The sequence below is a fragment of the Gymnogyps californianus genome, chromosome 1 (genome assembly GCF_018139145.2).
Source record: "Gymnogyps californianus isolate 813 chromosome 1, ASM1813914v2, whole genome shotgun sequence".
Lineage (NCBI taxonomy): Eukaryota > Metazoa > Chordata > Aves > Accipitriformes > Cathartidae > Gymnogyps > Gymnogyps californianus.
Genome location: NC_059471.1, coordinates 176,415,223 through 176,559,401, shown reverse-complemented (window position 1 = coordinate 176,559,401; position 144,179 = coordinate 176,415,223). Strand labels below are relative to the sequence as shown.

General features: G+C 41.9%; 2 protein-coding genes across 7 annotated transcripts; both read right to left on the bottom strand.

Moving 5' to 3' along the window:
* Positions 1 to 33,047: 33,047 nt before the first annotated feature.
* BBS10 (Bardet-Biedl syndrome 10) lies at positions 33,048 to 35,314 on the bottom strand. Its single transcript, XM_050902653.1, has 2 exons — positions 35,130 to 35,314; positions 33,048 to 35,063 (listed from the first exon to the last, which is right to left on the bottom strand). Exons 1-2 carry the CDS (start codon positions 35,312 to 35,314, stop codon positions 33,107 to 33,109), a joined length of 2,142 nt encoding a protein of 713 aa, XP_050758610.1. The 3' UTR covers positions 33,048 to 33,106.
* A 1,104-nt stretch (positions 35,315 to 36,418) lies between these two features.
* On the bottom strand, positions 36,419 to 136,132 carry OSBPL8 (oxysterol binding protein like 8). Of its 6 annotated transcripts, none has more exons than XM_050915409.1 (24): positions 136,070 to 136,132; positions 100,135 to 100,236; positions 94,703 to 94,739; positions 89,012 to 89,149; positions 68,919 to 68,989; positions 64,208 to 64,288; positions 63,229 to 63,330; positions 61,789 to 61,992; positions 57,120 to 57,204; positions 55,808 to 55,979; positions 52,274 to 52,508; positions 50,724 to 50,908; positions 49,861 to 49,942; positions 49,061 to 49,159; positions 48,513 to 48,609; positions 48,068 to 48,166; positions 46,490 to 46,587; positions 45,038 to 45,127; positions 44,327 to 44,463; positions 43,779 to 43,964; positions 41,392 to 41,479; positions 40,886 to 40,988; positions 40,175 to 40,280; positions 36,419 to 39,920 (listed from the first exon to the last, which is right to left on the bottom strand). In XM_050915409.1, the coding sequence occupies exons 2-24, from the start codon at positions 100,174 to 100,176 to the stop codon at positions 39,785 to 39,787; spliced, it is 2,673 nt and encodes an 890-aa protein (XP_050771366.1). In that variant the 5' UTR covers positions 100,177 to 100,236; positions 136,070 to 136,132; the 3' UTR covers positions 36,419 to 39,784. The 6 variants fall into 6 exon arrangements, with proteins under 6 accessions (XP_050771366.1, XP_050771370.1, XP_050771371.1 ...); XM_050915413.1 differs by having other exon boundaries at positions 36,419 to 39,784; XM_050915414.1 differs by having other exon boundaries at positions 61,900 to 61,992.
* Between the last annotated feature and the right edge of the window lie 8,047 nt (positions 136,133 to 144,179).

The following is a 144,179-nucleotide window of genomic DNA, read 5'->3' as shown; positions in this document are numbered from 1 at the left end:
GCCACTGTGGGGGAGGAGGTAGAGAATTCGGGAGTGAAGTTAAGCCTGGGAAGAAGGGAGGGATGGGGGGAAGGTGTTTTTAGATTCAGTTTTATTTCTCATTATCCTACTCTGATTTGACTGGTTATAAATTAAACTAATTTCCCCAAGTCGAGTCTTTTTTGCCTGTGATGGTAATTGCTGAGTGATCTCTCCCTGTCCTTATCTTGACCCACGAGCCTTTCATTATATTGTCTGTCTCCTGTCCAGCTGAGGAGGGGAGTGATAGAGCGGCTTTGGTGGGCACCTGGCATCCAGCCAGGGTCAACCCACCACAAGTCCTTTTTTTTTTTTTTCACTAGATTAAACTGACAGATCCCACACCTTTTAAAGAGACATTTTAGGCTGCACTGAATGCAGCTATCGCATATAGAGGTACTGAATACGCAATGAGAGAAACAGGATGAATTTTTAAAGCCCCGGTGCCCTGCAAAGAGAGAACTTGCGATCTGCCTCGGTGCGCTTTGCTTGCTCAGCCCGGCGCTGTGCTCAGCCTGGCCCTCGGTCCAGGCAGCGGCAGACCTCGTCCTCGCTCCGAGGAAGAAGAAACGAGGGGTGGGAGCCCAGGTGTCCCCCACAGCTGCCCAATGGGTCCTCGTTTTGGCTACACATGCCATCTCATGAATAAAGAGGCAAATCTGGTCCAGCTCCGTCCCAACCTCGCTGCTGCGGCCATGAGCATCAGCGCCGCGGGCCCTGCAGACGGAGCCCGGGGGAGGCAGCTCCTGGCCAGGCAGCAGGAGCTCCAGATGGCAGCTCGGCTCTGCGCCCAGTTTGCCACAGTCAGAGCCAGAACTAATGAAAAAAAGCTGCCCGGGGCCTTTCCGATTTTCCTTGAAGTTGTCGCTGAACTTCCCTGGTTGGGCAGGAGAAGCAGGAGCGAGGAAGGACAAACCCAATATCTTTGCCTCCTCCATCAGTGAGAGGGGGGGAAAAGAGACAAGGGTGGGATCGCAAGGGTGAAATCGGCACTCAGCAAAAACCAAGGCTGGAGTCCTCCATGGATTTCAGCATCTGACAGAGAGAGAGGAAAAAACAACACATGGAGTCCAACCAGGCTTGAAAACTATAGCACAAAACCATTCCCCCTCTGATGCCAAACCAAAACTGCGGTTGGAGAGAGACTTTGCTTGGCTGGAGGTTGGGCTAGCAATGTGCTCGGTACCAGCTGCTGTGCAAACTGTGTAAGAGACTTGTTTTCAAGATACATATTGAAAGATGTTGCTCAAGCCTCATAACTGCAGGTTCTTATTAGGCCTGGGCAGAAGAATCATCCAATGTAGATGCTTCAATAATTTTGCTTATTGCATCAGTTAGCAACAGCCTGAAGTAAAATCCCATCTTACTACAAAGAGCCTTTTTACAGCCTGGCGTGCAGGAAAGGCCGTTGGCAAGGCTCTAGCCCCCAAATCCAGCAAAGCAAACTCCCCTGGTGACTGCAAAAGTCCCTAGGAGAGCCCTCATCCTGCAGGAGCAACAGAGGCCTGATGTAAATGGCTGTGCGCAGCCAACCATGGAAACACTGGAGGAGAAGTAGCTACAAAACTTTGATGGATGGAGGCTCTGGGCTACTCTTCTGCATGTAGGAGCAAGATGAGTAAAGCCGCGCCGGCCGCTCTCGCTGGCTGTGGTTGATACTGCAGTCGAGCATCTCGACACCACAGAGGTGGCTCAGAGCAAATGTCCCCGTCAGCCTGGTACCTCCAGGACCATGGTGCAAAGGCTGAGCGGCTCAGAGGTGTGGGGTCCTCAAACGCCTAACCTGAACTCTTGGGACACCCCCCTTGGATGGCCGGGGGTCGCTCCAGCACACACCCTGGCAACATGTCAAAGCCCAGCTGGGACCAGCCTTCACAGGCTGTTCCATGCCAGCGACGTGGATCTTCCACAGCAGAGGCAACTTTGACAAAGCAGTGGTTGATGTCACCAATATGGGCGACCAGGTAGCTGTTGCCCCATGCCTGGTGAGCAACAGGGGCCAAATCACACACTAGGCAAATTCTCCTCTAGAAACAGAGTCCTATAGTTACCCTAAATGGGATCTTTCCATACCCAGCTGGGGGTTTTCTTTTAAAGTATCCATCTGCTCTGATTTGCAGGTGGCAGAAAGCTCTGCTTGAGACACATCCATCATAAATAAGAGCTCTTTATTTTATGGCCGACTCTTCTCATTTTATGACCGTGAATGGTAATTTATGTCTTGAGAGATTTATTGCTTTGCTGTCGCCAGTGCTGTACACGTGGCTAGGCACTCCCTCTCCTGCCGTGGTGCCACCCAGCACCCAATGCTGGCGCCCAGAGGTGTGCTGTGGCGTGCAACAGTATCGGGCAAAACCAGGCTGGTTTTATTTCTGTACTCGTTATCGCTTCAGATTTGTAGGCGGCCTTCGTGCTGAAGTTGGAGCAGGGTTCAAGCAACATAAATTCAAATCCCAGCCTTGCCAAATGTTTCCTGTGTTCTCTGCAGGGAGTTATATAAACTCCTAAGCTGCAAAATGGAGACAAACCCTCCCCAAACTTCGCTGTTCCTAATGCTTTGTCTGGCTGGTTTGCTTAGACTAGTCCTTTTGAGCCAGGAGCTGCTTCTGAAGAGGTGTTCGTACATCTGGCCCCAAATTTGGCTGAGATCTTGCTCTCCATGTATGACCGTATATGATAAATCAATGAATAAATAGCCCACTCCTTCTGGGTTTCAATAAGGTGAGAGGCTGCGTAAAGAGCCTCTGCAGGGCTCAGGATGCAGCAGCCCTTCTGCCAAACAGGGTGCAGCAGTCAGGCACCGCAGGCAAGCAGGTAACAGTAAAATAGATAAGCCAACGAGTATATTACTAATAAAACTGTGCTTTTGTGGAGCCGGAGAGAAAATTGATTGATGCTGGTCCTAGACAACTGTGAGGAGACAGAAAGATCCTGTTGGGAATTTGCCCGTCCTCAGATCCGTGTTTCTGCCCTTGTACATCACCAATGCTGTTCAAAAACGTCGCCTGGGGGGATTTGCAGCTTGTGCCCGTCAGCTGTCAGCAACTCATTGGCAGTGCCTGATGCCGAGGAGGTCAGGGTAGCTTGTGCCAGCTAAAACTTTATCCTCTTGTCACAAGCCATGTCATGCAGTCGTGGCAGCCTACCCCAAGCGCAGAGGAAATGGCGAGGCCGTGCTCCGGTAACTGAGAGCAGATGACAGCCCAGGTTTTTTTTTTTTTATTTTAATTTGTGGCATGCAAATGCAGATGCTGCAGCAGCTGTTCTGTAGTCTTTAGTCAGAATATGTTTTCTGAATGTCACATTAGTGATCTTTCCTGCTTTTTTTGTCAGGTTGCTGATCCTCTGTATTACATTTCTCCTTAGTGCTTGTTTGTTATTTTGTGGCAAAACACTCTGCAAAACAAGCATTTATTCTTCTAGAGGTTAGTGTGATCTGAACATGATCTGGCCCATTTTATATACATATTTTGCAAGAATATCCACAACCTTCTGCAAAGCTGATGTGGAGAGACTTCTGGCAGTCATCAAGCTATGCAAAAAAATCTTAAATTATTCCGTTTGGGGAATTTCAACTGGAAAGATGACACAGACTGATGCACTTCGCTCAAGTGTCCTTGAAAATACCTTTTTCACATCGCTTTCATGTCAGGAAAGTGCTGAAAGCGCTGCTGGAAAAATTCCAGTACTCAACCTGCTTTGTTTGAGAGCTTTCCAGCAAACATACGGGAGTGCAGCAAAAGTCCCTATTTTTATTTTAATATTTGCATACAACTCCTCATCAGAAATCAGTTCCAGATGTGCTCAGAGGCACTAGTGAGCTCTAGAAGGGCTGTGGCCAGCTAGCAAATGGGAAAACATTCCTTGGTGCAAAAAAGACACTAAATAAATGTTTTTCAATCTTCCAAAAAACACAGTAGCCCCTTTAGCAGCCGGTCAAAAAGCAGGAACAAGGTCTGGATGCTTTCCCCATCTTCCTCCTGGGAAACCCATGAATTCAGGGGAAGAGGGGCTGGGGCACCATGTGTGACATCTCCATGGGCTGCGGGTTTGTGGCGACATGGGGAAAAATTTCAGCCAAAGGTGAGTGAGATTTTCCCCTGTAGCTCTGCAGGGACACTGCAAAGCTTCTCTTCGTGTGTCAGTTTGAGGGTTTCGCTGCTTTAGCCTCTGCTCATCATTGTCTCCCTCCGGGGTGCCTCTCCCAACAGGCTGTTCTCCGTCCTTCGGTGCTTCAGGTTTCATTTTGTGTCATTTCTGAGCCTCACCTGAGCAAAAGAAATGTAACAAACTTCTTTGTCTAGAAAATTATTTTAATTAGCAGTAATTTACTTAATAGTTCTCATGTGAACAATGAGAAAGATTAACGTCACACATTGAAAATGCATTCGAGTGACAAACGTGTTTCTTTTATAAGACAACATTTGACTGCACTTCAATTTCAATGGGTACTGGAAGATTAGTCGCTAGTAAATATGGTCCTGATGTAAAGCCATCTCGCTGAAGGGGGGAAATGTCTGTTCATTCGAGTGGAGTATTAATTACTCTGACAAATGCTTAGCTAACTTAATCATCTGAACTGATTTCTCCAGCAAAGTTTGGGTGAGGAAGGTATGAAGTGTCCAGTCCAAGGGGCCAAGCCACTGTACAGAGGCCCCTCACGAGCTAAAATGTGGGCATTTTATCCTATTTTCTGTGGCAATGGTCAGGAAAACATGCTTGGAGAAATTTCTGAGAGTACCACTTATAGTAGGGGGAGCACAGGGTCAAAACCAGAGGCTGACCATTTTAACCAGCTATTTGCATGGGTTTTTGCTTGGTGTAGATCAAAGCAGGTACTCAGGTGGTGTGTACAATGATGTGCATGTGCTAATGTGTGCCCTCAGATATATATAACCTATGGAGGAGTTTGTTTACCTGTGTGAACTATTAGCCAGGGCCAGGCTGCAGGAGGAGTTGGGTGGGACGGCAGCAGACCCCGGGGACGTGCGAGGTGGGGCCAGGCCACCAGCCGCAGTTTGTGCCCGCTCACCGTGGTAGCCGGGCGCTCGGGGTTTTGTGGAAGGACGTAGCTCACACACCGCAAACCCATTAGCCCTGAGGAGAGGGAAGCGACGATCGCAGCGAACCGCTTTGAATTGCAGAGGCTACTCGAGCATGGGCACCCTGCTGCAAGCCACCATCACCCCCCAGGGCTGACGATACCCTAAAAAAAAGGGGGGGGGGAGGTGGTCCCTGCCGGTCCCCAGCCCCAGCGCCGCTTGCCCCTTGTGTCCCCACCTGCCTGTCGCAGGGGGAAGGAGGGCAGGCTGCTTTTCCCCATCCTGATTAAATAGGTGCCATGTTTGCAAAGTGGTTCCTTTCCTGCACGGTTCCCCAGTTCAAGGAGAATCCCAGCCTCTTAAACACCGACCTTAAATCCCAATGGCTCGCTCTGCCCCTGCTCAAGCTCCGCTTCCCAGTGCTGCCCAGCCACAGGCGGAGAGCCTGAAAAGCTGCGTGAGAAAAGGAAAGGCCTCCTCAGAGTTTTAGCAGGGATGGAAGAGAAGGAGAGCTGAAAGTGGCGCACGTTGCTCTCTGCGGCCGGGGAGGGACAACCAGTGCTCGGCACAAGGGGACAGGTTGCAGCCCACGGTCTGTGTGTGTGCAAAGGATAAGGTGAAGTGAAAACGCTTCCGACAGGGTTCAATGTGTCCCACCCCCAGCCCAATACCTCTGGTTACAGAGCCTGCCGGCTTAAAAATACATCTTACTGCCTAATAGTAGCTAGCAAACATTACCTACACGTCTTCAAACAACAACAATATCTGCTTGACAGTGATATGCGTCAATGAGAACAAAACGCCGCAGTCTGGAGTGAGGACACCCCAGTTGTTCAGGCTTAACACTGCTTAGTTTAGAGCAGGACCAGAGTCATCATTATGGACAAAAATAAACCCCAGTTGTTGTTGGAAGCCTTCAGAACAAAAGCAGGCTCGGAGCACAGCCAGTGCCCTTCTCCTCTGCCGCCTCTCCCCCAAGAAGCAGTGGGGAAGACACAGACAAGTGGGATTTTATTCATTTTTACTTGGAATGTTGTTTCCCCTCCATCTTGGCTTGTCCTCTCTGGGGCACTCAGTGGGTGTGTTTGCCCACCATTTTCTTGTTTACCACTACATTTCTGTGAAGAAGCACGCAATTCCAAGTAAGCCATTGCCACTGCCATGGTCTAAGGTCAGAGGAGAGGCAAGATTTGCAGAGAGGGGTCATGTCTTTTATTAGACCAAACAATACACTCAGAAAAGAAAGAGACACCCATGTGCCCCAAAACTTTTCAGTTTTTTTCTCCTGCCTGTGGCTGATAGTCTAATAAAAGATATGATGTCTCCTGACAAAGCCTGTCTCCTGATGCCAAGGGATGTTCTCTTTGCCCTAACATTTTTGGTGAGTTTAGAGACCATGGGGTGCTTTGCCCCTGCGTTCGGCAGACCCATAGGAGCCTTCCCACGTGCTTTGGTGGGTGCAGACCCAGAGCTCCTGAGCTGGAGAGGCCTCCCTGTTGTGCAAAGCAGCCCTTTGCACGGCCAGATGCTTTATTGGGGTGCGCTGAGCCGCCTGTTTGTCTAAACGTCTCCGAATGCCTTACAGCATGTATAGACAAACTCCAGAGCAAGGAGGCACCATATGTATTTAGTGACGTGCTGTGGGAAACACACAACCAGCCAGTAGTCTTCGTCCCCACCGGCCAGCCACGCCGGCGAAGGGAGCCAAGACAGGCAGGTCCCAGGTATAAGATGCACACCGTCGGGCTGGAAGAGCGCTCGGTACACGGGCTGGTTTAAGTGCAGAGGACAAGCTCCACAGGGCACTGTGTTTTTTCTGTCCCAGGGCTATCCTGCTTTGGGCTGTGCAGGCCAAGCCAGCCCCGGATGAGCGCAGGCTGGGGTTTCTTTGGCCGGGTGCCCCCTCTGCCAGTGAGGAGCTCTGCAAAGCCAGAGCCCCCCCGGAGGCATGTGGCTGCTCGCTGCCTCGGGGAGAGGGGCTGCCGGCGAGGAGCAGCTGGATGCAGGGGACACGAGGGACGGGACAGTATCTCGCCTCGTGCTTTCTGGGCCCCTGGGAGCCTGGGCGCTGCGGCTGGTATGTGAGCACTAAGACGAGAGTCATTTCTCCTTCTGCCCCAAAGGCAAATGATTAAAGCTCTGCAGGGGAGAGCAGCAAGTGCTGACACACTGTGGGGCAGTCACTGTTGAAAATGCTGGTTTCCTTGAGCCAGAATTAAATAGCTCACCAGAATAAGCCTGCTGTGGTTTCTGACCGATTTCAGTTTTGCAGAAATATCAAAAGAGGGTAAAAACAGGGAAAGAGTTTGATTGCTCTTGTATTCAGATTGCTCTTTGGAGGCAGTTGCTGCACCAACCACTCCTCCCCGAGCTCCCTTCCCTCAAACACAGCCGTCTGGGTCCCCGGCCAGGCAGTGGGGGACACGGGCAACAACACAGCTTCTTCTGTACGTTCAATTTTCACACCCGTGCGTGAGCAGTTTCCTTTCACCTGTGGTCACCTGTAGCGTCGTTCAGTCTTGGGGCTCTGATTCAGTATTTCATCAAAATCACGCAAATGGACGCCCTCCAAAGTAGCCTGAACTCTGGAAACCCATTTGGCTATTTCTGTTAATACATGATATCTGCCTCAGTCCCAAATCCCAATAAAGGTAAGGAAACTGCAGAGGTCTGCTAGGCAGAAAGAGATGGATTTATCTTTTTTTCAACCTGAAAGGGAAAAGCCAGCATAAGCAATCCTGGAGGAGACGTGCACCAAGCATGAGGACAAGCGCTGGCAGGGATGGCAGGTGGCCTTGGCAAACCACCCTGCAGTGAACCCCAAGTGCCGGGGCACGGCTCTGCTTTTACCTTGGGACTGCTCACCCTCATGCCTTGCCTGGGGGGGGAGCCCCGAAGCAGCCCATGTCCCCCCAGCCTCGCCTCCGCGAGGTTTATGCTTTTTCCTTTTCACGTGCTAAAGCAAAGCCGGCAGCCAACAACCCCCTGAGCCTGTCCTCTCATGGCCGGGGGATATTTTTGGAGATGGATTAGGGTCTCAGTGGGTGGGCTTGTTTGGTTGGCTTTTGCTTGTCTCACACTGGATCAGATACCAGCGGCTCGTCTTCCTGGGAGCAGAGGGTCCGGCAGGGATCACCATGTGCTGGTAGACATGGCTTAGCCTGCTTTCCTCTCCCTGGGCAAACAGCATCTCTGCTTAATGAAGGCCATAGCCACAGGGCTGGCATGTGCCAGGTAATCTATACTGCAGGATGACTCTGCTCCAGAGGTCCTGAGAGCAGCACTAAAACCATCAGCACTTGGGCAGTCAGTCAGGAGATGCAGCTGCCTCAGTAACCTCCGATCCCAGCCAGGCGATGTCCCCGAGGAGCCTGCCCTCCAGATGATACGTTTATTTTTAGGAGCCACAGTCTGGGCTCAGCTTCAGAGGGGTGAAATGAGAATGACTGTGAGTGACTTACCCTCTCCGAGAGCGTGACAGGAGGTTTCTGCACCTGTGGCCACTGCCCCTTGCTGCGGGTGGTGATACACAGTGCCCGGGGTGGACCTGAAGCCCCTCTAGCCCTGGGCAGGCGGCTGCGAGCCATGCCAGCCACACCACCGTGAGCCCCTGGAGCCGCCGCTCCGGGTCAGGAGGCTGCATGCTGGGGGAAGCGGTTGCTCGCTCTGATGGCGAGGGCTCAGACTGGCCGAGGGCACGTGCACAGGGAGCAGCAGCAGAGCTGAGACTTGGGGCTACACACCCAACATCAGGGCGGACACTCCTTTAGGGTCTGATGCTGCATCAACACCATCAGAGCACATCACGTAACAACAGGCTGTGATGTCAAAAAATAAGCCAGCTGATGCAGAAGATTCATATTCCTCCTGAAAGCCCAAAAGATGTAACAAGCCTGGTGCGACCTTCCCCTTTTCAAGCTCTGGAGGAAACACACATCTGGACAGCTGAGCCCTTGCGAAGCACCACCAGCCTGGGCAGCTGCTTTCAGCTGGTATGGTTGGCACTGAAAGGAAACTGAAGTCCTTTCTGCTCTTCTCTACAAGAAAATAATGAGGATGCTCAAGGTGACTACAAAGCAGTTGGGCAACAGCAATGGCACAAGAGTAATTCTTTACAGGTAAGGGACAGAAAGAAACAAAGAAAAATTGGCAATGCCAAATACCGTTGGTAGAGCATCTGGACAAAGCAAAGCAGAAGTCAGCTGGGGCTCAGGACAGACGGGGCAGCTGCTGCTTTTGCTCAGCTGTGATTTTTTTTTTGCTTATGCAGTCTCTGAAGCCAGCCTAGGCCGCTGGTCTCAGCTGTCAAGGACCACGAGCCCAGCTCTCAGTATGAACCAGCCATAGAAAACAGAGGCTGAAGGCAAAAGGCTCAGAGGAGACTGAGTGGCTGCTCTCAGGCCAGCACAGACACACTTTCACAGCACAAGAGGCAGCCAGAGGTTTGGTGTTATTTCTCCTGGACCGGCCTCCCAGGCGAGCGATGAGCTGCCAGGTACCTCCATTTGGACATTCAATCCGTATCCGTTGGGCAGTTCCTCGGGGGCCAGTTGAAGGCTGTCTCGGTTAGAGTCCAAGTTGCTGGTGAACAGCTTCCCAAGCTGGAGTCAGCAATGATGGGTCTTTGCTGAGGCTTCATGACTACCATGGTGCAGTGATATACCTTGCTAATGAAGCAAAAAGGGAATGAAGGAGCCTGTGTGAGGCAAACTTCCTTTGATCACCTGTGTGTCCTCATCTAAAGAAGATGCAAGATGAAAACTTCCCAGACAGCAGACCTTACCTCTCAAATCACTTTCCCACTGCCAGTTTCTAGCCCCCAACTGACTGGCAATGGGAAATGAGAGATTAACAGTATTCAAATGGCTGTGCAGCTCTCCTCTCAACACCCTGGCGCTCTCGGTGTTTGTTTTCTATCCAAAACGAGTCATTAGCCTAGCACAGGTCTCCATGATGCCTGCATGGCCCATGCTGAATGTCTTCCCATGGTGACCTTCCACCTTTGCATCCCTGCCTCTGCCACCGGGTACCAGTATTCTCCCGAACACTGCCCCTGTGCAGAAGGGGTAGCTGGTCATCGAGACTGAGGGCATTAAGCTACATAGCCAGGTTAGCCTGCTATTACACATATGTATATATATACATACATATATATGTGCACATGTATACATACATACATGCAGGTACACACACACACTCTTCCTATATGTGGTCCACAGTGAGCAGAGAAGCTTGTGCCCAGCGGCGGGAGGCTTTATGCGCACACGCCGCTTGCACGGGTCCTGTCAGACCCAGGTGGGTGCTGAGCCTCCCCCGTGCAAGCGGCAGGGTGCTCCGGTGGTGCAGAGACAGGGAGAGCCGCAGCACAGAGCCGTGAGGCAGCCGTTCCCCGGCACAGCGGTCAGCGTGGAAACAGCAGGCAGGACCCCAGTGGGCAGCTGCCTACAAACAAGCCCACACCCCCACAAGGCCCCTCTCCCCTTGCTTTGGGCGAACAGGTCCAAGTCTGGCTGCAGCGTCCCCGGGGCCAGCAGGTGACATGCTCGTTGTGCCCGGTGGCCGAAGTATATGAGTCCTCTGGCTAATTCAGCAGCGCCTGGTCAAACCGTGACTGCACACCCCCATCCGAGCTGCCTCAGACCTCCTGAGGGTGTCCCAGGATGACCACGCTGCCCACGAGTAAGCCCGAGCTGGCAGTTGCAGGCAGCTGGCTGCCTGCCGGAGCGCAGCGTGTCCTGCCCCTCTGCCAGGCCTGCGGCTCGCTCCGGCAGCCAATTCTTCAGCAAAGCTGAGGTGACACAGCAGAAAGAGCAGCTTTCACTCATCTCCTTCCCCTTCTGGAAGGCACCTGTGAGCTGAAGGAAGCACCGAGGTGGATGCTCAGCTGTGTGACTGGACACCCCAGAGCCCTGCCGCGGGCACCGCGCAGGCAGGACCGGCGGGCAGAGGTCCCCCAGAGCTTGCCTGATGCACGCCAACCATCAAGTCAGTGCTAGGGGAGGTAAACGAACCAGGAGCACGTATGGATCAGGCGCCCACGAGCTGGGCAGCAATTTCTGCCTGAGGACTAATGCTTGTGCCATCACTGTGGCCCTAATTAGCAAACAGGAAAGTAAATCTGCATAGTACATTGAAGCAAACCCCCAAGTCCACATTTCAATGAATTCACACATGTTCTTCAGACGTTGTCTCAGGAAACGCATGCTTTTATTATGTGCAGACGGGTACAGACGTTAAAACTGATGCAGGCACAGGGTAGGATAGGTCTGTAGCCATGTGCAAAGAACAGGGAAATGAACGTGTTTGCTGCGAGAGACTGCAATGCGAGATGTCCTTTGCAGTTGTCCTTCCCAGGTGCAAAGGACAAGATTTATTCAAATCCAGCTGGAGCAGGTTTCCCAGCACCTGCAGCGGCCCTTCTCTGGAGGCCTGGTACGAGAGGTGCAGGCAGGCTGGGGGAGGCCACCGCCGGAGCTCTGCATCCCTCCCTTGAGACCAAAGCTGTTGCTTTGGGCCACGCAGAGCGTGGAAACACCTCAGGAGGAGAAACCAGTGAGCAGGCAGCCTGGTCCGAGAGCTGGGCTGGTGGCCCCATCCAGGCTGTGCTCTCCACTACGGGCACAACAGCCCCTTGCGAATGAGAAGGCGAGCGCTGCCTGTGTAACTTACAATTGCCGTGGGTTTACTACAACCAAAACGTGCCGGCAGGCAGGCTGCGACTGAATGGGTTTACCCCATCTAAGAGCTACGAGGTGGAGGCAGAAGCGATTCAGGAGAGGATTTTGGGGGAGTCGGGTCCTGCTGGCGCTGCTCTCCCCCGGAGGCCATCCCTGCGTGGACTCCGCGCGTGCGCTCCTCTGGGATCAGCTTTCCCAAAGCTTTATTCCGGATTCAGTTTCACGGGATGAAAAAATTGTTGCAGCAGGTGAGCTGACAGAGCATAACGTCTGCTTGTCGTCCCAGGGACAGGTGAGGTAAGGAGAGAAGGAGGGAGAAAAAGAGCCGTAGGTGCACAAGGCAGAAAAAAAGGAAAAGAGAAAAAAAGCATAAGCAGGTGAGATGAAAACAAAAAAACCCCAAAAACCCCCAAACAAAACACCCAGAATTAAGCCAGTCAGCCTGCTATTCCTCTCTCACAGCTGACCTCTTGCCAGCCTGATGCCAATTGCTCATGCAGGAGTTAGCTAAGTAATAGGCTCAGAGTTTTCCTGGAGTTTGCCTTACTGCTCGGCTTGGCATGATTCCCCTGCAGCAGCTGTGCCAGCAGCTACCTCCACGGCACGGAAAATGGATCTGCATTTTCTCCTCTTGTCTGATTTAAGGTATTATAAGTCCTCACTCTTTGTATCCGGTAAGTCTGCTGCCTGCCCACAGGTGAGGGACGTCAAGCTTGCTCCCACTTTTCGGGAAGATTTTTGGTTGCAGGCCACACAGAGCTGATAGCTCATGACTCCCACGTCTGTCTTACAGTCATCTCAGCTAAAAACGGATAGTGAGATTCACTTCTTTCATTTTGTTTTCTTCATTATTTTCCATTTATTCAACATGGGCAACATAGTTCATCCTATAACATTTCTTAAAGGCAAGGGAGAAAAAGCAGAACAATGATTCATTCACACAGAGCAAATTGTATTTGGAAGTCTTTCTTTATTTGCTGAGAAAAGGATTAAATTAAAGCCAAAAGGGAAAGAATCAAAATTAAGAAAAAAAATTCTCTGGAGACTTTCTCCTCCCTCGGAATAAGACGAGTGACTGTCCTTTCAATTTCCTACTTTGCTCTAATGACTCTGGCAGATTTGTGCTAGTGTAAGGGAGCTATTAATTAGCCCTGAAATTTTATTTTCCTCTGGAAGAATCCAGTGCCTGGCCTTGTGCCAAAGGGGATGGGACACTTCTCTCTCTGGCACTCGGAAAGAGCCCAAATTCATCCCACCTACTACCAGGCATCGAACACGCAGCTAGGAGGAATTCATAACCTCCTCGGGTCGGGAAAAGGGGGGGACACCTCAAGGAGCGATTCAGCTCTGGGGGACAAAGCCAGCCTTCAGAGGCGTCTCTCTCATCCCAGGGGCTGTTGGAGGAGCCAAGCGCAACCCAGACCTTCATGGCAGAGCCTTCTTGAAACGCTTTAAGTGGCAGCATTTAGTAGGAGCCAAGGTGTCCCAAAAATGCTCAGAGAGGGCTTGGTTGAAGGGGCAGGCTGGGGAGAATACAGTCCTTTTAAATAAGAGCTTTGTACGAGGTATGATTATCACCGCAAACCAATCAGTCCAGAGGCGCAGAGGCTGGGAGGACAGGCACCGTATTCGCTCATCTCTCATGTCACTAGCTCTACAAGCAAACGTTGGCTATTCCTGCGAAACAACTTGCACTGCAAAAGGTTGTCTGCTAGCTTGGTATCGCAGCGATGACAAATTCCTGTCACTGAGCTGGTCTTGGTTTGCCCTGTTAGCCGGGGTGTTTTTACCCCACGGACTTCATGGATTAGGTGGGAAGAAGTCAGGCTGTGAGCACAGATGCGATGCTCCTCAGGCACACGGGCAGCGACTGCCGCTCAGGGCCTGGAGGAGCAGTGCTCCCGCCTGCGGAGCCCACCCTGCTGAGCCAGGCTGCATCATTATGCACCGCTCATCAGCAGATACCAGTTTTTCCTCAGCATCGTAATCGTTCCAAGATGCGATCAAAGAGCTGGGCCCGGCAGCACTAGTTGGCTCCTGCCCAGATCGCATGTCTCCATTTCCCATATGGACCAGAGGGACTTCGCTGTCATGTCACAAGCTTGTCTGGCCTGTACTCCTCCCAGACACCACAAGGACAAGGGACCATGTGTCACATTTTTGTTCCTTCCTCTCTGGAACGTGATAAAACACCCAAGTGCCTGGACTGCCTACCAGTGCAGCTGGACAATCACAGACGCTGCCTTCTCTGAATTCTCCTAGCACTCACGGGCATCTGCCCTCGGCAGCTAGTGCCCAGCCTTTGAGGGCACAACACAGAGTAGGTCCTGAGGAGGGGCTTGCTCGGGGACAGCGAGGACCACCCGCTCTGACGCTGCTGCCCGGGGAGAGCTGCGGATCACAGCCCCGTGGGGTCGAGCTGGGTAATGGAGGAGAGACGAAGTTCAGCAGTGCATGCACAGTGCCGGCCCCGCCACTGCCCACGTGTGGGCATAGCTCTCCATCCACGGCACTGGCACGGGGCCAGCTGTGGGCACTCGGGACTGAGACCTCAGAGGCACTGGGAATCACAAAATGCCAGCTCAGAGGTAAGTGATGGTCACAAGGGAAGCAATGTTAGGGGCGAGGAGGAGAGGAAATACCATTCTGTGACTGTAACAAGCCTGGGCATGTGCATGCCTTAGGTATCATGCGCTGTTCTGATCAGTTCTTTTAAATGTGTATATATATATATATATATAGCAGGGATAGAAAATACAAAGAAAAAGGTGAGGGGGATGAACACAGAGGTGTAGAAAGGCTTTGTAGGAGAAAGACTAGACTCTTCTGCTTGGAAATGGGAAATGAAGGAAAGGGAGGGGTATGAGGTCTATAAAATCCCTAGTGCCCCTAGAAGGGACAACACAGAAAGTGGCCTGCCACTCGAGTTAACATAAACCAGAGGAAGTGGGTCCTCCCTCAACCCACCACTGCACCATAAACGTGTTGCCTCAGGGGGCAAAACCCAAGGGTTTTGATCTTGGTTCAAAAACCAAGTAGACAGATTCACCCAGGATAAAGCCAGTGGTGGCAATCAAAAATAGTGTAAAGAGGACAAACCCATCTTTAGACATGGTGAGAAAGCGGCCCTACAGACGTCTTTCATTAGAAGGTGGGGAGGAGAACAAGTGCCTGAAAATACCTGTTCAAGACAGTTAGGAGGAATAGACAAAAAGCCTAGAATAAATGAGTAATTATGATTAAAAAAAAGAGTTCAGTTACTCCCAAAATTCCAGCTGCTGTGTGCTGGGTTACAGAGCTGTACTAGAGAGACACAGAAGACACTGATGTCCAGGATGAACAGGGACTCCAGCAGGAGAAGGGAATGACAAGGGGCATTGATCCTCAGCTCAGTAAGTTAAGAGGCTTCAGTATGTGGCAAGCACATAGACAAGTCAGTGTTTTTGCAGCTCTTTCATCGGCAGCCCCCCTGGATCTAACCCTCCCTAGGCTACATCCCCTGATGTGAAGCTTTTCCCCAGCAACTCCCCAATTATCCGAGGGCCCAACGTTCCCGCTGGATCCGTGTGTCGGCAGGTAACGAGGCAGAGAGCAGCGCACAAGAGCCACGCCAGCCAGCACTGTGGGCTTGTCTGCAGCTAACCAGCTCTTAGGGGAGTCTCTCATACGAGTGAGCGATCTCAGGTTTCCCCTTCTGCCCTCCCCGGCTCCCTCCCTTGAGGATTTAGGTTTGTTTTTCATTTTCCAACAAAACGAACGGGCTGGACAGGCAGCCTCCCCTCTGTTTGCAGAGGTACTGCAGGACACAGGCTGCTAACGGCTGGGGCTGCCGGGACTTCTCTGCTTGTTTGTGCCTCCCCAAATTGAGGTGGGACACGAGAGACACAACTACATTAAGGAAAATGACTAGAAGCAGTCCTCTTCTTGCCATTACTGTAGCCCTTCTGTGTCCAAAGGAAAACAGGAGGCAAATGGCAGGTGGGGCTAAAGGCTGGAAGAACATCGTTTTCATGGCGCGGCAGAAGGTGACCTCCCGATTTCAAAGCTTCGGGTAGCGACAAGAATGAGCAGGATCAGTGATGTTTTGCTTCAGGGGCTCTGAGAGGAGGCTAGGAGGGCTCAAGTGGCTGGCTGTGGGGTCAGGCAGGGTGGGATCCAGTGGTAGGCTGGGCAGGGGGAGACAGCAACCTCAGGAGACAGAGAACTGGGCGGGAAGGTGAGGCACAGCGAGGCTTCCGCCGTCAGCCATCGAAAATACAGTTGGAATCCACTCTCCATTTATTACACCATTCACACACACCGGAGGAGGCTCCTACTGCTTAATCCAAGGCTTAACCAGAGGAAAGGCTGGAGACTTCAGCAGCAAACCTATCCTTGTGCTTTTCTAATGCCAACGGTTACTGCGGCACAGCAACAAATCAAACCCCCATCACACCAGCTGCTTTTTCATCAGCCCACACGGTGAAACACAGGGGAAACCAGGGTCAGCGTTCGGCCGGAGCCAGCTGTGCCACCAGGGACCAGTGGCCGGGTTGCCAGCCTAACCCCTCCTTCAGGCCCAGCTCCTGAAGGCAGCCAAGTCCAGGCGAGGTTTTCATCCTACGCCACTTTCTTCAGCGGGGCATACAGACACAGGATTATTAGCAGATTCCAGCACAAGAGACGTAAAGATTTTTTCCTAATGGGTTAAAAAAAAAATAATGCAAAAAGATGGCTTTGGAGTTTTCCAAAGATAAAGCTGCTGCTTTATCCAGGACAACTGGATACACCAAGAACAAAACCACACATGGGAAAAGGTGCCTTTTTCATTTGTATTAGCATCACAGGAGCTAGCAGATTAAAATGCTACAATAAACAAGGCAAATGTATTTTAATATGTTTGCAGTTTGGATCTCTAACAGCCATTAGGAATGTACCTCTTTTTGTAGTGAAGAAAAGGCCAGAGAGAAATATTTCCAGCAATAAGTTGCTTTATGTGCTTCAGCTGAGTAAAGAAAGGCGTAGTTTGTACCCTGCTGTTTAGTAACAGCTCATTTCTAGGGCTCTGACTCACTCGGAGCACAGCAGCCATGTACGCTGTTTACTGAACTGCAGCAAAATTGTGTGCAGCGCTTACGGATAATATCTGATGTTTTGTACTATAGCAGGCAGCAAATGCCTGCTGAGGTTGGTTTATACCTGAAGCAAAGCAGAGGTACACAATGAAACTCAAAGTCACTGTTGCAGATCTGCTCCAAGAAGGACTTGGGTTATTTCTGTCAGGGAACAGAAATCAGCAAATACCTTCCCCTGTTCACAGCTACTGGAGGTGCAGCTGGACCAACTCAACCTTTTCCAGAAGCATGACATTAGAAAAAGACCGGGTTGAAGTCATGCACGGACGCAGGCTTAAATAGCGGGTTGTGCTCGAAGAAGCTGGCTAGGGAGAACAAAACGAGGTGGTAATTAGGGGAAGGGCCAGTTCTGAGGATACCATATGCAATATTTTAAGACGGTGAGTAGGAGTGCTTTTGTTGGATAATTCACATTACCTCTGTTGGGAAGGACAGTAATTCCTGCTCAAGCTATACCATGTTACTTCATGACAATGCAGCAAAAACCAGGCTTGCAGTATGTGTCTCGAGAACTGGAGACATGCCAGTCATTTAAAGGTTATTCGATCCAGTAGCTTACCCGATAATTTCAGGACATTTGAGGCTTGCTGCTCCTTTGCTGGCACTGCAGGAGTACTATACAGATAGCAAGGCATGAAGGTGGTTACAGCACTTGAGTGCGGTGTGACATGGTAGTGTTTGCCTGGTGTCCCATCCCTCCCCGGGGGTTTGGAGCACGCTCTGCTGTCCTCGCTCAGAGCCACTGCCATCACCTCGATGGCCTGGAGCCTCTCCGGCAGCTGCCGCCCAAGTCCACCTTCCTCCACCGATAACACGCGGGACGCAGTCACCTTGCTTAGGAGCACTGCTCTGCTCTCCTTTCCACCCCTGCCCAGGGCACCAAGCTTAAAATGCAAGGGCATCCCTTCCTAAATGAGGCTTGAGGAACTGGGGACCCTGCAACCCCGCACTGAGATCTATTTTAAAAGAAAACCACGTGAAAGTGATCAACTGCTAACAAATACCGTAGACTCAAAGGGCTGCTCCTAGTGACAACGTACCACCTCTCGAAATGGGCTGGCAGGGATTTAAAACACTGACAATCAAATACAAGCCACAGGTTTGGGGAGGACTTTCGAAAAGACTTCTTTGAGCGAATGACAGCCTTCTCACAGAACACAACTTCATTTTCAACTACAACTTTTAATACTTTGGAGCTTTTATTCATTATTTTTCAGCCTTTTAAAATTCAGTTTTCAGCTTAGTTCTCAGCTATTATTCAATATTTTCATCAGTGTTAACTAAATCCAGGGAGCATTTGCAGTTTTAGTCTGGATTAAGCCTTTATTCCTCATTGTTTTAAATGCATGAAAGTCAACCGAGTTGTTTTGTTTGATGTTCTCCATGCCACAGTGAATTCTGTGCTGGTAGGACTGTAAATGGGTCACGTCGTTCATGAATTACTAATCCCTGTCACTCACATTTTCTGGGGAACACATACTATATTTAGTCTTTATACTTGGAAAAACAAAGCTGCAGAACTTTGAGGCTATTTTTCTCATTAGGAGTCTTTAGAATATTCCCTAAAAAAATGGCAAGATAATTCAGTCACCAAGTATAAGTGCAATTCATTAACCGTGGTGGAAATTAGACCCTTGAATTGAGAGGCTAATTAAGATAATTAGATCTAAAGCCTGAAAGGAAACTATGCAGACATTTCTTAAAATCTCATTTATACTTATGTAAATCTGGACCAACTCCACCGTCATTTTCTGGATTTATACCCAAGTAATTGAAATCACAATTGAGCTCTTCTAAGCTCTCAATATCAGCAAAAGGCATTGAAGTAAAACAATTAACAGATAGGCTGTGTTTTTCTCTGCAACTTCTAGATGAACTTAACACCACAATGCTCTTCTTTCCAAAGGTACTTTGCCATTCTGATGGATTACTTATTTAAAAAAAATTAAAAAGCTTGATGAATTTAGAGGGCCGTCATCAATTTAAAGAGCTGCCAACTTTTACGACATTAGCAAATGAAGAGAGTTGAAACGTTTCAGCGTCAACTACTGCCTCTTCCAGGAGAGTCATTATTTTTAATCCGTGGCTTTCCTATGGAAGGAACTTTCTCCTCTGCTGTTTCTTGTGACCGCCAACTGCACTGAGACCACCATTTAGTAAAAAACACTAAATAAATGCCGTACACAAACCAAGTAGAAAAGTGGACAAAGTCAGTGGGGGACACAACTTAATTATACACAGATATGAATTTTAACAGCGTGCATTTATGTGCAATCATCAGGAAGACGAGCCTTTCTTGGCTTGTATTTAGTAGGGAGCGTTAGGCAGATTTCTGACTGTGTGACCTGCTCTTCTCCCTCCCACCCCATCCCATCAGCGATATTAGCTGTAGACAGAGCTGTGCCAGTCCATCTTACAGGGAGCTAATGTGAACTGAAAGGCAGCCTGCCTAGATAGCTATGAAACACTCAGCCCTGCAGCCTGCCTCTCTCTTTCATCCAAAATCTAGATTACTTCATAATTGTCATGAGAAGTAGGGAGAACTCATGGCTCCCTCTGACCCAGCTGGCCTAAGAGAAATCCAGGGGGCACATACCCTCACACCTAAAATCTGGAGACAATCCAAACCCTGTCCATCACCAAAAATACCATGTTATTCCATACTTTGGAGCTGGTTTTCCTCTCAACCTCAAAAAACTGAAGGAACCAGGAGCAAGAAGGAGCCTGGAGGAGACCAGATGCTTCAGTGAGAGCTGCTGGCAAACAGTTCACAAAAATATATTAACAATAAAGAAGGAAGAGGACAGGAAGAAAGGCACCAGAAGATAACAGCAGGACTACTACTTCATCCCAAGGGGCTCTCCAGTCCTTTACCCGGTGGTTGACACCTTCCAAATAAATGCCTGCAAAGCCTCTCAGGACTCCTGATTCCTCCATCATCATTTGGTGACATTTCAAGCACACCAACAACATGGGGAGCGTGCACAACCTTTACCTCGTCTCACATGTTGTGATGCGGTGTCTGGGATAGGAAGAAGGGCCTCCAGGGAAAGAGAAAAGAGGCTTCCTTTCATCTGGGGTAAAAAAGAGGTAGAGGGGAGCTAGGTTCATTTGGTATAAATGTGCCTAAACTGCTTTTGCATAAGGCACTGAAGAGCATCCAGGATACCTGAAGCAGACGTGGCATCCGAGGTCAACATCTGTTCTCGTTACTAATACGAAGCATTGTTTCTTTTTTAAAAATTCTCTTCTTTGGAAGGTTTTCTAGAGCTGCGCGCAGCAGTCAGAGAGAGACTGCCAACCTCGGCACGGGAGGCTGCCGCATCACGGGGAGCGCCGGTAGCTTGCCTCTGGAAGACGGCCAGTTCTGGCTCCTGCAGCTCTGGCAGCTCAGTGGGAACTGGGAATCGTTGCCTTACAGACAGCAGATACCCTTGGCTTGCTAAACAAGCATAGTCCTCTCAATGAAACCAGAGACAAATGCAAATAGGCCCCCTCAGTCCAGTCCCCGACTCCTATTCCTGTTTCACATCACTTACAGTCTGAATTCAAATTTGTGGAGTCAATGCGAGCATTTTATCAGCTCTACTGAGTTCAGGATCAGCCCTTCCCAACTGTCGTTGCCTCATAAACCCGAACCCTTCAAACCTCCATCCTGCGGGAACCCAAGTTCTGTGGAGTTCCTTGAATTTAGGAAATAAGTTAACAAAACTTAGAATCTGAAAGAGGTCTCCGTTTCAACAAATGCGCTGGGCATTTCAAGCTCCAGGACTGTACACTCTGTATCTTTTCCATTTGTACTCTGGAATTTGATTTTTATGTATTAGGACAAATCACTGCAAGTGACTTCTTTCAGCAGGCAGTAAGGCAAGGCAGCTTTCCAGCTACGCACAGCCCAGGGCATGAGACCAGTCAGTCCCTCCTGGGCATGGCAAAGCCAAAAAAAATCTTCCCCTCCTTCCCAGTTCCATCAACGCTCTGACATTTAATGTCACCCGCGCACTGGTGTGGTTGTGGTTCTCCAGTCAATCTCCTTTGCAGCAGCAGTCAGATTTTAACCAAAATCTGTTGCCTGTTTTATGAGCAACAATATGCATGAACCTTTTTCTTAACAGAAAAGTGGGGTTTCAGTTGCTAATGGCACATGATTCAGTTCTCTCTGACTTTCCCATATAACCTTCAGGATAATTAGTCAGCTTTTTAATACAGTCATACCTCTCTCTCTTTTTCCTTGCTGCTAGGATGCTCTGTCAAGGTACCTGTGGAAATTAAAGTTCATCATAACAACCTGACTACAACTAATATATCCAAGTCTGTGAATAAACACCTAATACTCTACATATTCAGAGTACAAGAATAGCTATAGAAATGGCATCCTGTGAATTAGGTATTATACAGCTGTCTCCCAAGCAATCCAAATCATCTCTCATACCCCAAAGAGAAAAAAAAAAAAAGGTTGCTTTTGGCCCAGTGGGACAAAATCTGAGCAAAATTGCTTCTTTCTCCTGTGTGCATTAGGGCTGATGCATTGCAATTGAAGAACTGTGGATTAGGATCCCAGGTAAGTATCTTATTTTGACCTAGAGGTTTGGACTGGACCTTTTATTAGTGTAAACACAATTTTTCTAGTCTTTTAAAAAAATGTGATCTCCAATATCTAAGGAGAAAGAAGAAAAACTCCATAGATAAATGAGAAATATGTAGGTGTTGGACTAATTATTTTAGTAGTGGTAATAACTCTTCCCAAATGTAGACTATTTCATGAAGATTGTTAAAGTTTAGCAGTCAAAGGAGAATCCCAAGACATTTTTACCTCTGCTGGTGATTAACAGAAGCACATCTTGGAATTACATGACATGCATAACCCACTAAATGGTCTCTGCCTTTATGTTTCATTCTAATATAATCATCCAGTGTTACACGGATGGTCCGCTGCACACTTAACGCTCTCTCCTAGCAAACCAAATGACACACTAGATAACAGTTTGGCATGTGTTGCTCCCTCAAAAATTAGACCTGGACTTGGATTAAGGAACTAATAAATCAAAGATATGGCTGCACAGGAAGAAGAGAGCTTCCCATGCAGTGGTTTTCCATACACCTTTCCTCCATTGCTTTTAGGAGACAGAGCCGGTGCCAGGCTGTATGACAAGACTCCTAGTTAGTCGGCTATGGAGAAGGTCCTATAATTGAACTGGATACCATTATACCACACACACGCCATGCTGGAGCTCTGGAGTCATGCAGGCTGAGGAAACGCAGTCGCATAGCCACAAAGATGCTGTGTAGTGCCCTTGAGACCAGTCTCCTGCTGATTAGCTCTCCAAAAGTAACGTTATTCCTTACCTGGCTGTGAGCTAACACTGGCATCTTTAGATGGCGGGCATGCAGGTTTAGATAAAAAAGCAACGAGGCGCCGAATCGCTCCTTAGAGCATTTCTGGGGGCGGCGATGGGCTCCGGTGAGGTTCACACCGCAGGCAAATGGCTGTGCTGTGCCATCAGCTGTCAGGTTGGACACCTGGACCACCTCCACCTTCACAAGGGACTTTGGGCTGAACCCCAGTGCTGCCGGGGTACGGTAGGTGTGGGCTGAAGCGCTCAGGGCCGCCCAGGGAGCTGGGTGCAGAAACATCCCTTTGTCAACCCAGGTGACGAGGAGCAGAAGACCGATAGTTAAACAGTCCGTTCAGCTGAGATGGGAACCCACAGAGCACGCCCAGGGTCACAAACTCACGCTCCCAGACATGCTTTCTGACAAAATCCCAAGCACCTCACCCAGGCGTGGAGGCCAAGGCCAAGACCTCCGAGTCTGCTGACTTTCCTAGCGCCTCGATCCAGCTCCGTGCCACCGTCCAGCAGGGACGGCCACGCTGCTCCCAGGACCGTGCGAACGCCCCTGCCCAGGGCTGCGCCGCGCCAGGCGGACCAGACCGCAGCCGGCACGCCGGGCCTGGGTACGGCTGCACCGCACCGCACCGTGAGCGTGCACCCGCCCAGTACTTCAGGTGACGGGGAGAGTTAGTTGCCTATAACATAGGCAATACGTTCTGCCTACATTTCTTTTTAGGAGCCTGAGGACTTTTTTGAGGCAGCTTGCCCTTGAAGGGTGGCTCAGCCGGGGGACCCAGGGCTTCTCTTCACGCCTTTTGGAAGTCACCGCTACCTGTCCTGGCTGGGCTATGCCAGATATTCTGGTTACCACTTGTTCCAAGCTGCTTGGAGTTCAAGCCATGTGCAATGGCTCAGGGAAACACAGGAACAAATACAGGGCTGCCTCAAGGGAAAGGGATGGGCTCGTTAAAACCATTGCATTTTAAACATTTCACCGCACTGCTTGCAGAAATCCTTAATATGTGAGGGAGTTTTTCTGGTATTAGAAGGGAAAGGAACATAGGAAATGGTGTCCGTTTCCTCATTAACATCTCAGTTTTCCTACAGTAGTCATGGGTAAAAGAATAAAATACATAATATCTACAATCCTGGTAGAAACAGTTTTCCACATTTTATAGAAAGATAATTGAGAGACTGACAGGATGTCCAATACATTGTATTTATTTTTTTTAGCACACAATGATTGTGTCTGCATCTATCTTCAGATTCCCAGAGATTTAAAGCACGGCCTGAAACCTTTATGAAAATGAAGCCCACTACTATCTCATGATGAAAAACTAATCACACGGGCATTAAGTGACTTACTCCAGGCTTTACAGTAAATCAGTGCCAGCGATGATAAAACCCTGGGGTCTTAACCTCTGCATCGTCCTCTAGCTGATGTCTTTACCCCATGATATTTAACAGCCATTCCTGCAGAAGACCAACTGTTGGTTCGTTATTTTTACAAGAAATGTAGGTTGCTGTATTACCGTTGCACTGACTAATTATATGAATAGCAGCAAACTAATTATATGGTGATACTGTCCAACTATAAAGCCATCCTGGAAATTTCTGGTAAACAAAAACCATTTTAGGAGAATCCAGCTGTCATCAGCTCTAAGGTATTAATCCTGTGCTGTTTGTTACTGTGAAAAGTTTGAAAAGTCCTCAGCACTTGCCTTCTTTAAACTGAATATTCATATTTGCTATTCTCTATTGAATCATTCAATGACTCTTATATTAAAATATTTTTTGAACAAAGTGATTAAAATATATGTGAACCGATAAGTACTAAGTCAAAAGAAATTCTGGCATCTAAGATTTTAACAAAACGTGGCAACTCTCAACCTTGAGGAAAAAATATGGATAAATAATGGCCAGTGTCACATGGCACATCAAAACAGTGCAAGGGAGGAAAATCAGTGAGGGAAAATACATGTCACATTATGGAAACTAAAGAGAGCTACGCACACACATTTCTTCCTACAGATGTGGGTGGTTTTACGAGTGGAACAAATCTATTCCAAGCTCAAAACTGGAGCATTTAGAAAGCTCACGATCACAAGTGCAATAACATTAGGAACTGTAGAGGCAGCATTTCAAGGTAGTAGCATTTATTCTACCTTCTGACGTGAACACCCACTCATTCTGACAACAGCAATCCAGAGGGAATAATGATGAGAAATTTATTTCTCTGCATTTTGATATAGATTCAGACTTTGTTATAAACCTGAGCAGTGCCAAAATGTAAAGGCAGAATTGTTAGAAATCTGTACAATTTATGAGACAGATACTAAACACAGTTTGCAGGTGCTGCTGGTTCGGGACCCAATCCTAACCTCAGGCATACATTGTTACAAAACTCCCGAAGACAAAATTCACTGTTTTTCCCCAATGGTTCACGGTAATAGATTTCCAAGATATTAGGAGATGTTTGCCACGTTTTTATTATCATTTGATCTTTGCAGTTAAAATGTTACAGCCAAAGTCAGGCAGTTACTGAATCAATAAAAAGTTTTTAAAATCAGATATTAATCATATTTACAAAATCCTATAGACACCACAGAACGAACGGTTAAAACTCAAATATGTTAAATACAATAGCAAGAGAACGATCTATGATCTTGTTCATGCATTTTAGTTCAACCATCTTTTTTTTTTCAGCAGGAAAACCAATGAGAACTATTAATTAGAAAAAAACTGGTATTGATCATCATCTGCTCCAAAGTACTACGTAATTAATTTTACTGGTCTGGTAACCTGTAAATTTGGTATCTTCTGTTTACAATTACTTGAATACGTTTGGATTGGAGGTTTGGGGTCTGAATACGCAGAAGTAGAAACCTGCTGTTTTCAGCGGGGATAGACCTTTTTCATGGTCATGAGTGGTAGCTATTAAACAAACAAGACTGTCAATAAGATTGGTATTTGAGATGCTGGAAATCTATGATTTTTAGAATAATTGTTTCTCTTGAAACTTTTCAGTCTTACAAGAAATGAGAACTATACAAGAAAATTATTTTTTCCCTACAATTCAATAAGGAGGCTAAAAGCACTGAACTCCTGTTATATTTCACTATGAAAAACAAGCTTTGAGGTCCCAGACAGGCTTTCTACGCTTTAAGACAAGTAAATTTAGATTAATTATCTAAGGCCTAACAGACGGCAAATTTATCAGATGATGATTTATGACTTCAATAAGAGTTTGCACAATTATTTTCAAAGCAGGAAACCCAGCAGCTTCCCATTACAATCCTGCGTTGTTCACTGCATGACCTGTAACATGAACTGGCGCAGTATTCCCCAGGCACAAGTAACCTCACAAGCTCAAGCCCAGAACCCCTCACCGCTGAGGCTGGGGAGCAAAACGCAGTATTATTGATGACTCTAGCCCATATCTTGGAAGTACCTAAGGATCAAAGCACATTCCAGAGACTCAGGCCAGTGAGGGCAAGATGTGCTATCTAAATAAATGTAATCCACACCCAGTAATTTCTGCACCCACCCCTAGCCTCTTTGAGCTTCAGGAACAGAAATGTGAATCGTTATCTCAGGCTGTCGCAAGTTTAGAGCCCAGACTGCCTTGAGATACGCAGACAGGCTGTCTCCACGGCTCCTAATGCTTTCCGAGGTAGCTACTCTCCTACACCAGCACAGGAGAAAATCAGTTTCATGGCCTTTTTTTTTTCCCCCCTTTGGCAACCGTCTTTTGCCACTCTTCCAAGGGGAGAGCAGAACTTAATGTCTTCCCTTTGCTACTGCATTTCCAGGGAGGGACGTGTGGAAGCTGGGGCTGCTTCTTCCCATTCATGTATCTGAGACTCTATGTTCTTCCTCCTACACGACAGTCCTTTTCTATGCTCTATTCATCATTCAACCTTCATCTTTCCCCCTCTCTTCCTTTTGAACTGGGTCTTCTTATCTCCTGTCTTCTCTTATTCTTGTCCCTCCTTCTCTCCACCCCCACACCCATGGAGTTATTACTGTATTACACTGTCTCATGAGCTCTACAGTCAAGCAGAGAGTAGAAGCAATGAAACAGGAGGAGACAATTTCCTGCTTTCTGCTTGATTACAGATTGGCTCCTCTTCATAGATCCAAGCCATATATCTTCTGCAACACTAAGGATTATGGCCAAGGTGGCAAACTTTTTAAATAGAGGGGAGTCCTAGAACAAAATGGTGCTGATAATACTTGCTAATAACCACCGAGGATTAAAAAGTGTCTCACTGAAAAATTCTGCAAGGTCATAAAGATGTCTCAGATTACAGGGAAAGTAATTTCCGATACTTGCTGTATTATAAGCACCGGTTGTTTGGAAATGCCACAAAACCCCTCCGCTTACCTGCATGGCAGCTTACAAGGTTTACTGAGCTGCCCAAGTTCATCCATAAACACTACAGTAAGCTGAACTGTATCGCATCTAAGCTTGGCACAGTAGGACCCCTCTTATATGTGACTGGGCAGCTTTTGTTTTTTTCAGTATGTGTCGGCAGAGTGAACCTGGTGAGGAGGCAGCCCAGCAGCACGTTATTTTCGAGACCCAGGCCAGGAAGTAGAGGATTTGGGCTCAGATTTTTTTTGCTCCCTGGTTTCTGTTTCTTTCCAGCTCTCTTAGTAGAGAAGAAGTAGGGAACTGTGCTCCCAGCAGTCAAGCAAAGGGATTGCAAAGAATCTCAAATAAAAGATCAATCATACAAAACGAAGGCAAAACAAAGTATATTTTCTAATTTGTTTTCTGGAAACAATTGAACTGCTTGGGCAACATTTTCCGTGTAAGTCAGCAGGAAGCAGTCACTCCTTGTACTGCTTCCTGCAAGGGAGAGAGAGCATCCAGGCTGAATTACAAATGCTAAAACCTGACTTTCGCAGTGGGAAATGCTGGGTACTTCTTACTATAAACTGTCTTTACAGTACCACAGTTCTAAACTTTTTAGATGTGCAAGTTATGAAGAAAGGTTTCACATACACAAATTCATCAATCACAAAAAATAAATAAGCTGCCCTTTACTTTGTTCTATGAATTAAAAATCCACTAGTCACACTGAAACAGCAGATTTCTTGAAGCTACATGTACCAGAAAAGCTTAACAGCGAGGCAACAGATGACTGCTAGAGCACAGGGGCAGAGCTACGCCCAGTACCGACAGGAATGGCAGAAGCAGCCCTGCAGCGGGGCACTGCTCCTCAGGATCGTACTCCTAAGACCAGTACATTAAAAAACCCTCATGCCAAGAAACATCTCCAATACAGTCAACACTGACAACAGATTAAATTTTTTTGCAGCACTACGTAACTATTCTGTACTTTTTTTAGTACTGCATCGGTAATCAAGAGCCTCAGAGTATTTCTGGTTTTAGGAAACAGATCCCATGCAGTTTATTTGCCCTATGAATATAATCCAGCAGTTTCTACAATGACTTGCATTGCTCCAAAAGCCTAAATACAATCCTCATACATGATACCAGACACGTATCAAGTCTAATGTTAAAATCTCAACGGATGTAACTCTCATCTGGAGCTGCCTTTTCCCCACATACACGGAGAAATCCCTGCCATGTGTTCACTCTCTGCATTCACATTTTAAGGTAGTATTGAATCAGATGCTTAGCCTGGAAAATGAACACACCCACTGAAGTAGGTCATGATCATTATCAAAAGAAAGATCACCATGCTGCATTGTTTTACTGGGAATCTCAAAATAAGAACAGGTTAGAGATTCTGTTCGGTAAAACAATACCTTTTTAAAAATACCTTAAATGGAAATATTATCTTTTGTAGTGAGTTCTGCTGTAGGTGGCTTAGGACGCAGCCACACAGGAAGCATTACTAGTGATGTGCCCTTAATCCCGCACCGAACCAAAGCCTCAGTGTAAAGTTCTTTTATCTGCTGGTGATTTCATAAGAAATAAACTGTCTGCTGAACCAGCAGGAACGGTTTTCCTATGGAAAACTGTTCTGTATTCTTTTTGCCAGGACTGTTTTTAAAAAGAGGCACTGCTCTATCTATCACAGGAATAAGCATCACTTCCAAAGTCTAGTCTTCTACTGAATCATATAATAAAGAAGAAGCCACTGTATATTAAATCTATTACATTTTTCCTATCATTAGTTTTGGAATGCTAAAATTAAAATTCTTATTCCTGGAAGTAATTATTAGTTTAATATTCTGAGGGAAGTAATTTGTATAATCCTAGATCCAAACATCTATTTCTAGTCTCATTAACAGAATACAAATGACGCCGTACACAAAATGCTACTGCAAAATTATAATCGTGTTAATTACAGCCAATGCATTTCCAAAGCTACTGTTTATAAATTCAGACATTACTCTCTTGATTTGTTCAGTCTTAATAGTAATAATGCGATACATAGTATAGTAAATAAAGCAAGTATTTAATCTTTGGGTTTACTGGTGACAAAAAGAAGTTTCTTAAAGAGATTTTTGCAACTGAACTTTGAAATAGTTTCTCTCTTAACATGAGATTTAAAAGAACCTTGCCAAAAAATACACAAGGGGACAGATTAACCTAAACAAGCATAGAAATAAATTTAGTAATCAAAACCGGAAGTCTCTACCGCTAATAGCAGATTTGTTACGTAACAAAAAGCAAATTAAGTACAGGCTCAGATGACTGCAGTTCTAGTGAAGTCCAGGAGATATATGCCAGTGAAGAATTTAATCTTCCTTAATCTTCTCACGTAGTATAATTAATCACCCACCTGTGGACTCTGGAAGATGACTGTTACAAAGATAACAACAGAAACAATTACCAGAGTTATGCCATTATACAGTTGTGCTCCTAAACAAAATATTGCATTTCCCTACTCCCTCTTGCAAATGCGATTCAGTAGTGCGTGATTTGTGACACAACAGAATAATATTCGATGCGACTGGTTACTATTAGCGATACTCTCTGTATAGCTGCCAAAAAGGCTAAAGGTCAGTCATCAGCTAGCCATGGATGAAAATATAAGGCCATATTTAGGTTGCAAGCAATACCCATTTGGTAGACAGGGAGCTGGTGTCACCAGAGATCAACGAGAAGGGCTCGGGACGGTGCTGAGCAGTGAGCTGCTGGGGTCAGGCAACGGGGAAAGGCAGCTGGAGGAGGGCTGGGGAACGGAGGCTGTCTCGGTGCGGTCCCAGCACCCGTAAGAGTCTGTTGAGACTCGAACCCCACCCAAATCAACAAATAAAACCGGTGTGTCCTTGTCATGTAAATAGATTACTCCCATTCTCAAGAGCTGTGTGCAGGATGCAGTTTCAATCTAGTCTCACTGTACACTACTACAGATGCGCCTTAAAACCTGTTGTTTTTTTAAATTTAAAAAAAAGAAGCTACCTACCTGTGTATATGAATCTGCTACCTGACAAACGGGGGGATTACCTTGCTTAAAATACACCTACACTCCTTGTGGCTGGGGTGAGCGCCTTCAAAATATTTTGATGAATTTCACGTGGGGTAGAACATAGGTTTGCTAAGGGATGCAGAAAGGAGAGTTAAACATCAAGATTCTTCTAAAACCATTCTTTTAATTTTAGGCTATTAACACCAGTATACCTGTACTTTACATCTATTTCGAGTTTGGACCTGAGTCCACACACATCTACGTGTACCCAGCTTTCACTTTGCATAGAGACCAATCCATATTTAGAAATATAAAAATAATAGAATAATAGCAGAAAATAGAAACCATCTCTGGGAAACAGTGCAAGAAGAAAAACCCGTAGGCTTTTACAACCTTAGTGCATGCCCAAACATACTGCTCCCTGCAGTTTTGACTGAGTAAACATATTCTCCCAAGCTGCCCCAGGTAACCCCTTTGTCCCTGCCACTATGTCAAGAGATCACTCTTAGAATTGTCCTCATGTCACCTGTCAAAGGGTAAGCTACATTTATAGACAGCTTTAAAATTTGGGATAGCTGCAAGATGTCATGAATAATTGTGTACCTAAGGCTTAGGTACCAACGAGCAGTAACAGCCTGAGTAGGGTGACTGGGTAACCACAGCCTCTACAACCGGGAGGCAGCTGCTGAAGCGGGTCAGAAACATCAGCAGAGGAGAAACGGCACTGACAGCACCTGAGCACCAGCCCAGAACACGGACTGCGCCACTTCTCAGGGCTACAAACAGCCTTTCTCGTAAAGAGTAGGCGGGACAGCAGCGAACCCAAAATATTTTCTAAGATCAGGTCATGATTACACTTCCAGGCTAATTACTGGAGAAGACTCCTAAAGATAAGAAAGCTGAATCCAGAAGTAAATCTGCTTTTCCCCCCAAAGACTAAGTTAATGCCTTTTTCTTCCTTGAGCTGGTGCACAGCTTGTAATGCGCTTAGACTCCAGGACTGGAAACCAAACAGACGTGTCCTGAACAAGCGTCCACTCTAGCAGTCCAGGACAAAGAAGAGACATTCCTCTCCGAGGCAAAGATGTGCCACGTTCTCAGATCTCCACACAAAACAGGGAATCAGTAGTTCAAAAGGGAAGACTGATCATTCACAAAATACAAAAAGACAGAGAAGTCAATGAAATATAGCACCTGAGCCAATGAGCCTTCAGACTTGAGGTTTCACCAGAAACAGGTCAGAAAAAGAAGTTTTATATACTTGTCATTTTTAAATTCTCCCTTGTGTCTCTGGCATACAAAATAAGAATTTTGTATATCATAAAATTTTTGGACTTTCTTCCTCTCAATGATAAGAACGACACAATTTAAATCAAACAGCCAGAAGACCATTCACCTACCAAAATATTTTTGTTTTAACCTTTTTTAAGGAACTGCAGTAAATCTGAAAGCGTGCAGATGTGCAAATGGTATAAAATAACATGAAATGATACAGTATTCTCTTTATTTCACCTGTCTTTAGAGAGCACCTTGCTTCAGAATACAAAGGCAGCTTCTGCAGACAACCCCCACTGCTGCCAGGCTTCACGCACTCTGCGCCGCAGTTGTGAGACTGCCACAAAGCAAGTCATTAATCTTTGGCCAGCAAGTTGGTCAGCAGTTTGAAGAGAGTATGCAGAAACTCGTGCAAGAGCAAAACTGTCTCGGCAGCTCATTACAACGTTAAAATACAGCACCCAAGTGCCTGCTGAAGCACCAGGGCTGGTGGAAGGTCCCGAGCGGCCCCAAGGCCGTCCGGGCAAGCAGGGCACGCAGCTCCGAAATGCCAGCTCTTCCACGACGGAGATTTCTTGTCGCTCATACTGGACCTGTCACATTAAGCAGCTACTGAAAGCATGTGGTAACAGCAAGAATGTGATTTTCTTTCCTCTCCTCCATGTTTTATTCTCCCCCACCTCTGCACCCACCAAAAATGATTAAAAAAAAAAAAAAAAAAAAAAAAAAAAAAAAGAGTAACTGTCCCTAGTCCTTCATTAAAGAAATCACTCTAGTGAACACTGAGTTTCACTGTTTTTCATATGCAGATGTCTGTAAGAGTGTATTAGTCAGGAAAAAAAAAATTATTACAATATTTTATATTACCAAGACTATAGATAAACTTTCAACAGAAAGTTGTAGTCAAGCAAAGCATTGCTGCCAAAACATCTGAAAGAACTTTGGTAGATAGACTCTTCTGAAGAAACTGAAAAAGGGAAAACAACAGTATAAATTAATGGGGGGGGGGGGGGGAAATCTCATTTTCAGTTGTAATCATCTCAGGTATAGCACATGAACATGATTTATGCCTGTGATTTTAAATATCCTCACTAAATTTTATTTAATGGCAGATTAAAAAAAAAAAATCCAGTTATTCCAAGTATTACGCAATACTGGCAATAGCACATAGAGAACCAATGCGATACCATTATCAGCTGCAGCTGTTCAGTTACTCAGAAACCTCCCCCACCAAACCTGTAGTTTTTAAGACACAGCGGAAAGGGAGGTATATTGACATCCAGGTGATACTGAGCTTAAAGCAAATCTTATTAGGGTGAAAATCCCAGGGAAAAAAAGAATAAAAGAAGAAAAAAAAACAAACCAAAAACCCCAGAATAAAACCCCAAATGGTCAAAGTCTGAACTGAAAAATTTTCTCAGGTTTTTCACGCAAAACTGCATTACTGCTTGCGTAAACTTTTCCCATGATTACACAGTCTTTTATAGCAGCACCACAACTCAACCCAGGATAGTTCAAATTAATAGTTGTACTAAGTAATGTCATATAAACTAATTTGCCAGAGCAAATGCCAGCCAGTCACGATATGAAATTATCTTTAACTCTACTAGTGACTGAAGTGAACTCAATGGAGGATAAAAATGCTGCATCTCCTATCAGGCGAGAAAATTCTTCGTTGGGAAATACTGCAGCGGCATACCACTGCCTGCCCCAACGCTGAACAGGCTAACAACAGTTGTATTTTTCCCATTATATTCAAAACCACAATATACACAAAAATATTTTTATTTAAAATAACATTCAATCCACCCTATTATGAAAGCTAAAAAAACCCCCTTGCTTGTAACTTGCAAGTTCAGTCGCTCACATCATACTGGCAACTTTTAACGTGCCAGGAAAACTAATCACATCTAGCATGCATTAATACTCAAACTGCCAGAAGAGGCAAAGTTCACCCTCGGCTAGAACGTACACAGGATCCTCTGCACCTGGATGGAGATGGCATTGCACGTCTTCTGCAGTGGAAATCAGCTACGCTTTGTCATGTTTGAAACTTTAAGTTTGTGCTGTTCACAACCCAGTTTTCCACAAATCTCAGTTGGTTAGCCTTTTTCTTCTACGAGGAAAGAAGCACGTTAGGTCTCTGGGCCTAAAAAGATACCTTTTAGTCTCTAGCACTGAATTTTGAGACACATCCATTTGACAAGAAGACACAGGAAAACACATAATCAAAAACATTCTTTATTAATGATTTCAGAAGTCATCTTCTGAGTCATAATCCTCAATTTTTTGCAGCGGACACTTAATACCAATTATTAAATCTATGGAGAGAAGCTCTGTAACACAATGAAGAACTGAAATGACTAACTGGTATTTGCAATACACCAATTCTAAGCCTCTCTCGCTCGTAGGCAGTGGCTGATTTTTTCTGAGTGCATTTATGGCTTTGAGATAGAATTTGGTAAAGCGGTTTTGTTCTGTTGTCCTGTACAAGGACTTGGGAATACTTAGCAAAGCATCAGCAACTACATTAGATATGACAGCTACCTCTGACTGCTGAAACTGTTTTGCATAGTACTGAATATAATAATGTAACAGGATTTCAAAGTAACCTCCTACTGGCAAAACTGATCCTGCTTCTATGAGCGAGTTGGAATAATTCTGTGCAATACTTACACAACTCTTTTCATGTTTAAATGGAACTATATTGCAACTTGTTTCCTCTAGATCTTTGCCAACATCTAGGCGTTCACACGCAGCGACTGTATTAGCATTACATACTGCTAATACAGCAGTGCTGTAGTTCTTTTGATTGTCCACAAGTGAATCGCTTATACAGTTCTCACGCACGTCACCCGGATGCTCACACTTTGCATGTGGTTTCTGTACGTCTGTTGAAGAGCCATCTCCTTCAGTGGCAACATTGAATTCTTTGATGTGTGAGACGGGATTTGAGGGCATTTGCAAGTCTGTTGGCACACATGCTGGATTTTCACTTCCCTGCAAATCAGAGTCTACAATTTGCATCTCTGTTTCATCCCTATGTGCTTTCAGTTGACATTCAGAAACCCGATTACTGTTACAAGAAATATTTTCTATTACGAGTTGCTTCTGAGTAGCTGAAGAATGCCAACTGCAAACCTCTGAGGCTGCATTCTGCCTTTCACCTTCTGCTTTGTGTTCCTCCCTCTGATCAACTGTTTTAAATAGCTGCTGCAGCATTGTAAATGCCCCTTGTAAAGCAGTAGCATGTTGCTCGTTAACACCGTCGACCGGCCCACAAAGAATTAGGCAATGGGGCTGAAAGGCGCACACACTGGTGAAGCCAATGTGAACGCATCTCTTTGAGCCGAGCAGCAAGGGCTGGCAAAACGTTGCCACTGCGGCTTCAGTGATTTCTCCGTATATGTTATCACCAAAAGGTGCATAAGGCGAGACTCCTGTGATTTCACAGATAAGGGCCATTTCTTCCGACGATAAGCACTCTACCACAGATACACCGTATAATTTCGCGTAGTAGATAACTACTTCCTCTTGCTTCACGCTCGACAGTAACAGCTTAACGTCGTTGCTCTGCAAGTGTTTCATTAAGGCTTCTGTCCTCCTTGTGATCCAGCGCAGGGAGGCCTGATACTGAGCCTCGGAGTCGACAACAAACTCGACGCCGGGGGCCGAGAGGGCTGGCCGGAGGGGCTCGGTGACGAGCAGGACCCGCAGGTCCCCTCCCGCCGGGCAGTAGGCCGCGAAGTCCCTGCGGAGGACGAGCCCGGGCAGGACCCTGGAGCTGGCCACGGGAAGGCCGGCCACGGCGGCGTGCAGCTCCGCGAAGCGGCGGCCGAGGAAGCGCAGCACCTGCGGGCGGGGGGCGGCGGCCGGGGCGCAGCGGCGGCAGTACTCGCAGCAGAGCCGCGCCAGGCGCCGCCGCTCCCCGGGCCCCAGCCGGCCGGCCAGGTAGGCCTCCAGCAGCGCCTCCAGGGCACCCGCCTCCCCCTGCCGCCCGGGGAGAGCCGAGAGCAGGTGCCCCCGCAGGCCCTGCGCCACGGCCCGCTCCAGCACCTGCGCCTCGAAGGCCCGCAGCGCCCGCCGCAGGCCGCCGCCGCCGCCACCCACCGCCCGCAGGCCGCCCAGCACGCCGGCCAGCAGCACCACGAACGTCTTGGCGCCGTCCCCCGTCGCGGCGCGGTGGCTGCAGGCGCAGGCCGCCATCATCCTGCGGGCACACGGGCGGTTAGGCGGAACCGCGCCCCGCCCCCCCCCCCGCCCCCGCCCGCGGTACCTGGCCGTCGGCGGCTCCAGGCTGAGCGCCTCCAGCAGGCGCCGCCCGTCCCGCGTCAGCAGCGCCTCGCCGGTGGGCCGCACCAGCAGCGCCCGCCCGCCCCGCGGCCCCAGGGCGCCGCGCACCGCGCCCGCCAGCGCCGCCGCCTCCTGCGCCAGCCGCCCCAGCTCCGGCCGCCACGCCATGGCAACCGGCCGCCCCGCCCCGCCCCGCCCCTTCCGCGGGGCGCGGGCAGAGTCGCAGCCGCAGGGTTGCGCACGCACCGCGGACGCCGCCCGGGCCAATAGCGGAGCGGGGCGCATGCGCGGCGGTTGGCGCGGCGCCGTGAGGGAAGAGGCTGACCCGGCCCCGGCGGCGGCGGCGGGCGGACGAGGGGAGCGGGAGCGGGACCCGGCCCGAGCCCGGGGAGCGGCGCACAGAGCGAGCAGCGCGGAGGTGCGACACGTCTTTATTGGGGGCGGCGGGAGGCGGCAGGGCCGGCCCGCTTCCGCCGCCCGGTAACAGTTCAAATCCCTTACACAAACGGTGAGCCCGGGTGACGTACAGCGCGGGAACGGCGGCGAGCGAGCAGAAACAAATCCGTAGAGGTGGGCTCCGTGTCGTGAAGACTAATTTTCCCGCTTGGTCAAGCGAAAGGCCTCGGCCGGGGCCTGTGTCACAGGCCAGCGACGGAGGGCAGCGCCACGGGGCCAGCTGCCGCAGCGGCAGCCGGGAGCCTGCCCGCTGTCCTCACCCTGCTGCGCAGTTACGTTAAAGATAAAAAGCCGAAATAATCTGTCTGTGAGGTGGCTATTTTGTTATGGCTGTTTCTGTAACACCACAAACAAAGTACTGCTGCTTCATTGTATCAAACACCAGAAACCCTCCACTCGTGGCTCACCAGCCAGAAGAGGGAATAATTTAATGTGTTGTAGTAATTGATTTTTTTTTCCCCAGAGGCTAAGCAGGAAAGTTAGTTTTCAAACACAAAAGCCCTCACAAAAGGTCAGATGTTACATATGGCACAAACTTGACAAATCTTCTTTACATGTCTCAGAACAGCAAGAAACCCATCAAGAAGGCACTGTTTACAATACTCGAATATCTGCTGAATTTTCTGTGATTTGAGGATACCCTTGAAATAACAATAATTAAAACTTACAGATGTACAGAATCCTTGTTGTATGTTATTTACAAAAACAGTGGTGAAGTAATAGCCTTTAAGAAACTATACAAAACATTGAATCCAAAGTCTGTTTCACAAACACCAGTCTAGCAAAAAAAAAAAAAAAAAAAAAAAAATTGCCAAAGGCACAGGAGGGCAGCGAACAACAAACAAAAAAAGGAAGAAACTGCCATCACTACATTTTATGGGACAACCTTTCAAATAATTTATGAGATTTAATTGGAGGGGGGTGGAGAAACAGCCAGGCTATACCCTCATTAAGTAATGTCAACTATTTAAAAGGAATCAACATGTGAAATGGAAGAAACATCATCTACTGCTGAAACTGATACTTGCTACATTTCACATGGCATATTTACTTTTTCTTACCTTAGGTCATCTGTACCTAACTAGGCAATCTGTACCTAAATGGCAAATTAAAGGCTTAGAGTGCATTTGAAAAAACAAACCCAAAACAACAAAACCACATGGCAACAAATTCTGCACATATTTCCTGTACAAGAAAAAAAACCCCAAGATTTGTAAATCAAATGTGAAAACAAATGCTGTTTTAAACTTTAAAAACTAGCAGGAGGCCACAGCCCTCAAACATCTGCAAACTGTACAATCAATTTTTATAACTATGTGCAGAGCTCAGTCTTAAGTACGTAATATTCAAGATCAGCTACACATCGTGGTTAAACCGGACAATGGTGATGCGCCAAAGAAAAGGCTTCATACACGCCTGTGACCAGCTGTACTGTAAAAATTAGGCAAGAAATTTCTTCTATTCACATGAGGGAACATCATACAAAACCCAGCAAAATAGGAATTACTAGGCTGTCGATATACTTTTCAGAATTTAAGTTATCCAATCATACGGTCAAGCAGAAGTCTGCAATTTTACTTTTCAAAAAGTTTCATCATCTATCCTTTACCTTCCTGGATCATCACTAAAACCACTTTTACAACAGAATTAAACTCTAAAAAATAAGTTGAAAAGGAAAATAAGCACAGGCATTTTGTCTCGGTCTGTTCAAGTCTTTACTTATCTTGAGCTGAGCGTTAATTTCAGATACGGAGTATCTGTTTAGTCTGACGTTGTGCAACACCACGCTGCCAGCCAGCTGGCTCGGTCAAATCCACAGTTACTACCGTGCAGTCCGTGTAAAAATACATGCAGACTGTGTTATTAACTGATCTTGAACAGAAGTAATTAAAATATCAACATGAAAGGGCAGAAGGACATTTCTATTTACAAGGGAGATAAAAGCTTGTAACTCAGTCAAGAGTTTCAGCACCACAAATTTAGCAGAGTATTATTTTAGGGGATTGAAGTTATTGCCCAAATTCTCACTCATTTCCTCTTGTATTACTCTCATGTACAGAGTATGTTTAAAGGCTTGTAATGGATCTTAAGACAGGTGAAGCTTTGACATCTGAACGCGATAATGAATGGCAAAATTCCAGGCTGAGAACGTTAAATTAACGCTATAATATTCTGCTTTCTTTATGCCATTTTATATGTGGCTAACAACTTCAGTTTCTGTGTAGAGACTTAACTTAGGGATTTTGTTTGTTTGTTTGTTTGTTTACAGAGGGACTTTCTAGATTCACAAATTTTACCTCATCACAGCTGTACATATAATAGAAGTCCAGTCAAGTTTGGTCTTGCCCACGTATGCAAGATCCCTCTGGTTAAGGTACCACATTCCAGAAAATGATTCAAGACCAAACTATGCTAATATGAAGCTGTAAGAAATAAGCTGAAGTTGACTGCTTAAGCAATAAACTTTTACGTAGCTGATGCCCAAAGAAGGGGAAAGGTAAAAGAGAAGGGGAGGTGTGTGAAGGTATCAGCCACAGGAATATATGAGCTAGACTGATAAACAACAAGTAAATAGTATTTTCCCTAAATACTGGGGAGACTGATGCAGAGCAGAAAGGTAGATCACCTGGAGAGTCAGGGAGGCTGCCCAAGGCAGAGGGATAACTGGGCCATGGCAAAAAGCCAGACGTAACCTTCGAACTGTTCCACTGCCCCGGATGGATTTGATTTCTGAGAGGACCCTCTGAAAACAAACTTGGCTGCCCTTTGCATTGTGCCGCTCATCCTCCTACTGTCTCGTCTGCGTTACTGAGAGTACCTTTACAATACTACAGCCCCTTTTTGACTTGGTACGCTTGCCTGGCATAAGGAATTCACCAGATAGACACTGGCACTAAATTTTTTTTTGCTGGAATTTTACAAGTTCTATACATGCATATATTTCTTCAAATTAAAATGTTAGAAACCCTGGTTTTAAATTGAAACTTAAGCTTCACATTAATTTGTATGGCTACAGCATAATGAATAGGTGCATCCGTGTGTTCTGTTAGGGAGTATATACTGCAGTAAGGAGGAATTTAACAAAGACTTAGGGTTTCACTCTCATTTGTTTTGATATGTGTGTTGTTAGCCATCCCACAATTTCTGAAGACTTTCCCCGTGTAAACACACGTGTTTTCATTTGCAAGTGAACTCATGACGGTGCCTGAATTCTGTTCTACATCATCTGCCTTTTGGGAGGTTCAACTCAAGCTACATACTAAGCACACCTTTGCATCTTCACATTTTGTTTAAAAAATAAGAAAGAGTCCTGGCATCAGCAGTTGGTCTGCTTACTGTGACATGGCCAGACACAAATGTAAATTCAAAGCTGTAGATTTATCAAGACTTACAAACATACCGTAAATCCTTGACATTTGCAATTCATGAGAGAGAGTGGACCAAGACAGTACCTTCCCGGGTGCTGTACTGTTAAAAATGTGCTCTGTACAGTAGATGCAGGAATGTTTTTATGAAGAATCTGAAGTTTTAAAACTATAAAAATAAAAGAGCTGGCTTACAAGCCACTATAGTAATTCAGGATAAAAACTCATACTTCCAAAACAAATCAAGGACATTACATTGCAGAATTCCCAAAGGCTTCAGCTTTTTACCTGCCAGTTCCTAACACTCATGATCTTTGTATAATAATGTATTTGTTTGACCTTAAACAAAAGTTTACTTCCAAACACCCAACACCATATACAAAAACTTGGCTACTTCGAAAGTTCCTTTGTTACAAAAATGGGAAGTTTAAATGTAACAAAGTATGCTCATTTATCATTCTACCATAACAGGAATCGCATCCTACCTACAGGGTCTGACCTCTGAATTTTTAACTTCATCTATTCTGTGGTGAAGATTCATCAGTACAGCATATGACGTAATATAAAACACAAGGCTGATGTCGTATGTCTGCGAGACAGAGGCACACACCAGGAGCAAGAGTGTACTGGCACTTACACAATTCTTACTTCAACTGGGTAGACGGGAGTATGAACCATGGACGCTGAGGCAAAGTTCTGTAAGTTGTTGCTACAGGGCTCTTTTAGATAATATTGCATCATTTAAAGTCCAACTTAAAATATGGTCCCCAGTAACAGTTCGATCATTCCAGTTCAGAAAGGCCCTTGTTCACACTTCCTATTTGAACAAGAAATTAACGATAAGCTGTAGCAGAACCACGAGTAAAATGAAGACATAGTGCTTAAACTGCAAGAAATGGTAGTCCACGGGTGGTGAATTAGAAGTGACTCTACTTCGTAGAGCCATAATGTCCCTGTAAGATAGAAAATAATATCCTGTAAATTACAGTCTAGACAATTTGGCATTTTCTAGTATGTTAGGGCTCCCTACAGAAGACAGTTTTTGAGGAAAATTATGAAACATCAATGAGCTATCAACACTTGGGAAGAAGGGTAGTTTAAAGACATCAAGGCTCTAAAGCAGAAAGATACATACCAGCCTCCAAGGGAAAAAAGCTAGAAAATCAGTATTCTCTAAACCATTTTAAAGCATTTTATTTAGTACTACCTCTTAATGTCTTCTTGTGTTTCCTTTATAGATTCAATGGCACTCTGCAGTTCACCAAGGTCGGCCCCTTTTTTCCTTATTCTTGTATTATGCTTCAGAAGTTGCGCTAGAAAGATACAAAACCCAGATGTAATTCACAGAAGTGACTGCTAAGTCAAAAAAGGAACAAAGTACTAATGACAAACTAAATCAGTTGCAAAAATGAGGAGAAAGTTTTCTAACTAAGCTTCTACTGAAAACTAAAGCTTTATTTCAGAGTCACGTATAGCACAGAAGGACTGCAAGTTAAACGCTTGAAATATCTTAACACACTCACGGATTTATTTAATTTCTGCAAGCATTAGCAACAATAAAAATCTGCCTTCTAGCAACATACTGATCTACAAATTAAAACAATTCATCCTGTTTTAAGAAAGAAAAGAGTTTACAAACACGATTTTTTTCCCAGATACTAAATATGTGCAGCACTTAAGCCTACTTACACTACATACTGATGTTTAAAAGGACAGGAAAGTTTGCAATTAAAACCACGAGCCATTCTGCTCCTTTTGTTTTTCCAGAATGTGCTTCAGGTTGGGTAGAACTGTGATCTAAAGCATGCATTATTTCATAATGCAAACGTCGAGATAAGAAGAGTCTGTGTGACTACAGAACTCTATTTCACTGTCAAATAAATTTATTATTTCTGCATGTAAATGTATCTTTTCCTACCTTCACTCCCAGAGGAATCCTGGTTATCAGGCTCTGGGGATGAGAAACCACCCTCTCCTTTCTTCTGACTGGCTGGCTTTCGTTTGATTTTTGGAACACTAACCTACAATTGATAAACTTATGAATTATTTCCAGAGAACCAGAACTGTAGCAAAGCAGCACATTCTAATAGTAACAGTTAAAAGCACAATATCTAATACAAGTCCAAGTTAAAATTTTTGAGGTATAAGCAGTCTGAAATTTGTGCATCTTCCCATTTAAGGGAAAATATACATTAAACTGTTGAGTTCAAGTTTACATATTTTATATTACTATCCAATCAAGTCATCTCTACCGCTTAGGACGCAACACAGAAGTGAAAGACTATGGACTGGATAAACTACATTTTTGTAGGACAACAATAGTATTTCCCATTGCTCCCAATGCTTTGATGGCCTTTATACACATAATGCAATATATACAAGTCCCTGGATCTTGCTGCACGTGCTAACAGAACTGGAACATACCATTGGTGTCCGATGTCGAACTTTTGTTTGGATGGTGCCATCTTTTTCAAATTGGATCATATCATTCAAAGGGTCCCATGGTCTGGTACTAGACGAAGTGAATATAATTGATTAATACCACAGCAATTTAAATACAAAACATTTTCAGCAACTCGGTATGAACAGGTTAAAGCTCTCTCTCCCGGTATAGAAGTCAGACATAGAATAAGTGATCTTATCTTCCACCTATAGCCCAGTCCTCACCTGAAGGGCCAAGAGAGCCAAAAAATAAACTTCACGTCCAGGTCAAACCCTCAGCCAGCTAGTAAGAGTACAAGCTATTGTATTAACCAACAACATCATCATGAATTTGTCTGGCTAGTGATATGTATTTGTCAAACATGGAGAGGTTTTCTGCTTAACATACAGTTATTATTTTAGAACTACAGGGAAATTAGGGGAGTTTTAAAATTATTATTATTTTGGACTGCTTTTTTGGTTTTTTCTTTTAAAAGATGCCTAGGAAGGAGAGGTTAAGAATCAGTTACCTCAAACCTGCTTTCATCCCAAAGTGGCTAACGGTAATCAAGACTGGTTTCAAGAGGCACTAATGAGCTACGCACAGTTTTCTTGTTCTGATTTTTTAAGAGTGCTTTTCCAAGTACAGGTTGATATAGAATTTTGGGGAGGGGCAAAAGACACATAGCTCACTGGAGAACAACAAGCAGCCAAAGGCAAAGACCGACATCCCCGCTGATTACAGCCTTTTCAGGACAGAAACTGCAAGTCAGCTGCATGAAGATCGTTCTCATGCACAGCTTTAGTAAGAGTAGATTAAGCATGGATTTCCTTTTATCTCCTCCTGTATGCCTTTTAAAACGTTTGTAGCTGTTTCAGATGTTGTGAACATAGACCTGCATTTACATCTTAGCTTAACCTGACTTGAATTAAATGTCATCTAAGGTAACTGGGTGAGCACTAGGCATTGCTCTCCCAAAGGTCTTTTGTATCTGTAATCCAGATGCCTAAATCCATAATCCAGATACCTTAACAAATGCCACAGCTCACTGAACACATCTTTCACAGTAAGCGTAAAAGACTGCTCTCTACATGGACCAGGTGGTGAGCCAGCATTATATGCATAAAAGGAGACAGAAGTTTCTTCCCAGGAACCGCTGACAGTGCAGACTGCTTTCTAGCACATAGTAAAATTTCTGTGGCACATCCTTGAACCGCAAGGCCTCAAGGAGACAAGAAATAACGGATTAACAAGATAGTCTATCCCCTGCAGCTTTAAGACCTAACAGATTTAAAGTGCAGTACTTCTCCTGATGGTTTTACACAGGGTTCAACAGTATGGGCAGTCAATTCAGCTGGACTATTCACAACTCTTCCAACAGGAAGAGGCATCAACAGCACTAGAAGGTTCAAACCAAGAGAGGATATTTCACAGAGCTTTTAGTCTAGTGGAGGAATTCTCTGCTGCAGGATGTTTTAGGTGGTAAAAGTCTGCACAGACTTAAGAGGAAATCAAGGAAATACATGGAAAAGAAATCTATTCAGAGTTGCTAAATACACAGAATCCCTGCTTCGTTCCAGGAAACCTCCGAGTTGAAAATTTGCTGGAGACATGAAGAGTACTCAGGATTCTTGTACTCTTCCCTGTACATAGCAAAGGGCTCAGCTCCAAGCTGACTCTTGGAAGAGTTGGTGAGAACACAGAATGCACCCCAGCAGTTGGAGAGGCAGCTACATCTTCATCTCTGATCCAGATCATCACACAAAGAGCTTCACAGACACTCATGTGCACAGGGTGTATTTGACAGCTGAGCTGAGCTACCTGGTCCCAGCATTAACCACTGCTGTAAACCTGTTACTCTCAGAGTTATTCTAACATATAAGAAATTAAATAGGTCAGTTCAATTAAGCACAGGCTTTTCTGATTTCCAGTTGGTATGCCCATATGTACCATATTTTCCAGTCTGTGAAAATCTGTGTCGCTGCTCTGGTCAGTCTCGGGGGGGGGGGAAAAGGTGCACAATGCATCCCAAAGTGCCATACCCAAGAAACTCTAGAACATAGCACGAATTTGTCAAGGCACATAACCACAAAGATAAAAAAGAAAAAGCCCATTGCAATGGTTACATGAAACATGGTTTCCTGCACTGCCTTTTCAACATGACATATTAACATCCTCTCTTTGGTGAAAGGCCTACCAAGTTCAGCTAAAAAAACATGCGTTTTAATTAAAACACATGAATAGGAATATCAAGTAGCGTTGCGCATTTCATGAGTTTGAACTCAGCTACGTATCTGAGTTCTTTTGCTCCTGAAACCACAGCAAGAGGCTCAGTGACGCTACCAGGCATTTAAGAAACAGTTTTTGTTACAAGCACTGCAGGACTCACTCAGCATATTTGTAGTGCCATTCTCCTGTGACTGAATCCTGATCGAACAGCTTGCATGTCCACTCTTCACCCTTAAGTTTCCTCTCTTTGGCACTCTTTCTCTGAGCTTCTTCCAGAACGTATTTCTCTTGAGTAGCTTCTGTTTGGTCTTTATTATTTATTGCTCTTGTCACTTGTTGCCAAAGCCTGTCAAATGAGCAATATAGAGAGTTACAATCTGGTTGACAGAAATAATTGCAAACGTTTCCTTAATTATAGGCTAAGTAAAGGGATCAACCTCTAACCGAGTATTACCATGTTGTAATATATGTTTTTTCTACATTTCCATCAAGAATCTCCGTGATTGTAAGGTTTGTAAATAATGACCTTGTATTTGAGTGTTGCTTTCTTGTTTTACAGGTCAGTATCAGCAAACATGGGAAGGAAAGAAACCATATTTTGTTCCTAATTTGGTCAATGTTCAAACCATAAAATTTGTTCATAATTTGGAGAAGATGATGAGTTTTATTTTGTCAAAATAATTATATATGGTTCTAAAGTGAACTTACTTCTCTGACTCAAAGTCATCTTGCTCTTCAAACTTCACTGTGTATCTAGGTAATCTACGCTGCTTGATATCGGATGTCGGGTTCCAGAATGTCTCTGAAACATCTGTCTTCTTGTCACTAATAGTAACTTCACTGTCCTGTAACATATATAATTCAGTTACCTTAATTGTAATAATCTCAAAGAGTGCCAAAATAACACAAAAGGGAGGCATAAGCAATTTTTTTTGTAATGAGAATTTCTATTCTTTTGGATGCACATAGTTAAGAATAATTAGATATGCTAATTCAATTTCTGCACTCTGTGCTAGTTCTAACTTGGAACAGAGATGCAATCAAACCATTACCATGGCCAAAAACCAGCGATGCCAGTATTGTCTCACCAGAACTGAAACAAGTTTAAACATTTCATGCTGGTGCCATAACAATTCTTCATAGTACTAACACACACACTAAAAACATTTCACAAGCTGAAATGTATTTTCTTCACAAACGACTCAAATGTACACAACTTTTCCACCTTTTAACAGTTGCAAATAACGCTATGTTGACTCTATACTTTCTTGAGAACTGTCTTAACTATAACAAGATACTTTCTATAAAAGTGGTACTTAATTTTTTTTTTAAACTTAAGTCTTTTTTGTAACTAAGTGCTATTTTCACCTATCTCAACTATCAGCCAGAATTTATAAAATACCATCACTCACTACTTACCCAATGACCCTCCAAAATAGCCAGAACTTCTTTGCCAAGCTTAATTTTCCCTGATATTTGGTTAACGCTGTCGTTGTTACCCAAAAAAGGCTGCAAAACAAAAAGAAATGCTTTCATGTTTATTTTAATAGCAAATTATTTTTGCATTTATGTTTAGTGTTAAGGAAAAAAGTGCATTTATGAAATGTGATGTAAACAGTCCTGATGGCTTTTAATATTACAACTTCTGCCTATTTAATCCCCAAAACAAATCTATAACCGCAGTAAGTTGTTCTCTCATGCTGTATTTTCTTGAAAGATTTGCTGAGCAAAAGCATTGTTGAAGAAATGTGGAAAGAAAATGGAAAATAATGCAGAAAACAGTGACACAACGATATATTGGGGGTCATAGTCATTTGCTACACTAATTTCACCATTTTGCCAAGGACCGTTTGTTACTAGAGATTAACTCTTGCAGAAGCAACAACAAAAATGATTGCCAGGGATTTTCTTTGGCCTTTTTGTTAGTCTGCACATGTAGCCTGTGGGCCGACGAGGCAAAATATCAATTAATACAACCTCCTAAATTTTATGTTTCCCCTGTAATCTCAACTGAATACAGTTTCCCTCTCCACTTCTCCTTAACAACTATTTGTTCAGCTTTAAATCAGTTTCTGCCTCAAAGATGGCAAATGTATTTTTCGGAAGTGCAAGGCATCTATAAGTAGTTTAGAAACCTTTGTTTAGCTTTTGTGAGTGAGGAGGTGCTACTACAGCACGCACAGTTGCCAAAAATAGTCCATGTAAACTGTTGCTTAGCACTGGGCATTAGGCTGATATAAAAGTTAGCCAAAGCCTTTGCATCATCTTTATTCGAGGTGTCATGAGCAACTTAAATTTACCCAAGATGGGAGAGGGGAACCTGGGTCTAAGATCTCCTCCAAGGGCCCTCCAGGAGTTTAAAAAGGCCCTGAACATTTTTAGAGAATTAAAAATCACCAAGGTATATTAACAACAATACATGAAATACCTGAACCACTGATCAGATTACTAAACACTTCCCCTGTTCTTACATTTTCCTAGACACACACTGTTGCCACTGCTGGAGATAAGACAGATCGTTGTTTTTTCCCCACCAGATCTGTTCTTAAGATACATACAACTAGCAATACGTTTGCATCTCTTATCACCAGAGATGAAGACAGTACTGTAAGTTTCAGTCAAAACCAGTGGACCCAGAAGAATACATTAAGAAAAGATAAGACAATATAATTCCTTTTTAAAAAAAAAAAAAAATCACTATTTGCTAGATACACGTAGCGGGATATGTAGCAGTTAAAATGAAAATTCCTCAATTTCCAAAAAGACAATTCCATATTAAATCAGATCATATCTAAGGAGTGACCTAATAATTTTTTTTAATTGTCATTATGCTCATTCTCCTTCTTGTGCCCACTCACAGCATTTACTAACCTTGAGTTTGAATTCAATTGTTGCACTGTAGCCAGTTTTCTCACAGGTGATGTTGACTGTTCCCCCAAGCTCTAAGGTCATTGTGCCATAAAGAATTCCTGCAAGAGAAAGAAACAGCTAAAATGAATATTTATAACTCAACAAGACAAAAAGCCCAAGTTCTTTGGGCACAATTCCTAGAGTAAACATGTCCGTGCCAGAGGAAAAATCATATTTTCAGATGACCTTTCCTAATGATAAGCATGATCCTTCTGACAAATAAGACAACCCAAACAGAAACAAAAAGGTCTAAGTGAATTACAGATAAGCAGGAAAAATGGTTTACTAAGACATATCTTTGGCAGTGTAGGCTGCTGGCTCTAGCAAGGGTGGTATTTAGTCTTATTGGAGACGATTGGAGGAGGGAAGCGTTTGAGGTTAAGACAGGGAAATAACTCTACAACAAAGAGAGCAAAGAAAAACTTCACTTGAACAGAAGCAGTATGTACGGTCAGACCACAGGTGAAGACAATCATGGACAACCAATATAAGGCAACACTGATCACCTCCCTAAAGACTTTTGGAAGTACAAGGCTGACAATCCTGAGTACACTTTCTTTCCCATGATTACTGTCTTCCCCCACGCAATACAGCGTTTGAAACACTGAATATATTTTACATACAGTAGATGCATGTGCAAATATGTTTTTTTCCACCAGGCACATTCTCCTTCCCTGCACATTCTTCTACCTTTCTCCCTCTCTATCAGATGTATTAGTCACACTAGTTCTCCTTCTTCCTGTTTGACTTGAATGTATGTATATACATTATGTGCTTTTTAATTGTTAACTAATATTTTTGTCACCAAAGCTATAAAAAAAAAAATTCAACGGAATATTAAAAACATCCATGAACAATGGAAAGAGAAGAGCCTACCAAACTAATGTCAAATTATCTAATTCTGCTAATTGATTTTCATACACCTCAAATGAAGAAAATATTATAGTTGCTGACTATAAGGCTTCTGAAAGAGAATTCTGGCAGAGAATATATGGGTAGATAAACTTGAATAAGTAACAGTTTAAAAATCAGCAATTCTGCAATGTATTTTGTAATATTACTGACCTTCCAGAAAGCTTTACAAACTACTGAGTGGCTTCCCCTAGTGAAATTAAAGACAAATGGTCATGATTTACACTCAAATCACGCAGTGAGGTGTAGATACTACATTGCCTTTTATGTTTACAAGAGGAAAATATTGGAAAAGCTCAAAACTGTTCTTTTAAAAAACGCAGCCAACTCAAACAGTAAATTACTGCCATGTAATGACAGATAGCTATATATATGCTCTTACTATTTATGAAAAACATCTTTTTCTGTGCCAAAAAAACAGATCATTGCTTAAACAACAGATGTATTTTTCTCCTGATAAAATATGTGGAAGCCTAGAGCCACCAATGTTGCCAATGTTCAGAACACTCTTCTCAGATGACAAGCTCAAATCCAACACAGTGTACTATTTAGAATAATTAACTATTTAGAATAATAAATTTCTGTTCTCATAACTTTGCCATCTACAGTATGAAAAAAACCCACTACCTTTACAATGAGCATATGGCATTGTCATTACATAATCTTCTCCCCTATTTAGGAATGTTAGCCGTCCTTCTCCATCTAGTATGGCAGATAATGAATTCCCTGAAATTCAAAGACAGAAAATCACATTTCTCATCCTGCAAGCTAACAGTCAACATTTCCTAATAATTGAGCAATAAAATTAAGACCATCAGTATATTTAGCATTGCAATCTATCCTTTCTAGTGAAGCCACTATAATACACAGCATCTCCAATTAAAAATTAAAATACTCCAAAAATAGAAATTAAAATTCCAAAGACCAGTAGCAAAAACTTTGTAAGGAAAGGATGATACAATGATCAAAACCCTGATTCTTCTAACAGCCTTCTTTCATCCACAAAATACAGCTCATTTGCACCAATTTTACACTCCTCAGTAAAGGTACAATCAAAAAAGCCATTATTTACCATAGAATTTTGATTTGGCCAGAATGCTACCACTAAGGCAAAAACCATCCTTGCGGTTGCTAACATAGAAGGCAGATATTGGAGGATGATGTGATACCTGTTGAAAAAAACCACATATTTGAAAAAAAAAAAAAAAAGAAAAAAGAAAAAAGGAACATGCAATATAGCATAAAGCTTGAGCTAATAATGACAGAATGCAAAATTCAAGCTGCACATCATAGAATACAGTTAATATATGTGAAATGTGACTATAATCTTTAGAGATAAAGATCAAGCGAACACTTACTGAATTTCAAGAGTTAAGAAAATTAGCACCTGACTGGTACTGGAGGAAGAGGGAACAGAAATGCTGGAAACATCTTTCTGTCTCTCTAGGAAGACACACTTAAAAGAGACATCTGTAAAAAAACTACGCTCACCAGGAGAGCTTTTAGGATACTATTCATACATTTAAATACATTTTCTGAAACTACCACATTGTTTGGCTAGCACAAAAATGCAACACGTTTATTTTTCTTAAAAATATTTGTTCTGGGTATTGCAGCTACCTGTTCTGCAATGTAAAAAGTCTTGCTATTCGTCCTTGGATGAATCCACATGCAGCGGAAAGTCTCACCAAGTATAGGATTGTACGGCTTTTTTAGTCCCTAAACAGAAATAGAACTGAGAGTAACCATACAATGCAGGTACAGAACTCACAAAATACTTTAATCAGTCTGTCACTGAAGAGAAGACACACAAAAAATATAATCATAATATATATGCTAAAGTACATTGTACTTGATTTCATCATCTGAATATTATGCTCAGTTACTCTGCTCTTCATTCTAAGGAAATCGGCATAGATTTAGTATATCTGCTAAACTATTCCAGGCTACACATAAGTACAAACAGAATATAAGATTTTTTTTGTAGGAGGATTATTACAGACTTTTTGTCTGAAGTTAGGTAGTAAGTACTTTCTTCTTTCAATACTGTTTCCCACCAACATGACTATAAAGAGTATTTAGTGTAAAGCTAAATGAAGGAGTGGAAATATTAATCCTCCAACTGCAGCATGTTATCACTGAAGAATGGTAAACATAAAACTGGCTCAACTCTATCACAAAATGTTGAGTTCAACTTCTACTCCAAGGGAAAAAAAGCAACTGAATATAGTCTATTTTAAGCATGGCTAAGGACCAAAAATGTCCATGATGCATTTGTGTAAATAACAAAAACTTAACCTTGCTTTTAAAAAATGCACAAGAATATAATTTAAAATGAAAAACTTACTCCAGCACATCCCTAAGCCCTCAAACTAGACACAATGACTAAAGTAAAGACAAAATAATATGTGAGAGGACACCTTTGGCTTTTTGTAGAAGCCCGACAAATACCACTTCACTACTTTTTTCATGCGGTTGTAAGCATTCTCTTCAAGAGCAGCTCTATGAAACAAGCAGAACACACAGATCAAATATCAGTATTGTTTCAGTTATAACACGCTATCAGTCGTTGTGACATATCTTGAATCTAGGAGCTGACTAAAACAAAGGTTTTGTGATTTGCAGTACTGTAAAACTTCCAGCCTGATTGCATCAAATTCAAAGTTTTCAAATAATTGTCTGAAAATGGAAATCAAACAAAAAATCAGAAATGGTATTTCCATAATTGAGTCTGTTCTTTGTAACATTAAATCCTGTTCCACCCCCACTGAAGTTCTTCTTTTTATAAGATACTACTTTAGAGAACCAGCCTACTCATGTACAGAACTCAGAGTTGAATAATATTTCAATTTACAGTCTTTAATTCATTAGCTACATTTGAGCAGACAACTATAAATCTAAACGGAACTTAACACTGTATTAAAAAGGTTAACTGGTACTGTTTTACCATTTTAAATATGCCTCCTAGAGAAAAAAAAAATTAAACTAATTTTGAGAAGTCTTCTAACCAGTGTCCAAAAGCTAAACCAGAAATGTCTGCAACACAATTGCTATTAAATTACTAAGAGGGGCCAAACTTCAGGATGTACCATATGAGCTCTCAGGCAGTTAGCTTTCAGAAAACAAGGATATCTGATGACTGATACACTGCCAGACAAACATTCAAACTCTAATCAGTCTACGATGTTGTTAGTAGACCAGATCAAACATTTCAGTATATGCTGTTACCCCATTTTAGTTTAAAAAATGAAAAGAACAAAAAACAGAGATAGGATTGACTCACTCGGACAGAAAGTCTGCATGGTAGTAATAATCAGACAGCTTGTCCAGGAAAGAACGAGGTTCCAAAATAAACGTAGGCAGTACAACCTTGGACAAATCCATTCCTGGCCGGACTTGCTTCAGTAGTGTCCAGATCAGACTTTTGTTTTCTTCTGACACTACTTCTGTCTGAGCAGCCTCCCCTGCCTAGGATGAACAAAAAACTGTTTACAGAAAGGAGAAAGAAAATAATCCTCCAGAAGACAGGTCCACACATTCTAAGGATGCAATGAGAATGGAAAATGGATACTTAAAATGAACCACTCAGAGAAGCTGAAGCAACTACAGGAGAAAAATCAAGTTTCTCTAAATACACTTATGATACATCTTTAATGAAGTATGATAGATATACTATTCAGCATCAAAAACTGTGTTTGTTTTCATCAGCCCTAAAACAGAAAAAAATGAGGTAGAATGATATTCAGAAATCCTCCCTTAGTCCTTTCCTAGGCATCAAGTACATTACCCTGTGTTTTCTGTTCATTCTACCAACTTTTCCCCACCATGAAAGCTGCCACATTTATGCTTTTCACTGCCTTGACCAGTCAACAGTATCAGTGGTTTTCCTTAAAGAAAGCCGCTACTTAGGGGTAAGTGAGCAAAACCAGCAGCCACGCTCCAATATGCTCCTTTCTGTCCAAAAAGAGGGGAGATATTCTTCCTTACAGTTTCTGAAATCAAAAGCAAAGGTTGTAGGAAAAGCATCCCTCTTTCCAGAACAGTTCTAAAACGCATACTCAAGAATTTATCGTCAACTTAAATTCAACTTTTCCTGAACTACTGCTTCTTCTAGAAACAATACTAGAAAGCAATAAAGCACAAAGTATTTACGTCCCATCGGTATGAAAAAAAAATCTCATTGTTAGCACGTGAGAAGAAAGGGGAGATTTATGAAAAAGCTCATGTCAATTTTTGTTACTAAGTTTTTTGATATCTTTATAGCAAGTAAAACATACAAATCCCTGTCATATTTGCCTGTGTAGATACATAAGACAACCTGCAGAAGTGGAATGGCAGCTCTGGGGCATCATATTAGAATGCCAGGTGACATCAGAAACACAGCAAGCCTTCCACTGAATTCTGCAGACCCCACGGCTGCTTAACTCCTCTCTTGCAGTAGAAAAAGAGGTGTCAACTTGCACCAAAATCTTCAACTTGAAGATTTTTACTTGAAGAAAAACATAGGCGTAAGTTAATAAAAAACAAATAGAAGTAACAACAAAAGGACGGGTAGACACGGCCAACTTCTGCTGCAGGTGGCCCTTTCAAACGGAGCACCTTCAGTCTGAGCAATATTCGAGATAATCGCATCATCTCTGTCAAAATCTCAGACACAAGCACAAGAGTGGCAAAGCAGAGCAGAACATGGGTGAACAGAACTTTTTCCCCCATTATTGCTGAAAATATGAAAGCCAATCCTGCAAGTCCAGCTTTCAAGCGTAGTCTGACCCCAAAAATATCAGCTTTCTATTTGGAGAAGCTGCTTGCTCACTACACCAACAGCACTTTTACCTCCCCAAGTTCTTCATGACTCTGTTCTAAATAAGTAGTTTCCTTGATATCAATTGGTTCTGGATCGACGTAAGAATCATCCTGTCGCTCTGACGTGTCGCTATCGCTTTCTTCGCTTTTCCCCAATCCATCATTATCAGATTCCTCGTGGTCATGGTCATTTTCCTTATCAGATTTGTCAGAGTACATATCTTGATCTTTAAAGTGATGCCTTTCCATTTCACTGTCATTTAACCTACAAAAAATAAAGGCTAAATGAATCTTCAACTTCACACAATAATTTCATGTTTCCAAACCAGGTTCTTAATAAAATACACATTGAAATTGCCAATATCAAGCCTGATCTGGCAGCAACGTCAAACTAGCATCGCTGGAAACATATAGGATGTACTCTTCTCACTGAACTGTCAAAAGCACCAAGTTTAGAAAAGTTCCATTGGAAGAGACCTACAACGGTCTTCTAGTCCAACTGCCTGACCACCTCAGGGCTGACCAACAGTTAAAGCATGTTATTTAAGGGCATTGTCCAAATGCCTCTTAAACACTGACAGGCTTAGGGCATCGGCCACCTCTCTAGGAAGCCTGTTCCAGTGTTTGACCACCCTCTTGGTAAAGAAATGCTTCCTAATGTCCAGTCTGAACCTCCCCTGACGCAGCTTTGAACCGTTCTCACAAGTCCTATCACTGGATACCACTCTCCACTTCCCCTCCTCAGGAAGCTGGAGAGAGCAACGAGATCGCCCCTCAGCCTTCTTTTCTCCAACCTAGACAAACCCGAAGTCCTTAGCCGTTCCTCATAGGACATGCCTTCCAGCCCTTTTACCAGCTTTGCTGCCCTCCTCTGGACTCATTTCAAAGACCTTCACATCCTTTTTAAATTGTGGGGCCCAGAACTGCACACAGTACTCAAGGTGAGGCTGCACCAATGCTGAATACAGCGGGATAATCACCTCTTTTGACCGGCTGGTGTTTGATGCACCCCAGGATGCGGTTTGCCCTCTTGGCTGCCAGGGCACACTGCATATTGCGCCTACTGTCAACCAGCACCCCCAGATCCCTTTCTGCAGGGCTGCCCTCCAACCACTCCCCTCCCAATTTATACTTGTGTCTGGTGTTACCCCATCCCAGGTGCGGAAGCCGGCATTTGTTCTTGTTACATTTCACACCATTGATGATTGCCCAATGCTCCAATCTATCTAGATCCCTCTGCAAGGCCTCTCATCCCTCAAGAGAGTCAACAGCACCTCCCAGTTTGGTATCATCAGCAAACTTGCTAATGGTGCATTCAACTCCTGCATCCAGGTCATTGAAAAAATATTGAGTAGAACAGGCCCTAGGATTGAGCCCTGAGGAACACCACTGGTGACTGGTTGCCAGCCAGATGTAGCCCCATTCACTACATCCCTTCAAGCTCGGCCGTTCACCCAGTTCTTCACCCAGCGCATTGTGAACCTGCTCATCTCATGGCTGGACAACTTGTCCAGAACGATGCTGGGAGGGACAGTATCAAAAGCCTTACTAAAATCCAGAAAAACTACATCCACCGCCTTCCCTTCATCCACTAGGCAGGTGAGCTTATCATAGAAGGATATCAAATTAGTTAACCAGGACTTTCCCTTTGTGAACCCATGTTGACTGTGCCCGATGATTACATTGTTCTTTAAATGTCTTTCAATAGCACCCAGTAGGATCTTCTCCATAATTTTTCCAGGTACTGAGGTTAGACTAACACGTCTGTAGTTTGCTGGGTCTTCCCTCATGCCCTTCTTGTAAATTGGAGTACTGTTGGCTAGCTTCCAGTCAGCAGGGACCTCCCCAGACTCCCAAGACCTTTGGTAGATGATCAAGAGGGGTCCTGCTGTAACATCCACTAGCTCCTTCAGCACTCTGGGATAAAACCCATCAGGCTCCATGGACTTATGAACATTCAGCTGATACAACTGGTCTCTTACAATTTCAGTGTCCACAAATGGAAAGTCACTGTTCCCGCACTCGTGGTCCTCCAACTCAGAGGACCGGGCAGCCCAAGGTCAACTAGCATTACTAAAGACTGAGGCAAAAAAAGCATTGAATGTCTCCACTTTTTCTTCATCCCTATTTTTCAGGTGACCATCTTCAACAAGTATCAGTCCAATGCTTTCCTTGGATCTCCTCTTGCTGTTAATGTACTTAAAAAAGCTACCGCTCAGTTGAAGCTAAAATTGCTTTCACCTTTCTTCTCCCTCTCCTGCCAACCCCATTAAAACTAGGCCTGCAGGTTTTGTTGCTTAGATAGTTAAGCACACTGAATACTTTTAGAATATGTTATATCCAAAGATATACTTAATTAAACCATTAGTCTTAATTAGACTTAACAGTTGTAGCTAATTGCTGTGATTGCAATCTGGGCCAGCTGCTGATATTAAACTACTATTCATGAGTACAGATCTCCAGCTGAATTGTACACAGCAGTTTTATTGTTTCCATGAGATAATACAAGAGGCAAAACTAGCTGAGCCTGCTTGGTCATCTGGATAGGGCCTTGAATCTGGGCCAGGGGCAATAATTTGCCTTTTCTGTGCTTTTCTCAGACTATCTATGCCAGAAAGAATTGCATTTCTCCCAGTCCAGGTCTTTTGTCTCAAATACAGGAGCATACTCTTAACAGCAGTACAAAATGCCTGCCCACCCAGAAAAGACAGATGGGGCAGCTGAATCTTCATGGGTGGGAGGGATTATTTGAAATAAATTTACGTCCACCTGAAAGTACATCGAATTGGTGGAAGATTATTGAGAGAAACTGTGCATAGCGCAAGCTTCAGACCCAATTATTTCAAATAAAGGACTAAATCTTTTGTATTTTCTAATGCACTTTGGTACCACAATTGAAGTGTTTGAAAACACCATTCATTCGCCATGCTTGTTTAATAATATATTTCCACAAAAGCTTATGCTCCCAAAAATCTGGCTGAAAGTATTTATTGAGATAAACAGGGAGTTACTCAAGGGCACTCAGACATTAGGTACTAGGTGATACCAGATGATTTCAACTTTTGTGCATTTAACAATATAATAATAGGGTGACTGAATCATTATTCATCCATCTGATGATTCAAAGCTGAGACATGCTGAAACCATTTAAATAACGATAGGATTATTCATTTCTTTAACCAAAGAACCACAACTTATATTCACATCTACTAGCTTTTGTCACATGTACTAAACTACTTATTTTCAGGTGAAGCGAACAAGAGGGACCAACTTCAAGATTCAAAAAATGTAAACTTTAACAGTTTAACTGAGTACTTAAACTTACTGATGTGATACCCAACTTTGAGTTCCTTGGGCAAAACTTTCCTCTGTACCCACTTTGCTTGAAAAAAGATTTTTTCGTTTTATCCACATACAATGTAAAACACAGTTCAAATAAGGCATATAAAGAGAATTAAGGAGCAAAAAGAACTGCAACCTTAGAAGGAGATTCTCCCTGTGGAGAAGTTATCACTACAAGGTTCTGCCAAAAGGACAATCAGGTTTAGTAATTAATTCACTTACGGTAAGTTTTCTCCACTGTGCAAGTTGTTAGCGCGAAGCAGACCATAGAGAGAGACATGAGTACTGTCTGCTGAAGAGTTCAAATCGTGTTCTTTACCTTCTCTAATCATTGTACGTTTAAGCAGACTTGAACATTTCAGTGCCAGCTCCAAAGCATCCATCCAACACCTGCCTAAAGGCAAATTTATTATTAGACTAAAAAGTAAGGATTTAACTGAACTATACAACTTCCATTTGCTAATTTCACAATCCTTTTGGGTCTGCTTACATTGCCTTTCAAGATACACTTCAGAGTTGTTCCATGTTCCATGCATTGGATTTTATAATCTGGTGGGGACACAAAAACAACTCACAACTACCCAGCTCTGGTACAAGAGATGCTTCAGCGTAGGACAAGCAAGGTAAATCATGATTCTGTTAGAGCATATTCCAGTATTTCTTCCTTAATGCAAGTATGGTTCCACCCAGGCCCTGAGTGTTGAATTCCTCCGAAGTTGCCTGCAGCCCTGCTCTAGTTTTGAAGACTTAGTAACTGCATCAGTTGGCAACATTTGCTCATGTAGTACAGTAACAATGTGGAAAAGGAGCTATAACGATAGCATATAAATGCCATTTCAATATAAAATAGCAGATACTCTAATTTTTTTTGGCAAAAAGTAACTAAACAAATTTGTGCATTCCTTCTACTGCTTATTTCTTCATTTCAATGTATCTAATCCATTTTTCAATATAGAAGGCAAATAAAGTCCTGTTTTTAAAGTCTGCAGGGGTATGCTTAATTAACCAATAGAAGGAAAGCAGCTGCTAGAAAGGTTACACAAGTCTTAAATTTTGTTTCCACATTGTAACCTTTGAAGATGGTTGCACTGATATCGACCACCACCTTCCCAGTAATGAAGGGTGTTACAAAACTGTATTTTGAGGGAATTTTTACTACTAGAACTCTGTGCAACTGCTGCACCTTATAATACACAAATGCTTTCATTAGAAAGAAAGTATGTCCACATTAGCACTTTAGAAAGGCACTCGCTTGAGTATATATTAACATACATTAATATAGTTAAATCTGAAATAACCCCTTCCCCCTCCTCTACCCAGCCAACGCAAGGCAACTGCAAGGAGTTCAATGGCAGTTTCTTCAGGTCAAAATTTTCCTTTAATAACCATGAAAAACTACTAGTACCAACACAACTGAATGCACTAAGTTAAGGGAGAACCTTAACAACGATTAAACTGCAATCACAGTGCTGTAATACACATGGTAAGACAACTGAAACCATCTCTTTCTAATAACACTGAAATATCTATTTACCATCTGATTCTGAAGCAGCTCGGATGATCAAATAACTGCTGGGCAATGGCTGAGTTATAGAACCAACGGCTTCACCTTTGGGACCCTTGAAATACACAAAACAAGCAACAGCATCAGATATTTTAATTCAGTTTTACAGTTTATCATTCAATGTAATAACAAGCTGACACACCGCAGGGCTATTTACTGTCACTCAGCAACATCTAATGAAGACATGAATGGAAAGATGGACAGCCCTCTTTTACTGAATTTCTTCAAAGACTTCATTCTAAGTATAGCTCCCAATTCAACCCCACTTTAAAAAGAATGGTCTTTGGGATTCAAATAATTTTTGGTGGGGTTTTTTTTGTAAATCAGACTTGGCATAATAACTTGGAAATGCTCTGCTGATGCTACTTATAGCAAGATGACAAAAGCATCAAAAGGTATGCCATGGGGGAGTCACTCTCACTGTCTGGGGATTCCTGCAGATGGGTGTAGAGAGATCACAAGGGACAAGCTATTCCTCTTCAGCTCAGTATTTCTGCTGAAGAGGTAAGATTGAAAGCAAGCAAAACAAAAGACATGTCTGTGGGGTGGTTTAAGAGAGTTGATTTACAACAAATGCTGCCTAGTAGAAGACCCCCCATTTGTACAGCAACTGGCTCTTCCCCCTCCAGTCCGATTTGTTCTTGATGAGAGCAAAGGTTCCTCTCAATTCCTACAGGGATGCTACGGTTCATAGCACAGAGACACACGAGGGCAAGCCAAACCCTTGCAGAGAACAGGCGGCCTTCTTCAGTGATCCACTTCATGCTTATTTTACGTGACAATGTGGTTGGTATCTCAGCAGCATCCTATGCTCCAGAATGATTTTTGCCTGTCTTCAGAAGACAGATAAGTCAACTGATATTTAAATAAAATGGAAATAACTCCTCCCACCCAAACACTATGTATTGCTATAGGAACCCACTCATCCTTTCTCTTTCCCTCCTTTCCCTTCAACCTCTCTACCTATCCAGTAGTCAAGTCCACAAAATATTTAGGTGCCTAACTGTAGGCTTGGCATTTAAATAAGAAAAAAAAAGATGATGCCCATGTCCATGAAAGACATTTAGATGCTTAAGTCTCTCTATAAAGGGTATCAGCAGGACACCATGACACTATGTTCAACCAAAAGACACATAGAGGATGTCAAATGCCAAAGTTTAATTTTCACTATTTCACAAATTAAAAGAAAAAACAAAATCCAAAAGACCTTTCCATTGCTGTCAAGCTTAATTTTGGAATAAAATGCTAAACAACCATTTTAAAGCCCCTTCAAAAAAAGTTTACCTATGGTAACTTTAAAACAACTGATAGGCAAAGAGGGCTGTATTAAACATACTTGAAGCTATCGTTGAAAGCTGGGTTAAGCCTGCCTAACTGATGAGTTAACACATTTTGGTCTTGACTAATTTCCCCTAGAGAAGCCTAATGAAAAGCCAGTACAAGGCTTAGAAGAGGGAATTGGAAAGCCAGCAGAAGTTTTGAGCAAAAGCAGTAAAGGCAGATATTTTAGAAGCAAGCAAATGAAACAGCCAGAACGTTTCTGAGGGCGAGAGGTGGGAAACGAGGAGTCTTGGTGGCACTTAAATACCAATACAGGCAAGCTAGTGCTGGTGTAAATGATGTTCAGAAACTCCCCAATAGCCAGTATGGAGTAACAGCAACTTGGGTGTTAGAAACAAGATTCCAAACCTCAGTCCCCCTCTGAGCAAGCGGAAAGGTGTGCCTACGAAAAGTCTTCGGTGAACTGGCAACACCGGGATTAGGAGTTAGCAGGTAACCAGAACCAGGAGGGACAATCCCATGCATGAGCACTCCTCGCCCCGAGGGCGGGCAGGCAGGGAAGAGGTCTCACTCTCACCAGGCCCCCGGGGAGGGGAGAGCACCACGGCGCAGTGCAGTGCCAGGCACGGGTGGGAGAGGTGCTGGGGTGCTGCCCAGAGGGGACCGCGGCACCGTGGGTGCACCAGCGCCGTGCAAAGGCCTCAGCCATCACAAGTCCTTGAAACTCTCAGGTCACAGGACACGGACTAAGGGCACACATCTGCCTGTGAGATCTCCCCTTTAGGGTGATACTGTGGGCATGCAGGGTACACTACTCACGCTGTACCAAACAACTATAATTTAGAGATGAAGTGTGGTTTTGGTGTTTGGGTTTGTTTTTTTTTAATGCAAGAAAGCTATACTCCCCTAGGTGCTTTGACAATACATTGATTAAAATCAAATGAATAATTTGCAGCAAACATTTAAGTAGGTTGACTTATTTTGGAATAACTGCTTGTGGATCTTGATTTCCTCTAACTGATTACTGTTCCAAAAGCACTGGACATTTTTCTTTGATATCACTCATTATGGTTTCAAAATCAATTTTCAGTATGTTAGTGTTCTGTACAAGAGAGACATTAGTTTCCATTTGTTAGGTGACTTTATTTGAACTGTCTCTGTTCCTGACAGAATGATGGTACAACTACTCCAACACAAGGTAATGGGCAAGTTAAAAATTCCACTAGATTAAAAAAACTTTGAAGTTTACTTCCTACAGAATATTCATGCCAATAAAAATCAAATGCCATGAACATTCAGAGAAAGCAATAAACACTGATAAGCAGTCACACTTGGCTGAATTTGCTCATGAAAAGTTATTTGCAGTAACTTTTCTAGTTATCAATTTTAGAAAACTCAAATGGCATCAGAACCGGGCACATGAGGAAGACAGAACAAAGTACAGTGCATCAGCTACCTCAGAGGGCAGGAGGAACATCAAAGACCACAGCAACAGGCTTAAGGGAGCGTGTGAAGTGACTGGCCACAAACTACTGCAGAAGAGAATTTGCAGTCTGCCAGGACACACTATGGGAAGTGTGTTCAAGTGAGAAAATCTCCTGCAGTACTTCACCTGTGTAAATGTTTCTTGCAATGTCATCTTCCTGCACTGACTGCAAACAAGGCTCATTTTGCCATAGACTTCAGGCTCATTCTGGTAAATCTACTCTGTAAATCAGTCAATTGCTATTACACTTGTGAAAGTTTGCCTCATGATAATAAATCTGTAACTAGGACATTATAATTGACTAGGTAAACAAGGCAGAAAAAGGTTTCAAACTTCAAGGCCTTTCATCTAATTAAATTCAGTAATTCTCAACTGCAAATAGCCATACCAAAATGAACAAACGCCACTCCAGCTCTCAGCACATTTAGAATGGACAATATCAACTTGTTCAGGTTCAAAATTTGACCTACCTTAAAAAAGTAAAAATCTGGTGGGGCATGTCCTCTAAATTCTAAATATCTAGTTAAAAAAACAAACAAATCCATTTCTCATTGCCAAGCAATAAAGAAATATAAGACTGATTTGTGATCTTCTGCAGACAGGCCACCACTTTGCAATGTATGTATACACGATCATAAATAATTAAAGCATATTAACACCAAACCCTATAGCTTTGAAAAAGAATATGAAGTTTGTGTTCTGCAAATGTGAGATCACCACTAATTAGTGAAAAGTCCTCCTAACAATATTAAAATAAAATCATTCAAAAGCAACTACAAAAGATTTGATCTAAGTTTGGTAAATTTAGGTAACATTGATAATGATAACAATTCAGAAAGACCACAAACAAACATCAGGAATTATACTAGCTGACTGACTTCCCAGTCCGAGATAAGGAAGACAAAATCAATGCAGCATATTCTACAGATGTGACAGTACATCTATATCAATTTAAGATTCAGAAGATACAATCTCACAATTAGTAGCTATCTTAAGATGTATGTTGCAGAGGGCATAATTAATTTATTATGACAAGGGTCCTAATGTTGTACAGTAATTTCATCTAAAGCAAGATGTTATTTCAGGAGGTAAATATGTTCACTTGTGCTGTGCTTCCGCACCCCCTCTCCATATGCAAACACAAAACAGCGACTACAATAGTTTGTTTACTAGAGCATAAACAATGAGTAATAGCAAACATTAAAGATTCTTACGAGAAACTGAAATAAACCTTTGCTGTGCAGAACACACTGTGCTTCTCAACACTTACAGATTAAGAGCTGCTCATAATATTATGCCATGTATGACAAAGCAAACAGACATCAGAACTGAAGGAAAACATTTATCTTCCTAAAATTCTAGCCAAAAAAGAACACAATTGGCTAACAAGTTGCAATATAAGCTATTATTGCACAAGGAAGTAATTTGAATTTCTACTCTTACAAGCAAATTGAACTAGGCTGACATTTTATTACACAAATATAGGGTTGGAAGCCAAGAAATGTTTATAACACATCTCCACTCTTTCATTTCGGCAAATCACTTCCCTCCTTAATCTCTCAGATTCAACTGATGTAAAATACAACGTTATACACTCATTCCTTCCGCTTACGTGATTGCCAGTGATGGCATTAACCTCTTTAATGGCATCCCTCTGCACACCACACTTCTGAAGCTATTTAAGTATACAGAGCAGCATAAATCAAATACTTTTTGTGATGAAGAGGACTAGATGTTGAAGGCTTATATTCAGAATAAACAAACCATTAAAGTTATAACAGAAAACGCAGTTCAGCTTTTCATTAAGGTTGTCTTTACTCATAGCTGGCTAATGCTAGTCATCCATTAAGAACCATATATGCTACCACTAACCTTTATAGCCCATATGGACTGCTCCAAAGGATGAAAAAGTTTGAAACAAAAGCCATCTTTTTTAGAAGGCCTCTCAATGAGTTCACAAGCGTTCAGGAGCACTGTTCCTACCCACTGGCCATTTTTGGGGGTTTTGTAAACAAGCAACACTCCTGGTTTCAGTACACACCACAGTTTGGTCCAGCTTTTCAAGGTACCACGAATCTAGAAGATAAATAGTTACAATTATATCTCAGTGAAGCCAATACCAAAACCATCCCCCTTAACAAAATGAAAATTAAAATTGAAATTATTTATTAGTTTTTATTTCAAGCAAAGTTTATCAGGTCTAGCAAAAGTTTATCCAGGTTTATCAAAGACAATACAAAGGTACAATTTCAATGCTCACTCTTCTATTCTTTCCTGATGAATACTTATTCTACAAATGGTTATACACACATCCAGATATGGCAAGTATGACAATTTATCTGAAAACTTCATGAATTTTCCTCTCTGGAACATATTTTATCACTAGCATGAAGACAGGATAATCTTTGGAAACAGAGCTCCTCTGAAAACAGGGCAGACATCTGATAAGAAAAACAGGATATTCACAAAATAACTCAGATATATTTGAATTTCTTAGATAAAACCTCTTATAACAGCTGTTAGCTTCAACCCATATGTGAAATATAAGATCCTTTCAAGTACCTGAATTTACACATCTGATTAGACTGCTTGCATCAATTCTGTCAACTCTGGATTTTAATTACTTCTGTGTCTGTAGGACTGAATGCCAACTGGACCTCTGAGCAATGTTTTAGCCTGTTTACATTGATTTTTGCAAAAACTGGAGGAACTTTTTCCAGACAAGATACTGTTTGGAGCTAACTATAAAAATGGGTAACAGATCTTTTTTCTTGTACAATTTCCAAGGAATATATTTAAACATTTAAGGAATTATGTACAAATATATAAACTGCAGTACTGTTGACGACACTGACTACTACCTTTGAGAAATCAATTCCTCACCTTTTGTACCAGTATTAGAGGACAGTTAGTTCTTAAGAGAGGAAAGGAAAATTACCAGAAATACACAAAGAAATCTGTATTCAAATATCTGACTGAACCATTTTCACTATTGTTATGGACGTAACAGAGTTTAAATTCAAAAAGTGTAAAATAAAAAGGATAAAATAAGAATCATAAAGCCAACTCATCTGAAGTTAATGGCTATACACACAAGATGCATGTGACTACGGTGACTGCAGTAAGTGGGAGCTAGATTCCTCTATTATTCCCCTAGGATTTGAGCACAGAGAGCCTGGGATGCAATTAGTGGCTGCTGTGCTTGTAGAAAAACATTAACAGCAAGTAAAAGATTGAGCTTTTTCTATTCTGGTCAGAAAGCAGCAAGCAGCTGCTACATCTTCAACTCAGGTTTCACACTTGGATTCTGACCTTCAACCAGTCAGCCATAACAATAACTGATGGGTCTGTGATAGTGCTAAGCAATTCTTTTGTAGCTCTCTTCTTTTCTTCTCTGTAATTTTTCTTTTGAACCTGTAAATAATAATAAAAATATTTACAGTGCCACAGCCAAGTGTCAGTAATCAGAGCACAAAAAGACATCTATCAATACAAGCTGAGGAAAAACCTGCTAAATTCAATTTGCAATGCAGACACAGAGAAGTAGCTTTAAAACACAGTATTTGACTTCAAGGTGTGAACAACTATTTCATGCTCTGTTTCAAGAGCAGCTATGACATAATCAATTTCAGATTCTTCTGCAATTTGCTTTTAAGACTGAGGACTTTGAAACTCCTGTTAGAATCACAGGGGGAAAACCAACAAAACAAACAAACCCTCTCCCCCTCCCCCCCTTCCTTTCCTGGTGTAAAGTACAAAACCAAATTTGGGCTAGATTCAGATTTACAGGTACATTATCTGATCAGTAGTCTTTACCCACCAATTACTTTCCCTCCGCAGTAGAAATTTGCAGCAATGTATCTCCCTCTTTTAGAGGCAAATAATTTTATGTTTCTCCTGACATGATATCTGTCAAACAGTGGAGTTTCGTCTTGTTACAACACAGGGGGAAGAAGGCAGTAGAAAAACCACAGGTACTGCACACAAATTGTAACTTTGATAATTCAATTCATCATTTCATTGCATGTAGATGTCCTGAGGTCCCTGCCAACCTGAATTATCCTATAATCTTCTGAGTTATCCTATAATCTTGTGCCATCTTAAAGACTGCATTATAGAAGCCCATAGTCAAGTAACAGTATAATAAGATTTGAAGAGAATCAACACCACAACTTCTCACAATACTTAGGTCTCATCACTACTTGGCATTTTTGTCTTCTCATTAGAGCATTTGGTAAAACTACATGAATGCGTTTATAGTCCATGAGGAGTTACTTGGAAATTCATTCACCTTGAGAGATTCTTTTTTTGTAAGTTTGCTTGAAGATAAAGAGATGTCCTTCTCAGAGCCATTGAAAAGCTTGGATTCAGACTGAAATTCACAAAATGCATAATAAATAAATAAATGACAATGATAGACAGAAGGATATATTACTGTTGCAGGCAGTTTAGAAAGTGTTTGAAGTGCACAGTTATGTTTTTAAGGTTCCCATTCCCACTCACTTCCCTACTGTTTCTCCCACAAAAAAAAAACAACCCAAAAAACCCCAACAAATAAAACCAACAAACCACAACTTGTAATAAGTGCTGTTCACCACCTATTTATGGAGTCTTTTTTCATAAGGGTTTTATGGGAAAGAAGTCTGAGATTCCTCTGGAAGAAGCTGAACTATATACTGTAAATATTTAGCCCACGTAGCCTGTTACCTGATATGTTGCAGTCTTGACTAGTTAGGCATTATTTTAGCAGAGAGAGAAGGTTTTAGGAGAATCCTGGTGTTTAAACACAGGAGTCGTTCCCATGACATACGAATCCCAACTTCTTAATTCATAACTTGACAGCTCCTCTGAATGGATTGCTATAAAGGCACTTACCCCGTGACCCATGAAGGAAAATACAGCCTCTTCAATCTATGATTCAGTGCTCTATAAATCATCAGAGTACAACTGACCACTAAAGGCACTCGTTCTGCTCCTTCCTCCCTAATCCCATGCTCTGATTACTTCACAAGTCATCTTCGAGAAGCTCACAGTAGTGATAGACAGGGGAACAAGACTCAGGTTTGTTCATGAAACGCAAGTCCTTGTTCATGGCAGGACAATATGCTGCCTCAGCACCACATGATTCCTCCCTCCTGCCTCTCCCCGCATCTTGTAAGGTTCAAAGTTTATTCCTTGGCATCTGTTGCCTACTAGTTGAAAGGGAACTAGAGCCACCAAATATTCACCTTGGGATACAGAGCTCTTAAAAAAAAAAAAAAGAAGAAAAGAAAAGAAAAGAAAAGAAAAAGAGGGGTCTATCACAGAGTTATCATGTCATTCCTACTGCAAGTCAGAGAACACTGAGTAGGTATCCACTATATATAAACTTCAGATAAATTACAAAGAATCGCATTTCTTTGTGCACTGAAATATAATCCTGATGGACCCAAAGTTCCTGCCTAGTCAAAAAAAAAAAAAAAAGGGAATAAAGAAAAATCAATGTAACCTTCTAAACTGTGTAAATTCAAGGACAGTTTATGAAAACTGCTTCTCAAGCTGTTCAACATTTCTGACTAGTCATTTCAAATCTCAGACTACAATGCAAAGTCTATTCACCGAATTTCTATTTTGGAATACTATAAAATGACAGCCAAAAAATATGCAAGCTTTGAGAAAACTTACTGCAATAATAAAAACAGTGCACTTGAGCATTCTTTTTCTTAACACAAAAGTTGCTCAAACCAAAGAAATAAAAAGTAAAGATTTACAAGTGGAACAAAGCAATTTAACTTTGATCCTACTTTGATGCCTTTAATTCAGAACTAAGACTTTACAGGAGTCTACTTAGATAGCTAGTGTCAAAAAGATATGTGCAAATCTAGCAAAAAGTAATTTTATCTCAAAATCATTTCAACGATAAGTAAATGTTCTCTAACTTCCATATACATCTTGGAAAAAATGAAGGAAACCTCTTCATTTTGTATTAAAGATATGTTCTTAACACTCAAAATTTAGCTTTAAGACAAGCATACAACTTGAAATTTGATTCCTCTGTCTAGAAGTTAGAGTAAATACAGTACTTTAAGTGAAATAACAGAAGAGGGAAAAATGCTTATCACTGTCACATAAGAAGAGGTAATGAACTCTTTATGCAAGCTATAATGGAGCAACTTCAGCAAAACATTCATAAATATTCTAGTTGCTCACTAACAGAAAGCTAATGCAATCTAAAGGTCATGCACAAAGAAGCCTCAAACCAGTAAGTGTCACAGGTTACAAAAACTCATTTTCTCAGTATCTGAGTTTTAAAGTTCATTAATATGACACTGAGTAAGGGTCCATATTTACCTGTCCAACGGATTATCAGACAGATCAGTGATTTGTATATTTTTAAGCTAGTAACTTTCTCAGTGTTACATCCGCACAAAGTGGATGGGATCAAAATTTAAAAGAAGAAAACATTTTAAGAGAACCTACTGCAACTCCCAGCAAGGTACATTCAGTACTGGCTTCTGGGCAAGTCTCATCACTGCTTTTCCATCCTTACTTAGAAGGAAGGGCTGCTACTTCACAGCTGTGACAGACAGTTACCATCTTCTGTTAGCCTGAAGTTTATTTGTGGGTTATAAAGGAACTACTAGTCTTATCAAGCCCCACATACAGTAATTGCAAAAATACGGATGAAGAAAAATATCTATTAGGAGAAGCAGGAATATTGGTCTCATCTTTGATAGCGGAAAGACACAAACAAAAGTAACGGCAAAGCACATAAAGACTTAAGATCCTGGAAAGAGATGAACCAAGAAAAATAAACATAAGGAAGAGAAAAAACAAATTGGATAGTCAAAGGTAAATGATTAATAGAGTCTGAAATAAATCCAAGTTAAAAGAGACAGTATTAACTTGATTTCCAAGTCAAAAATGATTTAGAGGTTTCTGGACCAACATAAATATTTTGATCAGAAGCAAGCTGGATGGTAAAGTATGCTTCCTTGATCTCCCTGACAAGTGAGGCTCTAGGATGCAGTAAAGCTGAAAGACGCAAAGTTTTGTGATTCCAAGTCAGATGTAGGACACCAACAGCTTGAAATGCTTAGCTACACACCACAAAACTGCAGCATCAGCTGCAGAAACTAACCTGCTCACCCCAGTGCAATTCTGATGACACCATTTAAGCAGGGAAACGCTACTATAATCTTTAAGTCGCTTTGATTCCTTTGATATCTCTTTAACATTTCTCTTTAAGGCTCTGACACATGAAATACCACAGAAAAATGTGTGTCAAGACCTCGGGTGCAATCCCTCTGTCTCCTAGGGGTGCGGCTGCCTGTGCCCAGGGCCAGCTCTGACAGACAGCAGTGCTAACCTTGCAGCAGAGCGCTATGGAAAGAGCTGTGCACGAAAGCGGCGAGAAGCAGGCATCTCCCCCATTTCCCTTGGGAGCTGGTTGTGTTCAAGCTCAGGTCCTCACCTTCCCTACAGAGCAGCCCACGCCTGCTGCGCCCTGCCAATCTGATTAAGTGTCTGTTACCACATTTGCCTCTGTAAAAACCAGTGACATCCTAGCAGAAAATAGAAAACCACACAGCTGGGTAATTTAAAGCCTTTAAACTCTATCCTGTAGCGATGCCTAAATAAGAAAAACAAGTGAACTTAGCTACTTCATTCAGTGATCAAATCATACACAATCTCCCCCTCCGCAGTCTTTCCCTCTTCTCTTTAACGTCTTGAAGAGAAAGAGATGCCTATTTCATGAGACACCCAATCGAAAATATTTTTTTCTGGAATTCCACATTCTAAATACATAAAAATCACTAGATAAAAATTCAGTGCATTGACATGCCAGGCACTTTTGCTGACCAAAATGTTCACGTACTTTAAGAGTTACAATAGGCCGACAAATAAAGAAGGTTGCATCAGGGTGGCCTATACGATGTCCAAAAACTGACAGCTTCTATAACTGTAACCTATAAATTTAAAAGGATTTGGGAAAGGAAAAGATAGCTGTGGTAGATTTTTCTCTACGCTACTACAATGACTTTTTACACAAATCTCTCATCATGTGCCTACTATTTCAATACCATCAGAAAAGAACATATTATTCTAAATAAGAATGCTATTGCAAACTACTCATGTAAATAATTATGATCAGAACAAAACACAGCTCTGGAGAGAAAAGACCTGGAATCACTACATAAAAAGAGTCTTTTTGGTTGCTCAGGTAGTTCATGTTCTCTTCCTTTTTAAAGTTTATCCACCCCAAGATGCTATGGTTTTGGTGACTGCAGTGCCCATCTCCCAGCTCCACTTTGGACGTTCTCAGTTTTCACTGCATCTCAGTGAGCCTTTTCCATCTTGGGACTACACAATGATGATTATGAAATTGCCATGCTCTGGCCTTTTCCATTTCTATTACCAAGAGTATCAGAAAGCATAAACATGCACAGCAATTATATCTAGTTTAATATTCTACTGAGTATGCTTTCCTTTGCACTCTCATTGCCTCAACGAAATGGGCCTTTATACTTGAATTCTGAGATACAGAAGCCCTTGCAACAGACAGGACAACAGATTACACTTAACTATGTTTTACTCTGGCAGTTTAAGCCATTAAACTAAACTTGTTCCAATTACAGTTCCCTTAACATTCTTATAAGAAGATTTGCTACAGCTCAGTGAACAGCATCTTCACCCACAGCTTAAAAGGATTTTAAATTCTGTTCCATAGCAAGAGTTGGCCTCCATCCATCGTTACATTTGGTGAGGCAACATCCCACCCCAAGATGACAGTGAGAAGACTCCACGTTTCATTTTCACTAATTTGAACTGTAGATTTTCATGTGATGTCATCCTGAGAACTATATTAAGAAATTCCCTTTAATCTTTATCTGTTGCTGAATCTGAAGAGTAATCTCCAAGACTATCTACAACGAAAGTTAAATACATTTGCATTTAATTAAAAATGCAAAACTCATTTGCACAGACATTTTTAAGCCAGATTAGGAGGCTGCTTTCCTTACCTTGCTTTTTGACATAGAATGTGCTGTATCCTCTTTACTTTGTGACACATCGTCCTTCCCTTTGTCAAAACCTTAAAGAAAAGATAGCATTGTTGCAAATGATTTGAAGACATTAACATTTTATATGAGCTAGCCTTTGAAATAAATTTGCAAATTGTGTTTAGCATAAAAAAGTGCAAGCAAATTGGATTTTCAAACAACGTATACATACCAGGCCATCACATCAGTTGAAAACATACCAGCTACTACAATATAAACTAATTTAATACCCACTAAGAGGCAAGAATAGTCCACTGTATTTGGATGGTGCTGCACCCGATCCAATAACCTGACAAATTGTAAATACGGTGTGCAAACTTTTGTCCTTTTACCTTCTCATTCTCCCCTATCTGCATACATGCATGCACAGAGCAGAATAGTAAATAAAGCCTTTTTTGGTTTGTTCATTTCTGTAGCTAGAAATAATTGTTAAATACCACCTACATGAAAGCAAATCTAAAACACTGATTGAGATCGCCAGTCAGTTTTTTGCAAGAAAATGGAAAAGGTTGCTTACGTTAGCCTTGAATTTATACTTTCAACTTGACACTGCATAAGCGTAACTACAAGGCTTTATATTAAAACAGTTGTCAAAATCCCACATTTGTTTTCTGCGAGTGACTCACAGTACAAACGCCACACTTTCCCAGTATCCCAAAAGCAAAGTCAGACAATGGCTGTAGCCAGTATATGTGTGACAATGGAAAGGGAGGGCACAACTGGCATTAGTGCTGCTGCACAGCCGCTATGTGCCACAGAACATATACTGAGAACCTCGCATCCTCTTAAGGAAAAATAATCTACCCTGGTTATGAGACAGAACATCTCAGTGATCCATTTTCTTTGAAGAGGTTGGTGGTAGCATAAAGCTTTTATAAACAGGAATAAAACAAATTGTGCAATGCAATTATCTGAGTAAGTAAAAATGCCATCATTTGCACACCCTCCAGACAGAAGGCAGATATATATGAAGTCACACAAATTTCAGGAATAATTTGTGCAGCTGAAAAGCCTTGCATGGCTCCAACAGCGGTACCCTAAAGCTTTAACCCACCAGAGGGCACTGCATCAGCAGATAAATTGCATAAACGGACACCAAAAGCTCTTCTGAGCTTCCCTTTGAACATGTTCCGAACTTTGAAATAGAAATTGGTACTCAGATCTCTAAAATGAGAAGATTTATCAGAGAAACAGTTGGATTTCACATTCTTCAGGGGAGTGTGTATATGTGTGGGGAAACTATGAGCTTTAAAAGAATTTTTATTAACTCTCTGTAGCAATGTTGAGTGGTCTGTTCAGTGTAGGATTTTTTTTTTTAAATTAGTATCTTCACCCTTCCACAACTTACAATACCCAGAAACTCTAAGACAGAGCTCATTCATCTATCACAAACACACATCTTGGGAAGTTTCACTGAGTTATAGAGGCATTACATTAGTCTTCAGGTTACATGAGAAATCCAAGATTCCTCTTAGTTTTGGTCTGGTAATCAGTCTTTTGGTTTTTTTTGTTTATATTTATTACCTGTTGCAGAGATTCTTTTTTAAGACCAGATTTTTAAAAATTATATACTGCAATACAATGATATTTCATTTTATGTTTACGCGAAGTAAACCATACATGCCTTTAAAGAAACCTTTACATGTCTTTATAGAAGCTCCTCTGTGCACAGTTCATTAAACCCTTCCTTTTGAAATTCTTCCAACACATCCGTGATAGGTTTGTTGAGCTAATGAAAATCTGTAATGCAGAAGACTATTTGACCACAGGGAAGAAGTACCTAGACAGGCAGAAGATTTGCAGTACTAGGGAATCCGGAAAAAAACAAAAAGGCACGTCACGATCCAGAGGCCAGAAGCCACATTTCCTATATAACACCAACTACAAAAGCACATTTTCTACAGCACCAATCATCAGGTGCTGGAACAAAACAAAGGTTGCTTCAAGCCTTAGAGGACAGACCTGCCTTAGTTTACTGAGAAGTTACTAGATTCGATGCCAGTCTTAGGCAGTCAAACACACACCAGAACCATAGTAATGAGGTTTTCTCCTCACCCCCACACCCAAAAGAAATCCCTCATTAGGAACCAAGTTCCACTGAAAATGTAATGCAGGCATTTTCTAATGGCTTTCTCGTCTTTAGCTATTTATAGGAACATACAGAAGACTTAGTGATGGGAATCAACGAGGAAGTGCTAAGTCAGGATTGTTCTTACAGAAGAGAAGCTATAATTCACAGCTTGCTTTCTAAAGCACAGCAGTTTTAAAGGCTTTACACATCCTTATCTAACAAACATATGTTTTTATTTTCATAATCAAGTTTTTCATCGGTATGACCAAGCAGAAATGAAAACAGAAAGAACTACTTTGTCCCAGAGAATCAGACACGAAGACCAAATTCCATGAATTTCACCTCTTTGCTTCCCGTGTCTCAAGCCCAAGAGGTGTGCGTGCTTGCTGATTCATAAACACACCACCACACTCACTGTTCCCTTCCTTACTACAGGCACAGCAACGGGCTGTCTGAGGGGTTTGCCAGCAAACCCAAGTCAGGGTGCTGCAGCTCCTGGAACACATTGCACTGCTCCATCTTGGTCTGTGAGGAAACCCCAACCAGATAGCTTCACATCCCACACCATCCTGCTTGTAACCTCCCCCTCTGTAGAAGGGACAAGCTCACTCAGAATACAGACAGAAGGCTTTTCTCCCCATGTGCTGAAACATTTGTTAAAAAAAGTCAGTCATAATTCAGGTGCTGATCCAGACACAGCCTCACCCACCGTAAGGACGCATTTTCCAGGGAGCCTCTATTAAGACGGAGAGACCTCAATACCATAAGCAGTCTTATTTCTTCTGACAAGGACAGTTTGATACTAATACCTGCAGGGAAATTTGTACGGAAACATCACAAAAACCCAACACATGGGCCCAAGCTGAGGACGATACACACTTTGCCGTGGAAATACTTGGTCAAGGAAACAACAACAACAGAACAATTACATTCACAATCAACAATAAGAAATACTGTTTTCTTCCTTCCCGCTACCAGTTATGAAGAACAAATTTCTCTATGGATTTCTGACAAAGACAACAGCAAAGTCAAGAAAGCTGCGCCTCTCAGTGATGCTTTGTGTTATTGGTCTTTTTGTAGTTCTGGTCACCCTAGAGGTATTGAAAATTGCACAAAAAGTCATTGAAGCAGTGGCTGGAGCGGAGACTTCCACAATATGAGAGGCTAGAGGCAGGTCTAATACAAAGAATGTGTTTCAAGTTTTTCAATGTTTATCAGCAGTGGTTTTGGGCTTAATATTTTAGCTTACTTCCTGTTTCCCATCCTGTAATTCAATCAGGAACTCTTTAACAAGATAACCTGAGCTCACATTTCACAACGTAGAAATTCAGGTGTTGAAGATGCAGTTCCTTTCTGTAACTTCCTCTCTATTAATCTCTTGAATTTGTGTATCATTTTCTACCTAAAATCCTGAAAACAATCTTCAGAGTTAGGAGACAGCGAGCAAGTGCCGTTTGAATCAACCTTCAGAGCTACAGATTGAGCTCCCAGTATTATTTAAGACACTTGCAGACTTAAAAAAAATTTTTTTTTTTTTTTTTTAAACACAAGCTCCACTACTGTAGCCTCTAAAGCAGTTCTGGAAATCAGGGATTGTGTTCAGAGCAACACTATGTCTTAACAGACTTTCTCCCAGCGTGACCTTCCTTGTCTTAATATCACAGGCCCCATGGGCTCTGAAAGCTGATCCCAACCCCAGTGCAGTCAGTCACACGTTCATGGTATGACCTTAGAAGCCAAGGGAAACTGTCCATCAGTACGTTCCTACTGTGAGCACTCGGCATGTCCTTCCAAAACTTGCAGGCGGAAATCTACGTGAAAACTCATGATGAGCTTTCAGACAGATGCAAGAGCCTGACAACCGCATGCAACGGGAACAACCAGAACCCCATACACGCAAGACGTCAATGAAACAAAATCAAACAGCGCTTCTTTAGAGACTGAGCTGGAATACGCGGTCAATACCAAAAGAGGAAAAATCCTCCAAAACATCATCTCCAACAAAAAACGAGGAGTATATACACTGTAAGATTAGCAATAAAGAATCTTTAGGATAAAGTCTGTGGTAGGGTACATTTTAAAACAAAACTGTTTAGTTAAGAGATTTCAATTTTGAAGCATAACACAGGTATCATTCTTTAAAGTCACACCCGCAATCTGTCCCTTCAATCAATCTTGAGGGAAGGGAAAAACCAAAACCAACCACATAACATCTCCTACATCTCAAATACTGGTTTTGTACCTCTCAACAAATACTATCTGCAATTAGGATAACTGAGAAAAATAAATCAGAAAAAACATGTTACTTTTTAATATCAGATCTATTTTATCCAAAAAGAAAGAATTACTATCCACTGGAGACTTTTTTCCAACAAACAGAAGAACCAGAAAAAAGCAATGCAACGCATGAAAAGATCACAAATAGCATGCCAAGCAACAATATTACTGACTTCCAACTGAAAAGCAAGGAACAGCCTGATTTGATTACTGGTGTGCATGTGTAGTTGTGAAGAACGAATAATTGAGCTGAAAAACTATATGCTTCTGGAAGAACTATAAGCTATACTTAGTGGGAGATATCAATACTGGTGTTATATAATAAACATGGCAGAAAAAAAAGGAAAAATCTTTTTAAAGAATTGAACACAGGAGACAATAGTCTTTTTAACTAACTGATTTTGAAAAGCTTGCTGACAACCAGTTTTAAGAATACAATCCCATATTAACTAATTCAGATTCCTCCATGGATTTTGAAACCAAAGCAATTAGAAAAGCAAGCAAAGTCCTTTTATGTATTTTCTCACAGTCATGTTTTCTTTTGCAAACACCATATAAAATAAACAATAAAAACCAAAGACTGCCCTCACTGTAACTATACATGAGTACCTTTTAGACAAGCAATAACTACTCCTTGCTTAAACCAAATTGAAAGAGTATACCTTCCAGCACATTAAGATTGTTTAAATTCTTCAGATATATGGAACATTCTAAAAGGTAAAACATTTTTTAGTTATGTTTACACTTTTTTTTTTCATTAAAAACTGTTTTCTATTTGTTCTGCATTTTAAGAAGTCATTCATTGTCCACTTATGGACAGCGATCAGCTTTAATGTAGAATTCTATTCAGGAAGGAAGCAAATAGGAAACGAATCCCTTTTTGTTTCAGTAATTACCAGACTACACGCATTTATTTTAAAGGTAGGGAGGATCTGTCTAGTTGCCAACTCAATGCTTTCAAGCTTTGAGATCTTTATTTCCTGAGCAGCTTGAATAAAACTCAGTGTTAGATTCTTCATAGAAGGCTAGTCATTTCCTGAAGCAGAGCGAAAGGAAATGTTATAGGGTAAAACATGAAGTTTAATAGAACGTGGTGTCCCAAGCAACTGCCCCCACCCGCCTGAGGCTGAACGGGCTGCTCCAGTGATTCTGCCAGCGATGCAGAGAGCTCCCTCATCACCAGCCTGCAACCTCCCCTATGCTCTGCACTCCAACTCTTTTCCATGGCTTCAGAGCCCGGGCTTACAAATTCAGTGAGCCATTCTGCAGAAGCCATACAATAAAAAGTGAAAACTATTTTATTTCCCCGCGCACCCTCCCCCCCCAGCATTCTGGCCCCATGGGACTGTGCAACAAAGTGCGTATGTGCGCATGCACAAGACAAATCACACATACTGAGTAATTCTGGTAAGAATGTACAATTTCTACAATGTCCCCTTTCAGGAAGAGGTGACCTTGTAACACATTTTCAAGCATCGAAGTTTCCTGAAGTAAACTGCTGAGATTCAAGTACCTATATCAGCAGTGCACATTATGGACAACGAAACTCTAGAAATTCATTTCAATATTCCAGTACTGACTTTCAGGAAACAACAAATCTGAGCAAAAGGAGATTCAAGCCCTTTCTGGTGTTAAATGTCTTAAAAATCCTGCACTACAGAGTTTAGCAAGGCTATGCTTTTAACCCTAACTCATTCTACGTTGTCACTTTATGTCAAACCACTGATGACAAGCATGCAGATTCTTCAGTAGTTATAGCTCAATTAAAACCTTCTGCTGTACCTTACTATTTTAAAGCAAGTCCATTCTGTGTGGGGGGAGTGGAAAGTACAAGGGAGGAAGCGTTTATAAACCACACCACAGAACTACAGTCATAAAAGCTCAAACAACCAAAACAAATATTCCAGTCAGTACCAAATACACAAATGCCTTTTAAAGAGAGATTTGCTGTGGTGTAAGCTAACTTACTCGCTTGCCTATCTGCAAATCTTGCCACTACAAAGAGCTGTTATCTAAATGCATACAAGCAATATTCTTTCTGATTTCTACCAACATATCAGTACATTACTTTCATTCAAGCTGAAAAATTTGAGGTGGAAATTATATTCTCTTCTGTACATTTTAAGAAATGCAAGACCAAAACAAACCTGGTAAAGCAGGAGCGAGTTCGTTATATCCTCCAAATGAAGCATTCCGGACAAGCTTTCGGCCATCAGCTCTTGGAGAAAACACAGATGAAATCCCAGCACATGAAGAAAACCTACGTCGCACTGGACCCTCTTCCTTCATGAGTTAAGGTGTTTGTGTAAGGATTATGTTCTCTGTGAAAGCTGGTTAGCATTAGCTGCTTGGAACAAGAGTGTTGCAGTAATAGCCTTTTACCTCACATTCTGACGAGTAAGATAGAAAAGGAAAAAAAAGAAACAAACGAAGGGCACACATGAAAAATGCAGTGAAGAGACAGAGGTTGCCAAATCAGCAGCAAGCCAAGCAATGCTACACTCCTCTTGTCAAACCCATTAGGATGCTTAAAGCAGAACGGATTTGCTTCAGCTCCTCTTTTCCACAAATACATCACATCTCATTTTTTACATCTCAGTTTTTGTCCTACTCATCTCTGCTTTCTAAGCACAAAAAAATGGTGATTATTTAGGTTTTAAGGATTCCTTAAATCAATTCTTTTTCCTGTTAGTCTTTCAAGTACCAAATTTATATTGCACAAAGCACCACTCATGAGCTATGTGGCTTCCCTTTTTGATATTGTGGTACGCTACGGGAATCTGAAAAGGGAGCCGATGTTTTGCATTACACAGCTATGTTGAACTTTACTGTTTAAGCATTTACCTAGCTAGTTTTCATCAACTGATTGCCATGGCTTCTACATCTTCATTACTTATTTTTATTTAAAAGGCGAGGCGATAGCTTTTTCTTCTCTAAGACTCTGCCATATTTATATATACAAACCAGCCTGACTCCTGGAAGAGTTGCACCAAATAAGCTCCACAAAAAGGGGGTTTTATTATTAATGCCCCAAATATTTTATGCAATAAATAAAACAAATGAACCAACTTAAATTTTAAACATAAAAAATCCCAGTAAATTGTGCTTCAAGACTAGAAATCAGCTGATCCAAACTGTTCTTGCTGATAGCTACCAGAATAAAGCCATATAAGCTCTCCCTAACCTCCTTCATCCACTGCTCGTTAGATCGGCTGCCTCTTTGCCCTGATTACTAGCGTGCATGGCCACCCTATTCCTATGTGGAATTTCCTTCCGGTCTGGTGCTCCTCTGCTGATCCCATTTTCCCCACTACACCTGATTTCTGACAAAATAAGTTTTGAAACCTACTCTGTTTGCTGGAAAGCAGAAAAATAAGACACTAAGAACTGGCTTGAAAATAAGAACTTGCATTCTCCTTTACTCCACACTAGAGGTGTCCTCTTCTTACAAATTGAAACATATCCCACAAATTAAATCAATGGTAGTGTGAATTTGATTAATCCTCAAATAACACTGTTTAGTCCAGCTCTTACGCAAAGAAGTGTACTTACTATTTGCGGCTCAGTAATTTCAGTTCACATTGGCTTAAGGATAATACAGTAGACTGAAGTATTTTATAAGCCCTATGAAAGGTTTTAACTGTGCAGAGTGTATGTGCATTAGTACCTATAGATACATACACCAAGACACATACAGAAAACATTGAAAATAATTTTTCTGATTATGAAACATAGTGGTTTCCAGGATCCTATGAATCACTAGACTTTCTTCATGCCTCTTAACAGACTGATGTCCCAATAGATGCCAAGGAAAAAAGATGTAACTGAAAAAAACAAATACGAACCATCAATAGAAACCATTATATGCGATACGTAACTTTCACTTCTTTTGTACAAGAAGTGAAAAACTCTATTCACTTGAGCACAGGGAGGGGGAGAAACTGGATGAGCATGTTGTGTATTCAGGCCTGTCTCCATTTATCCATTACTGTGCCTCATACTTCCCTCAGCTGAAGCAGTCCTTGTCCAGATGTCCCGGAAGGAACAGAAAGAGCAGCTGAAAAACTTAAGGAGTGGAATGGTGGGGCAACAAGGAGGAAATGCAAGGAGGGAGAATATAACTTTTTTCTTCTTTTTTTTTTTTCCTTTAAATAAACACAGCTCCAGATCACTTCTCCAAATCTATCTTCTTAACTACAAAACAGAGCAACTACCTTGGTCCAAATCTCTTCAGAATATGCATTTTCTTTTTTCTAATTAAAATCAAGAGAAAGCAGCAGTAGAAAAACTCCCCTTACACACAGAAGGAACCGTATCCTCTCATTACAGACCTATCTTGCCCAGTTAATGGGTCTGTTATCTCGGCTTTCAGAGTCAGGGCTATGACCCTACCCAGGAATGCTCTGCTGACACTGGTATCAGGACGTTTCCATGTCTTGCACCGGAACGGCAGGGTCCACCACCAGCCACCCACATCGCTTTGTCTGCATCTGCCTCCAGCTGCTGTGCCAGCCAGTTCTGGAGCCGCCACCGAGCATGAATCCGCCAGCCTACCAGGTTCTTCCACAACATAGTCTTCTCTGCCACGTTATGTTCATGTTACTAAAAAGTGGCGAGATATCCAGGGGTTTGAGGAAACAATGTAATCCTGAAGGTCTTCCCCTTATTTCTCGCCATGCCCTCTCAGGTCCCTTGACACTGTTCACACAGCCAAACTGTAAACGAGAACAGATTAAAAACCTCTTTCTCCTTCCTATGCCCTTTTCTCCATATAGAGGTGAAACTGAAATCTTTGGGTAGATAAAATTAAGAATTTCAATATGGATAATGTTACATTTCCCATCTCTGAAGCTATTTCCCAACCAAAGAAGCCGTTATCCAGGTATTGTAACTAAGTACCTTCTCCTTTAACTCAACAGCAATAGAGGAGAGGCAGACTCTGTGCCTTTTGCCAAAATACAACTCTCTCACCACTGCAAAGGAGGGGGAAAAGAAAAAATCTAATTTACGCTTCCTCCTTCATCTCCCTCCCCCCCGCCAAGTCATCTTCATATTTCACTTAACTCTGCAGTGGTAAAACAGTTAATTACATGGTTTGGCTGTAAAAGTTCACTAGTTCTCCACCTTTTCAACAGCTTGTGATTTATTATGCATGCTAATACTTGTATACACATACTCATTTGCTTCAACTACTTCAAAGCAGTATATGTTGCTGGAGAGATACCTGACACACAACCGAAAGGCTGTTAGATCAATAGGAATCTGTAACATTTAATAAAAATGAGTATTCACCTCCATGGTGTGATTCTAAGCTAAAGTTTATTGTAACTTTTGAGCATCAGCCTGTGATATTAAAGGGGTTTCTGCTCTCCACACACTCAGCACTCAAAGCTCTTAGAAACCCTTTTAATTCCTTGCAATAAAGTTGATTCCTGAAAGGACACAGAGGTACTTTTAAGTAGTTGGAAGTGCTTTTATTTGCATGTTCTGTACATGACAATGGAAAGGTGCACTTCATTAGCTACCACATATTAGACACAAAAAAAAACAAAACCCAAAACACCCAAAACCTTTTTCCTCTTCTCCCCTCCCTGAAAATAAATTCAGACAGAATAGGTCAATCTACTGGTAAAATCAGAATTAGTATCATTCATTAGGTGATCTTACACTAATGTCCCAGGAAGCCTTTTATCCTTTTGATATGAGTTCCCAGTGCCTTAATAATTGATATACTTAGAAAATGCACTAACATACACAGCTTGGAAGTTTACACGGTTTCAAAATATTCACAAATAGAACTACAGCCAAGTTCAACTGCAGAAGTCAGACATAGCTGAAAAGCCTGCATAAACAGGAAAGCATCTGCACTTTAGCCTAAATGCATCAGGTGTGTGCCACAGTGTATCTGTACGTGAAAAAATAAGATTCCTCGTAACAAAAGTTAAGTATTTCATGAAAGTAGCCACTAGACTAAATACGCCACTGAAAGGGAGAAAAAGTCTCCTGGTTTCTCTGTTTTATATAATACCAAAATCAGTAGGAATATGAAAAAAACATGACTGAAATATTTAGTTCATTTATCTTGGGGGGGGAGCGGGAGGCAGAATCCATTCTCAGTCAATCTGTTGAACATCTCTTTAGAGGAGGAAAACTTATCTGTTGTATACATTTTTCTAAAGGACACAATGCATTTCTCATATCAGCTACTCAATCAGGGCTTCTTCAGTAGTAAATACTGGCTGAAAAACAAATCATAATCCCGTGCTTAAGACATTCTTCCAGGATTGTCTGGGGCAAAACTTAAATCTCAGTATACAAAACAAAGGCAAATAAAAGACACATGCAATTCCAACAGCACATGAACACTTTTGACAAAGCCTGGTTTTAGTTTTAAAACATTTCTCCAACTGAAAAATATTTACAGCTGAAAAAAACATAGGCTTTTCAAAAAAGACCTATCTGAACTGTACAGGTATGAATTCCAAGCATGGAAATTGAACTCAAATCAAATATATTCTGAACTATCCAACTGAGGAATTTTAAATATAATAATCTTTTTAATATAGATTTTAGAAGTTTAAAATAATGAACACATTATATAAACTGATACTGATGCAATAATACAACTAAGATATCACTATACCTAGTGATACAAAGTAAAAAAATATTCCTTTTCCTCTTAGAGGTATACAAGGAAAACCCAAAACCTTCTTAAAACCAAACTCTGTGAAAGCTAAAGGGAGAAGAAGGAAGGAAAACTGATGGTGTAGCAGAGAAGACAGAAGGTTTTTAGACGTGCCCTTCAAGTCTGACAATTTGCCCTGACATCTCGACAACACTACGTTTTCCAGTAGAATTCTCCCCCCAGTCCAACATAAGAAAAGGTCATAAATAATTCTCTACATGCAGTATACACACCCTCTTTGCGGCACGCAGAAAACAGAAAATGGAAACTGCTAGACTACCATACTTATAAAAGAGTTTTACCCAACACCTGATTTTTGCACGTGGACTTAAGTGAAACTGTTTTTCTCCTATTTAACAAAAAGGGTATTAAAGATATACTTGCCTTCGAACAGCAATATTTGATTCAGAAAAAAGACATCTGAACCACGAGGCTACAAGTTGTGTCGGTAGTTTACAGTGGCAAGTTTCCTTCACCAAATATTCTTCTGTTCTCTGGTATTTCCAAGTTGAGTGCAGTTTAGCTGAGGAGTAATTCCAGAGGCATGCCTGAGAGTGGTTATGAATGAACACCAATGCTCCCAGTGCCCTGTTGGCAACCGTACTTGGCTGCACCTCCTCGCTTGTTAACACTCCTGCTCAGCTCCTCCCACCCAAAGTAAATAGGCTTGCTCACTGCTCAGGTTTCAACAGTTTTCATCTCAGCCCTTATAAAATCCTCAAGGTCACAGTTCAGGTTCACGTAGGCCAGCTCTGCGGAGATTGTCATGGAGAAAGAGAACTTGCTCGAGAAGTTTCACAGTAATCAGCCATGCTGTGCTTTTCAAACCCAGTACCACGCTTTCATAAAGCTATAACCCACACAGAAACGAGTACATGCTATTTATCCAAGCCACAAATACTGGGTGGAGTAGCATTTCAGAAATGGCAAGTTTTAATAAACACACAATGACTTGCAGAGAGGAATGTGCTAGAGTATGCATTACAGTAAGAAAGCAGGAGGGCAAGATAATAGATTCAGAAGACTAACCACACACAGCAGAAGTTAAAACATTTCACAAGAAATTCAGTCTGGTAACACAACCTAAACCAGGTTATATAGGGGTCAAACTCCTTCCTTAATTACTGGGACTAAAATCTCATTCACATCCCGTCTGAGACAAGCATCACGAAAGCTATTCCAAATAAGTTGCACAATTTTGCAGAACTGGGGCTTCACCTCCATGAGGTTCACTCCGTCATAAAACTGAAAAGTGACCACCCGTGTCACTGGGGTCAGGTCCCTGCAGCAGCACAACAGATATTAATCCAGAACTACCTAAAGAACAACCAGTCCACATGGCTCCTATACACTGCTGATTACAAAATACTTCCTCATCATCAAAAGACAAGGTAAGACAAATCAAAACACCTCCCAAGAATACAGCAAGACAGACCAAGGCTCTCCAAGTGCAAGGGCTTGCAAGGTTTTAGACAGAATTCCCACGTGGCAGGAGAAAGCAAAAGCATTAACATTTTTCTAAGACATTAGACGCACTTACTCTACAGAGAAGGTGCTTGACTTCAGAAGTAATATTTACTGTTAATACGAAAGCATTAAAAAATCAGCTTGTTGGAGAGCCTCAACAAGCCCTCTAGCAGTTTCTTCTCTAGTGCTGAGACAGTGAGACAGACTTACGGAAAGATGAAGTGAGGTAAAAAAGCATGACATGCTTAGTAATAAGTTACCTTTACTGTGTCAAGACAATAAATTATTTAGCCATTCTTCAGCTTCTCTAGTCAAAGGACAGATATAGTGGAGGGAAACAGGAGATTGCATGAAGTTATTTCCATGACTAAATCTGTCTAGATGTAGAGAGTAAAGTCAAAGGAAACATGAGAAGAAAAACAGAAATCATTATCAAAGATTAGATATAACCCAACTACCCAGTAAACAGCTTGATTTGGAACCAGATAGATTGGCAAGATTGTACCATCTGCAAGCCAAATACCATTATCAAAAGGAAATATTAACACGCTGAAAGTGCTAGCTGAAAGAAAAGCAGGAGCTGGCATTTAAGCAGTGATCAGTATTCTACCAGTGGAGTTACAGCCTCCCCCATGCTCAAAGCGTGCATCTGCTATAACCACAGGCATGCAGGATTTCTCTCTCCAGCTCCAACGCAGTGCCTCTCCACTGCGGCTTCAGTTTCGTGCACCCACATGAACGAACAGGCTCTCGTGACCTCCTGGCAGAAACCTGGCCAAAGCACCGAAGCCAAGTGCCCATCTCAGGAAGAGCTGCTAATACTTTGAAAAGGCTTCAAGTTCACTGACACAGGGCTGTATCTTTCCTTCCACTGGACCACAGTAATCTGTCTTCCCCTGACAGCTGGTAAGAGGACATGCATGCTACTTCTCCAGAGCTTCTTGCACGCTGACCACCACCAAGCCAGAACAGGGATGACAAGTCAGGAGCTCCAGACATTTCTTACTGCCTGGCCAAACAAAACGTGCTGCTGCCACTGTCAACTGAGCCAAACACCTGAAACAAATGATTTTTAAAAAGTTGTACAGATCCACAACAAATCACCTTTAGCTGCCTTGGGTAGACAGTAATGTCCAAGTCTCGTATTTTCTTGGTCATTATAGCTCCAAAGGCATCTCATCCCTTCAACAGGTAGTAAGTGTTCTTTAGGACCGACTGCTTGAAAACACCTATTTTTCACTCTCCATCTTCTCTCACATGCAAAAATAGTTAAATTTGTATTTTCTCCCCAAATGCAGTGTCCTATGGATTAAAATCCTAGCATGTTCTTTAGATGTTTACTCTGGAGCAGTCTTTAGTACAAGCTCAGCACAGCCAAAAACACCCTTACTCTCCCCCAGAATCAGCTTCACCTGCTTCTTTCTATTCATTGTGATCATCATCATTGGCAGACCCATAATTCTGCTTCCACTGTCAACCCACCTCCCTGCACCTAAGCCACTTCTGTTTCTCAGTCATGTAACACAGAATACATTTGCATCATACTGCAAACTGAATTAACAACTACTACTCTACTGGAAAGGAGGGGCAGATCCTGTTTCTTATCTCAGCTCAAGCTCCTTCTAGGCACATACTCTACTGCTTACCCCTATTTGACATGCTGACTTCAAAAAAAAAAAACAAACCCACAAACCAAAAAAAAAAAAAACCCGACGACAGCAAGAAGCTGTTAATTTAGCTCAAAGATTTACATCATTGTAAAATATCTCCATCATCTTCATCATCCTAACATGCTTTTCCCAGATACTACCCACATTTTCACCCCATCTGCATCTCATCAATGCTTCGAATGAAGACAGGAAAAATACAGAAAAGTCAGACATTTTCAAATATGCTATTACAGAATTTTTAATAATACTATCTTAACTAGATTTCTCTCTTTACCACAAGTAGAGCTTATTATTATTTAAGCATCTATGCTGTTTTCATAAAAAGTTTGAAATGTGTTTTAACAGCATATTTATAAGTTAAAAAATATTAAAAACCCTTTCTAAGGAGAATTCTGGTTTTTTCCGTGTATTTTAAGTGATCACTATTTCTGTATTAATCCATTTTATCAAACAAATAAAGCGGTATCCTGATGTAAGTCTGAGTTAACAAGATTTACAAGAATCCAATTTGCCAGGGATAATTTGTGTAACAACATAAACAGCTTACATCGGCAAGCAGAGTTCTGCTCTACAGCTTTTGAAAATGCAGTCTTGTACTCGATATTTTTCATGTTCCTTTTTTAACTGTAATAAAATGGTTTTGTCAATGATTCCTTTTGGTCGCACTTATGGTAGGTTAAAAAAAGTAAAAACCCAACAATAAGCTTGATAAAAGTTTAGTTGTTTGCCCATTAATGGTTAATAATGTTTTCAACCATAGAATGCAAACACAGAACATGAGCTAAATTAACATTGTACAATCTATGTGTCAGCTGCTAGAACCGAAAGATGTTTTAGCAGTACTAACATCTATATGCACTACACTTACAAAAATATGGTCTTGCTGAGTTGGCAAGGCCACACTAGCTCACTAGAGCCTAAAAAAACACCATCCCACAAACATAAGCAAAGGTTTACAGCTAAAGCTAACGCCCCAAACCCATTAAAGTTTCCATCAAAAGGCTACTGAATTATTTAGGTCCAATTCCAAATCTGACAACTCTTAAATAAAATATTTAGCAAAAAACACAGTGTGATCATTTAGTATGTTCAAGGCATGGAGAACTAGGAAGATTTCACTGCCTAGCAGATAACTCAGAAGAAAAACAACAATGATCTGAACATAAAACATACCGGAAAGCAACGTTCACATACAATATATAGCACTGACAAGTTAGAGACAGGACTAACTTGGCAGATATTATGAAAGGACAATTAAGAACAAAGACTTCAAAAGTTAGAATTAAAGACTGTATGTGGGAAAAAAAGATTTGCTTCAGAAAGTTTGATCTTGCAAATTCTTGCCAAATCTTTAGCACTGTTTTACCATTTCCCATCCTGATTTGAGAAGCAAAGTAATCCACGTGAGTGAGCTGTTGAGAGAAAGAGTCTAGAAACTGCTTTCTTAAACACATACAATGAAAAGTGAGGGAAATCAGTAAAAGTTCTCAAGATCAAGTCAATGTGGAGCTGCTCAAGGCCACTTTCACAGGCAGTTTCTGAGTTATGATGCTGAGAAGCTCCATAATTGGAAAGCTTTCCTTTGTGTAGTTGAGCTTAGAGCTCCCATGACAAGTTGTATTGCTGGCTTTCTAGAAACGGTGGTACCACACAGAATGTAAATGGTTGCCTAGTTAAGCCAACTTTGTGCCTTTATTAAATCCTTTCTTGCACGCTGTGGATGAAAAAAGCTATTTTTTAGGTTTGTTTCGATGTCTCTTAAAACTCAGCACATCTGAGTGTGTCAGTTTTTGCACTAGATAGCAGTTGGATTTTGGTATTCTCCAGCTTAAAGCCACTGATGTTTCCAGGCTCAATAGATTTGTTTTACAGAATAAATTATAATTGCAGCATTATGATCAGGACTAGCTTATTGTGACACTCTAGTTAACTACTTGATGGGCAAGGTAGAAATAAATTAAATCCACAACAATTAAAATTAGAAGTCCCTCTCAGGATCAATGCTATATACGGCCGAGTTAGCCTTTCACCACCAAAATTCTGAACTTTCTACATAAACTGGTTGAGATCATACAAGCATAATCCCCACCATCAGTTTTTTAAATACATTTCTGTCAAACAACCTTGCTGAAGCTTGCTATGGAAGCAAGTCTGATCTCCACACCTGTAAATGCCAGTCTGTAGCCTCAAAGATAACCTAGTCTTCAGCCTCAGCATAAAGGACAGCATATCTTCAAGGATCTTAAAAATATTACGGAAAATAAGAAGCTGCAACTTTTTCATGCAAAGATTATACAGAACAATGATAGTGTAAATAGACTTCTGCTGAACAATCACTAGACAATGCTGCCAGCTCAAACTGTACTCTACGTTTGTAAAACAGATCTGCATTGGACTCCAAAAAGAAGATCCCCACCTCTGGCTCAGACGACATACTAAGTTCCATCTCACAGGAGTGACAGGAGTGAGGAAGGAGGAAGTAATGTGTCTTAAACTAAGAAACAAAGTACAGGAAAATAAAAGCTTTCTGAAATCCAGAGCTATGGTCACAGAAATGGAAACCCAGTATTTATACACAGGAGCACTTAAAATCAAGAAATACGTACCACTTACAACTTCACAATGACACGTTACCTGGTTCTCTTTGTTCCAAATAGGAAGCCAATGGCCCAAACCGATGGTGAATGTTTACCTCCACTCCCTCATATTAAGACTCAGCTATTTTTAATCATATTTGTAATACTTCTCATTAGGATCTTACTTAAAACACAAGCAGAAGACACAAATTAAGCTTGTTGCAGTAGATTTTCCAAGTGATGGGCACTGAGCATGCCTCTCCCTGGACTGCTGCTGGCTGGCCAAAGAATCCAGCACACGTGGTGGTGTTTCCCCACTAACAGCAAAGTTAGTGCTAGTTGCTCCAGAGACTGCCTCTTCACAGGTTTCATTTCATTCCAACTCATTTATTTTTAACCACAAGCTCTATACAAAACTGGCTTTGCCACACAGGCTCTTTTATTCAGGCAGCAGGAAACTTAGCTTAGGCAATGGTGGCCAAATAGCATCCAACAACGTCCAACTGTCCAGCAGCAAAAGCTAAGTACCCATGTCACAGATCCCCTTTACACACATTTAATCAGTTCTTTGTAGACTGTATCATACATTTTTCTGTTTCAATTCTCTTTCATCCTGTGCCTAGCATGCTTTTGAATTTTTTATTTACATTACCCATCTCCTAAGGATGTATTGTCGTGGTTTAACCCCAGCCGGCAGCTAAGCACCACGCAGCCACTCACTCACTCCTCCCCCACCCCTGGGATGAGGGAGAGAATCAGGAAAAAAAAACCTCGTGAGTTGAGATAAAGACAGTTTAATAGGACAGAAAGGAATGAAAAACAATTATAATGATAATAATAATATGACAATAATAATAATAATAAAAGAATTAGAATATACAAAGCAAGTGGTGCACAATGCAATTGCTCACCACTCGTTGACCGATGCCCAGTTAGTTCCCGAGCCGCGATCCACCCCTCCCAGCCAGCTCCCCCAGTTTATACACTGGGCATGATGTCATATGGTATGGAATAGCTCTTTGGCCAGTTTGGGTCAGCTGTCCTGGCGGTGTCCCCTCCCAGCTTCTTGTGCCCCCTCCAAGCCTTCTGGCTGGCTGGGCATGAGAAGCTGAAAAATCCTTGACTTAGTATAAACACTACTTAGCTACAACTAGAACCATCAGTGTGTTATCAACATTATTCTCATACTGAATCCAAAACACAGCACTATACCAGCTACTAGGAAGAAAATTAACTCTGTCCTAGCTGAAACCAGGACATATATTCAGGTGCCAGTGACTAAAAGTATCTCCATTTAGTTCATAGTAAATGCCTTTAAATACTGTACCTAAACATTTTCTATATTTCTGCATATTCTCACCATACAATACTACAGGTATATTGTAAAGACCTTTGTTAATTGGACTTCAGTTACAACAGTCAGCCTCAAGTACTCCATCACTTTAAACTCTGCTCTTCTTCATATTTTTCAGGCTTGCACAGCATCTCTTTTTCCCTATGTAATAAGCTCACATTTTCACCAGCACTGTAATTTTCCCACAGGAATAACCACAAAAATAATCACGCAACTTCTAAATGTGGGTCAACCCCTTCCATAAAAATCAAACCTACACTTCCCAAGTTGCAGATAGGCTAGAAGTTAGTAATTAAACGTTGCTGAAGCCTAGCCCACATTGTACCTTTTCACTACTGAAATTGACTGCAAGCCAAATTCCTTGTTTCATGAAACTACAGCCTCATTTCTATTAGTGCTCCTGGAAGACTAAGTCAGTGATGACTGACGCTAAAAAAGGCACAGATACATTTAACCAGCTTAAAATCACTTATATAAGCCCTGAAATAATCAGAGGAAAAAAATCAGGAGAGAAGACAGTACCTGCAAGGAGTTTGACGTAGCACAATCAAGTCTTAGGGCTTTTCAAGCCCATTTTAATGATTTTCCTATGAGTGAAAGCCCTTAAAAAAGCGCAACAGTTTGACTTTATAAATTAGTGGGAATAGCAACATTAAAAGGAAGAATTTACTCGAATATTCAAATACACTTATATAACTGTAACATTTGTCTAGTAAGGGATACAAGACAGTACATAGTGAGAATAACCAAAAACTTCTTTAAACATAATAAAAATTACAAACAAGTTATTTTCTGTATATTCTACAGAAAATATTTCCAGACTAAGCACAATGCAAGCCAGAGAACATCAAGTGCTGTTCCAGTGAGATAACAGCAGCTTTTAGAAAATATATCAGAGCTAGCTGTGCGTAGCACTGAAAAGAATACCATAACAATTCTTAAAACACACTAAAAGACTACCAGATTCAACATGGTAACAACTATCTTTGGTTTCAAAGTTTTTTTTCTTTTTATCTGAACGGTACTGAATGGGAAAACAGGAAAATGATTCAAAGTTACCTGAGACACTGCCTTTATTACTCTGATGGACTAATATTACTTTGACAAAGCAAGCTATGGGAGTTAGGGAGGCTTATACCAAAAAAAATCTCAGGAACACCACTCATGGCAAGAACTAAAGGAGCAAAGATTACTAGCATGGCTGCCAAGAGTAAAAGGAGAGAGAATATTAATTTAAAAAGCCTGAAGTTTTCACTAAGGACTCCATATACCATAACACACATGTCTAATGATATCCTAGGCAATAAGACAACACAAGCAGTTTCAAAGGCAAATAAGCGCAAGGAGAGCAACTATTGCTTGTTTTTTGTTTTTGTTTTTTTAAACAGACTACCAACATGTCAGGCCTACTGATAAGTTTCACTTTGCATCAAATCAGTTCACAAGGATCCACTGAGAGTTCGTTTTCAACAGGTTTAGCAAGACAGAGGGACTGTTTGAAAGCTGACAAAAAGTAGTGCTGAGACTTTTTTTCCCCCTTTCCTAAAGAGAAGGATCTTTCAGTAGAAGGAATTGTTAAAAGATCTTTACACAAAGGTTCCAGGCTTAGGTGGTGTATCATAACACTTCTGCGTAAAGACACAACTTAAATACCTGAGACATTAACATGACCATCAGTTACAGGATTACACACAGATAATGATTTACCATCACGTGGACTGTTCTCCCACAAATCATAGCATGCTTTAATAAGCTAGTGCACCACATAATGCATTTTTTTTCTATTTCAGATTAACACATAAGGATAGAAAGAATTACATACAGTATTTCAACATGCTTTCTTCCTTACATCTTTATTGTGAAAGGCAGTGTTTTTGAACCAACATTTGGAGCAGATAATTAATGTCAGCATTTAAGTTCTTTAAAACTTCTGTAAAAAACAGCTTTGTCTTACCATGGCTATGGGTAGTTCCTGGGCTGAGAGATGGTTGGATTAACTCTTTGGTTGGAGTAAAATAGGCTTCTTTCCCCTGGCGCTGGCTCATTTTTCCTGGAGTCAAAAGCTGTGATTCATCGCTGTTTGTTACCACTGCTGAAATACAAAATGGATGCTCATTCAATGATGTTATGTGCTGGTGCATAGATTTCTATTAACAACTTCACTGCTATTTATGAAACTGGTATTCAAATGCTGTCTTGCAAAATTTTTCATTCTAGAAAATCAGGATGCCAAACCAGAGATTTGCTTTGGAGGGGATGGCAGAAAGAAGCTGACAAGACTGGTCTAAGACATGAGGCAGAAGATGAAAACAAAAACTACGAGGAGGTAAGAAAGGCTGCTACTGAATACACATACAGCACTGAACTGTTAATTAACTTCTGAAATCCTGCTTTCTTCGCCACTTTTGTGATAGTTCTTGGTTTAACTAGCCACAACACAGCCAACCCAGGAAACAGCTTGCCAGATCAAGTTGTGCCACCATCCCAGAAAGCTAAGATGAACATATGTACGTACATCACAAGAAACAAGTCTTATTAATAAAGATCATGTATAGACTCTGTCAAGGCAAAGGCTTAAAGCAGAAGAGTTGCTCTCCTTGAACCTTATCAGTCTGAAAGACTTGTCTGACATCTTCTAGCTACTTATAAGATCACCTGGCCAGGCATCCTGTTTATGGTGTCTGTACATTTTCTTAAGCTGCACACAACAGAACTGTACCTTTTTTCATAGTGGAAGAATGGCTGACTCAGTAACACCTGTCTTGTGGAAGTAGATATACTGACAAAAAGAGATCAGAGAGGGTAACAATAGATGCTTACTAAAGAAGAGCCTGCCTAAAATGTTGGAACTTACAACGCTGCTCATTTTAAGAGTTCCCAAGCTTTCCTCAAATAGTTTTAAAAGTTCAGCAGAAGATCTAGTCAAAACAAACAAGTTCCATTTTCTGGATGGACTCTGCAAAGTACAGAGGCCCTCTTCTTAGCTTTATCACTACTATTATTACAGTAATGGAAACATTTTTTCAGCAAAGCCTAGAATGAACGCAAGGCAGTATGAAAAAAAAAAAAAATTAAAAAATAAAGGTACTGGCATATGTCCAAAGGGCAACGAAGCTGGTGAAGGGTCTAGAGAACAAGTTCTATGAGGAGCAGCTGAGGGAACTGGGGTTGTTTTGCCTGGAGAAAAGAAGGCTCAGGGGAGACCTTATCATGCTCTACAGCTACCTGAAAGGAGGTTGTAGCGAGGTAGGTGTCAGTCTCTTCTCCCAAGTAACAAGCGATATGACAAGAGGAAATGGCCTCAAGTCGCACGAGGGGAGGTTTAGATTGGATATTAGGAAAAATTTCTTCACTGAAAGGGTTATCAAGCACTGGAAGAGGCTGCCCAGAGAAGTGGTTGAGCCACCATCCCTGGAGGTATTTAAAAGATGTGTAGATGTGGCACTTAGGGACACAGTTTAGTGGTGGACTGGGCAGTGTTAGGTTTATGGTTGGACTCGATGATCTTAAAGGTCTTTTCCAACCTAAATGATTCTATGAAGAATGCAAGGATGCTAGGACACCCACCTGTACTATTTTTCTACAGCAGATAAACCATCTAAAGCTCTGCTCCAGACAAACTATACCCTATGCAGACTGCTGCTCAGGAAAAATAGGTGAGGAGATGGACAAGGCAGGTAAAGAGCTCATTTTACCAGTTCAGAGTTCAAGTCTGTCAGTGCCAGAAGGCCAACACTTCAAAGTAGTGACTGACTTTGCTCTTCTTGTAGTACCACCAAACTAGCTTTTTATTGTCCCGCAGCTACAAGTAAGGGAAAAGGGGGGAGCAGGGCAATTGCTGAAGTCTTGGTAAGGGACTGTACCACAAAAGGTCTGGTATCTGAAAGGACAAATAAAAGGGGAGGTAGAAAACAGCTGCTTCACAGGCTTGCACAAAATGGGTCCCTGCGAGGGAAGTGAGCTATACTTGTTTTAAAAATGTTTAAGGTGCACTGAAGTAGCACCAACTTTCAATCAACTAGCTGAAAGCTGCTCTCGAAGAGCCACCAGCCATTTAGCTTCACAGGGACGGGATTTCACAGCCCGCCGTGCTCCACGGGTGCCCCCGGCCAGCCCCCTGCCGCCGCAGCGGGCAGTGCTGCAGCTCTGCAGGTGGGCTCCTTGCCTGCCGCGCTGCCGGCCGTGTCCAGTACCTGCTCCGCAGCGGGAACTGCACTAACAACCCTTTCTTGAGCGACCTGTGCGGAAGGCTCTTTCCTGAATGGGCAGCATGCAGCACCGCTAACTTTTGTTTAAGCTTTAAGCTTTGGGAATTCCAAAGGTTTCTTTAAGCCGTCAAGACACGATCATTTCTCAGGAGGTACTTGCCAGTAATTTGGAGCATAAGCAAGCTCTGCACACAAGTTTTACCAAAGCATGAACTGAATTCAGTGATGTTAACTCAGTAACACCCACAGGGTTACAAGCTTCAAGTTCACTATTAAATTCATGCTCCTTTGTTAGTCTGCAGACTCAATTTGGGTCCTGCAAAGACTGCTAGCATTGTCAGAAAGGCTCCTTTCCTACAAAACACAGTTTATGTATCACCTAACATAGAATATCTTGTGGTAAGCACTTTGCATGCCTGGGGATTCAAGATGAACTTCTTAAAGCAAGTGCGCTTTTGAGAAAATCAGTCTATAAAGCTGAAGGATGATTAGCAGGAGACTTTTAAAATCTCCTTTTTATACAAAGCATTATAAAAGCACTAAACAAATGGAAATATATCAGTTAGGAACATAAATGTCTATCCACACTGTAGCAGCCACTAGGAAGAAGTTGTCCCTCTCCTTCAAAATGACTCATCTTGATGCTCAGAGACGTTTGCTTTGGGGTGAGGGGGAAGACAAAGCAAGGCAGAACATACCTGTTGCTTTGAGCAGGGGATAGTGAATAAGATTACTAAGGGGCTTTCATCTTTTTTCTGTAAAAGATTGACTAATGCCCTGATTTTTATAGGTGCCTGTGTAATCACAACTGTAAAATCAGCAGGATGTTCAGGCAGTTAAAGATCTCTGTAAAGATATGCCTTAAGCATCTTACGGCAGGAGCTCCGGAACCTTAAAAGACAGAGATGGAAACAAATAAAGCTATTACAAGGAAAAGGAAAAAGTACTTGGAAAGGAGAGAGGAGGGGGAAAAGTTATGCTAGTAACAAACCTGAGTTTTCAAGATGCCATTAAATCAAACACTTACCACTCCGAAGCAGATCTTTTTAAGAGAGTAGATTTAATTAGTACATATTAATAGGTAACTCAGCAATTTGTAGAGGCTCCTTGGCTGCTGTTTATAGCTTCTGATGGATTGATTTTATAAACACTATAAAAACGTATGGTATGTACTTAAGTCATCCATTTACTGACAATGTTTGATGGTCCTATAGCTAATTTTGAACTCATTTGAAGCACGGAATGATTTTATCATGGAATTTCATTACATTCACAGAATAAAACCAACAGTGACACTGAAAGAGAGCAATGGTCATTTACTCTAGTGACCTTGCTCACTTGGGAAATAAAAGTGAGCATGAATGAATAAATGATGTTTCTAGTAAAACATGTTTTCTTATTTGCCCAAAATACCAAACTGAAACTTACAGTTTTGGACTGATGTGTCCCCATGTACCTGCAGGGAAATCTTGGCAAACTAATCAAAAGCTGTAAGTCCCAAAAACCACACTCAGTTTCTGACTAATCTTCAAGGCACTCACACTTTCTAGTGAGTTTTGGTGAGGACAACCGAAATATGATTTTTTTTTTTTTTTTTTTTTAAATGTTCCTGGGGAACACCTCACCTATGGCAATGATCAGAGGGCTAGGACACATCTCCTATAAAGAAAGGTGGGAGAGTTGGGGTTGTTCAGCCTGAAGAAGAGAAGGCTTCGGAGAGACCTTACTGCAGCCTTTCAATATATAAAGGGGGCTTATAAGAAAGATAGAGAAAGACTTTTTACCAAGGCCTGTAGTGACAGGACAAAGGACAACGGTTTTAAACTGAAAGAGGATAGACATAGATTGGACATACAAAATAAATTTATTACGATGAGGGCGGTTGGGCAACTGGAACAGGTTGCCCAAAGAAGCTGTGGATGTCCCATCCCTGGAAGTGTTCAAGGTCAGGCTGGACGGGGCTTTGAGCAACCTGATCTAGTGCAAGATGTCCCTCCCCACAGCACGGGTGTTAGACTAGACAATCTTTAAAGGTCCCTTTCAACCCAAACCATTCTATGATTCTAATTCTTCTTAGGTTTCACATGCCATCTCTGCAACTTGAAAGACAGATTTGGTAGGCATATGCTCAACGTGTTCGATGACATAAAATAGCATTGCCAACCATTCCTTCTACTTAATGGCCTCAAAGTAGTGATTTATTTTTAGACTTTCACTCAGGCTTCAGAGCACTCATCCAAGAGACAGACCACCTCCGTTCATCCCTTCCTTTACCTGAGTGAGTTTAAACCCATACCACCTATCTCCTTGAAGATGAGCAGGGGGTTATTTTAGAGAAGAAACATCAATTAGTAAATATCAAAGCCTCCTCGTGACTCTTTGGAGGGCACATTTCAATACCAACAGAACTATTAGAGTTGATAATACATACTTTGTTCAATTTCCTCATGCTGGCCATCAAATTACTAATATATAGTTTGTCAGTACGATTCATGCATCAGAAGAAACACAAATTGGGGTCTTTACAGCCAATTTATTTCATCAGATAAAGCTATGGAAAAAAAAAAAAGTCTCTGAAGTGGCTGATTCCCAGTTCTGTTTCTATAATGAGCATGTGAAAGTGCTTACACTCTTGAAAATAGCACAAGGACATCAGATACAGGAAAAGGTTTATTATAATTCAATTCCGCATTATTTTTTAATGCCTATAATAAGCGGTATCAGCTAAGACCATGGCTTCTGCACAAATTTCTCACCAAAAAGAAAGAATTTGTGCCTGCACTTTTCCCCTCCCCACATACGCAGACTCTCAATCCCAGGCAAAATTATTCTGCCAATCATACGATCATACTAACGCCCATGAACCAATGGCACTAATAAGTCTTCGACGGCGTGCATGCACATATATACGCACACTGAAGTTTTCCCTATCACCACACCAGATCCAATCCTTATTTGAATATTACAGTATATACACCTGTTCATTTCTGAAGATGTAAAGTTATTGAAATTAAGTGAACCATATAGCACTATAAACAGATAAGCTCAAAAATAAAACTCTTTCTGAACCGTTATTTCCACGTCTTTATTATCTATACTACAATAACATTTGAAGGTTTCATTTCAAACTGATAAATACATCTTTTTCTCTTCCAGATAAGTAATTTAAAAGATTTATTTTTTTCTAGCCATGACTAGGAGAGGTGAAGAATAAACTTTTCCCACTAAAAAAAAAAAGGTTAATGTAGGGAAACATTTAGATGAGTAATATGCCAGGTAAAGTACTTTTCCAACAGTAAATTTTCATTGTACTTCAGCTTCTCAACTACAATACAGAAGAAAACCTAGTACTTAGCCCAGCAGCCTATACGCAAAGATATATGCTAACTATTATGAACATATGTGCAAACATACTGTAGGAGAGGGGAGTCACTTACTTGATGGTCCATGAGAGTCTCTGTTATCACCATGATGCTGTGTACACATACAATTGAAGAACGAAGAACAGCAAACATAAAAATCCAGGCCAGGAAGAAGCAAGTGCACAAAAGCAGCAGCAGCGGGAAAGAAGAAGGACAATGAAAACAGTGTTAGTTCATATCTAAAATACAACATGCACCTCAATAACAAAGGCAAGACCTCAAGAGACTTAGCAGTTCAGAAAAGCTGAAGCAACAAAACCGACAAATATGCTTATAGAGAAGCCATTATTAGAAGCCATCATCGTATATGGTTAGTAAACAGCAACTGCCCCAACTGCTAATTCTGAGTGGAACCTCTCCATCAGCAATTTAGTGCTCATATGACTTGATACACAATATATTTTAAGAAATTTTTAGCTGGAATGTTTTCAGAAGACTAAAGCTCTGAAGAAAGCTGAAATAACACAAAATTTGTTTCCCAAACCACTCCACTTTCAGACAGGTGTTTTGGAAAGACAAAAACTTTTAAGCCATCAGTAATGTGCAAGCCCCCACTAATCCCAGATCCAAGCCTAACTGCTTTTGCACACAAACACAAACTTAGAAGCCACAGATTCAGTTCATCTACAAACACCGACAATGTTTTAAATTGCTTAGGATGCAAGACAAATAGTGCAGTTTTAAATTCAAGAGGACATTTTATATCAAAGTATTTCCAAAGAATCAACTTGTATTAAAAAATTATCTCTGTCCCACTGAATGCATCAAATATAGGCACTACAGGAGAGTAATTACATAGTAATAGTCTGTACTCCTTTCTGACATTTGATCTGGAATCTTTTATAAGTCATTGCTACCCAAGGCCACAATCGGGGCTAAGATCCCACTGTGCTCAGCCGTGTACAGATGTAAGGTAAGTTCCACCTAAGTCTTAAAGGATTTACTACATTTGAAATCCATGAACAACAGAAAAGGAGGAGAAAACAAGCATACCGATCAGCATGAACATTTCCTCCTTAAAAATAAAATAAATCCAAACATGCTGTTATCTTCTATATCCCAAACAAAAAACTTCTGCTCCATAAAGGAGAGAAATCCTTGCCCTGCTTTAAAGAGAATCCAATCTTGCCTCTCTGTTATCAGGACTAAACAGCAGGAAACGTAAAAAAGAAAAATAAAAATCTTAGCAAGCAGGAGTCTTGTCTTACACTCCTGATCTCAAAACACGGATTTTTATCCCTCACAGCTGCCTCGGGGCATTAAATTGACGCTGTAACGTGCAAATGTGAAGTACCGCAATGAGAATACTACAATTGCAGTACACATAATTGGAAAGGTGAGGGAACTCTTTCATAATTTTGCACTTTCTGGAAAAGGACTTGATTAAACATAAGAAGCTGAAATAAATTATAAGTGCACTTAGTAAACAACCTTCTATCCCTGTCAGAGACTAAATTTAGGTCAAAGAGTGAAACACTGCTAAGGGAACCCATGAACCTACCAGACAAGTTTAGGTACTAGTACATGAAAAGCATTCAAGAATTCAATGGTTTTCAGGGCAAAGTGTTTCTTTTTAATGTACAGGTAACATACTGCAGACTAGGAACCAATTTATGTTCGGACTGGAACTGTATTACCCTACGCTAGTTTTAGATTCAAGAGAATAGTGACTGATAAGAGAGCAAGCTAAAGGAGTCTGCAGTAACTGTACGGAGATCCAGCAACCAACTGAAGGACTGGGAACACCACTACTCAGCACTGGTCTGCTTTATTTCACAATAAAAGCTGGAAAGCAAGAGAAGAGAACTGGAAAAATAAATTGTTAACAGACATATAGGATCAGAAGTTTCTGAGACTCAGACAGCATATTCACTCGTAGTGTATACTTACACGTTGAAAAAGCACCACAGCAGGTCCTGTCTCCCTGCCTGCCTCTCAAGCAGCCTTGACCAAGATACAACATGACACCACAGAGCAGGGCAACCTGTTACCCGAGACGATGCAGGGGCTTTTTATGTAAATATTTTAGCATTGCATGGTTAATCCTATGAACTGGTACAAACAGCTCCTACGCCAGAGGCTGAAACACAAGCCTGTCTAACTCTGTCCCTGATCTTCTCCAACAGACATTCTGTTTACACACCAAACTGCCTCTGTTGCTGGTCAACCTCCTCTCTTCATTAGAACTATTTGGGCCTGTGTATTTACCTAAAACCTGCAGAATATATACTTCTAAATACTGATGCAAGACATTAAGATACTGAAAGGAGACTATTTTGGCCAAAAAGACCTCTTCATGTTCCAATAGCTTATTGCACCTCTATCATCTGCAGTTCATATCACTGCAGATCAGGAATTCAAACCCCTAAGGGAACAAAAAAAATGACAGTTTTACTACTTCAATGTTTTCTCTGAAAAGAATGCCCTCAGGGCATACCTGTCCATCATCTCCCACAATTTTTATTCTAAATATACAAAATTAAGAGAAACATACACTTATTTCCAGAGACACAGCCTACTCTTATTTTCACATTTATTTAATTGATGACTTTGATTACAGATTACAGAACAAGTCCTTTGATAAGGGAGGTTCTCAACACTACACGATTGATTTGGCTTCTGCTGAGGCACATTTAGTTAAAAATGTTACTATGAAAACATAGAAAACCTAGCCCTCCTCCCAGTAATGTTTTAGATTAAGACTAAGGAATAAAACCAGCAATATAAACCATCACATGAGACAGCAGCCATAATTCTGTTTTCATACAAAAGCAGCTCTGTGCTTCAGAAAAGTACTATTTTTAGACATTCATTTCTCAGAAATAAAGCTTATAACAACTGCTACTAAACCTAAAATTATATCTTCCAACTTGTCCTATAAAACAAAATCCTTTTCCTGTTGAAGATTAGGGTAAAAGCAAAAACATGTCATGCTAGCATGTCTGAATCTCACACTACAAAAGATAAGTTTGTTAAACATACTAGATTTACAATCTAAACCTACAGCTAAATTCTTAATAGAGTTTAAATGCACGTTTTAAAGCCAAGTTAGAGTTTTCACCCTGCTGAAGACAGACTTTTCCTGAAAGCAGTCTCTACTACGTGTAAATCACTAAGATTAATCATGTCACATTTAAATTCAGGACCACTAACCCAACCTGCAAAGCTGATCAGTAAAAAGGACCTCTATTCTATGCTTCAAGGAAAAAAGGTACTTTTATGTCTGCTGATCTATCTAAATAGCAAGGACTGATTGTACAAGTTATATCAAAGGCAACATATTTATGAAATACATGTTTTTGTAAAAATCAGAGCTGACTAGAAAGTTTTCTAAAAAAATAATTTAGAAAAAGAATGGTTTACACCAAACATTCCCATGTAATGGTCTGAGTTCTGGGCCAGTGAGGCTTGTTTAAATTAAATTATTATTTTATAGAAAAATAGGCAAAAACTGTTTTCAAACAAGAACTCAAACCCAAATATCTAGTATTTTGCATTGCTTTAATGCGAAACTACAAAAATAGTTTACTGAGCTGTCATAACATTTGTGTTCAGATACAGTATATATCAACCTAATTACTAGACAGGAAAAGCATTTCATGTAAGACTTTTTTCCCTAGACTGATTCTGGAAAGAAAAGCCCACAATATTAAGTTCCGCAATCTCTTCCTCTGTTTTTCTTTTATACACAAGCCAAAAAACACATTAGAAAGCTGACACCTCTAAAGAGGGCTTTTTCAGTTACCTCCTAGAAACCCCCCAAAGGACTTAACCGTATAGCAAAATGTCGATCAGTATTCTTCATGCATGTTTGCAACTCATGCATTTCATTAATTTTAATCAGACAAATGGAACTTTAAAAAAAAAAAAATCAGATTGCAGCTAGAAGTCTGGAATACTGAAAAATCTCAAACAAGACCCTTCAAAAAATTTAAAATTCTGGGAAGCGTGAAGATTTGCATACACTCGAGGTCTTCAAAATTACTGGGTCCAACCTCTCTTAAAATATATGATTTTTTTTTTAATATTTCAGTTTCAATTTTTTACTATGGTATACACCAGACCTAGCACATTAGACTCCCAGATAAGCTTTCAAAAATGTTTTTAACAGCTGTAGTGCAACACACAAAACTTCACACTGTAACTGCAATTAAGACAGACAATTACCCCACTAGATCATATTTTGGTAAGAAATGCTTAGAGTAGTCAATCACACTATACCATCAGTTAAAAAAAATTATTCTGAGACGACACTTCAGGTGCCTAAGCACATAGGATGAAAGGCAAATCTATCCTTACACTTAGCATTCTTCTGAAGCAGACTTGGTAAAGCATATAGAGCCTCATTTCAAGATAACTTCTTAAAATCATGCTATTGTTAAGGCATGTCACAAAAAGAAAACTAGCACATTTCAAGTTACTATAAAGTTTTTTGTAAACTGGTACTTTTTTTTATTTAAGGAAATAAGGAGCACAGCAACTGAACTGACGGTATTTAAAAAAAAAAAAATCCTATTGCACAGTTGACAGATGATACTTATAGTATGTTGTGCCTAGGATACAGATGCGTTGGTCCTGCAACAAATCAATGAATTTGTTACAGAAAAAAGCCAAGGATTTTCTTAATGCACTGCAAAATAGCTTGTCTCCAAATTCATCACTTAAGATAAAAACAGTAATAAAACACTGGACCAAATTAATAGCTCCATGTAGTAGCTGAACCGTCACAAATAAAGTTTGTCACTAATGAGGTGTTAAACTCGAGCTTCACCTCAGTTACAGAAAAAATATCTTATTTTGCCTTTGGGAGGCAGTGCTTTGTATCAGAAAGCAGCTTTGAAAACTAAAAAAACATTTCCTGCTTCAGCTATTAGAGTGCTTCCACATAACACAGCTTGTGGAAAAATTAAATTCTTAAATAATGTCAACATTATGATAATGATGATGAAGTGTCATAATATGCACTAGCCTTTCCTGTTTTTAAATTGTGCTTAGAAAAAAAGAGCTGGTATTTTCACTACTTCAGACATTGTATAATCAGCACAGATTATCAACTCTTACACCTGAAATGACTCTGATAATATATAATTATTACTCCTCCTGCCTTTTCTGCTCCTCGTTCCACCAAGTAGTACATTATTTTTTCTTTTGTCCATAGTCACTAACTAGTAAAGTGCCAATTAGTAAGACTGAGAGGAATACCTTTTTCTTTTGGAACTCTGAGACACCAAGGATCAAATCCAAGAACGAAATGTTTCTGGACATCCAGCCCTCTTGCCATGAGAATCTAGCAAATAGTGGGTGATACTACACAATATTCCAAATACATTCACCAGAAAAGTATCAATTCAAACCAAACTAGAACAGATACAAGCCGTTTAATCCTCCCCCTGCAAAAGCATCTTCACATTCATCTGATTACATGAAGCCACATCTAAGTTACTCACTGAATTTCTGTCAAGTTCCCCATCAACCGGAACAGTCTCCATGCTGAAAGGGCGTGTTATCTGTCTCTCTGTCAGAGTTCTTCCATCCTGCTACTCAAGGTCCTGGAGGAGGAAAGAAAAATATAACAATTCACTTCCAATGGCTGAAATCCGTTAAAGTCTCCCCTCTACGTTTTAAGAGGGTAAATAGTTTCCTATTGTAAACTGTGTATAGTACGGTTCCTTGCAAAACATGCACACTACCTGTAAAAAGCAAGTTTTTAGGAATGAAGGGAGAGGATAGGTTCAAATAAAACAGCCTTTCACAGAGGAAAGCACTTACTTTTAACCACACTTGCATGAAATAAGGAAGAGTTACGCTGGAAGAACATAAGCGGGAGGGGGGGGCGGGGAGGAAGGGGGGGGAGAAAGAAACCCACAGTTTTTGCCCTCTATCCTGTATTTCCCCTTGTTCCAGAGTCCCCAGCAGCACACCACCCCTGCCCTGCAGGCTTGTGCACACAAGCCATTTGGGTACATAAAAGCTATTCTGGAGCAGTCAGAGGTTAGGGCTTCCCAGCGTAACTCCAGAAACAGCCACATTTTGCTTTGTGGAAACACAGAAATTAAATCATTCGTGCAAACCAGCACCCTCTGTGGCAGAGCAGGTGCTCAGCTGGCGGTCACCACGCACAGCCAGAAAGCAATGCCTCGTTCTCTAGACATTTCCCATTTTCTTTTTTTGCTAGAGAATGAAACCTACAATAAACCTTAGTACTCACACCACGTTTGAAGTCACCGGTGAGACAAGAAAAGAGTCTGGAATCAAGCAAAACTTGGTGGAAAAACCATGCCTTAACCATTCATTCGTTTAGTGGGTTTCAGGAGGGAAGCAGATCAAAATGGGATGCCTACAGAGATGCCCATCTACAGCCCATTGCTTTGCTTCTCTCTCCAAGGCTCCCATCAGCAAAAGATACAAGCAGATGAGAAGGCTGTTCAAATGATGAGCTGGCCTGTTCAAAACAGTAGAAACCAGTATCCTGCAGACAGAACACCCTGCAGTCCCACCCTCCACAAAGCCATGCTCACACTGCCCTTCCCTCCAGCCAGAGCAAGTGTTTGATCAGAGAATTAGCGCAAGGACTTTTTTTTTTTTTCTCTTTCTTTTTGTCTTGTGTGGGGTGAGGGGGCAGGAAGCAGCTAAGTTACAAACCAGACTGCGAAACCAACACTTGTGCAAGAACAGGGGTAGCAGGGAGATAGTGACTTTTTTTTTTTTAAGCTACGATGTTAGCACATTGTGCTTAAGGTATACATCAAGCTGTGGCTTCAGCTCAAGCTTTCGCAGAAACAGATTCACTGAGGACAGAGGGGTGAGGGGAGTGAGGTGGGAGGGGGCATCACAGCCCCTCCAGGGAGCTTGAGGCGCGTCCTGGGTGCAGGAGGACAGAAGGGCAAGGAGAGGACCAGGAGAGTACACAAGATCTTGTGGTTCAAAGCCTGCCTCAGGAAATACTCATGAAAACAAATCTCACGATAAAGAACAACCATTTGTTCAACTGACTTCAATGTTTTTATTATCATATTTTTTGTTCTTGTATTATGCAAAGCACACTAGAATTAAAAAATCCCTTAGGAAGAACATACAGTAGTAACACACTATAGCAAGTTACCATAACATGCCACTAAAACACAAAAGGAAGCATTAATAAAAAGTTTAACAAAAAGACTGTGTGCTAAAGAAACTGTAAAGTTTATAGCTCCCTATGATTCAGTTCAAAGAACTGACGAGGATCTTACTCAAGTACCTGAGTAATTACCGAGGTGGCACGTAACTGGGAAGCGTATGCCTAGATGTTTTCATGTACATTAGAAACAGTAGACATCTGAAGGGAGATTACTACAAGTGATTAATTTGCATTAATAAAATGAGAGATGGCATTACCACAGAAAGAGGAATTCACCCCAGAAGCTCTGTTTCCCGGGGCGGCAGGCACTGCAACACGCACCTTCCACACACCCAGACAGGGATGCAGAATTGGGTAATGACTCTTGGAGACTGTTCCTTGTCATCTCTCCCCCCAACACCCATTTTAGGTTCTATTATTAGCAGGCAATTCAGCAACACCAGGCTGCATACATATTCAATTTACAGAAACACTAAACTCTCTTAAACAGGATAAAAAATGAGTGGCATTGCAAACAGATGTACACACTGATATTTAAAGTAGTTAGTCAGCTTTTTTAGTTACGCAAACTTGCAACCATACTCAAGTTATCCAAATAAACAGATCTTTCCTGACACAGGAACATTCACCCTAAAACAGTTTCAAACCCATCTCTATTTTTAAACAGACATTAATTTTTATTATCAACACTCCTGGAGTATTCTGCTCCTCCGTTTGTTCACGTGACCACAGCCACTACATCCTTCCTCATCTCAGTCTCAAGAGTACTATCATCGGACAGGTACCCTAATGTCTAATTCTTAGCAGTCATGGTCACCCATGGTCCCCAGGAAACTCATAATCCAGCAGGGTCCCGAACACTGCAGAGAAATTATCTGGGAGAGGGAGGGAGAAAATTCTGCCTGCTCATGTTTGAACAGACATGCAGGGCAAAGCAGGTGCAGAAATGGTTAAGCACTACCTTCCCCCACATTGTTTAGCTTATGAGCGGACAGCCAGCTTGGCTTATTTTTCTTGGCAAAATGAAGGCTGAAAGTGAACAATATCGCTTCTGAAATATGCCAAAATAAACACCAAGGAGGGAAAACGGATCTCTCAGCAAAACAATATTGCCAAAAAGGCAAATAAGTATGAACTTAGAGAACAGATTTATTTTGAAAATTACAGAATGCTTCCAACCATCCGAGCCCCAAGGCTTTGAAACAACTTTCCGATCAATGTAGGGAGGGGGAATTGATTTATTTATTTGTAAATGCAGCCAGGTTATTATGAGGTGTGCTTCCACAAGTGAGAGAGCTCTTTTCTACTTCAGCTAGATTAGATTTGAAGATACAACCCCAAATTTAAATCATCATCCTTTTAGCTTTTAGGGGACATTTATGACATGCCTTTGCTGTTCTCTCCACATTCACAAGTGTTTGCAATTTGGTTGTTTGCCTAGTTGGTTAATTTGGGGAATTAATTAACAGATGTTCCTACTTCACAATCACAACTCTGAAGAGCTTAAATGTTCAGAAGGGCACACGCAAACTGAAATTATTTGAAAAGAATTATATGATGGCATCCCAGCTAATCACCTATGTTTCTTTTATAGACAATGGATACAAACAGGCACTTAGAAAGGTATTGCCCATTTTAAAGCAGCTGTACCAATCGGACAAATCATGCCATAAAATAAGCTATTCCTCTCCAACTGTGAAGAGGATCTAGGGTGACTAGCTCAGAAGCATATATTTAAAGCAGAAGGAAAATGCATCCCACTTATCACATGATCAACAACCGGTCACGTTAACATCTTAATTTATTTTAACAGATTGCTTCAGCCATTGGTAGTTTTTGTAACAGACTAGTTTTCAATTAGCTGCACCTTAAGGAAAATTCTAATAGGAAATTCTAATAGGATAACTCTGCCTGGGTCCCTGATAGAAGCAAAGGACAGCATGCATCAATGAAAGCTACCACTCTGTGTGAATAGGATTTTATCTAACTAACTATACTAAATAACTCAAATGTCTTACGTGACTTCCTACCTCTTCCTAACTCCCACCCTTTAAAAAAAGAAATATCTTAAAAGCCGTAAGAGTATGCCTCAGGTCCTGCACTTGCGTCACAACAACCCCATGCAATGCTACAGGCTTGGGGAAGAGTGGCTGGAAAGCTGCCCAGCAGAAAAGGACCTGGGGGTGTTGGTCAGCAGCTGGCTGAATACGAGCCAGCAGTGTGCCCAGGTGGCCAAGAAGGCCAATAGCATCCTGGCTTGTATCAGAAACAGTGTGGCCAGCAGGGCTAGGGAAGTGATTGTCCCCCTGTACTCGGCACTGGTGAGACCGCACATCGAATACTGTGTGCAGTTTTGGGTCCCTCACTACAAGAAAGACATTGAGGTGCTGGAGCATGTCCAAAGAAGAGCAACAAAGGTGGTGAAGGGTCTAGAGAGCAAGTCTTATGCGGAGCGGCTGAGGGAACTGGGGTTGTTTAGCCTGGAGAAAAGGAGGCTCAGGGGAGACCTTATCATTCTCTACAACTACCTGAAAGGAGGTTCTATCTCTTCTCCCAAGTAACAAGTAACAGGACAGGAGGAAACGGCCTCAAGTTGCACCAGGGGAGGTTTAGATTGGATATTAGGAAAAATTTCTTCACTGAAAGGGTTGTCAAGCACTGGAACAGGCTGCCCAGGGAAGTGGTTGAGTCACCATCCCTGGAGATATTTAAAAGAAGTGTAGATGTGGCACTTAGGGACATGGTTTAGCGGTAGACTTAGCAGTGTTAGGTTTATGGTTGGACTCGATGATCTTAAAGGTCTTTTCCAACCTAAATGATTCTATAATGTTACACAATATTCTCTAAGGTATAGTTGCACAGGTCACAGAGCAAAAGCAGCAGAAGCCAGATGCCTTGGCCATGTCAGAAGTCTCTGTGACAGCAAGCCTTTATTCACACCTTTACAGACAAGTGAATTTGGCAGTGTTCTGTATTGACTTTTAAATTCCATATGCTAACCAGATCATATAAGTGTTTATTGTAGGGATATGTTCATTTAACTAAATAAAGGGGTTATTAGGAAAGACAAGCCCTTTTTTCCTCCAGCATAAGAAAGGCTCCTCATCAAATACATAACTTGTTCCAGGAATATTAGAGAGTTCAAACATGACTCCATAGCAGTATTATCCTATTGAAAGTATGTTTCTATCATTAAAACCATAACTCAGTTCACAAAAGGACTCTTCTTCTTCCACTTCTCCCACAGAAGATTAGCTTCTGTTCAAACACTTCACTAAATTTGGAGAATTTCATCAAGAGTCTTTGCCTGATCTCATGGCTGAGATGCTTGCTATGCTACCTCCTGTATCCTTGTTGCCCCCCGCCGAGTTCCTGAATTTCAGCCAAGGTGCAGCCAACAAAGTGAAAGTGGTAGAGATGACCCCCGAATCTAATACGTTTCCTGTTTAATCAATGGACGAAGTTACTTGAACACCTGCATACTGTATTATATAGGCAGGTTTTAGCTTTCTCCCTAAGTACTATCACCTACGGTCATTAGATATGGCACTTGCACTGTGATACTGTTTTCTGATCTGTTATAGTATCAGAGTACCCTCTTACACTCCAGCATCATACCTCATAGGCAAGGTACAGCCTCACCTGTGACCTGCTAACGGCCTGCACTGAGTGCATGGTGAAATAGCTACTGCATGCTGATCCAGCCTTTTCAAAGGGGAAGTGTTCTCCAGGGCTCTGACCTGCTAAGCTCTGCTAGATGCCTGCCTTCTTTCCTTAAGGCCTAAAATAGGTTAATGCACTTATATTGCCCAACATGGGTATCAGATAAGAGTATATTGTAAATTTCTTTAAGATGACACAGGCATAATATGCTTGACTTCAAAGATCAACATAGCAACAAGCATAGAGGAGGCACACTAGGAGAAAGGAAGCCTAGTTGTTTACATTGGTGTCAAGAAGGGTAAAAATTCACCTAGGTCCTTGCTGGAAAGCAGAATGTCCTGGTTTCAGCTGGGGCAGAGTTAATTTTCTTCTTAGTAGCTGGTACAGTGCTGTGTTTTGGATTTAGTGTGAGAATACTGTTGACAACACCCTGATGTTTTAGTTGTTGCTAAGTAGCGCTTATCCCAAGTCAAGGACTTTTCAGTTTCCCATGGTCTGCCAGCAAGCAGGTGTACAAGAAGCTGGGAGGGAGCATAGCTGGGGCAGCTGACCTGAACTAGCCAAAGGGATATTCCATACCATAGAACATCATACCCAATATATAAATGGCGGGGGGTAGTTGGCCGGGAGGGGCAGATCGCTGCTCAGGCATCAGTCAGTGGGTGGTGAGCAACTGCATTGTGCACCACTTGTCTTTTCTTGGGTGTTCTTTTTTTTTGTTATATTCCTTTTCATTACAGTTATTATATTATTATTTAGTAGGGTATTTTATTTTACTGTAGTTATTAAACTGTTCTTATCTCAACCCACAAGTTTTACTTTTTTTTTTTTTCCTCCTCCCCACCCCACCGGGAGGGGGGAGGGGGGAGGGGGAAGCGGCTGCGTGGTGCTTAGTTGCTGGTTGGGGTTAAACCGCGACACAGAGTCACAACAGTACCAGAGAAATGCTATTCCACAGGGAATCACAGAATGGTTGAGGTAGGAAGGGACCTCTGGAGGTCATCTGGTCCAACACCCCTTTTGCGGGAGAGCATCTAGGCAGCTTTTGAATATCTCCACAGGTGAAGACTTCACAACCTCCCTAGGCAACCTGTGCCAGTGTTCGGTCACCCCCACAGTAAAGAAGTGTTTCCTGATGTTGAGAGGGAACCTCCTGTGTTTCAGTTTGTGCCCATTGCCTCTGGTCCCGCCACTGGAAGGAGCCTGGCTCTGTCACCTTTACACCCTACCTTCAGGTATTCATACACATTGATGAGATCCCCCCAAGCCTTCTCTTCTCCAGGCTGAACAGCCCCAGCTCTCTCAAATTTGCTCATGTAAGAGATGATCCAGCCTCCTGATCGTGCTCATGGCCCGCCACTGGATTCTCTCCAGTATGTCCATGTCTCTCTTGTACTGGGGAGCCCAGAACTGGACCCAGCACTCAAGGTGTAGCCTTGCCAGTGCTGAGTAGAAGGGAAGGATCACTACCCTTGACCTGCTGAGAATATTTTGTCTAATGCATCCAAGGATACCATTCACCTTCTTTACGGCAAGGGCACATTGCTGGCTCATGTTCAACTTGCTGCCTGTCAGGATCACCAGGTGACGCCTAAGTAAGCAGTTCTCAGGTGCAGTTATCAGTGCATTCAGTTCAGTAAGGTCCATAAGGAAGTTTAAGGTAATACTCTTGAGAAAGTTATCTAAGTGCTTGTCCTGGTTTCAGCTGGGATAGAGTTAATTTTCTTCTTAGTAGCTGGTATAGTGCTGTGTTTTGGGTTCAGTATGAGAATAATGTTGATAACACACTGATGGTTCTAGTTGTTGCTAAGTAGTGTTTATACTAAGTCAAGGGTTTTTCAGCTTCGCATGCCCAGCCAACAAGAAGGCTGGAGGGGCACAAGGAGTTGGGAGCGGACACAGCCAGGACAGCTGACCCAAACTGGCCAAAGGGATATTCCATACCATATGACATCATGCCCAGTATATGAACTGTGGGGAGTTGGCCAGGAGGGGCAGATTGCTGCTCAGGAACTAACTGGGCATCAGTCGGCAAGTGGTGAGCAACTGCATTGTGCATCACTTGTTTTGTATATTCTAATTGTTTTAGTGTTATTGTCATATTATCATCATCATCTTCTTCCTTTCTGTCCTATTAAACTGTCTTTATCTCAGCCCACAAGTTCTACTTTTTTTTTTTTCCTTCAATTCTCTCCCCCTTCCCACTGGGTGGGAGGAGTGAGCGAGCATCTGTGTGGTGCTTAGTTGCCAGCTGAGGTTAAACCACAATAGCACTAAAAAAAAAAAAAAAAAAAAAGGAACAACAAGTTTCATAAAAATTAAGAGCTAACAGGGATAGGATCAGTTTTAAGAGATTAAAAGAAATCTACATCCTAAATCTAACTAAGGGGGATCAAACCAAGGCTCTCAAATAATCTAAGTGTCATTCAGCAGTCATATGCCAGGGTGAAGGCACTTTCACTTCACTCCATGCAGTGGGGGAGCAGCAATAGCACAGAAGGTAATAAAGGCACATGTCTTACTTTCAAGGCTCTGTGAATCCAGTGCATCAGAGGAAGTACAGCCCCCTGGTTGTGGTACAAGGCCACAGATTGTCCCTTTCAGTTCATGAGTCCACACACCAAGTACACTTCATTAACAAGCTACAGATCATGCCAGCTTCTTGCATATGACAGTATCACTGCATGCCAAGGACCCCATGTTTGAGACCAGTTCCAAGAAAGCAGGAACTGAAGCTGAGTTACTGGTAAAAATGGAGTGGGGCCAACAGGGTCAAAAGATTCAGCAAAAGATCTAGTAAACAGAGAAATCACAAATTTTTCTCAACTTTCAAACTAAGCATCTTACACACACTAACAAGAACTTGGGAGAACTAGGAAGAGGTTTTATTCTGCAATTCTAGAAGAGAAATTTGAGAGCTGAGTAAATCTCTAGGTTCAACTCCTTCTGCTGTGAAGTCTGGCCAAATAGGAGAGCTTGACAAAACCAGTAATAACACAGTGGAAATCGCAGACGACTAACTGCATGGTTATGTTAACTCTGAACTGCAATGTTTGAATGCTCAAAAGTCTGCTACAGGTATAACCACACCAGACTCAACAACTGCCTCACATATATCCCCCAAGTATACTGTGATCACTTAATGCTATCAGCCACCAAATACACCCTTATGAAATGCTTCCTTCCACCCCAAGTTTCATCACCTGCCTTCTCATTTCCTGAATAAACAGTCCACGTGCAAAGAAAGCTGTTTCCTCTTTTTCTGTATGGCTGTTTTCAGAAGGGGGGGGGGGGGGGGGCGGGGGGGGACAGGACACCCACAAAAAAAAAACAGGAAAGTTGAAGCGCTTAAGAACAAGACTTGAAAACATCTCTCATCTAGAAAAAAAACTTGGAAAGCAGAAGCATACTTCAGATACCTCAGCTATCTTTTGAGAGTGACAGATGGCAGTGAATGCCAAGAAAAGGATAGAAAACTTCTGAACAGCCACTGCAACTTTAATAAATTACTACCTTAAACAGGTGTCCCACAGGTAAACTTGTCCTGATAAAAATGAAGGAGTACAGAAGAGGTGATAAGAGTCACCTCCAGGTACTAAACCCCAGCATCCTCTCAAAGCTCAAATCCCAAGTGTTCTGGAGCCCTTGGGCCATTAAAATGCACTTCAAAGCTCCCCAACCTGTCCGAGTCTTCATGACGCATATTTTGCAAGGCTGCTCTCACAATCCAAAGGAGCTGCAGGTCTCAATAGTAAAAATGGTTATTTCTTCACGTAAGGGTGTCTGGTTACCTAGACCATTACCCACTTTGCCTCTACAGGCCAGTTTTATCTAGTGCTCAGTCTTAACTTTTGAGGATAAGAACAAGAGAGGCATTAAATCATTAAATTCTTTGCATTTATTAAGCTTGAACCAGAGAGCATCTATGAAGCTTCATAAAATATTCAAAAGATCTGTTCTGTTTTGTTGTGATGATGTACGAAAAGAAGATTCAATCAAACCTTACATAGTGAAATCTAGCATTTTATTTTTACATTTCAAGATGCTGCAGTACCAACCAGCAAAATAACCAAGTGGATGCCAAACCAACCTTACAGCAGATATACTTGTATCAATACTAGCACTGTTTAAACAAGGTTAAATTGGTCAACAACAGGCTTTGAAGAAAAAAAAAAAAAGATGCAGTTAGACTAAATGGTTAGACACATTGCAAACTGTTTTCATTTCAGAACTCCACCCCAGACACAAAAGCACATTTGCTATTTAGGCCTTGTGTTTTTCCTGCCCAAAGACAACGAACTAAAAAAGGTTTAAGAAAGCAACATGACAAATGCAACCATTTTAAGTCAGGGAATCCTGCCTTTCTTCTAACAGTGTTAGAAGTTTTCTTTCACAACTGTAAAGGTACTACTAATAGCCTCACACACACCCCCTGCATCTATCTAGTCAATTCATGTTCATCTAGAGGTTTGCATCAGAAGCCAAAATGCTCCCATTAATACCTCAGGGTAAAAAAAAAAAAAAAAAAAAATAAAAATTGTTCTGCACTGTGACAAGAGGCCAGCTGGTACTCCCTACGGTTTCTCATCTCTCATGTTGGCAGTCATATGACATTGCAGTGTGACACGCTCTTTTAGACACAGCTGAACAGGATTAAGAGATTACTAGTCCTTCACATCTGGTCCTTGCCTCCGCCTTCCCCACTGCGGCTGCTGCCTTTCAGGCCTGCCCACAGGCCTGTCTGCACAGGTGCTCCCTAACCCTCTTCTGTCAGAGGGACACCCACTATTGCAAATTATTTTAAACAGACACTCTCAAAACACAGCTCATTTAAACTGAGCTAGGCCATGGGACTTTCCACTTGCCTTTCTGCTTGCAGCTCTGGCACGACAGTGGTAAAGAACAGCTGAGGGCCACCTCTTAACCCACCTCTGTTCCAACCGTAACAGCCTGTGCAAGCATGGACTATGTTTACAGCTACAGACTCGCCCAACACCAACTGGAAACTACTGCAGGAAATGAAGGGAATCAAGCCAAGGGAAAAGGAAAAGCAATGTTGTTGTTGTTGTTAAAGGTTTTTCTGAAATGAAAAAGTAAGATCAGTCAGCAGAGATGTTTCCACAGACAAGATGGATAGGTGGCAGAACAAGTCCTTCCGTTTCTGATGCCAAAGTGGAATCAGTTGCCGTCTTCAGACAGGAGATAGATCTGGATTTCCTCTGCGTGGAACTTTCCAAAACAAAATCCAACCTTGCTTTTCCTAAAAGAAACATTTTTCTGTTTTCCCCTCAACAGGCATTACTGTCAAATACGGAGTCAAAGCATTAAAAAGGAAAAAAACCAAAAAAGGACACATACTATTTCAAGCCTATGAAATACACTTTAAGCATATAAGAACTAATTCATTGTGCTGAAAAGCCTCAATAAAGGGATGCTGAAAGTCTACTTTAATACTTCAAATGATGCAGAATACTACCTTCAGTGATGAAACCCGCTAAACATCTTGGTTATAATGCAATCATAGATACAAAAATATTTTAAGTCTCACGTGCAGGTCAAGAATACAATCAACTTCATAAGGAATAAAGTTTCAGAGAGCTATTCTGAGATCATATATAAATGATTGCAAGTAATCATACTATTGCAGATCAATGAACTACCAACTGCCAGATGAACTATACGTGACTAGATGAGTGCTCTTTACTTATTGCAAATAAAGTAAGAAGTAGCTTAAACTACTGTAAAGTTTCTGTATCTCAGAAGCTGCAGTGACATTGCTTGGACAGACAGGCACCATCATGCAGACAGTTCATTGTCACATCAAACGCTATTGCAGCTGATTTGCTACATTGCTTCTCTCCGAGCTGACTTAAGCAAACACAAACAAGATTCCAGCTTGTCACAATTACAGAATATGTACCTGGTCAGACAGTCACTGTAAAAAATTTTGCTTACTAAGAGTTTACAAACAATTTGCAGTTTTAATATGAACACCAAGCAACTGTCTCAGGCATTAGAGCATGTATTACTTATGTTACAATACCATTTATGTTTAAAAAGTCTCTATTGCTGGGGGATGGACAAGAACATTTTTCCAAGACTCTGTCCAAAAGACTACACAATCCTCTGCTTAAGGAGAGCCACCCCCTCTTCTCACTTATGGTCTCTCCCTCATCTTTGCAGGAGTTATAGACACCTGGAGGAATAGGATGACTGTCCTCCTCAAAAGTGATCAAATCCTTCCCAGTACATTCCTTGACAATGGACACAGATCAAAAGCAACTAAAGCAAATTCAAATTAATACCCCATTCACAGCTATACATACCCTCTGAATCATCCAGCTTTGACCCAGTAAAGGTCAAAGCTCAGAATATGCAGGACAGACCATACTCAAAAAACAACCCCCAAGAAACCCCCAAACCCACACACCTTCAAAAGAGCAGAAATGTGTAAGGAGGTGACTACAAGTGATCTACAGTATCAGATTTTTGGTATCACATGAGGTTCCACCACAGTCTTCCCAGAAATTAGAAAAACTAACCAAAGCAGATACCGATCTTTACTTTTCTTACTGTATCTCTTCACTCAACCAGTAGCAGTCAGTGTTTGACTGTAAGCTCCCTCGAGTACAAACTATCCTTTTGTTCATTATCTGTATGCTACCAAGTTCAATTTGATCCAAATGTGACTAGGGTTCTCAAGTTCAAAGCAATATAAACAGTTACTGTTGAATAAACAGAGAGTTGAAGGCAAAGAGAATCATCTTAATGCACGTCTACAGCAAAAGAAAACCAAGTTAATAAAACGAATAATATACCTCCAAAATTGAGTCAGTGCAAAGGACCAATCTTCCAAGTGGCAATTCTACCAGGTTTTTAACCTTTTGTTTGCGCCGTGCATTTTGCTGCTTCTCAGAACTGAAAAAGATGGCTAACTCATTTTAAAGAGATGAAATACACCTTAAGAGCTCTTTTAAATTTTCGTATCTGTTGAAAGGACACCTTAAGTTTCATAAAGGGGAAGGGGGGCAGTTGGTTCTGTGCACTGAAAAAAACCACCAATCTCAAAATATGACTTAGGTGACTCACTAAAACCCGCCCAAGAAGAATACAATGATTCAAATTCAGAGTGTGATGCCATTTAACTGCATTCATGTAGAAATAACCCAGGACTACAGGCTTCCAAGGTCTAACAGTGGTAATAGTTTTTTCATTAGCAAGCACTGTGGAGGAATTGCATTAATGTGAAGTGAACAGAATCTTTGCTCATCCAGAGCTCCCAAAGACCTACCAGTACAGAATCACTTTTCTATACTCCAATGGCTTAGTTTCACCAAAGAACTGAGATTGCCTCTCTGGGTCCTGCTAATAAGAACCATGAACGCACTTCACAGGGGCTCAGCTAAGAGAGTAAATACAATCCTAATTTCTGCTCTAACCTGAGATACATCAAATAGAAAAATCAATGCAAGTTCTAAGATTAAAAGCGTGAAAGAAGACAACACAGACAAACAAGTCTCAGTCGAGCTGTGCTTAGCTGCAATGCAGTTATATTGTGTTTGAGAGGTTTTTATAAAATGGATATTCTGCAGGATTAAATATGGTGGATATTTCAAAGAGGAACCTAATGTTCATTCCCACGTACAATTTAGTTTTCTCATCTTGGCAGCAGTGTCTCTTCTTGATATTAAAATAGAGTTGATGACATAAGAGATGGCCTTCATTTGGATTTCTTTTGGCTAGTGCTAGAAGGTAGTTTCCACAATTTCAAGATACAGGATGTCTGTATGAGAATTTAAGAACAAAAGGTCAGAGAAGCCTACTGCAATAGCAAACCCCCTAGAAATTCTGACTTAAAGTAGCTGCAGGTTCAAACAGGCAGTGATAGTATCTGGCTTACACATCATGGTTTATTAAAAAGATTTAGAAAGTCTAATTTAGATTTCCATTGTTTATGCCAAGTTTAGTTTTTTTCACTTTACTGCTTGCCCAATTAAAGTGATCTGATGAACCTAACTTCTGGTTTTTTAGGTGTCAGTGCTATTCTACATGTTTGCAATTCAGGATCTTTCATAGGTTTTTTTGGGGGAGTTGGTTTTTTGTTTGGTCTTTTTTGATTGTTTTTGGTTTGGGAGGTTTTTTGGGGGCATTGAGGGGGAAGTGGGTTTTTTTGTGGCTGTTTTTTCATTGTTGTTGTTTTGTGGGGGTTTAAGTCATGAACAAATATTTCAAATAGCCTTTGTACAGGCTTAACAAGGACTAGTGCTTTTAGCACCAAACATCCAAGCTTGTCTTTCTGAAGCTACTGAGTAACTGCTGATCAACTTTGATTTGGAACTGCTGCAAGAAGCTCACATAGCTTTTAGTTTAACAGGATGAACCAATAGCATTTAAACAATACAATCTGATCCACAGGAACTGTAAAATATTATCGCATTGCAGACTTGGCAACTGACTTAGCACCTGACTTAGCACTAGACCTCTTGTTTCCCCACCCATTTCTATTCAACAAATTACATGCTCCCCCATGACATGTCTTTGGGTGATGAGAAGCACCTAGCCTGCCACAACAAGCAGCTATGGAAGAGATACAAATGTAATCAAGTGATAACTTACCTGCAATTCATAGCCCTCAGAGATCAGCTCAATATCGCTGCCTAATATAAGTTAGGCAACTGCTCACACTGTTTGCAACAATAAACAATCAACTTATATAAAAATAATTTTTGCCAGAGCTGAAAATAGAAGCCAAGCCTTTCACAGCTCAAAGCCGGCCCTCAAGCACAAGAGTTAAATGTATTCGTTCCCAAAGCTATCCCGTTTCTGAAGAGCAGAATGCTTTTTGCTCCCGGTACTGGGAGGAGACACCAAGATTCTCCACAGCAAGAACCACACATTATCAGGGTACATTTAACGTTCTGCTTCAGGGACCAATATAGAAGATACTAAATTCATTCAAGCAGAAAAGAAAGCATGTGTCATGGTTGGGTAATAGGTTTCTGTTCCTTGACAACCAGGGAGTGGCTGTAAGGTCACTTCATACAGCACAGCTATGAAAAAGTCTTGACACTTGAAATGCTTCAGAGAAGAAAACAAAGAAAAAAACCTAGCGTCCTGGACAAAGAATTATTCCACTCAGGGCCAAACAAATATTGAATGGACAAGGCACCTCCTCCTGCCCTTCCATCCAGTCTGCTCAAGTACTAGGAATTCTCTTTCCCATAAAATGGGTTAACGGGGCCATCAGATAGCTTGAGTATATGATTTAAGGTGACTGCTATCCTCTCAGATGTGCAATCTCATAGGACTGTGTGATATGCAGTTTCGAATCCTGCTTCCCCACCATCCTCTATCCATTCCCTCAATACTCAGCTAGTTAAGGGAAGTCAGAACGGCATGGTGCAGGTTGCAAGAGACATCACACAGTTTGGGAGCCCAGGGACAGACAAAAGACAGACACAAACACCTGGAAGGAAGGATGCAATCCTTGTGAGCTCCAGCAAATTCAGTTGGTGTTTTTACAATAAATAAGGGAAAGAATACTTCCAAGATCTCTCATGTATCTGTCTTCCAAGATTCTCATGTATTTATTTTTTAAAAGAGAAAAACTACATCCTTCCCTTCACAACATTACCTCATTCCAATACTACCACCAAAACTGACAAGAGTTACCAGTTTAATAGCACTTTATAGTTTACTTTCACCTTTAAAATCACACACAATACCAAGATAACACTAGCTTAACTACCAAGATAGTATGAGCATAAAGCAATTCAATACCCTGTATCTCTGCCACAGCAGTTAATTACACCTCTAAGTATCATGTTACACATTTTATTCCCTTGAAGGCAGCTTACGCATGTATTTCAAAGTCCAGCATTTAGGAAAAGAATGAAACACTCATTGCCATGCTTCACGATGTAAATGGAGCTAGGCAGCAACAGAGCTATAACTGAACAGAAATGTATGTCCCAACTTACTCAGTAGCCAAGCATCTGCTTCCTGGGGCACATCCCATCTCTGATGCTCATTTTCACACACCACACTGAGATGTCAGAAGGAGAAAGACTGAATGCACCCATTTAGATTTCCTGCAGGAGTAGCTGTAAGAGTAGTTGGCACCACATGTTTCCAACCATGAGCTATGCTAAAAGGGGTGACTGGAGAAATCTCATGTCCTGCGTTTTCAATCCGTTATTAACTGAGTGCACAGACTGAATATCCAAAACCAGTGGTCACAGATACAAACCAGTGAACTTCAGCAGGTACACTGTACTTACAACTAGAGGCTTTAACTTTTAAAAATTCTGATTTCTCCAAGAAGTCTCATAACGAGCATGTAGGAGAATAAAGGTTTGTTGGGTTTTTTTTTTCAAAATTGTCAAACAAAAGCACAGGTAATACTGATTTCAATGAAAGCAACAAGTGTGCGGAGCCCCTTATTCTCAAAAACACCTAGGCATGCATAATCTTCCCCGTAAGTAAGGATTTCGTTCCTTCCTTTTGCAGCCCTCAACAGAATGCAGAGAAGGATGAGTTGCCCTCTCCTCCTAATGATCACAACTTGAGAAAAAAATACTATAAGCCAGTAGTTCTTAATGCACTGGCATGTTTTACACTCCCATGATAGCTTCTAGAAAGTCTGTGACGTTCATAACTTAAGCTTTTTCATATCCAGATTGTCTGCAACACACAGGGAATATAAAATTAAGACCTAGTAACTCCAGGAGTGCTGTTAACTTCATAAAATCCAGATTTTAAGTGAATAGCCAACTTGAATATTTCAATGCCATTTATAAGCAAACTGTAAAGTAACTGAGAAACTTATCCATCAAAACCACCTAACCAAGATAAGCACACAAGCATTCCAGTTACATCATGAAGTAATAAGCCATTTTCCCTACCAGGAGAAAAGCACTGTGCCAACACTCCACATAAAATGAGAATCGACTGTTTCCAAATGTTGATAAGTATAATTAACCTCCATAACCCTGTCTTTGGCCTTGAACATTAAAGCTGAATTCAGCTTGAAAACCAATTAAAATGCTAAGCAGTCTATCCACTTTGGGACTAGAGAATGGCATACTGCATTCAATTAAAAAAAAAAAAAAAGAGCAAAGCACAATTGTCTCCTTAGACACAGTCAAGGATCTGTTAGTTGTTTTACTAAAAATCATAATTCATAAATAAATCACATTTTAACAAGAACTGAAGACTTCTTCAATTCTCCATGAAGATGCTGAAATATTTAAGGTTGATGAAGGGAACTCTTTGATCCTAGCAAAATTGAAGGTTTAACAGAAAAAAAAAGTCATAAAAACAAAGGTTAAAGGTGAGCTAGGTGGGCTATGAAGTTTGATTTTGCCTTTTCATGCTTATCTATAACAACTGATATTAATCATATCAATATGGGCCAGAACTCACTCTCCACTTGCACAGCACTGTTCACATTCACAGAGCTTAACTTCATTCTCCCCCAGTAAGGTACCCTTACTCATTCTGCCTTTCGGATCAAGTATTAACAAGGAAAGCTACTTAAAGTTTATGTTGCCAAACCTGCTTTTTCTATGGTTGCCATTTTTAAATTAGCAGAACAACCAGACAGGCAGATGTACCTGGAATTCTTATTTTTCTCTCTAACTGCTTCTTTCCTAGATGTGAAAAGCATGGAAAATCCTGGGCTACAATACTTAATTGCAAGGTAAGGCTTCAGACAGACCTCACAGCCAACTAAAAGCCTACATATTGAAAGCTTCATTAAAAAATATAAAAGCGCATTTAAGAGTGGTAGAGTGAGATCTTGGAGATCACCTCTCTAAATCCAACTAGCTTTAAAATAATAAGAAACACCACAAAACTACAAGCAATTGCGCATTTTCAAGAACATCTCTAGGAGTGGCAGCATTCCAGTTTACACACAAAAAGTGCACTAAACTGATCAAAAATGTTTCAGAACTTTTAAAACATTTTGTTAAATATTAAATTTTTCTTCCTTGTTGAGACAAAAACATTTTTAGCAACTTTACAATGGGTATCGTATTTCCTCTTACAAAAGAAAAAAATCATGTCGACTTGCTGTGAAATTCAGATGCATGTGGATCTCTAGCTGATGATCAGGTTTCTTTTGAATCCCTTGGTTTTGTTGCAGCTGGGGCAATCACTATGTTATTCTATTACCACACCCCTGAGTAATGAAGGGAATAGAAGATTATAATCACACCCCTAAATAATGAAAGGAACAAAAGATTATAGTAGCCCAATGTCCAGCCACTTACAAAAGCCTTTCAGAGTATCCAGACTCTGAACAAGAGCTATTTTGCATGACACATACTGTCACAGGTGCAGACCAAAAGCACTCTGTAGCTTTGCTTAAGAAGTAAGTTACTATCATTCCTGGTTTCCACACTTTCCCATTTCAGCTTGAAATTCATATTATGCTAAAAGATTTTAAGCCAGGTATGAAACTCTGCTCTTTTAATAACATTAAAATTTTTCCATGCTATTCTGTATAGCTGTCACATCATGACAACAGAAGAAAAATCTGCATCTCTTTATAGTTTCTTGTTGCATCTATTCCTTCACATTAATCATCATTATCAGTGTTTAGTGTCAGAGCAAACAAATTCATGGGGTTTTTTTCCAGTTAAAACACTAGGCAGAAACATAACTTTTCTTTTTCAGCAGAAGGAAAAGTAGGTGAAGTGATTTCTGATTCTCTAGTGAATCTGAGCTGATTATCACCATTTTATAGTTACTACTCAGTTTTAACATCAGAATTTTGTTTCTAGTGACCTACGTGTTACATCTTAGTATAACTTTGTTCGTTCACTACTGGAGTTCAGAGCAGCATTAATTTTATATTTTTTTTTTAATTTTAAAAATTTCTTTTCAAACATATACAATATATCTGCTTAACAAGCATCTGTTCTGGCATTTAGACAAGCTTGAATTAGCTATTCATTTTGACAGCAGCCCCTTTATGAGGTGGCTAAAAGTCAGAATCATCTTCATGTCAAGTTAAGACATATTTCAAGCATTTAACTCCTTATAGGAGTTACCTTGATTGCTGTCAAGTTACCCTTGACAGCTGTTGTACATAGTTGTGCTGCAGATGGCAGTATTTTACACAGCTCAGCTCTCTACCTTAACCTGGACTTAAGTAGTGGAATATACAGAATATACTGTAAGGCTGCTGCAAGAATCTTCAGCTTAAGCATTTGCAGAACATACCGTATGTAGAAAGAAAGTATGCAAGATATATTAATTTGAAGAACAAAATCTTGGTCCCTTCTCAGCTGACTAGCTAAAGACATGTACCGTAATGCCAATTAAACATAAAATTTTTAAGTTACTGCGGGCAAGATAACATGCTTAAAAACAGAGACCCACAATAAACTGTTCATGTGTATGGGATTTAAGCACACTCAGACTTTTTACTTCAGTTGACCAAAATAAGTTTTCTGTAATAGTCTCAAATTCCTGACTGGAAAGTGCTGTTCTGATGTAGGAGGATACATCTGGATCTTCTGGGATTCCAATTTGCCTGGCATCAGGGCACGGACTTTCCAGAAAATACTGGCCTGCACAGCAAACACCGGAGTTTCACACTAATCTCTCCAATTCCCTTCTTTAAGATGGCTCTAGTCCGTCAGCAACAAGCTTTCCATGCAGAACCTCCCAGCAGCAGTCACTTCTGTCTGAAAAGTGACTTTGCCCACTTTGTGACACACATGGGATAAGCTTCACAAAAATGAACCACTGCTCGCTCCTGGAAAACGTAAGTGGCATGCATTCAGGTATATATTGCCTTGACCTGTAATTCCCTTTCTTCCTAAAATTTTAACTGGAGTTCTTTGAGAAAAAAACTATGTTATATCCCACTGCTACAACTCTTACAGATTCTGCTGCACAGATTGAATTAAGAGCACAACTATGAAAATCCCATGCTGCCATCATGGTGGGTTCATGCTTATTTCACAATGGGTAGAAAAACAGCTCAATCACTAGCAAGTCAACAGTTTTAGGAACCACCTCAACAGCAACTTCAATGCACCCCCAGCTAAAAACTCTCCTAGCTGCCAGCCTCATTACGCATCTCAAGCAAAGTACACAAACACTAGCTCAAACAGGTTCTCCCAGGACACCAAGCATGAGAGCTTCTCATCGTAATGCTCACAAATCAGCATTAATAAAAGACCAGCATTTCCACTTCCTATGAGAAAGGACAGCCTGCTTCTCTTAAGATCAAAATTACTGTCATCGCTACTCAGCAAAACATTTGCTGGGTACTACAAGAGGTATGAGACATCAGAAATGGTGATGAAGGAGGAGCAGAAGCCAAGGCACGATAACATGGCATCTTCATTAAGTCTGTGAACGTAACGAAGTCCAAGGCTGCGATGGAGAGCAGACTGATATCACTGCATTCCACCAGAGTATCAGCAATAGGGCTCCTACAGGTGTTGGTCCTAGCTGTCCCGGTTTAGGCCCAGCCAGGAACAAAACACCACGCAGCCGCTCGCTCACTCCTCCCCTCCGGCGGGATCGGGAGGGGAAAATACAACAAAAGGCTCCTGAGTTGAGACAAGGACAGGGAGGGATCACTCACCAATTATGGCCACAGGCAAAACAGACTCGACTTGGGGAAAAATAAAATCAATTTAATTTATTACCAATCAAATCAGAGTAGGATAATGAGAAATAAAAACTAAATCTTAAAACACCTTCCGCCCACCCCTCCCTTCTTCCCAGGCTTAACTTTACTCCCGATTTTCCCTACCTCCTCCCCACCCAGCGGCACAGGGGGACAGGGAATGGGAGTTGCAGTCGCTGTTTCTGCCGCTCCTTCCTCCTCCTCCCTCCTCGGGGCAGGGGGAGGACTCCTCACACTCTTCCCCTGCTCCAGCATGGGGTCCCTCTCACAGGGGCCAGCCCTCTACGAGCTTCTCCAATGTGAGTCCTTTCCATGCACTGCAGTCCTCCACAAACTGCTCCAGTGTGGGTTCTCCCACAGTCACGGCCTTTTCTGGGCCCAGCCACCTGCTCTGGCCTGGGGTCCTCCACGGGCTGCAGGGGAATCTCTGCTCCACCGTTAACCTCCACAGGCTGCAGGGGGTGCATCGGGTTTGTGTGGTAAGGTTTTGGTAGTGGGGGGCTACAAGGGTGGCTTCTGTGAGAAGCTGCTAGAAGCTTCCCCTGTGTCCGACAGAGCCAAGGCCAGCCGGCTCCAAGATGGACCTGCTGCTGGCCAAGGCTGAGCCCATGAGCAACGGTGGTAGCGCCTCTGGGATAACACATTTAAGAAGGGAAAAAAGTTGCTGCACAGCAGCAATTGCAGCTGGAGAGAGGAGTGAGAATATGTGAGAGCAACAACTCTGCAGACACCAAGGTCAGTGAAGAAGGAGGGGGAGGAGGTGCTCCAGGCACCGGAGCAGAGATTCCCCTGCAGCCCGTGGTGAAGACCATGGTGAGGCAGGCTGTCCCCCTGCAGCCCGTGGAGGTGAACAGTGGAGCATAGATTCCCCTGCAGCCCGTGGAAGACCCCAGGCCAGAGCAGGTGGATGCCCAAAGTACACTGTGACCCTGTGGGAAGCCCGTGCTGGAGCAGGCTCCTGGCAGGACCTGTGGAGAGAGGAGCCCACGCTGGAGCAGGTTTGCTGGCAGGGCTTGTGACCCCGTGGGGGACCCACGCTGGAGCAGTCTGTTCCTGAAGGACTGCACCCCATGGAAGGGACCCACGCTGGAGCAGTTCGTGAAGAACTGCAGCCCGTGGGAAGGACTCACGTTGGAGAAGTTCATGGAGGACTGTCTCCCGTGGGAGGGACCCCACGCTGGAGCAGGGGAAGAGTGTGAGGAGTCCTCCCCCTGAGGAGGAAGGAGCGGCAGAAACAACTTGTGATGAACTGACCCAAACCCCCATTCCCCGTCCCTCTGTGCCGTTTGGTGGGAGGAGGTAGAGAAAGTGGGGAGTAAAGTTAAGCCCAGGAAGAAGGGAGGGGTGGGGGGAGGGTGTTTTTAAGATTTGGTTTTATTTCTCATTATCCTACTCTGATTTGACTAGTAATAAATTAAATTAATTTTTTCCCCAAGTCGAGTCTGTTTTGCCTGTGACAGTAATTGGTGAGTGATCTCCCTGTCCTTATCTCGACCGACGAGCCTTTCATTATATTTTCTCTCCTCTGTCCAGTTGAGGAGGGGAGTGATAGAGAGGCTTTGGTGGGCACCTGGCATCCAGCCAGGGTCAACCCACCACACGGGGACAGCCTGCCGTCTCACCACGGGCTGCAGGGGAATCTCTGCTCCGGCGCACCTCCTCCCTCACCTTCTTCACTGACCTCGATGTCTGCATGGTTGTTTCTCTCACATCCCACTCCTCTCTTCACTGTAGCTCCTCTTCTTCCTCTCCACCTCAGCAGTCTTTTCCCCTTCTTAAATACGCTATCCCAGAGGCGCTACCACTGTCACTGATGGGCTCAGCCTTGGCCAGAGGTGGGTCTGACTTGGAGCTGGGGAAGCTTCTAGCAGCTTCTCACAGGAGCCACCCCTGTAGCCCCTCCCCTGCTACACAAACCCAACACACTAGCAAATAAATTTATGCTGATAAAAGCCTCCCTGGACACAGTACTGGGAGAAGTGGAGTGTTACTATTTTTGCTTGTACAGCTTATGCTTGTAGTAATTTGTCTGGGGAGGGAGGATACACTTGCTGACATAAGCACCTCCACTGCAGCTTCTCCCACACTGTTACAATAGCATGATCTTTGCAAGTTAAGCAGCAAAGATTGCCGTGCACAGAATTCAAGCAGAGACATTTAAAATTTCACATCAGCAAAATATGCATGTATGTTGGCACGCTCAAATCAGTGAACACCTGTATTTTTTCCCAGAGAAAGTAAAGAAAAGTAGAAAAACAGAGAAGAACGCTACTAGGTTTCCGATTTGCTAAGACAGGTAGGATAGCAGCCAAGAAGAAAAACAAATATGCTACTATATGTTTAAGTGAAAGAAGAAAAACAGAGGTGCATGGGGCTAAAGATAAAACTATTATGGACATGGAAGAAGATGGTAAGGCAAGGTAGTGCATGTGATGTTAAACACAGTTATCCAAGCAGAAACCTGAGAATAAAGCTGGGATGGAGAAAAGGCATTTAGAAGTGTCAGACAAGTATAACTGAAACGGTTAATGACACAGAGCAATTGTCTAAAAGATGGGTACAACAGGACAAACATGGAAATAAAAAAAAAATCTATTTTTTTTAAAAAACAGAATAAATTTCAAGCAAACATGATCCTGTAATAGGATGGAGAATAAGCCCGCCAGAGCTAAAGTAGGCTTTCATGCAGTATGGATGGCAACAGCAACATTGTGTCACAAGAAGAGGGCAGATGCTGAGTGAAGTTAGAAAATTGTATCTATTACACCCTTAAGTGGTAATAGAAAAGTCCCATCATCTCTTCTCTCCTCCTCCAAGACTCAACTCTTGGGACCCTTGACACCAGAGAAGGGGGTGAGGATTCAGTGAGCGCTTTCAGACTGCAAGTTAAAACCCTGATAACATACACATACCTTCCTTCACTCAGGTCTTTTTCCAAGTTTTCACCAACATGAAACTTCTTAAACAATTACTTGTCACTACTCTAGAATTTCCACTGTCTGGGCTGCCCTGCCGCAGAACACGCGGTGCAGGCTGCAGAAGGTCAGCTATAGCAAGTTACAAGTCATGAAAACACCAACTACTCCCCGACAAAAAAAAAAAAAAAACCACAACAAAACAACGAACCAAAAAAACAACTCCCTTCCTTCCCTCCATCAAAGAATTCACAGATAAAGGCTCAAATTCAAACATCATCTCTATCAAGACACTAAACTATAATCATAAAATCATTCTACGAGTCAAGAGCTTGCTTCTACAACACTTCCCCCAACACCTTAGAGCCATATGAATCACAACAGATGCTACTCATCTTGCAAGAAAGACAACCCAAGCTTCTTAAGCCTGCATTTTTAAAATAGAAATATCCGCTAAGCAAGCAGTTCACATTTTAATCACCTATGAGAAACTAACATTAAAAAAAAAAACCCTGATGAAATGAAATTGATTGTTAGCACTGGAAATGTAAGCACTTTTTTAAACCCACAAAAATGTCTACAAAAATGCCTACAATGAATAATAGTCCCAACTTATCTGCAGTATCTCAGACATGTTTTAGCTATCACTTCTGGACACTATACATTGAGAGTAACGGCAAGTCTCTGTCACTCTAGTTTCCCTTTCCTCTACCGTGCCTGCCAGCACAAATGCTTTTGTACATATTATCTTCACAAAAGGTCAACTGCCAGACAATATTCCATATTCAGAATTTTAAAAAAAAACCTCATTGTCTTTAGTCTATACTTCTCACGAACAATACACAATCAAGTTGGCCTTTACACTATTTACTTAAGATGCAACAAGCCTTAGCTTCCTGAAGTTTAAAATTAAAAAAAAAAACCAAAAGAGCCAGAGGTTTGAGAGGCCTGAGCCCCTCATTGCTACTCAGCAATACTGAGTGACCATGATGTTACAGAATAGTTACTGGTCTCTTTTTCCGAAAGGAGACTAAGCCATGGAGTAGTGTAATTTTTCTGCTGGATCTTCAATAACCTGATGCATAACATGTTGTTGCAAGTTCTGCTGAAGAAGAACAAATGTATTAGACAGAAAGATACTATTTTTAACTGTTCACAGCATGAGAATTGTCATGCTAGTAAGAATTTCAGAGGCATAATGAATTCTTGTACCTGTAATAAGAGGAAGGAGGACTCCAATTTATGATACAGAATAATTAAGGAACAGAGTTCAGAAATAAATCCATGTAAGGGAACAAAGAACTACAATGCAGGAAGATAAGTAGAGCAACATCTGCAATATTTTTTTTTGAGCCTCCTATTGGCAAATACTTAATCTATATAGGATGTAAAGATAAGTAATTTCTCCTCTTTTTGAATGAAAGACTACAGGTCATACTCGCAAGCATTCACAGAATAGAGCAACTGAAACAGTACAGATGAATGTTGACTTTTGCCGTATTCTATTCATGCCCTGATTCCATCTATGCTGCTTATATAACAATTAATAAAACGGGGGTTATTTCAGTATATTTACATTACAACACAAGTCCTGTTCATAAGTGGCTTGTATTTACAAAAACAATACATCAGCCACAAAATGGCTTAAGATAAGCAAAAAACAACTGGTTTTCTTCATTTTATAACCAGGGATCAAATATCATTTGATAATTCATAAAATATAGTCAAAAATTATGCATAAAAATTCTGTTCTGGTCACTTTTTATTAACAAAAAATAATTATTTATACTCAATAAATGCTACAACATACATTCACTGATTTATTATGCTTGAAAATAATGACCGCCTACCAGGTCTTTAATCTTCTTTTTGATATAAATCAAGCTCTGTTTGGGAAGAAAGTAGGAAAGAAAAAAGATATACAAGGACAACTTTTTAAAGTTCACTGAAGACAAATATAGTTTATATGCCAAAAACAGGGGAAAAAAGTACTAAAGCTTGTTTTAGTTCAACAAGAACATGCCTCTGAAAACCAAAGTAGCACGATTTGTAACCTGTGATCTGACAGTGACCAGAACAGAGGTCTTCTACAAATTTAAAACACAAAACAAAGCAAAACCACCAAAAACCAAACCCTCTCACACCACAGGCCTCATTTCCTTACACCAGTTCTTAGTTTACATTAAAAAAAAAAGCATGTTTTCCTGTTCCAAGCTGAGAACCAAATAGAGCTGATGACACCGAAATTAACTGATTATTAAGCTTAAAAGAAAATATTCTTGTTACGCATAGAGAGGAATATTGAGCACTGTTCTTTAAAGCTCTGACAGTAAGCATGTATAGTTAATATTTAATTCAAGTAGGTGACGTGGTACAGACCCATCTGTACACTCTCTCAGGTTTATTTTTCACCAGTTTTTCCCCTCATTTTATAGGGCAGCTTGTTGCTCTCCATTCTGTTTTCTACCTTGATTAGCATGTATAAGCTTTCTACTCAGTGCTCTGCCTCTGCAAGCTTTCTTTTTTAATGAAAGGAGAACTTTTTTCATCAAGGGAGAACATTCATTCTTGTTTATGATTTCAAAAATTCATCTTAAAACCTCTCCTTACACTCAGTAATTTTGTGCATTATTCAACTAGATTGAATTGGCTTTACTGTAAAGGAGGTTTCTTTTTGCTTGTAAATATCACAGGCCTTAAGCTCCTGTCTTCCCCTGATGATTTTCCATCACTGGTATTTTAATGTAGTTTTTCGCATTAAGATTTATCCAGTCTCTTTTCGAGGCAGCAGAGGTAAGTGACAGTTAAGTATAACTACAATCCTATTTGCAAGCTAGAATCAAGGTACTGTTTTTAAAAACAGCAAGCAGTAAATCTTCATAGGTAGGTTAGCGTGGGGTCCTTAATTCTGCGTACAAAACAAAATACAAGTGTTAGCTTATTGGCTTCTCTCTACAATCACAAAGACTACATTTTAATTACTGATGAGATTTTCATTTGAACACAAAAGAACATTACAAAACAGTACAGGAAATATGTGCTATTACATGAATCTTTCAGCCTCCAACAGGTCATAATGGACAGCTTAGCAAAATCTTTAGCGTAGATTTCGAAGCTAGAATTACTGGCTTAGAATTGCAACTTCTCATGTATGGTGCAGACTCAGAGATTTTTTTTTTAAGACGACACTAATCAAAGCAAAGAGGCACCTTCAGAGTCTACAATTTGCATCATACAGATTAATCAAAGTTGCTTTGCTTATCCATACAAAAAGCCTCTTTTTCTAAAGGAGACTGCAAATAACGTGAAGGACTTCAGGTCACAGCTACCCCTACTGTTGTGTTAGCCTGAAGACCTAGCTGAGAGCCCTACACTGAGGATTGCCAGCTAGCAGTTTACAGGTTATCTGCTTCTAGTGTATTATCAGTACACTTCTTTTATACACACAAATATATACATGCACGCACACAAATTATGTTCTACAGGTTAAGCAAGTCCTCACAGTAAAGTAGATACTACACAGGCACTATCAGTATCACATACAGACAGCACATACCACTGTCTATCTAACACAGGCAAGCATATTGCTTCAAAAAAACCCAAAAAACCCAGTCCCCTCCCCCAGCTAGTAGTCCTCCGCAGTGTCTGAGCTATCTGGAGGGAATACAAGGTTATGATCATGGCCTCCTCTAAAACTATAATCTTCTGAAAACAGCTAAAGCCATGGTTAGTCAGATGGTACCTAGAGTTACAAGAAATGAGACAGAAAATTCCCTGCAGCAATTTAACTGTGATCTGTGTAGGAGACCGAGGCAGGATAAAGATGGTAAGTAACCAAGGAAATAGGAACAGGCAGTGTAGCTGGAGTTGCAGGAGAAAGTAGACAGGTCATGTATCACAGGAAAAAAACAGTAATCCCAGATGTCTTTTCCTCAATAAAACTAACAAGCAGAAGGCCCTCACCATCCTACTTACACAGAACAGGTGGAAGAGAAGCAAAAACGCCACCTCAACATTGGCAGAGAAGATGCCATTAGGTTAGGAAAGTGATGCAAGTCTTCACTCACAAAAGATACTCCTCCATTAGTGATGTGCACATTACATCCACCTTAAGTATGTTACTCATCAGCTACAAGAAGCATGGCCAGATGTTCAGTCACACTAAATTAACCCTATCAGCTGCTTCATGTAAGCATTTAACAGCCTTCCTCAATCCTCCTTCTGCCCCTCTCCTCCGCATTACCGTAACTTTCATGACATTGCCTGAATTGGAAAAGACTACAATCAGGGGGGGAAAAAAACAAAGGTAATACCATAGAGAAGCACAGAGCATTGTAAGCTCTCCCCATAAGAAATGGAAATAGCAGAAGAGCACATATCTTATTCAGAGAGTTACTCATGGTCTGGCGTCTGGAGAGCTGGAAATCACACAAGTCTGAACACTATTATTGATCCTGAAATTTATTCTTGTAGACCTTGCATCTTGGCTCCCCAATAGAAGACCTAAATGACTTCTCCTCCTGATGCACAGGCCTCTCTCTTCCCCTCCCAAAGGGAGAAGAGAGCATTAAGAAGAATGAGCATTAAGGGAAGAGAGTATTTCTGCATTAACTTCTGCTGCAGCATAACCAGTTCCTCAACTGTACAGCTCATACTAGCAAAATTTAATGTATTATCTAAAACTAGATAGAACCCAGTATACTATACTCGGAATAAATGTATGTTGGCTGTATAGTGCATGTAACAAGCCCACAGAGACTAGTCAAAGCCAAAGGGTTACAGTGCAAAGACTGTTAACAAAGTTTAGCTGATGTGCTGTACCTCCACGTGCCAATGTCGGCTGCAAAGAGCTATTACAAACAATGAATTCAAACCAAGCTGATGCCTGTTTCTGACTCAAGTCTACAGAACTTTTCCTCTGCAGTTTTTCCTCCCAATCACACTAGCTATTATTTGAGGTCTTCAACAAATCATTTTAATAATAACAAATTATTTTTAACTCTGCTTCAGCTTCTATGCAAACTTTGTTTCCTCCAGACTTGGATTAATCTTTAAATGTATTAGTAACTACTCAAAGATTGTTTGCTAAAAGGAACAATAGCTGTACCACTTTTCTTCAATTCTTGTCATTTTCATCATGTTAATATTTCAACTCAGGACCACCCCTATATTTCTAGGACTAGTATATTAGAAGAAGTTAAAGTTTTCCTTAGTTACCATCCTATATGCATCATCTTAATGTCTGTGGATACTATATTCATACACAGACTATGTATTAATAAGATCAGTGTGTTTTAAGTGTTTAAAGTACATATTCTTTTTTTAAAGTTACTCAGTCTTCTAGATTGTGAAAAAAAAAAAAAATTCAGTAATCTTGAGTGTCCAATAGTCCCTCAAAAAGAGCAGTGCAGCAGCTTCCAGGACTAGTGGAACAACAGGGTAATACTGGCACTAGTCATATTAGAGCACACAGCAGGTGACTTCCAAAAACATTAAATTATACATCCACCTGTTCAGGGGAAAAGAGGTCCACTTTCTGAAGTGCTTGGTTGACTTCACATGCTCTCTTCACCTGGAAATGACCAAAGCCTGAAACAAAGCTTCCCCGGTCCTCCACACCACCTCCACCCAGCACCACTCCTAGCAATGACATTTAGTTTAGCTCCCAGTTGTAATGCCATGGAGCTAGCGTTCAGTAAAGCACACACACAAAAGCAGCTTCACGTTCAGCAGCCAGCATGCGGGTGGCAATACAGACAAGGAGGCGGCACTACTGCCATCTTCCTCTACAAGAAGCGCAAAGATTATCTGTGCCTGTCTACAAGTTGAGAGATACACCAATGGTAAACTGCCTAAGAAAGGGCAAATAAATGAATCCATCAAGCAAATGAGCTGCCTCGTTTTCATGCCACACCTGTGAGGGTGGGGATGAGGAGGAAGAAAAAGTTAAACGGTTCACACTCAGAGTCAGGCCCAAGTAACATACACTGCATTATATACATTAAGTCATAATACCTTTGTTTCAATCAAAACATTTTCCATGCATTATGCAGTCGATTGCACTACTCTAAATGGATATCTAAACTGGCTCAGTTCAGAGACACAAATAAACTTGTTCTTGTGATCGCTTTCCACTGGAAAAAATACTGAAAGAAACATCACGAGAGCTCTCAATTATGCAAAAGAAACTACTTACATCGAAAGCCTTATAATGGAGCTCTTATCGGACAAAGGTAAAGTCATGCAAGGAAGTAGACTAGTGATCTTCTAGAGCCACGTTAAATATTTGTTTTCAGACTGTAGTCCTTCTCTTAGACTAGTTCTCCAGTGACGAACAATGGTAAACCCACTCTCCTGGTACAGTATGGCGCTGCAGGATTCGACTCCCACAGTTGCAAAACAACGAACTGCAGTTTATGCAGACTCACTGGTTTAATGCCTAAACAATATCCTAGCTATCCCTTCAGTGTTTAAGAACAGTATTTGCTTTATGCAGCGTAAAGGTTCACGAGTTGCACTAAAACCTCCACAGCAAACAAACTGCCGCCGCCTTCTCCTCTCAGCAGCACCGCCGTCCCACCACACAAGGAACAAGAATCCTACCCTGCTCCTTTCCACCACACATCCCCACGCAAGGAGGAGCACGCCGCAGCAGGGCCCTCAGGCAGCCACCTCTGAGACGCGTCTGGAAGGAACAGCTTGCACAGGGGGTGACAAACTTGTGCAGATTTATTCCAAAACCTTTGCGTGACTGAGAGCAGTATTCTTCCCTAACTCCAGACATCCACTCTACAGTATTGGTATCACCTGCAGAAAGAGACCATGGAGGACGTCTCATGCTATGGCCTGCTTCAAAGAAAACACAGTGGCTCTTAAGCGGGTATTTACATCAGAATTTAACGTGCAAGACTAAAGAAAAAAATATACTATTTAGTACTGAAAAGGGCTTATACCCAACACCACATACCCTCATACTGAGTGATCTTTTCCACTATACTGTGACTAGACAAGGGAAGCTAAGCTCTCAAGTAAACATGTTTCTTAATTCAGTGCCACTTGAGGAATATCTAATCACAAATTTACAGCATCATCATACCTTTTTTTAAGCTTGCAAAGACTGCAAGACCATAAAATCTGAATATATTAACTAAAAAATAAGATCAATCAATGCAATATTTAAGCAAACGTTGTCCATGTTTTACCTCGAAAAGTACTCGCTTTGCCTGTGAAAGCATCCTTTTTACTACCTTTCTTAACAGTAATTAGAAAAAAAAAAATCCACGTAAAATTTCAAGCAAAGAAACTTGCTGTGTACCTGGCAATAGGTGTTTCATGAATCTTAAAATGTCACACTTCTCCTTTAGAACGCAGCCAGGAATCTTATAATTCATGAACTAGACACCAACTGAACTTATAACTTACCACACAAATCTCGTATCAACAATATAACACTCTAAAAACCATCATCTGGTTATAAGTGATAGGCTGTTTGTCTTAACTCTCCAAATCATCTATAAGAAATAAAACATCTAAAGAACCTCTTTTTGACGAAAAATATGCCAACCACTAAGACAAGGCCCTCTGTAGGTACTTAAAAAAAGACCTACTATACATGAGACAAACCCAGGTTTGGAATGATGCTTCTGCCATTTGAATAGTCAAACAAATCATTTACAGGTGTTATTCGTTAGTTTGGAGGGGAACGGAGAGGTGAAAAGTATCCTTTAATTTATTAAAGCTATTCCTAAGATAAATAAAGCATTCCTAAGATAAGTAAAGCCCAAGCCACAGTCAAATACCCAACTCAGTTTACTGGACCACCTGCTTACCATGAGCTTTAAACACATGAATATTAAAACCAACCTATTTTCTCCCAATGCATAATTCCCTAAGTAGCTAACTGTCAATCAAAAGAAGTCACCTACAATATGCATGCTTCCCTAAGTTGTGCAAGAACACTAAATTCAATAAAAATATTTTTTCACATGTTTAAATGATCAGTCATATAGCTGCACTCCCAAGTCCAAGCCTTTCAAAAAGCAACCTGCTGGTCTTTAAAATAACCTTCAAAATACTATGGCTTCGGTTTGAAGGCAAGCAAAAGATAACTCCGGAAGAAACAAGCTGTTTTCCCTTATCTCAACTGAATAGTCATATTAACAGCTTCTGCAGTACAACAACACAAACTCTGGGTGACAGGATTATTGCACTGGAAAACGTATGAACATACAGATAGCATATAAACTAGCCCAAGCTTAGATGCAACAAGAACGCTTTGAAATGGATGAATGAAAAAAAAGGGGAAGATCAGATACACACACTCCTGTATTGTGCCAAAGTCACTGTAACCTTAAGAACTTCCAAAGAGACAGATGTAGCATTTTTAGCGGATGAAGGATCAGTCCCGCACCCTGTGCTGAAGGAACAAGCTGAGATAAAACCTCACATCCACAATTAAGAGTGTGAAGAAAGTGAGGTTTATTTATTCCTCTCCTAACATCAGAAGTCCAAGCTACTTCCTCAAAACTAAAAATCTCACTTCCCAAATGCCTCTTACCATCTGTCAAACACTTTTTGCTGCTCTCAAGAGGCTTCTTATGCTACTATATACATTACATCTGCAACAGATTTTCTTGTTGTAGATTGCAGATGGATTAAAACATTGTTTTATAACAAACATAGCAAAATACTGCACCGGATTTCATCTGTGTACAATCCAGAACCAGTTACTCTGAATAAAACACTTCTGACTAATGTATCTGCTGCTAATCAGTGCCCTATTAGGAGTACTGTTTCCTAAACATCACTTGCTCATTTTATGGGGTTCAACACTGCATGTACGCCTTCCTTTTAAAAGTCAATGTCAGTCTTCAAAACGTCAAGCTCCACCAAGTCTCTCTACTATGGTATGAAGTTACAAAAATGAATTGAGACAAATTACTAGAAAAGCATCCAACTTGCTGTTCCCACAAGCTGGTCAAGTGTTTGTTTTAAGATACAGCTACACAGAGCTGCTTCTACTGTGTCTAAACTGATGGAGCTTCTTAGGTGGAGAAACCATCTCCTTGAACAGAAGTCAATTCATAAAAACATTCCCAAAATGATGCAGATTCTTCAAGTCCAGGGTCAAAGTAAGTCCACAAAGCAGCAACAGTGTATCTCCTCTACTAAGTCCCAATATCATGAAAGTCAATGTTAATTTTTCAAAGTAAATAACTTATTTTTTCTACTTTCTGGTTACAATTAGACCTTCCAACATCTAGAAAACTTGTGAAAGTCACACTAATCTCAATATTTGCTCATACGTTTTCAGTGGAAGCAAGAGGGTTACAAAGCCCTTTACATTGCTCCAGCTGTAAACTCTGAGTATGACTCCCCACTCTATATTAGTGGAAGAGTTGTAAGCAGCAGAGGGAAGGAAGGAAGGAAACTATTGACAGGCTGAAGTTAAACAGAGAAGTTATCAACTTTACCCAAAACACAAGACAACAGCAAAAGAAATCACTCAAACAAAATTCAGAAACAGTCCTCTAAAATGAATCAAAGCCTTTGGGAAAAACTTTTTTGTTGTTGTGGGTTTTTTGTTTGTTTGTTTAAAAAAAAAAACACAAACCACCAAGACTGTGCCCATCACTCCTTTTATCTTAAAACACATGTATTTCTGAACTATATTACCATCAACTACCTGTTATAATAAAAGTTAATTGAAAAGGCTGTCTAACAAAATAGAAAAGCTTTATTAATTCAACATCATTACGACCACATCAGAACGGGAGGGGAAAAAAAAACAGTTCACTCAGTAAAGAATTGTTTGACATTTAGAAGTAGTATTTTTTACTTCCTCACCAATTCACCGCAACAGCCTAGGTGAAGAAGTATGCCGTTTCATTTCCTGTAAAAACAGGGACTGTATAAATACCTGCCTCAAAAAGCTTTCAGCTACTGCTCCCCTCCTCCCCAACAGTACATCTGCTGTAGAAGCAAGATCTTCATTAACAGCATACTGTATTATGAACCACAGTTTACCTCACCAACATTTCCACATTAGAGTTTGGGGACTAGGATCACCAGCTTCTGTGTTTGTACTGCTTCTATCATATCACACGTACTGAAGAAAAACCCACACTTTTAGGTAGCAAGACTATCCTGTTTCCCAGAAAACAGCTGTCACTATTTCTTCACTGCAGGTCTTTTTCTGTCTTCCTTGACAATTCTCTGGTTTGTTGAACACTAGAAGTTGTTCTTCTGTGTTTAATCATAAATTTGAATAACCCAGAGCTCAATGTAGGTTCATTAAAAAACCCAACCAACCAAAAAAAAAAAAAACAAACCCACAAACCACGCAGCTTGGCCCACTGGTAAGTTTTAACCATATGATGGCATGTAATTTCTGCACCGTATTTATTTTCTGTTCCGAAAGAGAAGCCCAAGAGAATAACAGATAAATTATTTGACAGATAGCCTAAAGTGACAGAGATTTCACAGCATGGGGAGGGAGAAGGTAGAAAAACCCCTTAGACATCTCCCCTGTAGGCTTCAGGAAACAGAAGTTGTGGGAAATGCAGGGGGGGGCAGGTGGTAAAACAGTAGCCAGTGAAGAGATGAAAGCCTAATAACTGACTTGACACAGTTTACTAAAACTTGGCTGAGTGCCCTATGCAAAGATTTACTGGAGGGAGAGGGGGCTGGAACACAACTTCACAGAATACAAAACATGCATAGTTTCTTGTACTAGGTAATTGCACAAACATTTCTTTGAAAGCGTAAGGGCAGACAAAAGAAAAAGGATAAGTACTGCATCACCTAAGACCCTTCTTGACCACCTCAACAGAATTAAAAAAAAAAAAAAGAGGCAATCTAAAAAGAGAGCAATCTTCAATAAATTTTTTTCCCCAAAAATTACTTTCTATTAATTTTATTATTTCCCTTTGGAGTATTTTATTTCCCTTTTGAGTAAAACCCTGAGATAATACAGTAAGCACTAATGAAAGAACAGGAGCACATCAGTCTGACTTTCTGTCCCAATTCAATTCCCCGCAAAAAGTGTCCAAGTCCAACATTTTTTCCTGCAACATCAGAAAATTCCTCCTTGTGTTGTGGAAGTTAACAAGCTTTAAGAAGCACTTATAAAACAGAGTTTGAAGTACCCCAGAAGTTCACATTTGTGGGTAGAAAAACATGAGCTGGACGACCCTTTTCTGAAAAGTCAGATTTTAACTAATTTTACAGAACAGCATGTTTAAAAGGAGCTCTTTCCATGATTAAAGTAGGAAAAAAAGATCCATTCATTGCTAGATCTAAGTTAGATCAGTCTCAACAAATTTACTTTACCTACAGCATCTTCATAACTCCACGACGATAGAAAAATTAAGCCAAAGGGCCCACAAGCGACCACTATCACACATTTCTCTTTTTGCAACTAGTTTCAATTTTGAAGCAGACTGCATTAAATTAGTATCTGGAAAGGAGGGCTCTACAGCAGAGTTTTAGAAAGTTGTATATTCACAAAACAAATTACTTCAAAGCTCAGGAGTTCTGATGAAAAACTAGTGCATGGCTGAAACAGCAAACAACCTCAGAAGTTTGCAGGGAACTCTAAAGTGAAACAGAACACAGAGAATTTCACCAGTCCCTTCTACAGCTACTTGATAGCTGACAAGTGAAATCACATTCTTCTTTTTTCCCCTTCATTTAAGACTAGTACAACATCAACTCTAAACTCTCACAAGCTGGAGAACAGACATGACAAAGACAAGCAGGGAGCAACACTCCATACACACCTCTCCCACTGCCCATAACGTTTGCTGTGGACTAACACTTGGTACCAACTACTGTCTTTTCAAAACTTCGAAAATTAGGTTGATACTAAACAAGCATCAGCAGGGCCTCAACCGTGTAACACTTAAAGAATCAAACAGATTTATATTTCCTGTGATTAAGTTGAAATGATTGAAGTAAAGAAAACTTCCAGATTAAAACCAGCAGTTTTAAAAGGTTTCCCGTCCTCAGTCCCAAGAACTCTGTTTTATTTGGACAGTAGTTCACAAGCAGCAATATCTCATGTTAGAAACATCTTCAGTGACACAGGAACCGATGGCTTTCCTCCTTTCAGAAAAGGAATTCTATAGAGCTTTTCTACAACATACGATTTATGAAGACTATTATTTCAAGCAAATGTCTGAAGCTCATCTGAATTATCACCGAGTACGTCAAGCAAAATGCCGTTAGACAACACGCGAATGCACTCTTGGAAGCAAGCCATTTATAAGGCCTGCTAATAAAGATACAGAAGAGCGGCTGGCAGCAATAAGGGACTAGCGACAATAATAGGGATTTGGGTTTCATTCCCCAGGGCATTGCTCAATCAGAAGATTATTTTCCCAGTGCGACGGGAAGGAGGTTACCGACAATCAAAGGAGCTAAATATTTACCGCATTCGGTACTTAACCCGACTGTTTTCAGATCGTGGCTTGTGGATCCTCGCGGGCCCAAGGTGTAAGCAAGGCAATTAAGCACGTCGATCATGAAGTGGCTTAAACGCCCTAAGCCGAGATGCACGGCTTCCCGGCGGCGCGCTATCGGTCTAAAATAAAACCGAGCTTTAACACACCGCTAAGCCTCGACCGCACCACCCAGCCCCACCGCGGCGTGCAGGGAGCTCTGCTTCCCAGCGCCTGGGCGCCGCCAGCGCGGAGCCGTCCCGGAGTTCAGCAACAACCACCCCGGGGTGGGCGCAAGGCCGAGCCGCTACCGGAGACCCCGGGGGGGGGGGGGGGGGGGGGGGGTCCCAGAACCCGCCTCCCGCCCTGCAGCCCGCGGGGAGGCGGCACACCGCCACACTCCGTGACGCCACGCCACCGCCGGCAGCGCAGCACCGCCGGGGACCTGAGTGACACCACCACCACCACCACCCCCACCCCGTCCCCCGCCGCGGCGGCTGCGGCGCTGCCCCACGGGCGAGGGGCTCCGGCCCAAGGCCCGACGGGGCGGCGGATCCCCGCCCTCCCGCCGGCAGGAAGGCGGCTCCTTCTCACCTCTCCCCGCAGCCGGGTCCGGCGGGAGGCACGGTGCGGCGGGGCGGCCCGGCGGGTGCGGGGGAAGGGCGGCGGCCGGGACCCCTCCCCTCCCCGCCGCGGGCTCCGCCTGCCGCGCGCGGCACCGACCGCGCCTTCCCCTCACACGCGCGCGCGCCCCGATCCCCCTGCGCGGCGCCCGGTCGCCGCTTGATCCGCTCATCCGCCGCGGCGGGCGCGAGCGCAGGCGCGCCCCGCCCCGTCAGGCGGTGGCCAGCAGCGGCCCCGCCCCCTCGGCTGCGGGGTGGTGTCTGCGCCCCGCCCACCACCCCCACCACCCCCGCGGGCGGCCGTTGGCGCGGCGTGCGCGCGGAGGCCTGAGGCGGCTTCTGGAGCCTGCGGGGGGGGTCCTGGAAGGACGGGACGAAAACGGCGCTGGGGCTAGGACGCGGTTTACCGCAGGGGTGGGTGGGCTGCCAGTCGCTGAAGGGGGCTGAAGGACGAAGGCTGCTGTGGTGGAGGCTGCGGGAGGCGTAACGGCTCTGGATCTGTGAAACGGCTGAGGGGGGGAAAAGAGGCTCCAGCGGTCGTTCCGCAAGGAGCAGGAGGCACAGTCTAATCCGACGGGCAAAACCAGAACATCTTGGGGGGCACTTGGAGGGAGGCCGAGCTGTGAGGGAGCTGCTGAAGTTCACCGTGCATGTTTCTTATGAAAGAAAACCCCCTTTCTTTTCAAGCGGCACTATTCTGTCAAGTAGAAACTGTGACCTGTGCAGAGTGCTGGAAAAAGTACAGTCATAAATGCACAGCAGCATTGTATTAGTCATCAAGTGTGGTTTTAAGTAATAACTTAGGCAGCCAAAAAGTAGTAACAATGGAAATAAAATATGCTTTTAACAATACCCATAAATCCGCAAGAGACATGGTCACCAGTTATACCAACAGGAACCGTGCTTTGGATTTTTTTTTTTCCCCACCATCTCAAAATGTGTCCCCTCCTAGCAGTTTCCAACATGTCCGTAGTAAAATAAAACCACTGTGAGCAGCTTGCACAGGTTACCATCTTGAAATTAAAATCAGTGTGTACCTCAAGTTTTCATCACCTGCCAATTGACGTAACTGAAAACAGTTGCAAAATGCTGAATAACTCTTGAAAACGCTAAGCATCTTCTTTTTGCTTATTTCAAGGGAGAGTACTGCCAGTACATTCAGAAGATGTCTGGCACCTTCAGCACTGACCTGCTAACTAATGACGCAGAGAAGTTGTCAAAGGATTAATGTTTCCAACTCTGAAAATAAGCCTTCTAGCTCAATCTGGTTTTCATAAAATTATCTGGTGTACCTCAATTACGTAGCAGTGTCGCTAGGAGTCCATTATCTTGGGCTAATGTTCCACTCACAATCTTTTCATTCTGTTCCTTGAATAATCTGAGTTAATTAAAAGGCTGATTATTCTTTCCTCAGCACTTTTTTTTCTTTTTAATACTTCTGTAGAAAGATATGTACATATTCCTGACTGCAGAAGATTGCTTTTTCTTCTCAGCAATGAGGTATAAAACATTGAAAAATACAGAGAACAATTTTGTTTTCATCATTAGATATGAAGTTTCTTTGTACAAAGCTTTCTGTAATTAAACAACGCTTCTCCCCAAAGGAGGGCCCTGGAATGAGATAATTTACTCCGACAAGAGTTACACACGCACGCTTTCTCACCGTAGAGCTTTAATTCACAAGGCTGGTCATGGTCTAGCGAATGGACCGAGTCTAGCTTTGGGAAGCAGCCCTGCTCATGTGTGCAACTCATGACTCATTCCTGTCTTGCCTTGTGACAGAGCAATTCTTCAAAGCTATTTTCAAGGACACCATATTTCACACTTTCACACTTTGAGAGCTCCATAAAAAAACCCGTGGAGTTCTTCAAGTCACGCTAAACACCCATGGACAGGTCACAGTTTCAGACGTACAAAGTATGTGATACCAGGCAGTTGTGTGCAGCTGGGAATTGGTTCTCTTAGTGAGTGTACCAGGTGAATCCATACTATGCTTTTTGCTTCTCCCGGAGGTCACCAGTAAACTCCTGTTACTCATTCCTTAGAGCACTTTCTTAGCTTTGTAGAGTTCTTGTATTCCTGTCTGCGACAGGAGGGGGAGGCTGGCAGCACACCAAAACAGCAATAGTTTATGGAGAAACTCAGGCCTCTGCTCACGTGGCTTAAACAGAATCACATAAGTGCTTATGTTTTCATAGGTTGCGCAAAGCTGAATTATGTCACAGAAATTTTGCATTAAAGGACTTCTTATAGGGAAAATGGGGGGGGAGATGACCACAAAGTGTCATGTTTTCAGATTTGAGGACACAGAGCACTGATGAGTACTGGAAGCTTGTACCTCACTCATTCGGGCTGCCAGGTAGAAGAAATACTTAACTGTCACGACAAATACGTGGACTAGGGAAAGCATTTGCCTGCATTGTATGCGTCCGTGACCAGGTATAAAACAACGGGAGGCCCACAGGTAGCAGGGAAAGAATTATCTATTTTTCCTGTAGGAAGGCTACAGCTACCAACCCCTGTTAACGTGGGGGTCAGGAAAAGGAGGTGGAAACTGTTGTGTGAAAGCGGAGAAGCTGTGCTCCAGCTTTGAAATAGGCTTTTAACTAGAGCATATTTCCACCCCCTTTAAAATAGCAGGGATTCAGGTAACTTAAGGGCAGACCTGATGTTTGAGGTTGTCAGGGAGCAGCAAGAACAGGATTGTTCCCTAAAGGGAAGTGAGCTGGGAGCCAAAGTGGGTAACAACTTAGCTGGCAGGGCAGGGACCTCACCATCCAGGACCCACTCTCACAGCACCTAAGCAGGACATACCCAGAGACAGAGATCACATTCAGCCAAGAGTCCACATCATAAGGCAACATCATGATGAAGAGAGAGGTCCAAGGTGAAACCAGGAGCAAAATCCCTCAGCCATGGTTAGGATCAGGTCCAGCAACCACCAAGGCAGAGCCATAGCAGTGAGACCAGGCTGAAGTCAAGCCAGGAAGTCAGTCCAGAGGTCGAAGCCCAGATCAAGGATTGCTACAGCACAGACACAACTAAACTGGAAAGCAGTACTCTTCTAACACAGCTCAGGTGAGGATTGAAGGCCCAGGGCTGAGCTTAAATAGAGCTCCTGGGCCCATGGGTGTGAGTAGAAGCTGCAGGTGAGGCTGCTCAGAGCCACTAAGGCTTATTAGTGCACTCAGGACCCACAAAGAGTTCATCTAGTCCCTTTCTTCCTTACAGGATAAAATTTGCAATAATATATTGAAACAAGCCTTTTACCTCAGTTACCTACAGCTGCTCCTTCCTGACTCAACTCTTGCAAAAGGAGGGCTGAAATGGTGAGCAGAAGAGCTATATGCTGTATGCTAGACGTGAGGCTCAGCCGTGAGCAAGAACATCTTCCACCTGGAGCGTGGGAGCTTATGACAGTGCCGCCATCTCACGGTTCCTTCCCAAGTTCATGTGTTCTCTACTGCGTGTTCAGAAAACAAGATAAAGTACTTTAGATTTGAAGGTGAACAACAAAAAGGCAGATTGTTTTGTTTTGTGGTTGTGCATATCTTTGCGGGCTATGATTAGGGCCTGTAGATGCTGTAGGAATACAAACAAGCTCTGTTCAGAAAAGAAGATAAGAAAATTTGCATTATTCTCAGATAACATACTTGCAGAGTCACTAGAGGATTATTCATTGTAATCCTGCTAGGTGTTATCTTATTATCTAGTGGTAACACTTACCACATGGGGCTTTACTGGTAAAGGAAAACAGAGAAAGGCTAAAAGCAACAGGAGAGTCTGAAGTAAAGTGAGAATTCTGCAGTTCTGGCAAGGGAGCCTTCTGCACCTCTCTTTTTCTTTTCCGGTTTCTCTGAAGTGTATAGTATAGCTTCCTGCTACATCTGTAGGTGCAGACAGCTCTGAAAATTAGAAAGAAAAGAAAAACAACACAGAAATAAACTAGAGATATTGTATTAAAAACATTACTATGAAACACATCAACAGTTTTATGTTTTCAGGGAAGCTGCCCTTTCCTTGCTCTTCCTGGAAGTTTCAGCTTCCCACATCTCAAAGAGAATTGAGGCTTTTGTTCTCAGCTTGAAAACAATTTTTATAATAAAAGTCAAAATTGGGCTCTTAGTTATAATTAACAAAACTTGGTTATAATTAAAAAGCAGCTGGGGTTGGGCAGAACAGCAAAAGACTTCTTAGCTAAGTGTTCACCTGAACTGGTTTTAGCCTCTTCTTATGGAAAGAAAACCAGTTTCAGAGGTCCTCCGTTGCCCTCTGCGGGAGAGCCTTAGCACTGCTTGTAGAGAGTCAGCTCTGCAGCCACTGAACACTTCTTGCCTCACTGCATTGCTCTGTTCTGTTTTGGAGAAATTATCTGCATTGTGACATTAGTAAAACTAAAATTTTAATTAAAATTAAAAAGGATTATTATTTGATTGTAAGTACATTGTTCACGATAGAAGACAACGTTTAGTAGTAGCCTTTTTATCATGGAATTTGGTAATGTATGGCTATTTTAGAATAAATGCTTTGGAGCTTTGAAACTACTGACATGACTAATAATGGATTGAGTTTCTGATATGAAGTCAGCATGGCTGTACTATTTAAAATTAACAATAAAATGACAATAATACAACTTTGATTCTAAAAGCTGTGTTGCAGGTATCTGAAGTATTTCTAATTTACATTACAGTAATTCTCATTGTCTTCAGTTTGTTCACAGTTACGAATGCCATCTGCATGAAATCACTTTTGTCCACAGTAATCCATAATTTACTCTAGTCATTCATGGGACTAACGTAAAAAAAATTCAAACTTGTTTTTCCACTGTTAGATCACATTTTTATTTTATAAGATGCTAGAACTACTCTTTCTGTCACAGGCATTGGCACTCCAGAATGCCATCACGTATGTTCCATCACGTATGTTCCTCCTTCCTTTAGATCTAAGCTTGTCTCTATGAAATATGTCAGTCCTGCTCTTCTGCATAATATTTAGTTATCTGGGACATGATGTTTGTCCTGGTTTTGGCTGGGATAGAGTTAATTTTCTTCTTAGTAGCTGGTACAGTGCTGTGTTTTGGATTTAGGGTGAGAATAATGTTGATAACACTCTGATGTTTTAGTTGTTGCTAAGTAGCGCTTACCCTAAGTTAAGGACTTTTCAGTTTCCCATGCTCTGCCAGCAAGCAGGTGTGCAAGAAGCTGGGAGGGAGCAGAGCCAGGACAGCTAACCCGAACTAGCCAAAGGGGTATTCCATACCATAGAACATCATGCTCAGTATATAAACAGGGAGGAGTTGGCCAGGAAGGGCAGATCACTGCTCAGGCATTGGTCAGTGGGTGGTGAGCAATTGCATTGTGCATCACTGTTTTTTTTCCCCTTGAGTTTGATTTCTTTTTTTTTTCCTTTTTTTGTTATATTCCTTTTCAGTACTATTATTATTATTATATTTCATTATTATTATTGTTAGTATATTTTACTTTAGTTACTAAACCTTTCTTATCTCAACCCATGAGCTTTACCTTTTTTTCCCGATTCTCCTCCCCATTCCACTGGAAGGGGGGAGGAGTGATGGTTGCATGGTGCTTAGTTGCTGGCTGGGGTTAAACCACGACATGTTACAGGATTTTTAATTCAGCTCAGGCGTTTTTCAAGTACCAACAGATTTTTATTCTTTTGCATCCCCAGTATTCAAGTATTCTTAGTCCTGATCTGGTTTGTCATTTTTGCAGTTTTCGGTATGCTCTTGTCTAAAAATCCTCTTTAAATATCTGCTGTATTAGCTCCTCTGCTGTCTTGGAAAAGCTCCTTCTCCACCTGTGTCTCTTTTTAGCCTTGAATTTGCATGTAGAGAACCTCACATTTCTCATGTACAGTGAACTGAGCTTGATAAGATTATATTTAGCTGTATCAGTAGGATTTTAATCCAGTAATCCTGCTGAGAGGAAGTTCTTGGCAGCAAGGAGACCTAATGCACCTGTTTCACCTGCCCCTTAGCTTGCATACCTTTGCAGTCAGTTTTCTCAGAACTCTTTGTGTTAGGATTTGGTATTGTGAGGAAATGGATAACAAAAATGCATCCACCCTTGCACTAACGGGGAAATGTACATAAAGGATGTAAAACATTCACATGTCACAGAGAATGTGAGCTCTCTCCTGGGTTTGAAATAATCCTTGCCAATAGTGAATTTCATAACTCTTCGTTATAAGGCTCTCTGCCAATACCAGATGCATCAGGCTTAAGTGGCACCATCAGACTAGCTCTTCCCCAGGTTTGAAACATTTCTTTTTGTTTTGGGAAGTTCAGACTGGCCAGGGTCTTGGCGGGGAGGAAGGGAACAAAGAGGGAGAAGGTGAAAGGCCCCAGTGCACTTCTTAGCATACAGTTGTATCTGGTTGACAGCAATATTGACCAAAAGCTGTTCAGGCCGAGAATACGCAGTTGTTAATGAATCCAGATCTGAACTTTGCAGTTGAAGAGTATAGGGCTGGTTCTGCACCATCACATACAATTGGCAGTTGTTCCTAGGTGGAAATGTAGATAATTCTCCCTCTGCCTAAAAATGGTTAAATGATTAATATCATCCCCCATCTAAAAAAGTAAAAATATGAGATACTCACTGCAGAGGGAGAAACTTCTGGTCCTTGTAATGGTATCACAGAAAACCGAAGTGAGTTGCTGAACTGGACCACTGTAGGTTGAGATCAGTCTAAGTTCTTCTCAGCTTGTTAGCCGATGCTGACAGGATAGGATTCTTGCAGGTGCTGCATATGCCTCTGGAGTGTTTGGTCAAAGTCAACTCCGCTGCTTCCAAGGGTATTTTTATGTCAAGACTTTGCGGTGCCAGTCTTTTCCTAGTCCAGGACCTAGAGGCACATCACAGTGACTGGGCCATCACAACTGGATTTCTTCACAGAACATTTACTGCAGAAGCACCACTTCATTGTAAAGGTGATGAGCCATGGCTAAAGGCAACAAAGCTGGTGGCCAGGACCACACCTGGGGGACTACATGGTGGTAATCTTCTGCACAGGCTATGTCACCTGCCTGACTGCTGTCATCCATGTGTTCTGTTTTCAGATGGATACTGTGATCAGGGACTCCCATCTGATCCTAACATTTGTCCTTTCAAAGCTTGCCATTAAGCCCCTCACTTATTTGCCACCCCCTGACTCCAAGTGGTGGGATGTTAGAGTGGAAGGAATGTAAGTGGTCCAGCACTTACTCCATACTTGCATAGCTTGTCAAGAGTGTAAGGCAGGAGCTTTTACAGAGATCTGTGGGATTGCTGGAGTACCATTGTGTACTGGTTTTGGCTGGGAGAGAGTTAATTTTCTTCGTAGTAGCTCTGATGATGGTGCTAAGTTTTGGATTTGTGACCAAAACAGTATTGATAACACACCTATATGTTTTAGCTATTGCTGAACCATGCTTACTCAGTGTCAAGGTCTTTTCCGTTTCTCATGCTGCCCCGCCAGCGAGCAGGCTGGGGGTCCACAAGAAGTTGGGAGGGGACGCAGCTGGGACAGCTGACCCCAACTGACCAAAGGGGTATCCCAGACCATATGACGTCGTGCTCAGCAATAAAAGCTGGGGGAAGAAGAAGGAAGGGGGGACGTTCACAGTTACGGCATCTGTCTTCCCAAGTAGCCATTATGCATGATGGAGCCCTGCTTTCCTGGAGATGGCTGAACACCTGCCTGCTGATGGGAAGTAGTGAATGAATTCCTTGTTTTGCTTTGCTTGCACGCACAGCTTTTGCTTTACCTGTTAAACTGTCTTTATCTCAACCCACGAGTTTTCTCATTTTTACTCTTCCGATTCTCTCTCCCATCCCACTGCGGGGGAGTGAGTGAACGGCTGTGTGGTGCTGAGCTGCTGGCTGGGGCTAACCCATTGGCACAATTCCTCCACCACATGTCAATTTTGCAGGAAGGAAAACATGTGCACGTTAAGATCAAGGTGCTCCAGGTTGAACCTTCTTTTCCAGAACTTCCTGCTGACATGTTCTTTGTGTTTTCCTTCTCAGCATGGACTCATACAGAATGGAAGAAAACATACTCAAAGTCATAAGCCTGTC

Excerpts from the sequence above, each read along its gene's own strand:
- OSBPL8 (XM_050915409.1), bottom strand. The coding sequence starts at position 100,176 with ATGGAGACTGTTCCGGTTGATGGGGAACTTGACAGAAATTCA. Across the intron at positions 89,150-94,702 it reads AGACTCTCATGGACCATCAA|CAGTGGTAACAAACAGCGAT; the intron begins GTAAGTGACTCC and ends TTTGTATTTCAG. Across the intron at positions 43,965-44,326 it reads GATGACTTTGAGTCAGAGAA|GCTTTGGCAACAAGTGACAA; the intron begins GTAAGTTCACTT and ends CTCATTTGACAG.
- BBS10 (XM_050902653.1), bottom strand. The coding sequence starts at position 35,314 with ATGGCGTGGCGGCCGGAGCTGGGGCGGCTGGCGCAGGAGGCGGCGGCG. Across the intron at positions 35,064-35,129 it reads CTGGAGCCGCCGACGGCCAG|GATGATGGCGGCCTGCGCCT; the intron begins GTACCGCGGGCG and ends GTGTGCCCGCAG.